The sequence below is a fragment of the Myotis myotis genome, unplaced genomic scaffold, assembly GCF_014108235.1.
Source record: "Myotis myotis isolate mMyoMyo1 unplaced genomic scaffold, mMyoMyo1.p scaffold_m19_p_1, whole genome shotgun sequence".
In the NCBI taxonomy this organism is placed as follows: domain Eukaryota; kingdom Metazoa; phylum Chordata; class Mammalia; order Chiroptera; family Vespertilionidae; genus Myotis; species Myotis myotis.
The window spans coordinates 208,947,364-209,087,559 of record NW_023416313.1 but is presented as its reverse complement, the minus strand read 5'-3'; the positions used below and the strand labels follow the sequence as shown (position 1 = coordinate 209,087,559).

The window sequence follows — 140,196 nt, the reverse complement described above, 5'->3', positions numbered from 1 at the left end:
TTCCTCTCTGTAAAAAATCAATAAAATATATCTTAAAAAAAAAAAAAAAAAAAAAAAAAAAGGTGGTGGGTTCAAGTCCCGGTCAGGGCGCATACCTAGGTTGCATGTTACCAAACGTGACTTCCTCATAGGGTTGTGAAGATAATAAGATAAAATGCATAGGTTAGGAAAGGTGGATGGAGTGTACAAGGTACCAGAGTTTACCCAAGAGGCTTGAGTGTACTGAGCATGGAAGAGGACAGGTATTTTGGGGGAAAAATTAACACATTGCGTACCGCTCAGGAGTTTTCTCGTGTTTCGCGCGCCATCTGTTGGACCGGACCGCTCACGAGTGTTCTCGTTTTTCACCCATGGAAAAAGGAGCGAATCTAGATACTTATGTAAATTTTGTTTGGTCCCTCTTCATAGAGGAAAAGGTTTTACACAGTACCATACGTTAAAAAAGTACTAGGAACTTTAATTGTTTAATTGTTTGTTTTTGTAAATAAAAATGTTATAATTATTGAAAAACAACACCTAAAGTGCATTATGATGATTTAAATAACGTGCAGTTTGCCCAAAAACGTGCGGTCCCTGACGTATGCCTTAGAGATTTCTATGCGGTACGCAATGTGTTCAAAAGATCCATATTTGATATATTAAGTTTGTGGTGCCCATTAGATATCCAAGTTGAGGCATTAAGATGACATGAAGAGTATGAGTGGTTGGAGCTCTGTGGGAAATGTCTGAGCTGAAAAGTATCTTCAAAGTTTATTATCATCGGGAAAGCATTTAAAGCCATAGAAGTGACTCACCTAAGCAAGAACACAGATAAGAGAGAAAGAAGAGCATCCAGGACCCACTCTAACAGGACTGGCTACATAATTTGTAGAACCTAATGCAAAATGAAAAATGTGGGGCCCAGTGTTCAATGCTTAAAAATTTCAAGATGGTGACAGCAGGGCATTAAACAGTAGAGCCCTGTGTGAATGCACTTGTCATACACCCTTGAAGCTGCTCTTGGGACTCAGTAAGGGAGAATGAGGAAGCAAGGCCAGTGAGTATATATCAATTTTTTTGTTTTTTAGAGAAGGGAGGGGAGAGACAAGGAGAAAAAACATGATGTGAGAGAGACACATCAATTGGTTGCCTCCTGCATGCATCCCAACCAGCCAGGGATTGAGCCTGCAACCCAGGTATGTGCCCTTGATGGGAATCAAATCCACAACCCTTCAGTCTGTGGGCTGATGCTCTAACCACTGAGGAACCAGCCAGGGCAAAGAGGACTATAACAAGGATCAGGTCCTGGTTGGCTTAAGCCACTTCCCTGGCTATAGTCACTGGTTCAAGAGAGTGTGACCTAAGAAGTCTTACTCGGTGAATTCAGGACTCTTGCTTGAAATGCTCAGACAAAAGATCTTTCTCAGATTTGAATGAGGAAGTTTGTACCTCCTATGGCCTCAGCAGCTGTCCTCTGACCTTGAGGAGCACTAAACTTGCAGTAAAGATACAGGGAGGCAGAGCAGGTGATGGAAAGATAATGTGTCCTTAATGACATCTTATGTAATAAAGAGGAATATGCAAATTGACCATCATGCCCTTGCAAAAGATGGCTGCCCCCATGTGGTCACAAGATGGCCACGCCCATGTCATCACAAGATGGCTGCCACAAGATGGCTGGTAGGGGAGGGCAGTTGGGGGTGAACATGCCAGCAGGGGAGGGCAGTTGGGGGCTATCAGGCCAGCAGGGGAGCAGTTAGGCATTGATCAGGCTGGCAGGGGAGTGGTTAGGGGGTGATCAGGCTGGCAGGCAGAAGCGGTTAGGGACAGTCAGGCAAGCAGGCGAGCGGTTGGGAGCCAGCAGTCCCGGTAGTGAGAGGCATGTTCAACAGACATCCCCCGAGGGGTTCCAGATTGGAGAGGGTGCAGGCTGGGCTGAGGGACAACCCCCCCCCCCGCTCCCCCCCCCGTGCACAAATTTTGTGCACCGGGCCTCTAGTCTTATAAATAAACTTGTTAGTAGGTAATTTATTCTATTTACCGTAGATACCGTTCCAAATATTGTAGTTATTTTATGTTTACCATTATTTTTCTTTATCCCACTCCCCCTTCGTCCCCCCCCCCACCCCGCCCACCTTCACTTACAGTTGCATATAATTTTCTGTATTTTTTCCAGTTGATTTGGTGGCTTGGTTTAGGCTCAGGTTATGAGACTGTCTTCAAGCTCTTGCTTCCCTAGAGCTGCAGGGGCCAGTAAGCACAGCCCTTAGACACATAGTGGAGAATACTATTGTGTGAAATAGCCCAGGCTTTGAAACCAGACTGATTGATCCAGGGTCGAGTGTCAGGGGTACCCACTCTCTCTGAGCCTCAAATCCCTCATCTATGAAACTGATATAATAATGGTTATCTTGCATCTTTGCTGTAAGGTACAGTGTATATAAAGTGTATGGCACATATTAGACTCTGAAAATATTATGTTAGCAAAATAGACTTTATGGTTCTACTGGTTTGATCTTCGTAGTCTACAGTGGAGGACTTTAGGACCTGAAGAAGTGATGCAAATTGGCCAACCTTGAGCAACTAATAAAAGGTATAGCCAGAAGATCTCCTGATACCTAGATGAATTCCCTTTCCATGTCCTGAGGCTGGCAGCCTACAGGCAGTGATGGGCCCTGGCCATGTTTTGTTGAACTTGTGTTAATGTGTATGATGGTTGTTTCTTATGCTTAGTTACAACACAAGGGTTGCACCTCTCCTTTTCCTACACCAGCCTGCACATTCATGCTAACTGCGTGAGTTTTCTAGCACTGAGTCTGTGCTCCCATGTGGCAGCCTGCCAACCCCTCCTCTTGGTTTTAAGAACAAATGCAAAATGATTTATAAAAAGATTCCATTCAAAGTCCAGAAGTTACCCTGTAGGCCTTTCTGTTTTCTGGGGGCTTATCAGTGAGAAGCTGCTGAAAGCCTTGTTGCCTTTTCAAAATGAAAGTAAATTGTATCAGGGAACCAGGAAGGCTGTTTGCTTAGTTCTGTTCCTCCTTGTGTGGAAATACTCCCAACAGTAACGAGAGAAGCAGCACAGCTGGTTGCTTAGTTGTTTAAAATCTCAGGGAGGTCAGTTTAAAGGAGTAATTTCCATTCCTTAATAATCACCTGTTTCTCAGAGTTCTAAAATGTGAAAAAGCTCAAAATGCCAACACCTTACACATCCCATGGGAGAGGAAAACTTGAGAGGTCCTCAGGGTCTGTGTGTGTGTGTGTGTGTGTCTTTGAATAGCTGTTCACAGACCACCACACTAATCAGAAGTTAGGCAGTTATTAAAAGCCCCAAGAAAAGAATATTTTGTACTGCTCCTTAGGGGGTCGCTGGACTACAAATTCCATTAGGGCTATGCTGTCTTTTACATTCAGAACAATGTTTCCAGGACTGAACTCTGTGCCAGGCATTCAGAAGTACAGATTCGTAAAATGAAGAAGTGAGCAATGAAAAGTGGTATGCTGGTTAATTTGAAGAAAGTCATGGGTCTGTCTCCTTCATTTTGAAAGGAGCCCACTGCCTTTTCTGGGGCTGATAGAACTTCCGTACTCAGGATGCCACAGGTTAGGGTGGCAAAGCAGGGCAGGCAGGGCAGGGAGGGCCAGGAAAACCAAGAATTCCACCCAGGGTGGCTTCAGGAGGTGATGAGACGAAAGGCTTTGTAGAGCTGTTTAATTTTAACAGGATGAATGAGGGACATTTGCTGTTGAGACTTCTCAGTATAGCCTTCCTTTTTTCCTTCATGCCAAGCAAGATGGAGGGAGGGCTATGCCTCTTTTTCTGGCAGTGCAATGGGGTATGTGATTCCTTACCTGCTTCTGCACCCAGAAACAGGGGCCCAAATCTCAAGGTAAAATAGACAAAATTTACCATCTTAGCCAGTCTTAACTGTAGAGTTTATGGTATGAAATTAATTCATAATGTGCTACTCTCACCGCCTTCCATCTTCAGAACTCTTTCCATCTTGTAGAACTAAAACTCTGTAACTTCGAGTTCTTTCACTAAGCCCCTGACAGTCACCATTCTATTTTCTCTCTCTCTGATTTTGACTGAGTGGAGTTATGCAATATTTGTCCTTTTGTGACTAGCTTATTTCACTTAGCCTCATGCCCCCATTCTGTAGCATGTGTCAGAATTTCCTTCATTTTAAAGGCAGAATAATATTCCTTTGGATGTGTATACCACAATTTGCTTACCATTTATCCATTGATGGATACTTGGATTGCTTTCACATTATAGCTACTGTGAATAATGCTGCTTTTTAAGACCCTGCTTCCAATTATTTTGGAAATAGAAGAAATAGAATTGCTGCATCATATGATAATTATGTTTAATTTTTTCAGGAATTGCCATACTGTTTTCCACAGTGGCCCTACCATTTTACATTTCTACCAACAGTGCACAAGGGTTCCAATTTCTCTGCAACCTTGCCAACACTTATTTTCTAGATTTTTGTTTATAGTAGCCATCCTAGTGGTTGTGAAGTGGTATCCTGTTGTATTTTTTATGTGCATTCCCCTAATGATTAGTGATGTTGGACACTTTTTATATGCATAGTAGCTATCTGTGTATCTTCTTTAGAGAAATGTCGATTCAAGTCCTTTGCCCATGTCTGAGTCAGGTTGCTTTTCTTTTCTTTTTCTTTTTCTTTTTTTTTTAAATTAAATCTTTATTGTTCAGATTATTACATTTGTTCCTCTTTTTTTCCCCCCCATAACTCCCCTCCTCCCAGTTCCCGCCCCACCCTCCGCCCTCACTCCCCACCCACTGTCCTCATCCATAGGTGCACGATTTTTGTCCAGTCTCTTCCCGCATCTCCCACACCCCTTTCCCCCCAGGAATAGTCAGTCCATTCCCTTTCTATGTCCCTGATTCTATTATAATCTACAGTTCATTCTGTTCATCAGATTATTTATTCACTTGATTCTTAGATTCACTTGTTGATAGATGCATATTTGTTGTTCATAATTTGTATCTTTACCTTTTTCTTCCTCTTCCCCTTCTTAAAGGATACCTTTCAGCATTTCATATAATACTGGTTTGGTGGTGATGAACTCCTTTAGCTTTTCCTTATCTGTGAAGCTCTTTATCTGACCTTCAATTCTGAATGATAGCTTTGCTGGATAAAGTAATCTTGGTTGTAGGTTCTTGGTATTCATCACTTTGAATATTTCTTGCCACTCCCTTCTGGCCTGCAAAGTTTCTGTTGAGAAATCAGCTGACAATCGTATGGGTATTCCCTTGTAGGTAACTGAGTTTCTTTCTCTTGCTGTTTTTAAGATTCTCTCTTTATCTTTTGCTCTTGGCATTTTAATTATGATGTGTCTTGGTGTGGTTCTCTTTGGATTCCTTTTGTTTGGGGTTCTCCGCGCTTCTTGGACCTGTAAGTCCATTTCTTTCACCAGGTGGGGGAAGTTTTCTGTCATTATTTCTTCAAATAGGTTTTCAATATCTTGCTCTCTCTCATCTTCTGGCACCCCTATAATTCTGATGTTGGTACGCTTGAAGCTGTCCCAGAGGCTCCTTACACTATCCTCGCATTTTTGGATTCTTTTTTCATTTTGCTTTTCCGGTTGGGTGTTTTTTGCTTCCTCGCATTTCAAATCATTGACTTGATTCTTGCGCTCCTCTGGTCTGCTGTCGGGAGTCTGTATAATATTCGTTATTTCAGTCCGTGTATGCTTAATTTCTAGTTGGTTCCCCAATATAAGATCGAGGGTCTTATTAGTTTTCTTGTAGATCTCATTAAGTTTATCGGCGGCTTCTAAACAGTTCTTGAGAGACCTTAAAAGTGTGGTTCTGAACTCTATATCTTCCATTGACAATTTTGTCCTGTTTCTTTGTCCCCGCATTTTGTTATGCTTCCTTGGTGCACCCCCTAGTGGTCTTTGTTCGCAGTCTTATAGTTAAATCTTGATTGTTGTAGCTAATTCCAGGGAGGGTTTGACCTCCAGGCCAAGTGGCTATGAGAATCAGCTGTGTCAGCAGTGAGAGAACTTCTGTCCTCTAGGGAGGTGCTAATCTGGCGTTTGCCTGAGGCTATCCGGCAAATGCCTGTGTGCAGGGCTTGGGCGGGGCGGGTCGCACAGGATCAACAGGGTGGGCCAAAGAGAGCAGTTATGGTGGCTCTTAGTCCTGTCCCCAGGGGCTCTGCCTCTCTGAGTCCCAGCACCCGCTGCAAAGCTCAGAGAGAAAGCTGCACTCGCTCTGACCGAAGCCAGACAGTCCCGCTTCTCCCGTTTGAGTCTGGGACCCTAAAGACTCGCCCGGATCTGGAGCTCAGAGTCTGCGACTCCCTCCCGATTGAAAACGCCAACCGCGCCCTCCGCCGCCAGCCCGCTCCGCGCACTCCGCACCTCAGAATTTGACTTCAGCACTGCGCCTCCTCTGAGTGTCCGTATGCGTTTCTCTTTCCTCCTAGTTGTAGGACTTCCACTCAGCCAGCGTTCCTGTGGTTCTGGGTGATGTCCCTTCCGTTTTTTGGTTTCACTTTTGAAGTAGTTGTTCAAAGCAGCAAACTCCGGCGTTAACCTATGCCGCCATCTTGGTTCTCTGTCTACACATAAAATCCAGGTTGCTTTTCTGTTGTTGAGTTTAAGGAGTTCACTATATATTCTAGAAATTAATCCCTTTCCAGATATATGATTTGTAAATATTTTCTCCCATTCTGTGAGTTGCCTTTTTATTCTGTTGATATTTATCTTTTGATGCATACATTTAAAATTTTTTTACAAAGTCCAATTTGTCTATTTTTTCTTTTGTTGCCTGTGTCTTTGGTGTCATATCCAAGAAATAATTGCCAAATTCAATGTTGTAAAGCTTTTGCCCTGTCTTATCTTCTAAGAGTTTCATAACTTTAGGTATTACATTGAGCTATTTGATTCATTTTTATTCGTTTTTCTATATGGAGTTAGGTAAGTGTCCGATTTCATTCTTTTGCATGTTGATATCAAGTTTTCTTAGCACCATTTGTTGAAAAGACTGTCTTTTCTCCATCGAATAGTCTTGTGACTGCTGTCAAAAATAATTTGACCATGTATGTGAGGGTTTATTTCTGGGCGCTCTATTCCATTGGTCTATATTTTGTCTTTATTCCAGTGCCACACTGTTTTAATTACTGTAGCTTTGTAGTTAGTTTTCAAGTCAGAGGACTTTGAGTTTGAGGGCATGAAATGAAGTTGCAATATCAGTCAGAGGTTTTATATACACATCGAGGCCCAGTGATGTGACAGTGACTGCCTGGGCAAGGGTAACAGTGGCAGCCTTTTGCTGGGACAGGGCCTCCCCTTGCTCAATTCCTGCCTGAGCCTGGTTTTCTAGACTTTCATTTCAGTGGCAAACTACTCTACCCTTCCAATCTGCTTACATTAACCAGAGTCTGTTTTTGTTGTTTGCAACCAAGAATCCTGATAGTACAGCTCAGTTCATATGGAAATGAGCCACTTTGAGCATTGAGCAATAAAAATAAAAGTCTTTATTAATCATGCATGGCTCTTGCGTGGCTCTTGCGTCTGTTGCGTGGCTCAATAGCAAGGTTCATGCTTAGTTGCACATCTATGCAATATTCAAATACCTCTATATTTATCTGTTGGTAAGAGAGGGTAAACAAGGTTTGGTTCAGCAAAACTGGAAACAATGGGGCATATCTTAAGAATCACCTTTTTTTCCGGGAGTCTTCTACCTTCATATTAATCCCTTCTTCCTATTAGGCATTCAATATCCTATAATCTTCACACTAGATACACAAAATAGCAGTGTATTTACATGATTAATATTATTGTTTATCAGTATTGGTTACAGTTGTGCTTGGATGACTAATTGTCCTTGAGCATAAGAGTTTCAGTTACATTTTGATTATTTATTGTGGCATTCATGTATCGAGTACCCAGTATGAGTACTATGACAGCTAGACCCAAAATTCAACTGGATCCAGTCTTGGTGGAGTGACTGGTTGGGAGGGTTGGCAGAGTCAAGTCAAGCTGCCTCCTCCCTAGCATAGCTGCTCTCTGTTGGCCAATTTGGGATTTGCTTGGGTGAGGCCACTCGAGGCCCATCTGTAGGAGCTGAAGGAGCATGGCAGTTCCACAGCCTATTGATATCTCCCTAAGTCTGTTCTAGCACAAGTCTGCCTGTGCTGGGCCCCTCAACTCCAAAACTTCTCTTTTCTTGATGTAAACATGTATCAGGACGCCGTGCCCTATCCTGAGGTGGCACTTAGTTTGTAGGTTATACATTATAAATACTGTGTGTGTGATGTGGACTGAAGTTATTTTTCATGCTCTCCAAACTTGCCTTTTGACACGTTCCATATATTCTGGAGCCTCCCCATAGAATTCTGCTTCCCAAGATCAAGAGACCTCTTGTGGGGAGTTCTTGTTCTCAACCAAGTAGGCCATTTAAGATGGAAGGAGCAGATATCTGGCTGCTTTTATAGACACAGCTCTTAGTGGGGCAGAAGAAAATTTTGGAAATACAGGTTTTGTGGGAGGGAAAGAGAGTAGGAGTGGATGTTTCTTGAGTGCCAAATGCTTTTCCTGATCTTTTTAAATTCTCGCACTAGCCTGGAGAGCATTTATTTTTAGCTTCCTTTTACAGATGGTTGACTGGGCTTTATGGAGGTCAAGTAATTTGCCTGAGATCATCTAAGCAAAACAACAGTGAAGCTTGGGCTGGTTGGTAGAGTGAGGCCAAGACTGTAGTCATCTCCTCGGATTGCAGGAACAAATGGTTTCCACCTTAGCTACACCTGTGGATAGGCGCATGGTCCCTGCAGCAGCCTGGTCTTCTGTTTCTCTTCACAGGAGGCATTCTGGGAACACTTCTGACTCTTCACTGTCCGTACTCACCACTCTGAAAAGACCTTCTGACAGGGAGACAAACAAATACAGCGCTGAGTCACGATGGTAAGGTCACCCTGGAGAATGGTTCTGTGTTGACGTGGGGATCAGCAAAATGGTCAATTATGGCCTTTCCCTCCACCAATAGTGTGAAGTTAAATGAGTTAAAGGAAAAGAGTGTTTTCAGGAAGAAAATATCTATATTTGTTCGCCTGAGGGAGAGCTGTCTACCCTCCGTTCACATCACTTCTCTACATGTTTATTCCTGAGAGAGCTCCCTAATGCAATCCGAGTGGCCTGGCTTTTGAGACTTTCATAGCAGGGTGCAGGGGGGAAGTAGGAACCCAGAGGCTGATGGCCTGGAATCATTGAAAAGCCCTATTTTCATTTTTCAATTTAAGTGCATGGGCATAATGGCCCCGACTCCAGGTAGCGCATGTGGCCCTCCTTGGCATATTATGCAGCAGAGAGATGCCCAGGGCGGGCTCAGTCTGGAGAGTAGGAGGAACAGGAGGACTGTTGGCAGAGAATGTAAACACCATAATAAAGCTGATTGAATGTGGTGTGTTTTTATTCTTACCATGAACCAGTAACCCCAAAGAATGTCAATGATAAAACACTTCCTACAAGAAATATTTGTTGGTGTAAATCCTAATTGGCCTAAGTACCACAATTAGTGTTGAATTTTAATAATAATATATTTGTTAGCTTCACTCATATTGCATATCTTTTTAAAAAACATTTTTACACTTTCTACGTTTTACATGAGTGAAATAAGACAATCACAAAATATAAAGACTGCATGATTCCACTGATAGGAGGTCTCAAAAGTTAGTTCAGTTCAGCCCCGCCAGAATGGCCCCGTGGTTGAGCCAGGAGGTCATGGGTTCAATTTCTGGTCAGGGTACATACCTGGGTTGTGGGCTGGAACCCCTATAGGGGGTATGCAGAAGGAAGCCAATTAATGATTCTCTCTCATCATTGATGTTTCTATCTCTCTCTCTCCCTCTCCCTTCCTCTCTGAAATCAATTTAAACAAAAAAATTAAATTAAAAAAAAGTAGTCCAGTTCATAGAAACAGAAAGTAGAATGGTTGCCAGAGGCTGGGGGAGGGGAAATGCGGAGTTATTATTTAATTGGTAGGGAGTTTCATTTTTCCAAGATGAAAAAGGTCTAGAGCTTAGTTACACATCAACGTGAATCTACTTAAGTAACACTGCTGAACTGTGTGTTTAAAAATGGTTGCAATGGTACATTTTATGTGTGTGTGTATGGTTTTTTTTTTATTTTAGTAAATCTTCATCGTTCAGATTATTACATTTGTTCCTCCTTTTTTCCCCCCATAGCTCCCCTCCACCCAGTTCCCACCCCACCCTCTGCCCTTACCCACCCACTGTCCTCATCCCTAGGTGCACAATTTTTGTCCAATCTCTTCCCGCGTCTCCCACACCCCTTTCCCCACCAAGAATAGTGAGTCCATTCCCTTTCTATGTCCCTGATTCTATTATAATCACCAGTTCATTCTGTTCATCAGATCATTTATTCACTTGATTCTTAGATTCACTTGTTGATAGATGCATATTTGTTGTTCATAATTAGTATCTTTACCTTTTTCTTCTTCTTCCTCTTCTTAAAGGATACCTTTCAGCATTTCATATAATACTGGTTTGGTGGTGATGAACTCCTTTAGCTTTTCCTTATCTGTGAAGCTCTTTATCTGACCTTCAATTCTGAATGATAGCTTTGCTGGATAAAGTAATCTTGGTTGTAGGTTCTTGGCATTCATCACTTTGAATATTTCTTGCCACTCCCTTCTGGCCTGCAAAGTTTCTGTTGAGAAATCAGCTGACAGTCGTATGGGTACTCCCTTGTAGGTAACCGAGTTTCTTTCTCTTGCTGCTTTTAAGATTCTCTCTTTGTCTTTTGCTCTTGGAATTTTAATTATGATGTGTCTTGGTGTGGTCCTCTTTGGATTCCTTTTGTTTGGGGTTCTCTGCGCTTCCTGGACTTGTAAGTCTATTTCTTTCACCAGGTGGGGGAAGTTTTCTGTCATTATTTCTTCAAATAGGTTTTCAATATCTTGCTCTCTCTCATCTTCTGGTACCCCTATAATTCTGATGTTGGTACACTTGAAGCTGTCCCAGAGGCTCCTTACACTATCTTCATATTTTCGGATTCTTTTTTCATTTTGCTTTTCTGGTTGGGTGTTTTTTGCTTCTTTGCATTTCAAATCTTTGCCTTGATTCTTGCGCTCCTCTGGTCTGCTGTTGGGAGTCTGTATAATATTCGTTATTTCAGTCCATGTATGCTTAATTTCTAGTTGGTTCTTTATCATAACATCGAGGGTCTCATTAGATTTCTTGAGGATCTCAGTAACTTTATCGGCGGCTTCTAGACAGTTCTTGAGAGACCTTAAAAGTGTGGTTCTGAGCTCAATATCCTCCATTGACAGTTTTGTCCTGTTTCTTTGTCTCCACATTTTTATGTTTTCTTGGTGCACCCCCTAGTGGTCTTTGTGCGCAGTCTTGTTGTAGTTAAGCCTTGATTGTTGTAGTTAATACTAGGGGGATTTGACTTCCAGGCCAACTGGCTGTGAGAATCAGCTGTGTCTGCAGTGGGAAAACTTCTGTCCTCTAGGGAGGTGCTAATCTAGCCTTTGCCTGAGGCTATCCGGCAAATGGCTCTGTGCAGGGCTTGGGCGGGGCGGGTCGCACGGGATCAACAGGGCGGGCGGAGGGAGCAGTTATGGCTGCTCTCAGTCCTGTCCCCAGAGGCTCTGCCTCTCAGAGTCCCAGCAACCACTGCAAACCTCGGAGAGAAAGCTGCCCTCGCGTTCCGACCGATGCCAGACGGTCCCGCTTCTCCCGTTTGAGTCTGGGTCCCTAGAGACTCGCCCAGAACTGGAGCTCAGAATCTGAGACTCCCACCCGATTGAAAACGACAACCGCGCCCTCAGCTACCAGCCCGCTCCGCGCATACCTCCGCACCTTTGTATTTTCCGCACTGCGCCTCCTCTGAGTCTTGTATGCTGTTCTCTTTCCTTCTAGTTGAAGATTTTCCCCTCAGCCAGCTTTCCTGTCATTCTGGGTGATGTCGTTCTGTCTTTTAGTTGCACTTGTGAAGTGGTTGTTCGAGGCAGCTAACTCCGGTGTTTACCTATGCCGCCATCTTGGTTTTCTCTATGTTGTGTGTTTTTATCACAATAAAACAAAGCATACATATCTTTAATAAACATTATATTCAGTTTGGAAGTTAATTTGGACAACTCTCAATTATACAGTTAGACCCTAACACTCGGGTGATAGCCATACTCATTTGTTCCAAGAGTAAACTCCCACAGGTTCAGAATTGTTCATGCGTAGGACTCAGCTCATGCATCCAGCTCTTGTGATATATTTCTGTGTTTTAAAAATTTTTTTAAATACATTTTTTTATTGATTTCAGAGAAGGAAGGACAGAGAGAGATAGAAACATCAATGATGAGAGAGAGTCATTGAGGGCTGCTTCCTGCATGCCCCTTACTGGGGATAGAGCCAGCAACCCAGGCAAGTATCCTAACCAGGAATCCAACTGTGACCTACTGGTTCATAGATGGATGCTCAACCACTGAGCCATGCTAGTTGGGCTATTTCTGTGTTTAAACAGGAGATTAGAAAAGAACAGTTGGAGCACAACAATTGTAAGGAAAGAAATAGAATTTAGTTATTTAATCATATCCTTCAAGGTGACCACTGGGGTTTTTATTTGTGCTTGAATCTAAAACAGTGAAACTGCAAATTGTGAAGTGCGATCATTTTGTTTGGTTCTTCAGGGGTGACAGCAGGAGGAAGTGGCATAATTCATAAGGTGGGAAGAGTGAGTCTTTATACTGCTACCTTCTCCTTAAAGATGTTGAGGAGTGAGGGAGCCACTTTTAGGAATGTGATCCTAGGAAGACGGATGTCTCAGCTTCTGTTGTGTTGGGGCTGTAACTGGGCAATAGGAAAAAATCAGTGGCCCTTTATGTCTAAAGCACCTGAATGAGTTTCAGATGTCAAAAAGTAGGCTTCAGAAGGTAAAGAACAGAACTAATTTCAGAACCACACCTTGTTTGGCTGTGTCTTTGTTTCCCTGGCCTGTGAAGCAGCGCAGAGCAATTAGTATCATAATATGCGACCTGAGAGAATGACCTCCAAGGGTGAGGGGCAGGGGACCCCTGTCAGTCCCACTTGGGGACCGCTGAAGAGCCTTCAGTGGGGGAGAGTGCTGTCCTCTGGGAATTTGGGGTCTGACACCGGTCACCTGTGAGTGCTTTGAGGTGCCCCGATTCTTGTTTTTCTTTCTTTGAACTGACAATTATAGTAAATTTCAAAATCTGAGCAGCAACGTGAATCGTGTTTCTTGAAAAATGTACAGAGAACAGGGTGGGTGCCCGGCCCGCTGCCCAGCTGCACTCTGGCCGGGGCCCCGCGGCTCCCCAGCATCCAAACCGAGACCACTATCACCCGCGCGGACTGCAAGTGGAGTCCGGGGCTTACAGGATCCGGCCGGCTTGGCCGACTCTTCACAGACCAGGGCGGCCTCCCAGGCGGAGGCGCGGGTCCTGGCCCCGCACGCGCCTGGGAGTGGCAGCCGGGGGCAGAGGTGGCCATTCGGGAGGTGCCCCGGGGCGGGCCGGGCCCGTCAAGTCCTACTTCTAGTGGCCACCTCGGCGGCCAGGGTGCAGGCCTTCCCGATTCTTTGGCAAGAGGAAAGGGGAGCGACATTTTCAAGCAGCTCCAGGTAGGAGACTGTGCCTCGTGTCTCAACCCAAAACTACTTAACGCGCCCTAGCCTGTTTGCTCAGTGGATGGAGCTTCTGCCTGCAGACTGAAGGGCCCCGGGTTAGATTCTGGTCAAGGGCACATGCCCAGGTTTTGGGCTCGATCCCCAGTAGGGGGCATGCAGGAGGCATCCGATCAATGATTCTCTCTCATCATTGATGTTTCTATCTCTCTCCTTCTCTGAAATCAATAAAAATATATTAAAAAAACAAAAAAGACAAACAAACAAAAAAAACCTACTTAATGTCCCCCCTACTCCTCCCTTCTATTTTTGTTCCACTGGCTGACAGTGACCCTTCAGCTTGGCAAGTTGTTGACCTTATCCACTGACCTGATTGACAGCTGGGCTGGGGACAGTGACGCAGGCATGTTTCATTAAGGTTCTCTTTCTTTCCTCACAGAAAGGTCATTCAGATTGGGCAAGGAACAGAGGAGCTTTGGCTTTAGGTCATGGTAACCTTCCCCACATTTGGAAAAAAGCATATCTCTTGCCACGTTTTGACTCCGACGCTGGGCCTGCCAGATCCATTTTGGATTACAATGGAAGAGCCCACCTGTCCAGCAACTGGAGTGACCGAGGACACAGGTGGGAACGTGTGGCTAGTCCAGGGGCCCTTTGATCCCAGGGTGGAAGCATGTGTATTTGACTCATGGCAGACCCTCTTGTGCTTACTTTATACAAAGGAAAAACTATAATTCTCCGTCAATTCTCTCATAAAATCAAGCCGAAATCCAAGTTGGCCAAGGAGTGAGGCCTTCCACAAGAGAGGGTACCTGAACTTTAAAGCTTCAATTTGTATTCTTTCTTCTCTATTGCCAGCCTTGGAAGGCAGGGGATTGATTTTGATAAGGGAGTTGATATACGTTACGCTTTGTAGATTTCATGGTTGGCTAAATGGGATTAGCCTCGTTACTGGGTGGCCCAGATTCAGAAATAGGAGTACAAGCTTCAAGAAAGATCATATAATTGGCTCTACTTCCATGAAATCTTGGGTATCATCAAGATAGAGCCTACAGCTCAGTACAACAATATTTGATATGGAGTATGGCTTTCATAGAAGGTCACATTACCTAGGGAAGAGCCAGTCAGTAGAGCTGAACAGTCAATTTCCTAGCTAAGAGGGACACAAAGAGCAACTGGCAGGAAAGCTAGAAAGGTCCCCAACAAAGTAAGGTTGGCGAGTGCCTCTGGGAGCATAACTAGCGCATTCCTTTCCTTCGCCAGCCCTCTAATCCTATGTGTCAGGATTATGGTTTCTCATCTTAATGGTGTCATAGTAGCTCCCACTTCTGTGGTTTTGCTCATGCATATGCCTCAGTCTGGAATGCCCTTCTCACCATCCTTCTGTATTTTTACATTGGAAATCCTACTCGTCTTTTAAGTCCCTGCTTAATGGTGACCTTCTTAAAGACTTCTCTATCCCCCAAATAGAATCCTTTAGGCCAGGGGTTCATAGGTCTAGCAAAACCTAGAACAGTGGTTCTCAACCTGTGGGTCGCGACCCCTTTGGGGGTTGAACAACCCTTTCACAGGGGTCGCCTAAGACCATCGGAAAACCCATATATAATTACATATTGTTTTTGTGATTAATCACTATGCTTTAATTATGTTCAATTTGTAACAATGAAAATACATCCTGCATATCAGATATTTACATTTTGATTCATAACAGTAGCAAAATTACAGTTATGAAGTAGCAAAGAAAATAATTTTATGGTTGGGGGTCATCACAACATGAGGAACTGTATTAAAGGGTCACGGCATTAGGAAGGTTGAGAACCACTGACCTAGAATGTTTGCTCACTGGCCCTTTACAGGAAAAGTTGGCAATCTCTGCCATAAACCTGTGTTGTCCACTAGGGGGCCAGGAGTCCCATTTGAAATGTGCCCAGTGCAACTCAAAAATAGAATTTTGAATTTTAACTAATTGAATTTCAAGTTAAAAAACCAGTACTCATTTAGTTATGGGAAAACTTTTAAATCTGTTTAGAACAACTTGGGTATGCAAACCTATTTTTTTCAACTGTACATTTCATGAACTTGGAATATGGGTCAAGTTTTTCTGAAGAAAATTTAGTTTCCAAATTGCAAAGTGACATAAGTACACACTGTCTTTTGAAGACTTAATAGTAAGAAAAAAGAATGTAAAATATCTCAATACTTTTTATATTGATTACATGTCAAAATGATCATATTTTATATATGTTGGATTCAATAAAGTATGAACATGTTGGATTCAACTTTACCTCTAATGTAGCTAGAAAATTTACAGTGATGTAGAGACTTGCACTATATTTCTTTTGGGTAGCACTATTCTATACTAACATTCAGAAATTCTTTGTAATAATTTTTATACTGCTGTGAATATCTGTCTTCCTCTCTAGGTGTTAAGTTTTTTAAAGACTGGGATGTGGGGTTTTTTTGGTGTTTTTGTTTTTTTAAATCTCTGACTTACATATCTTGCATGTAATAATTGGATGAGTTGAGCCAAAAAGTTTCTATTCAAATGCTTCTTACTGGAAGTGGATGGCCACTTCTCTGGGTTTTTAAAAGGAAAGCTTAGACTGAATCTCAGTGATTTCCAGGTGTTTTAGATTTGTCACTACAAGAGCATCCTTACTGTAAAATTGATCCCTCAATAAATGAACTACTTGCAGAGTAAAAGGTGTGTTCTGGAAACTTTTCTCATGGCTATTAAAAATATATATAAGGCCATCTCTAATTTTTATCACAGACCATAACTATATTGTAAAGCAGATAATTGCCAAATAGTTAAGCTATGCCAGACATGCTGTTATATTTGGGAGGATGCGTTTTTTAGGGCTCAGCTTAATGTCTATGATATAGACATGAGCCATGGCATATCAGAAATGCAATTCAAATGCAACAATTTTTTAAAATATATTTTATTGATTTTTTACAGAGAAGAAGGGAGACGGATAGAGAGTTAGAAACATCGATGAGAGAGAAACATCAATTCAGCTGCCTCCTGCATACTCCCTACTGGGGATGTGCCCACAACCAAGGGATCAAACCTGGGACCCCTGAGTCTGCAGGCTGACGCTCTATCCATTGAGCCAAACTGGTCGGAGCCAAATTCAACAAATTTTTATTGAGCCCAGGATTGTTCTAGACTCTTGGAATATCTGTCCTTGTGGAGCTTGTGTTCTATTATGTATATTATAATGATGATAAATAAGTTACATAGTATGTTTGGAGGTGATACACACAATAGAAAAAAGAAAAATAGAGCAGGATAGGGAGAATCAAGATTCCAACATGAAATAAGCTAGAATTTTAAGTGGGGTGGTCAGTACAGGACTCACTAAAAAGATGCCATTTGGGCAAAGAGCTGATGTAGGTGAGTGATTTATTTATAGAGCTATTTGGGGGAAAGCAGTCCAAACAGGGATGTACCAATGCCAAGGTCTGGTTAGGGAGTCTGTTGGTATGATCAAGGAACAGCAGGAGGACAGAGCAGTTGGAACAAAGTCAACAAAAAGATGAGTTATAGGAAATGAAAACAGTAAGGCAATCGGGGCCAGATCACATAGGCCTTGTTGGCTACTCTGAGGACTTTGGCTTTTGCTCAGAGAGAACTGGAGAGCCACTTAAGAGACTTTGTGCAGAGGAATGACCTGATCTGACTTAAGTTTCAGAAGGACCATTCTAGCGGATCTGTTGAGAATACACCAGAGGTTGGCAAATTGCTCTGTGAAGGGCTGGAGAGTAAACGTTTCAGGCTCTGTGGGGTGTGCATCTCACGATTCAGCTCTGCTGTGGTAGCACAAAAGTAGCCTCGGACAATATGTGAATGAATGACTGTGGCTGTGCTATATTAAAACTTTATTTATGGACATCAACATGTGAATCTTATGTAATTTTCATGTGCCTTAAAATGTTCTTCTTTTGATGTATTTAATCATTTAGATCTTAGGAGGTACAAAACCTGAGAGTGGGCTCAATTTGGCCAGTGGGCATTAGTTTGTCAACCCCTTAAATAGACTGTCAGGTGCCCTGACCAGTTTGTCTCAGTGGATAGAACGTCAGTCTTTAGACTGAAGGGTCCAGGGTTGGATTCTTGTTAAGAGCATGTACCTTGGTTTTGGCTCAATCCCCAGTAGGGGGCGTGCAGGAGGCAGCTGATCCATGTTTCTCTCTCATCAATGTTTTTAACTCTCTATTCCTCTCCCTTTCTCTCTGTAAAATCAATATATTTAAAAATAATAGGCTGCCAGGGGACAAGAGAACAATGGAGACCATTTAGTAATCCAAGGAAGAGAGCTGACCGTAATACAGACCAAGATGATAGGAGTAATGGTCTAAGAAGTGGTTATTTTCTAAATATCTTTTGAAAGTGAAGCCAAAAAGACTTGATGATTTGGATGTGGGGTGTTAGAGAAAGAAAAGAATCAAGGAAGACCTCATGATTTTGGTCTGAGCACCGTTAAGTATGCATTGCCATCAACCATGATGGAGAAGGTTGGAGGTGAAGTGGATTTTGGGGTAGAAGGTCAAAAGTCTAGTTTTTGATATGTTGACTTGAGATATCAAAGTGGAGATGGTGAGGAGGCAGATGGATAGACAAGTGTGGAGTTTGGAGAAAGGTCTGGTCTGGACATATGCTTTTGGGAATCATGACAAAGAGATAGTATTCGAAGACTGCATGAGATCACTTAGGGATCAAGTGTTGATAGAAAAGACTGAAGAACCAAGGACTAAACCCCAGGGTATCACACCATTATGAGGTTGATACAAGGAGAGAAAGCAGCAAAGATTGCTGAAAAGCAGCAGTGAGTGGGGGAATTGTGGTGTTTCTCTGGAAGCAAAGGGAAGAAAGGACATTAATGAGGATGTAGTGAACAATGTACCAGTACTACTGATAGATCAGGTGAGATGAGGGCAGAAATGTGACCATTGGATTTAGCAACATGGACTCCTGGGTGACCATAATGAGATCGGTTTCCATGGAGCTGTGGGATGGAAAACCTAGTTAGAGCGGATTTAAATGAGAATGGGAGGGACGTAATTTGTAGTAGTGAGTAAAGGCAACTCTTTTTTTCCTAATTTTGTGACAAAAGAGCCAAAGAAATGATGGGGGAGAAGTGGAGTCAAGAGGAGATTTTTTTTTTTTAAACATGGGAAAAACAATGTAATGTTTCTATGCTGATCAGAGTACCAACAGAGGAGAATCCCAAGTATGATAACTTTATTATTTTACAGTAACTTAAGGAGGAAAGTCTAAACTCCACTTATTAGGAAATTGGCATCCTTGTCTATAATTTTCCAAGGTTTATAATATACAGATAACATAAAAACTCTAATTTAGTTAGAATAACTACCTATAAAACTTTTTGATGTTTAATTGAACAATTTTATTTGCCACTTTAGAATTTAGGAGAACTTTTTCTTTTGTGATAAATTGTATGACCCAATTCTTTTTAAAAAGCTGAGCTTATACCCGGGGTGGGGGCGGGGGGTGGTGGGGGGGAGGTTTGGAGGGGGAGGGGAGAGCACATGTAAGAGTTGACCAATGGGTACATAGACGGGTGGAGCAACAGGTTGATGTTTCTCTCCCTACCTCTCTCTCTAAAACAAACTAACATAATTTTTTAAAAAGCTGAGCTGATGCCTAATTTTCCTCTTTATGAAATTTTCTTATAACAGAAGCATTTGATATTATTTCACTGACCATAGAACTATCATCATTAGCCTTATTTACCAGTAATTTTATTATCAACAAAGTGATGATAATTCTTCCCTTAAAAAAATGTTTCTATACGTTAAAGCCAATACCAATTCCTTCACTTTGTCCCCCTCTTCCCCTACTTAGTTACTTCACAGTCAGAAAAATACAATCTACTAGAAAACAAATCAGTTGTCAGATTCCAAGTTTCCACTTAGCACTTAGCTGACAGCTCTCAGAGTGCTTTGTAATTGGAAAGCCAAAGTAACAGAAATAGTTATTGGGTTCTAGCTGAGATATTTCAAAAGAAGTTTCCAAACATCTCTGTGGAATTAAGACCAACATTTGATAATTGAATTTTCCAGCCTGTTAGTGTCTCCCTAAACTCAGTCTTTGAATAAATGGACAAACTGAGCTTTGCCTTTCAATTAATTATCATTTAAATTAGAACATTTCTTAATACATAAGAGTACTTTGTATAAGACAAAGCTGAGGATTGCCTCACGTTTGAGGAGGTTCATTCAATAAAACCTAAATCTTGGCTGGTATGGCTCAGTTGGAACATAATACAGTATATTGAAAGGTCATGGGTTCAATTTCTGGTCAGAGCACATACCCAGGTTGCAGGTTTGGTCCCTGGTTGGGATGAATACAAGAGGCAACCAATTGATGTTTCTCTCTCTCTCTCTCTCTCTCTCTCTCTCTCTCTCTCTCTCTCTCTCTCGTTCTTTCTCCCCCCTTCCTCTCTCTAAAAATCAATAAACATATCCTCATGTGAGGATTTAACAAAAATCTTAAAGCAAGTAGGTGGATTAGATGCTTCTGGACATTTCCTCGAACCATTGATTTTGTTGTGGTTGTTATTAACATAGCAAAAATTAAAGAATCCTTCCCTGGACATGGTGGACAATACTCATTGCTCCACCCATATAAGTATGAAATTATTAGCCTCTGCATTTCCTTTTCAGCTATCTGGAACACATGATAAGAAGCACCAGCCACAGGCTTATTTCTCATCATATATAATTACCATCTGTACTCCGAGACGTTCAACCATTCCTGCTACTATACTCTGCCCTTCTCACTATTTCTATTGCCAGTCTATGAAGGTGATTCTTGAAAAGGTTCTGAATATATCCTAAATGCAGCATCAACCACCACTGACCCCTCTACCCTTTTTAATGGTGGCATGAGGGGCATAGATGTGTCATTTTTAGGATTCAGAGAGGGGTAGAGTAGCATGAATGGTTAGAGAGGATATTGAAATTAAGTTAGGATGGAATGGTTGGTGTAAGTCGAGTGTCTTCCAGATGGTAGATAGAGTGTGGCTGCAGGGTGATTGGGTTTGGAGGCAACTCACGGGTACCATGTAGGCCAGGTGGTCAAAGAGTTAAAGAAGCAGAAGAAAATACTCTAATTCCTCCAAGTAATGCTCCCTCTAGTGCAGTGATGGCGAACCTATGACACGTGTGTCAGAGGTGACACGCAAACTCAGTTTTTTGGTTGATTTTTCTTTGTTAAATGGCATTTAAATATATAAAATAAATATCAAAAACATAAGCCTTTGTTTTCTTATGGTTGCAAACATCAAAAAATTTCTATATGTGACATGGCACCAGAGTTAAGTTAGGGTTTTTCAAAATGCTGATACACTGAGCTCAAAAGGTTCGCCATCATTGCGCTCAGCTGCACTAATTAAAATGACATCAAGTAGCAGCTTGGATGTCTGGGAGGACCTCTGCGTGCCAGACGTGTGTGCTCACTTTTTCCCTCTCTCCACACTGGCCTGCAGATGGTGAAAACAGGTGTGATGTCAGCCATCTCCTCTTTCATCTGGACAGTGGCATCAGTTGGTCAGGGTATCTCATTTCTCCAACATTTGTTGAAGCTATTACTACTTCTCCTCATTCTTCTGTCAGAGTGCTTAAAGAGCATTTTGAGAAATATCTGGGCCTAGATAGTGAAATGGTTCTATTTGTTATTAATAACAAATCCTAGGAGTCCCATATTCCCACAGACCCACAAACCACTTGCCAATAGCATCCAGATTGACATCTAAATTTGTCCTCTATCATTCCAGAAGCCTTTCCCCATACTGTCTGGGGAACTTAGGTGGAATGTAATGAAATTTAAGCCTGGGATTTGCTTAAAAAAACAAAACAAAACAAAACAAAAAACACTGATGACACCATACTAGTCTTGTTTTTCTCAAACCTTTACCTCATCTATTTAATATGGCCCTTGCTGAGAAACTTTTGAGTGTAGTCTGGTAATTGTGGTTCATTTATATTTTGAATGAGATTGAGGATGGTTAAAGTGAGCAGATGTTTTCTGTCTTCTTCCCCAACATGCCTTTCCCTGACAGGGGGCAGTGACAATGCCTCTGTGTCAATGTCCAGGCTTCATTTTGTGATGTGAAAGCAGGAAATGGAAAAATGGGTTGGTTTTCTTGCCCCTTGTCCTCTGCCACAGACCAGGAACTTAGCTCTATCTATACCAATCATTCCCGGTTTTAAAAGACCAGTTTCTTTATTTAAAATATATATTTTTTATTGATTTCAGAGAGGAAGGGAGAGGGAGAGAGAGATAGAAACATCAATGATGAGAGAGAATCATTGATTGGCTGCCTCCTGCATGCCCCATACTGGGGATCGAGCCCACAACCCAGGCATGTGCCCTGACCGGAAATTGAACCGTGACCTCCTGGTTCATAGGTTGACATTCAACCACTGAGCCATGCCTACTTTGAGAGTATTTTGAGAAGACACTCTTGAGCAACATAAAAACTTTAGGACAAGAACTTGTCTTTTGTCCTCACTGATTTGAGTCTATTTTCAAATAGTTGAAAGTCACCAGATAAAGTGAACTCTGTCCAAGTCTTATAGATTTATTATCTTCACTAGAGGCCTGGTGCACAAAAATTTGTGCACTGGGGGGCGGAGTCCCTCAGCCCAGCCTGTGCCCATTTGCGGTCCAGGACCCCTTGGGGGATGTCCACCTGTTGACTGAGGCCCACTCCCCGGGGGATCAGGCCTAAGCTTGCAGTCAGACATCCTTCTGGCAGCCAGGGAGCCCTCAGGGGATGTCCAACTAAAGGCTTAGGCCCCCAAGGGATCGGGCCTAAACTGTTAGTTGGACATTCTTAGTGCTGCCACGGAGGTGGGAGAAGCTCCTGCCACCATCACTGCCCTGGCCAGCCATGAGCCAGCTTCTGGCTGAGTGGCACTACTCCTCGGTCTGACCTAAACCCTAGAGATTAGTCCTTCATTTTACAACTTCTTCTCGGTTTATAGGCAGCAGCAAACTCAGACCACACAGTCGGGCATGCAAGAAATGTTGCTTTCTTTATTGTTTAGTAACCAAACCTAACTTCAACTTTAGCCCCCATTCTGCCAAGTGAAAAAACAAAAACAAAATATTATTTAACTTAGGTTCCCCACCTCCTTCTCCGGAGTTGTACTTCCATGTCAGACAGTTTATATCTCAGGCAGAGGTGCCAAAGAACCGAGCAGGGTCAAGGATATCTGGACCTCAGTCTTCTGTCTGGGCTGACCCCCACCCAGCTGCCCTTGACCCTCACCTCAGAGCTCAAGTCCATGCTGATCCCTGGTATATTCTCCTCATCTGGGCCTTGAGGCCTCTTTAGTCCAATTCACTCTCTCCCTCCCTCCCTGCCACCGTCTCTATCTCACACAAAGAGCTATTGGGTTTTCTGGGGTGAGGTCCTCTGACACCTCCTCAGCCCCTTTGCATGGACACCATCTTGGTGCCTGGGTCACGGCCACAAGGCTGTGTGGCTGCTCTCAGACCCTCCATCTCCTGCTGCCTTAGGGAGTGACTCAGTGGGAGGGTCGGGTCACAGTCCTTTTTACATGGCCGCCAACAAACACTCAGTGTTCCTTCCCTCTAGTTCTCCTTCTCCTCACCCCAGTCCAGGCACGTCTATGTGCGGGGCAGGGGAGGGTGGGAGGCAGGCGTGTCTGACCCAGCACACAGGCTTCCAGATCCACTGCTCCCCCAGGAGGTCTTCCACGCTCTGGACCTCGACACCCAGAACCTGTCCCCTCTCAGCTGCAGGTCTTTGCCTGCAGTGGTCAAGTCTGTTTAGAACAGTGGTTCTCAACCTTGGCTGCACATTAGAATCACCTGGGAATCTTTTTAAAATCCTGATTTCTGGGCCTCATCCTCCGGAAATTCTGTTTCTTTGTTACTAATGTTGTGGCCTCACCCCAAAGAAACAGAATTTCCGGAGGATGAGGCCCAGAAATCAGGATTTTAAAAAGATTCCCAGGTGATTCTAATGTGCAGCCAAGGTTGAGAACCACTGGTTTAGAGGCTTGAAGTCAAGAAGTGCCTCTTTGTTCTCTGCTTTCTGGAGGCGGTCAGTGTGGAACATTCCTGCCTGGACTGGGGAGGGGTCTCTGGGTGTTAAGAATACCAGGAGAGGGAGCACAGACTCCTCCGAGAGCTCTGAGAGGGGAAAGGCAGCACCCCCTCACCTCTAACCCCAGTATGTTTCTTTAGAAGCAGAAGCCTCATCCTGTGCAGGGGCCTGTGCTGGCTGCCTCAGTTTCTCAGAGACAAAGAATTTGATGAACATCTTTACCCCACTGCAGTAGCTGCTTCATTTGTTTGTTCTCGCATTTTTTTAAATTAAATCTTTATTGTTCAGATTATTACATTTGCTCCTCTTTTTTCCCCCCATAACTCCCCTCCTCCCAGTTCCTGCCCCACTCTCCGCCCTCACTCCCCACCCACTGTCCTCATCCATAGGTGCACGATTTTTGTCCAGTCGCATTTTTCATTAGCTGCTAAATTGCCCCTGTGGCTGCAAACCTGTTGTGCCCGACTCAGCCAGCAGGGTGCTATGGGAGCTGTGTAGGGACGGGGAAGAAGGAGAGGGGCCCGGCCTGCAGGGCGGGTCAGTGGTGCCTGCCTGCCAGGCTGTCTCAGAGGATGTGGCTTAGGTTAGGTCCTGTCCTTTGGCGACTTTAGGAGGGGAGGCCGTGTCCTCTGCTCCCCACTTTGATTCAGGGGCGGAAGTTCTCCTTGCTCTCTGGCCTCATAACTCAGTGGATCATGGTGGGATGCGGCAGGCAGGCAGCTTCTGGGGTTGCACACAGGAGCCTGGATGGCGGCTCACACCAGTTCGTGCTGTCCCGCCCTGTCTGCAGTATGCAAATTAGCCCCCATCTTTGTTGGTGGTTAATTTGCATATCGTGCTGATTAGCCAATGGGAAGCATAGCGAAGGTATGGTCAATTACCATGTTTGTCTATTATTAGATAGGATTGTGTGCTATTTATATTCCTAGGGTTAATACTTACCATATTTTTTCCCTTAGCCATCACTGCTGTCAAAGCATCATAATATATTATGAGTTGTTTCACATAAAGAGCATTTAAAATAAGGATACGATGTTATACTGAAGTTGTTGATAGTCGATTATTTATATGGATTTATTAGTAAATGTACCAATTGTTTTCTTCCTGTTTTTAATCCTTATTTGAGAATATGGTTTTATTGATTTTCAGAGAGAGAGGAGGTGGGGGGAGAGAAACTTCAATGTGAGAGAGAAACATTGATTGGTTGCCTCTCATATGTGCACACAACCTAGGTATGTGCCCTGACTGGAAATCAAACCCACAACTTTTATTGTTGGGACGATGCTCCAACCAACTGAGACACCTGGCCAGGGCTTCCTGTTTTTAGTTTTAACACATATAATGGTAACCTTAAAAGAAGTTCACAAATTATAAAAATCAATACTCTAGGACCCAACATAGTCATTTCCCAGGAGGAAATTTTATTTCATGTTGTGAATGCAAATTTTAGTAACCATTCTGTTGAAGTTACTTTTCTAGGACTGTTATCAAAGTATTATTTCAACTACTCAAGACAAAACACATTATTTATCAGAATATGATATTTCAAAACGTCACAAGTGAGAAACCACTTGCTAAAAGGTAACACATTTGTTTAATTTCACTAGTAACAAGTGAACTGGTGGATAAGTCATGATTTTAGGTGTGTATGATATTTCTATTAAGACATCCAAGTTACAGGGATGATCAGAAATGGGTATGGCTATGGAGAGATTCCAGGTGAATCAGTGGATCACCTCTGGGGGCCCATTGGGCCCACCGACCCTATTCCACAAACTTAAAAGAACAAAATCTTTTAATTCATGGTGTGTTTTTAACTCATGGGTGGTTCATGAGTACTGAGAACCAAATGCATCTCTGCTTGGGAAGAAATTAAGGGGCTGTGTTGACAGATAACTTGGAGAGTACCTTTACAGATGAAGATCTTGACCATTTTAAGTAAGGAAGCACTGCTGGGGAATAGCATTTCATGCCCAGTGATCAACAGGGTTGGAAAGTGCTGGTACTTTCTAGGAGAAGAAACTTCTCTTGATAGCTTTAGGACTGTATTGTGAGTTGGAAACAGCTAAGTAAAGAAACCAGCCCTGAAGACAAGTTAAATGTTTTCAAGTGAATTTGCACAGTGAAACAGTAACTCTAAATAATCAAAATTTGCACAACTATTTTTTTCTATTATATGAATGCAATCTGTTTTGGCCTAATAATTATAGCTGTAGGTCTAGTAATTGGATGAATGACTCAGATCCACCCCAATATGGCCACTCAGTAGAATTATTGGTACAAACCAAAAATGAAACAAATATTTGTTTCATAACCAAATATGAAATAAACAAAATATTTCCTGGGTTATCTGTCTAGGCTCCAAAGAGAAGCGATGGCATCTCTAAAGATAGGAAAAACAGAATCTTCTTTCTTCTATTTCTCTTTCTCTTTGTCATGGAAATAGGTTTTAAAGGAAAGGGATGCACATAGAGTTTTAAAACTGGAAGAGGCCACCAAGCTCCTTCATTTCTACAGACTTCTGAGACCACATGATTTGCCTGAGGTTCAACAGTAACCTGGTGTCCAGTCTGCTTTATTAATCAACGGGCGATTTAGTGTTCTCTGCTCATAATTCCTACTTGTTGCTACTTAGAAATATTTATTAAGTTCACGTCTTTTAGGCTATGAGACTAGCCAAGATGAGCAATTTTTAGTTTGCCTGGCCACCTAAGCTGAAATCCTGCCAGTTTTTCTGGGCAACACATAACAGTTGGGTTACATCAGGTAGGACCTGGTGAAGAGATGATTAATAGTTTCAGAGTCTGAAGAAACAAAGCTAAGCCTTCCCCCTCCTTCATGTCTCATAATAGCCATTTCTTGTGTGATGTCCTGTTTAACTTCTCACTTTCAAGGAACTCAAACTCCCTCTGGCTATATCAGGAAACATGAAGTTGGGCTGAGCCAACATGTGGCTGATTTTGTGATTGCCAACCAAGTACATCCTTTTGCCATCTGTTGAATCTTTAGTATGAAATGCTGTATCAAAGTGAAAAGCTCAGTGTTGAAATGGATGAGTTGATGCTTGTGAAGCATCTTACACAATGTCATCCCTGCATTTAGCATCAAACAAGCCTTCCAGAAAGTATAGATTGTTTTGATATCACCGGGGGTTTGGATATACTGGTAGCCTTTCTTCCTTCTTGTGTGTGTATGGGGCATGGGGGTGGGGGAGGGATGATTTGTTTAATGCTAGCTCCTCTCAGGAGATGAACTCTTGCCCCATGAAATGTCACCTGTACAATAGCTAGGTAAGCTGGCTTGTGTGTGTGTCAAGAATTCATGTTCAAGAAACCAGCCGTTTTATAAGTCCCCTTAACACTGTGAGTAGTATAGGGTCAGCTTACAAAACTGTTTGCTTATATTCTTTTGAGATTTGGCCCTGCTTATTTGGGGTGAGATGAGACTTTTCAAGCAATTCATAGTCCTCCTGTATGTTAGGGAGACTTTGCCTCGTGTCTTGGGTGCCCTTTTGGACCTGAATATCAGTCCTGTTCTTTGGAGAAACCCTCTGGCCCCGGTATGCCTGAGCCTGGCGTTTACAGATGCCAAACTTACTGAGTAGGATAAATACGTCCCGCTGGAAGGTCTTGGTGAAAATAGCGTAGAGGAATGGATTGGCACAGGAGTTAAGTGGATAAAAGAGAACCAGTAAGATTTTGGAGTTGGTAACCGTGATAAGAGGCTTGTTCATAAGAGCTGACAGAGCATAAAATGAGATGGGGGCCATGCACATAAAGTCAGTGAAGATCAAGACAGCCATCCTTTTGGCAATTTTGGTGTCTTTGTCCCCTGGGTTGTACTGGGGATTTCGGACTGTGATGTAGATCTTCACGTAACAGAAGCAAACGATGATAAAGGCAACTATGTTGAGCAGCAGGACAAGGATAATATATGCCAGGGCAAGAGGGGTCTCGGTGTCCATGGGCAGGCAGATGCTGACTTTGGCATAGCTGCTTATTCCCACCAAAGGGAGCAGGGCCAGCAGGAAGCAGCAAACCCAGCCCCCAACCATGATGGCATATGCATGCCTGAGGCGGATTTTCCGGTCCAGGCGCATGGCGAAGGTGATGGCATACCAGCGCTCCAGGGTGATGACTGTCAGTGTATACACTGACAACTCACTAGCAAAGACGGTGAAGAAACCAGCCGTGTTGCAGCCGGGGCCTGTCTGCCAGTCGATGGCGTGGTTGTAGTACTCAGATTGAGTGTAGAGGTCTACGGAGGCAATGAGGAGTAGATACATCCCCATGCAGAAATCTGCAAAGGCCAAGTTGCACATGAGAAAGCGCGGGACAGTCAGTTTGTAGTGGCTGGTGAGGAGGATGACCAGGACGAAGACATTGCCCAAGAGAGCCAGCAGACTAACAAACCACACCACGATTCTCAGGAATTTGTAGCCCATTATGTCTTCACAGGGGTTGAACTCATCTGACTTGGGGGTACACACCATGTATTCATTGCCCCCACACACTATGTAGTCATAATGGTTATCAAAGGCCTGTAGGGTCTCTTCCTGTGGGTTTTTGAGCTTCTGGCCAAACCCAATGATCTCATCTTCTTGCTCTTCAAAGAAGACATAATAATGAGAGTGGGAATTCTGGAACTTGTTTTCCCTGTACCCAGCACTGTGGTCACCTGGATCTTCTTCATATTCCTGGTAGAAGGGACCATTCAAAGCATTCACAGACCTTCTCTGACGCAGGCTCTGAATACTGCTCTCATTACACATTAAGGAGTCAAGGATTCTGCAAGGCAACAGAAATAAGTCACCGCTTGCTGAAAACCCACTAATGGGCCCCACAACATGTAGCAAAAAGATTCTACATGACCTGGTTAGGTCCACCTCTCCTACGTCATTTCCTATTTCCCTTCAAAACTATGCTCCAGTGAACTGGCCCTTATTTCTCCTCTGCAACCAGTTCAAGACCATTAGTGAGAGAAAAAGCATGGATGCTGGAGCCAGTCTCCCTAGGTTAGGACCTGGCTTCACTATTTACTAGCTGTATCACCTTGGGCAGGTCTATGAAATTTGGTTTATCCTATTTTAAAAACAGAATCATGAAATTATCTATTTAATATATTTTTAAAGCTCTTATACAGCACCTGGAACATGGTTGGTGCTGTATATGTGTCAGTTATTGTTATTATTCCTATTCAGAGCTTTAGAACACCATGTTCCCTTTGCCTGAAAACTCATGACTGCTTCTACTCATTCAGTTTTAAACTCAACTGTCCTTTTGTCCCTGATCTCTTTATTTTTACTTATTTATGTTTAAAATATATTTTTATTGATTTCAGAGAAGAAGGGAGAGGGAGAGAGAGATAGAAACATCAATGATGAGAGAATGGAACCCTGACCTCCTGGTTCCTAAGTCAATGCTCAACCATTGAGCAATGATGGCCCGGCTGTCCTGATCTTAGATAAATTTTCCTACCCTTGTGTTTATTTCCTTCATAGCATTATCTGATATCTTACTTGTTTGCTTGTTTATTTTCTGACTTCCCCTACTGGAATGTAAATAAAATATTCTTGCCTGTCCTATTCACTGAACAAATGAGTAAATGGACAGTATCATGCAGGCATGCTTGTCAAGTAAGACTTAGTTTATTGTTAACCTATCAGACTGACTTCAAAAGAGATTCTTTAATTTTCTGAGCAGATGCTGATTCATCTCTTGGGTTAAAATGCCAATGGGCTGCCTATTCCAGCCTGTTTGGAGGTTAACAGGAAATCTGGACCCTGCTCTTACGCAGTTCATTAGCCTCCCACCCATCCCTGGTCCTTTCCTACTCTGGGCCACATGGCATCAGTATAGAGCCTGCTATCAGCACCCCCATACCCCACTCCTAGTTTTCTGTAGATGTTATGCCCGCCATTGACCTTTGCACAGCTGCTCAACTTTCCCATTTGCTTCTGCCCACTATTAGATCCCGAATTATTACCCAATGCAAGTATGAATGCAGAATGTTAATCAGTAGATATTATTTAGAGACAGAGAACACACTATACCAGTGATGGCGAACCTTTTGAGCTTGGCATGTCAGCATTTTGAAAAACCGTAACTTAACTCTGGTGCCGTGTCACATATAGAAATTTTTTGAAATTTGCAACCATAGTAAAACAAAGACTTGTATTTTTGATATTTATTTTATATATTTAAATGCCATTTAACAAAGAAAAATCAACCAAAAAAATGAGTTCACGTGTCACCTCTGACACGTGTGTCATAGGTTCGCCATCACTGCACTATACTAATAAATGACGGCAGTATTAGGAAAATGGGATTGCATGAGACACGAAGGGGGAAATAATACAGAGTAAAAGTGTAGGTGAGGACAAGATTCAGAGAAAGCATGGAGAGAAAAAGACCACCCCTCTCCCAGCCGGCTGCTCAGTGGTTAGTGTCAACCTATGAACCAGCAGGTCACGGGTTCAATTACCAATCAGGGCACATGCCTGGGTTGTGGCCTTGATCCCCAGTGGGAGACATGCAGCAGGCAGCCGATCAATGATTGTCTCTCATCAGTGATGTTTCTATCTCTTTCTCCCTCTCCCTTCTTCTCTGAAATCAATTAAAAAAAAAAAAGACCATCCCTCCTTTGCAGTCTGATCATAAAATAATACACATTGAGAGCTTATAATATTCCAGGTTATTGTGATAGGCCTTTTCTATTCAGTTTCTCATGTAATCTTCTCAAAACCTTTTTGAGTGATAGCATTATGATCTCCATTCACAGAGGCTCAGGGAGGCTAAGTAAGTAGGCTGAGATAACACAGTTAGGAAGTGGCAGAGATGGGGTACAAACCCAGCTGATTCCAAAGCCCCCACATATGTAACCAGTAAGCTGTGACCTTTGCAAAGCCCTAATTGACCAGGTAACTCAATTACTTGTGTTTCTAAGTTTGTCCTCGGAATGGTGGCATCTAATGCATGTTGTGTTTGGAGGCCATGCAATCTAATCTTGATAAGATTTCTACATGGTCTGGTCATTCTTCTCTCCCCTATGTCATCTCTTAGTCTCCCCTCCCCTGCTGTGCTCCATTGACCTTGGCCTTATTTCTCATCTGTAGCCACGTTGAGTCTGCGTCATTGTGTCCCATGGATTTCATGTTTCCTGTGGATACTTCCAATTCTTTCCACATGGTTTCAAACAACAAAGCTTCTTCCCCGGACCCAGAAATTAATACAGCTTTTCCCAAGGCCTTTTGTTGCTTATCCCAGACCCTGCCACTTACCCTCTGATTTTCTTCTGATTCTTAAAAGCACAGCAGTGGCTCGGATAAGAAAGATCAGCCCGTGTGAGGTGGAGGAAACTCAAGGAAATTGGAAGTTTCTTTAGAGTCCAGGTGTTTCTTGCTATCAGTTCCTTGAGGTGCTCCAGGCCTTTGGAAGGCAGGGCAGTAACACTGGTATAAGAGATGTCCCTAGGGGCGGTGGGGGTGGTGGTGAGAAAACAGAGTCATACAGAGAAGTGGTGAGCATCCGAGCCTCTAACTGTTGCCCAGAAAGTCAAAGAAGCCCGGGATTAATGTAAAAATCACAGGTCCTTTCTGTTACTGAATATACACTCTGAGTTCTTTATATACAGCCACTGGTCTAAGAAAGGATAGTAGGCTTCTAAGTGATAGGTGACAAGGGTCTCCCATTTTTATTGCTTGGAACTCCGGTATCCATCAATACAATAACTGTTTAGCAGACATTATATTTTATCCGTTGCAATACATACAAACTTTTGGAGTCAGGGACAGACATCAATTCTACTCTGGAAATCTATACCTATAGCTACTAAAGGGTTTCAAGAGGCAAGAGAAATATATTTGAACAGGCTCAACGGGGCTGAAATTGCTCTCAGTCTCTGCAGGGAATGGGGTTTTGGGTTTAATGAACTGCTCAATGATATGGATCAACACCAATATCATGAAAATCTCCTGAAGATGCAGAACTTGGGAGTCATACCAGTTGCATGGTGAATTCATGAGATGAGAGAGAGAGAGAAACATTATGCTTGCCTCCTGTACACATCTCAACTGGGGATCAAAATTTCCTTTTCCATCTTTTTAGGGAGATTTCAGGAGGCAGAGGAAATAAACGGTTATGCTGAATGCACTATCTTTGACTTTTTTTTTCTGTAATAATTATCAGTTTTATTCCTCTGGCTAAGATATGCAGAGGTGATTTGAGGTTTATATTTTAACTAGAGGCCCAGTGCACAAAATTTATGCATGGGTAGGGTCCTTAAGCCCGGCTGGTGATCAGGGCCAGTCTGTGGGGTGATTGGCGGGGCAATCAGGGGACCCCTACTGGTACCTGCCTTGGCTGGCCTGGGGCCTGCGGGCTGGGGGCAGCTCCTGCATTGAGAGTCTGCCTCCTGGTGGTCAGTGCACATCAAAGCAACCGGTTGTTCCACCAGTTGTTCCACTGTTTGGTCGATTTACATATTAGGCTTTTATTATATAGGACTAGAGGCCCGTTGCACGAAGAGATTCATGCAATAGACCTTCCTTCCCCTGGCTGCTGGCACCGGTTTTCCTCCGGCACCTGGGACCCAGGCCTTCACTCTGGCTGCAGCGGAGAAACCAAGACTCTTCAGCCTTCACTTGTCTTCAGTCTTCAGTCTACACTCGGGCTGGAGCCTTCGGTCTTCACTTCATGCCTGCATATGAAATTAACCACCATCTTTGTTGGGTTAATTTTCATACGCATCCTGATTGGCTGGTGGGCATAGCAGATTGACACCAATTTGCATGTTTCTCTTTTATTAGTGTAGATAGTTATCTCATCAAGAGTTTAGGAGAAGAAATAAAAGGCATCCAAATTGAAAGAGAAGAAGTAAAATTGTCATTATTCGCAGATGACAGAATATTGTACACAGAAAACCCTAAAGACTCCATCAAAAAATTATTAGACTTAATAAACGAATTTGGCAATGTAGCAGTATACAAAATTAATGCCAAGAAATCTATGGCATTTCTATACACCAATAGTGAACTTACTGAAAGAGAGACTAAAAAAACAATCCCATTTACCATCGCACCAAAACAATTAAGCTACCTAGGAATAAACTTAACTAAGGCGGTAAAAGACCTATATTCAGAAAACTACAGGACGTTGAAAAAAGAGATAGAGGAAGACATAAACAGATGGAAGAACATACCATGTTAATGGACTGGTAGAATCAACATCATTAAAATGTCCATACTACCCAAAGCAATCTATAAATTCAATGCACTCCCCATTAAAATACCAATGGCATATTTCACAGATCTAGAAAGAACTCTCCAAAAATTCATCTGGAATAAAAAAAACAAAAACACCCCGAATAGCTGCAGCGATCCTGAGAAAGAACAAAGTAGGAGGGATCTCAATACCAGATATCAAGAAGTATTACAAAGCCACTGTTCTCAAAACTTCCTGGTACTGGCACAAGAACAGACATATAGACCAATGGAATAGAATAGAGAGCCCAGAAATTGACCCGAACCAATATGCTCAATTAATATTTGACAAAGGAGGCAAGAACATACAATGGAGTCAAGACAGTCTCTTTAATAAATGGTGCTGGGAAACTTGGTCAGACACATGCAAAAAAATGAAACTAGACCACCAACTTACACCATACACAAAAATAAACTCAAAAAGGATAAAGGACTTAAATGTAAGATGGGAAACCATAAAAATATTAGAGGAATCGACAGGCAGCAAGATCTCAGATATATGTCGAAGCAATATCTTCACCAACACAGCTCCTAGGGCAGGGGTGGACAACCTTTTTGTGAGTGCGTGCCAAAACCAGCAAAATCTCTGACTCAAAATTCTTCTGTGTGACAACCCTAGTTTTTTGAGAACATGTTACGCCTACTTGATATCGCTTAGGTGTACGTATGTGAAGAACCTTGAAGAAATAATAAAATTCATTTGAGTGACAAAAACACAGTATATGATGATGAAAAATACATTTATTTTTTAATGTATACATGTTTACTGATAGTCCGACAGAAAAATTTATGACTCCATTTGATATTATCAGTGGGACTTTTGCTGCTGCATCACTGATGACAGAGATTTTACATCAGGTTTATATTTCGTGACCTTCAGAGATATGCACGAGCTACTACTTTCATATGTCAGGCTACTCCTATTACAAGACTTAACAAAATTCATCACTGAGAACAAAGATTCACAAGCGTATGTGGATGAAACCAAAACACTGGTTGGATCTAGGAAGGCAGGGAGAGTTAAGGCAGAGGCATAGAAATTGCTCTTCCCCTCTCTCGTCAATCCATGTCTATGGTCTTTAAGATAACTTGTTATGTAAAATTATTTATTTATCTAAGATGCACCTACACTGAATTTATCTGAAAAATAAAAAAGTTGATATTAAGAAAAAAATTGTAAATGGAAGATAAGAGAGGGTTTCGCGTGCCAGCAAAAGTTACTGGCGTGCCATGTTTGGCATGCGTGCCAGGGGTTGCCCACCCCTGTCCTAGGGCAATGGAAACTAAAGGGAAAATTAACAAATGGGACTCCATCAAAATAAAAAGCTTCTGCACAGCAAAAGAAACTATCAACAAAACAACAAGAAAACCCACTGCATGGGAGAACATATTTGCCAATGATATCTCCGATAAGGGTTTAATCTCCAACATTTACAGGGAACTCATGCAACTTAACAAAAGGAAGACAAACAACCCAATCAAAAAATGGGCAATGGATCTAAATAGATACTTTTTGAAAGAGAACATACAGAAGGCCAAGAGACATAGGAAAATATGCTCAAAGTCACTAATCATCCGGAGATGCAAATCAAAACAACAATGAGGTACCATTTCACACCTGTCAGAATGGCTATCATCAACAAATCAACACATGACAAGTGCTGGCGAGGATGCAGAGAAAAATGAACCCTCGTGCACTGCTGGTGGGAATGCAGACTAGTGCAGCCACTGTGGAGAACAGTATGGAGTTTCCTCAAGAAACTAAAAATGAAACTCCCATTTGACCTAGTGATCCCACTTCTAGGAATATATCCCAAGAAACCAGAAACACCAATCAGAAAGGATATATGCGCCCCAATGTTCATAGCAGCACAATTTACAATAGCTAAGATTTGGAATCAGCCTAAGTGCCCATCAGCAGATGAGTGGATTAAAAAACTTTGGCACATCTATGCAATGGAATACTACGCTGCTGTAAAAAGGAAGGCACTCCTACCATTTGCAACAGCATGGATGGACCTGCAGAGCATTATGCTAAGCGAAATAAGCCAGTCGAAGAAAGATAAATATCACATGATCTCACTCATTTGTGGACTATAATGAACAACATAAACCAATGAACAAAAACAGATCCAGAGACAGAGAAGCATCGATCAGATGCTCAAACCTCAGAGGGAAGATAGGGGAGGGTCAGGGTAAGGGGGAGGGATCAACCAAATGACTTGTATGCATGCATATAAGCATAAGGGATGGGCACAGACAACAGGGAGTGAGGGTGAGGGCAAGACTGGGGGGATGAGGGGATATTGGGGGTGGGTGGATAAAGACACATTTGTAATACCTTAATCAATAAAAAATAAAAAAAAGAGTTTAGGTGCCCCCATTGCCCTTATAAGCTGGTTGCAAATTATTTATTCTTTTACTTATTAAAAAATTTCACTCTATCTGTGACATGTGTTCATTAAAAATACATATAAGCAAAAATAAAATGCACATCACACAGAAATAAGCACAGTTAAGTTTTTGATGTGTGTATGTATCCACACACGTACACACACACACACACACACACACACACTTTTACCCTACATATGTGAGCTGTTACTAAACATGCTGCTTTGTAACTTGCTATGTTTTACTTCACAATATGGAATAAACATTTTATTATTATTATTATTATTAAATTATTTGCTGCAAAAAGCCTTATTGTTTCCATTTGGCCCAATACAAGGGAGAAGGCTCCAGGGTGGTTAAAAGAATGACTAGTGATTTCAGGGAGAGGCTCAGGCAAAAACTAGACACCAGAGAGATGCAGAGGGACCCCTCAAAGGCTCTGGGCTCTAAAGGCTCCTAGTTGTGCTTGAGGGTGAGCCTTTGAAGAGACATTTACCCAGCCCAGCCTGTGGAGGTGAGTCAGGTGTCACTCATCTTCTTGATGAGTTTCACCTGCTCATCCAGGAAGTGTTTCTCCAGGAAGCTGCTGAGATGGGCGTCTGCGTGGGCAGAACACAGGGCATGCAGACCCACAGGGGCCTAGTTCAGGTTCTTCTCCATGACTATGGAGCTTCCATGGTGTCCTGAGTTTTACCCTACTCATCCTGGGAAGGCTTGGAAGAGAATGCGGCCACCGAGCTGGTTTTGCGTCTTTAAGAGAAGCTGGGCTCCTCGTGCTTCTGCTCCACCAACTTGTGGAAGATGCGGCCCAGGCCCTCCAGAGCAGCATCGTCATGGTGGAAATGGAAGCCCAGGGAGAGGTAGGTGTGGGAGGCCCGCAGATGCTGGGTGACCAGGCTGTTGACGGCAGCCTCCACCTTGGGAAATGATTCTGACGAATTTGGGAGCTCATGGTTGTTCAGCAATAAGGAGTTAAAGTAGAAAAAAACAAAACAAAACGGTGTTGCCTGGTCTCAGAGGCTGAGGATGGCTGAGGTGGTTCCCAAGGGTGGTCGAAGGCTGGGTTGGCGTCCCTCAGTCTGTTCCATTCAAATACTGTTGAAGAGGCAGAGCTGCCTCAAACAGATTGTCAAACTGCAGCGGGAAGGCCGGGGAGGGTTGGGGGACAGGAGGGATGGGGGTAAGAGATCAACCGAAGGACTTGTAAGCATGCATATAAGCATAACCAATGGACATAAGACACTGGAGGGTAGGGGCAGCCAGGGGATTGTTAAGGGCGGGGGGAAAAAAGGACACATATGTAATACCCTTTGTAATACTTTTAGCAATAAAAATAAAATAAAATAAAATAAAAAAAAATACTGTTGAAGCAAGAGTCAGAGCTGAGGGACCACCAAGGGCACTCTGGAATAGACATATTTTTATGCATTTGGGTAAGATTTCCCAATTGAAAAACAGACCTGAAGAACGAGTCAAAATACAAAATTTTGGTAACAAGAAAACTACCTAAAACAAAATTCCACCAGATGATTAAAAGTAAAATGAAGGTAAAAGCTACCTCAGAAAATGTGAACAGAAAGAAAGCAGGGGTTAGGTTTTACTATCCTACAAAAAAAATAAAATAAAAATTCAGGCTTAAAGTACTCAGGATAAGGATCACTGTGTGAATGTCGTTGCTTCAAATGCATCACCACAAACTTGTTTCTTACTCTTATTTCTTCCCTAAGCCTTTCCAATTCATTGACTCCTCTTAGCATTTCTTCAGAGTTCAGATGCCTAACGGGAGTGTCCTCTTCAAATCCCCAGACAGGCTGAGGCAGCCAATCTATGGTTTCCTTCTGCTTCTGGCTGACCCCTTCTTCAGAAGGTTGAGGATTTCCTTCTGCCTCCTGTGGCACCTCTTCTGAAGGGCGGTCATTGGTATGTTCTGTGCTTTTCCTTCATTTTCTTCACAAGACTTTTGCATGTTGAGTATTTTCCTATTATTTCCTTTTTGAACAAATTAATCCTGAAAGGATCCAGGGAAGTTTTCTCCTTTTCCAGCAATAGGGAACTGTTTCAGGAAACAGGCCCTGGACTATATGTCATCACCTTCAACTTCTAATTACTTCATTTAACACATAAGACTGCAGATCTTAGAACAAATACTGGCTGAGAACTGAGCCACTCTACACAGTCTGCCAACTCTGGCATTGATGGAGGAAGGGCCTCAGCTGTAGAAATCCTAAAATTCAACAGGGCAGGATCATTTTAAGTTATCTGAAGCTGTATTTTTTCTCACTCATCTAAATTTTTGGACCACTTTGAATCCAGAATTTCTTATTAGTGTACCTTCTTTTATAAAATAATATCTTCAGAATAAAACAAAAGAGAGTAGCTATCAGCAGTTAAGGGATTTTGAATTTGTGAATGTAGCCATGTGGATGGAAACCTACAAGCTGGAGGGCCTCCCTCTCTCTATTGACTCTGGCACTTTGCACAGAGTTCATTACGTGATGGGCACTAAGCTTCATGAGAATCTGTCTCTAGCAAGTATTTACTCACAGAACAGCATGCAGTGGAGCCTAGCCTGGCAGACACTTTGAAGTCTAATTGTCTAGGTCATGGGAACCATCTCAAGTTAAGTGTCCGATGAAACTAACAGGACCTGAATTTAGAGAGAGGGAGTCCTATAGGGATACATACAAGGCAAGAAGGTCACCCAATTTTATGATGCTAGAAAATAAGAGTCAACTGATATTTGATGTCACAGGAGGAACAAATTGCTCCTCAGAAGCAATTATGTACAGTAGCATTTCCAAACATTAGAACAATTTCAATTTATTCCATTTTTTTGTCCTTATTATTTAACATTAACCTTTGATGAGTTTAATTGCAAATGAAATAAGCACCAGCTGGCTTACCAGTGTTTCAGCAGCAAAGTAAGCGTCTGTTATGCTTGCTTGTAATGAATGTGGGTTTTCTAAAGGTCACTGTGAAGAAGCTGATCATTATAAACGTGTGGCCACATCTGTAAATTGGTAGATGAAATGCAACTACTAGTAAGAGCAGGAAGAAGATTACGGCTTAAAAGGCAGTTTAACAAATGATTAATACTAAATTAAAAATTGGACTCTCATAGCCAGTTAGCCTGGAGGTCAAATCACCCCTGGTACTGCCGACAATCAAGGCTTAACTACAACAAGACTGCGCACAAAGACCACTAGGGGGTGCACCAAGAAAAGATAAAAAAATGCAGAGACAAAGAAACAGGACGCAAATGCCAGAAATGGAAGATATAGAGCTCAAAACCACACTTTTAAGGTCTCTCAAGAACTGTCTAGAAGCTGCCGATAAACTTAGTAAGGCCCTTGAAAAGACTGGTGAGACCGCCGATAAATGTAGTGAGATCCTTAAGAAACCTAATGAGACCCTCGATGTTGTGATAAAGAACCAACTAGAAATTAAGCATACACTGACTGAAATAAAGAATATTATACAGACACCCAACAGCAGACCAGAGGAGCGCAAGAATCAAGTCAAAGATTCGAAACGCGAAGAAGCAAAAAACACCCAACTGGAAAAGCAAAATGAAAAAAGAATCCGAAAATACGAAGATAGTGTAAGGAGCCTCTGGGACAGCTTCAAACGTACCAACATCAGAATTATAGGGGTGCCAGAAGATGAGAGAGAGCAAGATATTGAAAACCTATTTGAAGAAATAATGACAGAAAACTTCCCCCACCTGGTGAAAGAAATAGACCTACAAGTCCAGGAAGCGCAGAGAACCCCAAACAAAAGGAATTCAAAGAGGACCACACCAAGACACATCATCATTAAAATGCCAAGAGCAAAAGACAAAGAGAGAATCCTAAAAGCAGCAAGAGAAAGAAACTCGGTTACCTACAAGGGAATACCCATACGACTGTCAGCTGATTTCTCAACAGAAACTTTGCAGGCCAGGAGGGAGTGGCAAGAAATATTCAAAGTGATGAATACCAAGAACCTACAACCAAGATTACTTTATCCAGCAAAGCTATCATTCAGAACTGAAGGTCAGATAAAGAGCTTCACAGATAAGGAAAAGCTAAAGGAGTTCATCACCACCAAACCAGTATTATATGAAATGCTGAAAGGTATCCTTTAAGAAGGGGAAGAAGAAGAAAAAGGTAAAGATACAAATTATGAACAACAAACATGCATCTATCAACAAGTGAATCTAAGAATCAAGTGAATAAATAATCTGGTGATCATAATAGAATCAGGGACATAGAAAGGGAATGGACTGACTATTCTTGGGGGGGAGAGGGGTGTGGGAGATGCGGGAAGAGACTGGACAAAAATCGTGCACCTATGGATGAGGACAGTGGGTGGGGAGTGAGGGTGGAGAGTGGGGCGGGAACTGGGAGGAGGGGAGTTATGGGGGGAAAAAAGAGGAACAAATGTAATAATCTGAACAATAAAGATTTAATTAAAAAAAATAAAATAAAATATTCCTCTCCAATTGAAAAAAAAAAAAAAAATAAGGGTGTAAGACCTGGAAGTTCAAGGCAGTGAGCTTATCTAATTATTTGTTTAAAAGAATTTAAAAACACAATATGCATTCATTCAATAGAGATGCATTGCTTTCTATGTCTTGGTTGCAATTCTAGATTCTTGGGCTATAGCAGTAAACTAAAATGCAGATATTCCTGTTCTCATGCTTACATACTATAGAGCAGAGAGAGAATTAAAAAAAAGTAAAAACTTGCAGAATGTTAGCTGATAACTGTTAGTATCATGTGGAAAAGAATTATAGAGAAGAAGGAAGGAAGAGGCCAGAAATGTGGTCATAATTAGAGATGATGGAGGCTGTCAAGGAAGGCCTCATTGAAGAGATAGTTAAGCAAAGGTCTGAAGGAGGTGAGCAAGAGAGCCATGCTGATATATGGGAAAGAGCATTGCAAGCAGAGACACCAGCCAGTGCAAAGGCCCTGAGGTGAGAGTGCACCTTGGTGTGTTTGAGCATGCAAGGAGGCCAGGGTGTCTGGAGCTGAGACAGTGGTAGTGGGGGAGGGGATTTGAGGAGTTTAGGAAATGTGTGAGAAGAAGTCAGATAATGGGGGGCCATATCATGTGTGTCTTGTGGGTCATCAAAAGTACTTTGTCCTTTCATCAGAGTGAGATCATAAGCCTTCAAAGGAATGGCATAAACTAATTTTAAAAGGATCTATCTGGCTATTGCTTTGAAAGTAAACCAAAGAGGAGAAAGAGTGGAAACAAGGATACCAACAATAGAGAGGATGATGCCTTGGACAAGAGTGATAGCAGGGGAGATGCTGAAAATGATTGGAGTTTGTATAACTTTAAAAGATAGAGCTAATGGGATTTTCTTATGGCTTAGATATAGGGTATGAGAGAAAGAGAGAAGTTAAGAATGACTCCAGGATTTCAGGTCTGCAACTAAAAGAGTGGAGTTGTCATTTCCTGAGATGGGGAAGGCCGCAGGCAAGGCGGGTTTGGAAGGAATGATCAGGGATTCAGTTTCAGACAGATCAAATTTGAGATGCCTACTAGACATCCAAATGGCATTGTCAAGTAGGCAGTGTATCATAAAGACTGGTATTTGGGAGAGTTGTCTGAATTGGAGATTTCTATTTGGATAGCATAGGCATTATGCAGTCAAAGGGATGAGATCACCAAGTAAGTGAATGGAGATAGAGATAAAAAGAAGGCCAGTGCTCTGCAGAACTTCTATTTTTGAAAATAGAAAATTTTTGAGGATGATACTAGTTGTACTTTTAGTCAATGAAGAATTGCAAAGGTTTGTATGACTTTGAGGATCTTTGCAATGGCTCCATTATCTCTCCCACCAAGAGCCAGCCCCCTCGTTGGGAAATGCTATGCAAATTTCTCAGTAGTTATAAAAAACAACCTTACTGTTTTTCTCATATTGGTGGCTATGGAAGTAAAAGATGTTAACAATCAATTAACTTGAGTTGTCGACCCAACTTCTCTGCTCTGAAGATTCCTAGGACTAGACTGACCATCTTCTGGCTCCCAGCAAGAAGCCAGCATGCAGACAATTCTGGAAAGGTAATTGTCTGTTCTTTCTCTTCAAATTCTTCTGTGACCTCCCTCAACGCTCTCGTAGACTCCACAAAATGGTCTCAGGCCCTCTCCTTTGCTGGGTCTCTGAAGACGTGTGACTGAGGAAGGGCAACCTGCTTCGGTTGCCTCCTCGGCAACTCAGCCCCTTGGCATGAGTCTGGCTGGTTCCCAAAGGGGCACTGCCAAAGTCTGTTTATCTTTGTACTTCATTTCACAGTCTATGAGCAGAGCAGTCTTGCAGACAAACCTCCTCTGGTTTCCACCCCTCGGAGGTTCCCTTCCCTCCAAGAGAGCTGCTCTGAAGGCTCCGCTCAGCAAACACAGAAAGGAAGACAGGGAACTCCAGGTATTAGATCTTCCGGCTCAATTTCGATTTCCCGTCCCCTGAGGGAGGTCCAGTGCCTGCTAAATAGCCGGGAGGCCCAGAGCAGTCCTGAGACAGTGGCTGGGACAGAGGTATCCAGGACTAATAGAGTCAGGGCTGAGGGAGGGCAGAGGCGAAGGAAAGAAGGCATGGGGGTGAGTTGAAGAGAGCCACACACTGTCACATGTTATGCAACCGTAACTAATATTTCCATGGTAACCCTTCAGCGGGTCAGTCCACCTGCTGAGCCAGGTCATATTCCTCACAATATGATTTCAGCACAACATACTTTTAGACACTATTCTTCAGCCCAAATTATGTTCTCCTTTTCTTTTTTCTCAATTACAGCTTATATTATATTCATTTCAGGTGCACAGCCTAGTGGTTAGATATTAATATAACTTATGAAGTGATTCTCCCAATATGTCTAATACCCACCTGACATCATACGTAGTTATTACAATATTATTGACTATATTCCCAATGCTGTACAGCCCTGTGACTATTTTGGAACTGCCAGTTTTTCTTTTGTAGTCTCTCTTTTTTGTTTTTTGTTTTTTTGAACACATCCTATGTTTTCCTTAGACTTATCTTTTGTTCTTTCTCTTATAATTCTATCTGTTGTCACTCTACCCCTCATCTGAAGACCATCTTAAATGTCACTTCACTAAATGAGGCCTTTGTTGGTTATCCTAACCAGAAATAATAATCTTGATTCTCTAATATCTCTTATGGCTCTTTTTACATTAAATTCACAGCACAGTTACTTATTCCCTTTTCTCCTGAATTTGATTGTAACCTCTTTAAAAGCAGAGGTTGTGTCTTACCTTTCTAACTTTCCTGGCATTCAGTAGGTGCTCAGTAAAATGCCTGTAGAATAAGTGAGTAAATGCACATCTTGCACAGGTTTTTTTCAGATTAGTCATTTCTTCTTAGAAAGGGAAGAGAAAAGGGAGAGAGGATGGGGGAGAGCTAGTAGTTACGCCAAAAACTGATTTTATTTAGGCCAAAAATTTTACCCAGGATCACAATAATAAAAAGACAACACAATTTTAAAAATGGTTAAAATATTTGACAGACATTTCACAAAAGAAAATATACTAATGGCTAATAATACAGGAAATGCTCAACATCATTAATAATCAGGGAAACACAAAGTACAACCACAACGAGATACCACTTTATACCCATTAAATGGCTAGAATAAAAAAGATTGATAATGCAATGGGTTTGCCAACCTGCAACTCTCAGACCTCACTGGTGAGCACGGAAAATGGGACAACCATTCTGGGCAAGTTTTGCAGTATTTACTTATTTCCTATAAAGTTAAATATACATTTATCCTGTGACTTAACAATTTTACTCTTAGATTTTTACACTAGAAAAATAATAAGCTGTGTAGGGAGGTGTCTATGGGATGGTGGGGCATGAGGGAACTTTCTGGGTGAAGAAAATATTTTAAGCCTTGACTGGGATAGAGTGGCATAGTTTTGCTAAAACTCATCAAATTTCACATTTGAGAAATGTGCATGTTATTGTATATAAGTTGTACCTCAATAAAAAATGAGCAACCTAGAAAGTCATGTACTCAACACTCCTGTGCACTTTAGGAATGCCCAAAAGAACCCTGCCACACTTCTTCAGCCATCTAACAGTATGATCTTGTGACGATCATTGAGTCAGAAAGAAAAACATAAAAAAGCTTATTTTTTCTGTACACCAAGGTGGCAGAGCCATGACCCTTAGATTTTCAAATGATTAGTTTGACCAGCGCAAAGAACAATGGTTAATTTTGAAGTTTATTTTTTATTGATACATGTAATGCAAACTCAAGGATATTATAAGGGATTTCCCCCTCTTAGGAGATACTTAAAATAGTAAGGGGGACCGTAATAGTATAGTCATTTTTAACAGTAAGTTAATCTTATTAGTGTGGGTTATATAATTTAGACCTTAGAGAACCCTGGTTATTATAGAAGGCATTGCATTTCAGGGTGTTCTTTCCTTTGGGATTATAAACACCAAGAACGCTTTCAAAATAAGATTAAAAGAAAAGAAGATAGTAAAAAATAGAAAGTATAAAAATAGAAAATGAGATTGCATATCTTGATTAAAAATCAATAAGTGAGAATGTTATTAAATAAAATTAAGAAGGCTTTTTTTTAAAAAAAATAGCAAAGGTTGGAGAATAGATCTTACTTTAGCTGTGGCATCTATTTAAAATTAGATTCTTTTCTGAGAAATAACTTTGGCAAAAGGTGGTAAACTAAGCGGGCAATTTTGTTTTTGCCAACTTTAGAGATGACTGTATTCGGTCATAATTACCTTTAGGAGGCAGACATACCTATGCCATTCAGTCCTCTTTCTAGATGAAGCTTAAGCTTTTCCAAGTTTGGCTTTTACATCAAATCCCAACTTAGTCATGGCTATTTGATTTTCAGTTACAATTTATCAAATATTTATTGAGTACTTCCTTTCTTCTCTTTTGAAGCAGGGGGATTACAAAAAGTATATAAGAGTCCATTTCCTCTAGGATCTTAAAGTCTAGTCTTGAGGAGGAAGTATGCGGAAAATAAAGTAATGAAGATTTTGACAAAAGTTCAACACAAGAATTAAAGTGATGTTACTTTAGTGCATACTTAGTTAAATGAATTTTAAGAAAACTGTGCTTGGAATTTGAAGAATGAGACTGGGCTCATCTTTGTTCTTTTCTACTTTTCCTTCTACTGGCCTCTCAGATGCTGCCACCCCCATTGTCCCTGTCTTCCTATACTGGTGGCTTTTTTTTTCTTAATTTAATTTTTATTAAAATTATGCATGGGCCCACTTCTTATTTTTATCCTCACCTGAAGATATGTTTATTGATCTGTAGGGAGAGAGGAAGGGAGAGATAGATAGATAGGTAGGTAGATAGGTAGATAGATAAACATCAATTGGTTGTCTCCCATATGTACTAGGATCAAACCCGCAACCTACGTATTGCCCTGATTGGGAATCGAACCTTCAACCTTTTGGTGTCCAGGGTGATGCTCAAAAAACTGAGCCAACTGGCCAGGACTAGACCTATTTTTTAAAGAAGCAAATTACACTGGAAACTTTATAACCCCCACAGCAAGCCCCTGTGCTGCCCCTCCCTGCATTCTAATTTTTTTTTTAAAATATATTTTATTGATTTTTTACAGAGAGGAAGGGAGAAGAATAGAGAGTTAGAAACATTGATGAGACAGCGATCAGCTGCCTCCTGCACACCTCCTACTGGGGATGTGCCCACAACCAAGGTACATGCCCTTGACCGGAATCAAACCTGGGACCCTTCAGTCCGCAGGCCGATGCTCTATCCACTGAGCCAAACCGGTTAGGGCCCTGCATTCTGCTTTTTGAAGAAGCAACCACTCTTAACTTATGATATTTCTTCCATAATTGGAAATATTTCTCCATGTATTGGCTTTTGATTCACCCACTGACTCTCTACCATGAAGATGAGGGTTTTGCTCTCTTCACCCTACACATACACCTACCTGACATCCCCTCTACTCCCCTGAAATAGACTGAGGACATATTTGGATAAACCCATATTCAGTATTTTAGTTATTACAACTGCATATTGTAATTTAATTTCCTTTTTATGTAACTTTTTTGTTTCTTCATGAGATGTCTGCCTCTCTTTTTTTATTAACGTATCTTGCTTTGAGTGGACCTCTTGCTTAGTCTTGCCACGTGCTCTAAAGTTGTGTAAAACACCTCTCAAACCAGGTTTTCATACAGTCAGTCTTGTCAGATAATCTACCAATCCCCTTTTATTTCTAGAACATTCTTTTGGCGTCCTCCATTCTCCAGCTCTGATATGGACGCCTGAGTCTCAAGATTCCCAGGCCCTGTCTTTTTGGTCATCCTAGGAATTACAGTTGTTTCTCTCTTGTGTTGATCACTGCTTCTGAATTCCTCCCTTTTCCCCTTCTTGGTGGAACCAAGAGGGAAGGGTAGGGGATATTTGGAGGCTCTTGTCAGCTAGACCAGCACTGCTGAAGGTGTGGTGCCCTTTGGAGTCTTTGATAAGGTCAGAAGCTTGTACTGGAATGTAAGTCAACTACTTCACTGTCCAGTTTGAACAACTTTGTTTTCATGGGAAGGTTTAAATGCAGGTTAAACTTCAATGTCTGATTTTAACAAAACAGAGTTTTTATAAGTGACATTCATCATTTTCACCAGGAAAATCACATAATGTGGAAATGTTTTCAAACACCTATTCTACAGGCTCTTTCCAAATCACAAATTTCTTTAGAAAAGCAGCGACCTTTCTCATTCATTGGTGAAATACCACCTTTATCTTGAAGGAGTGGTTAAAGATATCTTTCAAAAATACCTTTTAGGCTCTGGCCGGGTAGCTCAGTTGGTTGGAGTGTCATCCTGTACACCAAAAGAGTCTGCAGGTTAGATTCCTGGTCAGGGCATATACGTAGGTTGTGGGTTTTAGTCACTTTCTCTCTCTCCCGCTCTCTCTAAAAATCAATAAAAACATATTCTCTGGTGAAGATTAAAAAATATGTAACTCTCAGGTTAAAAAAAAATCACAGAAAAGGTCAACACATTTTTTCACTTGTCTTTTTATAAAAAGAAGAATGCATAAAACTTTTTAAAGTATTTGCCATGAATTTACAATGAATATCCACATAATGCAGATTTTCAGGGTCACTCTGCCCTCTTTCATGGAACCTATGCATTAAGAGAATAAGGCCATAAATCCAAGGAAGTGGGTGCATTTAATCTAAAAGCGAAGTAGAATTGTTAAAAGTGAGAGTGAGGATAAGTCTTTGACACTGTGGATCACTCACTGTTTTCTTGGATGCATCCATTCCCTACCTGACACTTGAGGGATAGTGGTCATCCTATATAATAAAACCCTAATATGCAAATCAACCGAACAGCGGAACAACCAGTGGAATGATCGGTTGCTATGACACACACTGCCCCCCGAGAGGGAGGTAACTGGCGGCAGGGGTGGGGGTGGGGTGGGGAGGGTGGGGCCAGCCAGCAGGCGGCGCCAGGCTGCCAGCCAAGGCTGTGCCAGTGGGGGCCCCCCCAATTGCCCCTCCTGCTGGTTGTCCAACAGATGGTCCTGATCACCAGCCAGGCCTAGGGACCCTACCCTATATATTGGGAACAGTTAGATTTAAAAATTAAAACCTGGCAAGGCTACTCTAACACTGAAAAAACAGGATGATGCAGTGATGACATGCATGGACTCTGGCTTGCACATTTTGTGGTCATCTCTGATTCTGACACTTATACCTGTGTGACAAAGCCAATTACCTTTTTCTCTGCTTCAATTTTTCCACCCATAAGATGGGGAAAATGGTACTACTGCCTCAGAAAGTTCATGTTATATACTACTTTTTATAATTAGGGCAAAAAAAAGTAGATGCCCATACAACAGCAAGATGCCTTTCACCTGTATGAAAAGTATGGTAACTGGTGCATGCAGCATCCTGGATTGCGAGAGGGATTTCTGACTGCTGGTGTAGGCCCGACATCCCCTGAGGGGTCCTGGATTGTGAGAGGGCGCAGGCCAGGCTGAGGGCCCCCCCGCCCTTATGCATGAATTTTGTGCACTGGGCCGCTAGTCTGTATATAAAATATTAGTAACAATTTGTTCTTATTTTTAAAAGCATAAATATACATAGAGCCTCTACTATTTCCTTTTATCTCTACTGGATTGACTGGTGCTTCCCCTGAGGTGCTGTGCTCCATTGGCAAGTACTTGACTAGATGCTCAATGAGTTTCTAAAGTAAGGCCAAACCAAGGAGGTGAAAAGACGGCACTGATGGATAGGCCGCAGGGAGATGGAATTGACAGAGCTTGATCAATGTTGGACATGGAGGTGTACATCAGAGGAAATGCACAAATAGGTACTTTTTCCATGATGTTTCTCCATGACGTTCACATCCCATCTCCCCCAATAATAAGTTCTTCCAGATATGAATACAACTATCACCTATATCAGTGATGGCAAACCTTTTGAGCTTGGCGTGTCAGCATTTTGAAAAACCCTAACTTAACTCTGGTGCCGTGTCACATATAGAAATTTTTTGATATTTGCAACCATTGTAAAACAAAGACTTATATTTTTGATATTTATTTTATATATTTGAATGCCATTTAACAAAGAAAAGTCAACCAAAAAAATGAGTTCGCGTGTCACCTCTGACACGTGTGTCATAGGTTCGCTATCACTGACCTATACTCTTCCATCTTTGTGCCAGGCATTGTGCACCTAAGATTTTGTGCAAACTAGAGTGCTTTCCACCTATTTGCAGACACATGTCTCAGAATTTTGCAAACAGCAGCTGTTCAAAATGTTTGTTTTTCCCCTATGAGAGGGCCTCCAGGCATGTCCACACCAAAGTGGCTGCCTGATCAGGCATCAGGACGGCATGGTGGAGTGTGGGGCCTTTGAGTCTCAAAGAACAAGGGCTTTCTTCCCAACAATAGCCTATATAGCTGGGCAGAAAAGTACTAGCAGAAGTCTTTGTCCAAGCCAACAACATTCCCTACCCACAAACAGCTGCTCCTCCTAATGCCTACCTCTTGTCCAGAAAAAGAAAAGAAAAAATAGACTGATATATTCTTTTGTTCATCTTACTCACAGCAGGGTTGGTCCACTGTATGCTCCTCCAAATGCATCTTTGTCAATAACTGACAGATATTTGTTTTTGTTCAGGTAACTAGAGGGAGAGAGAGAAAATAGATTAGGTGAGATTAAGCGAGTTAATTGAAATATCAAAATAAAATGTGAACATAGTCCCCGTAGCTATTAAGAACTTGGAAATTGCCCTAGCTGGTTTGGCTCAGTGGATAAAGCGTCAGCCTGCAGACTGAAGGGTTCTGGGTTTGATTCTGGCCAAGGGCACATACCCGGGTTGCGGGCTCCATCCCCAGTGGGGGGCGTGCAGGAGGCAGCCGATCAGATCAGTGATTCTCTCTCATTATTGATCTATCTCTCTCTCCCTCTCCCTTCCTCTCTGATATCAATAAAAGTATATTTAGAAAAAAAGAAGAACTTGGAAATTTAAGAATTACCTTCTATGGCGTAAGCAGTCCAAAAAAAAATTATAGGTTTCAATTGTGCAAGGTTTATACACATTAATTATGGCACAAGTCTTTGAAAGTGAGCATGTTTATTGTTTAGTATGCACATGTAGATTTTACACAAGTTGCCTAATTCTCTGTTTTCCCAGCCAGTGGCAAATGTATTTTTCCATCCTCTTCAATACTAAGTGATTTACAATTTTTTCCTCAATATTTATCGGTATTCCCATTTACTTAAAAATTATATTTTTATTGATTTTAGAGAGGAAGGGAGAGATAGAAACATCAATGATGAGAGGCAACCATTGATTGGCTGCCTCTTGCATGTCCCCTACTGGGGGCCGCAACCCAGGCATGTGCCCTGATCAGGAATTGAACCATGACTTCCAGGTTCATAGGTTGACACTCAACCACTGAACCACACGACCTGGCTTCCCATTTACTGTTGAAGACTGGGCTTCAATCAGGAATGGAATGAAGGTGGTGAATGTGGTGAGTGATGAAGGGGACTGTGAGGGATTCAGACCTTTTCTTTGGGATAGGGTTGACAGATTTAGCAAATAAAAACACAGCCCAGATAAACAATGAATACTTTTTTTGTATAAGCATCCCCCGTGCAATTTTTGAAACAGTCTTATACTAAAAGTTAAGATTTGTTGTTTAACTGAAATTCAAATTTAATTGAGTAACCTATATTTTCTTTAATAATCCTGTTTTGGGGGGTTAGCTTATGCACATAAGATTACAGAATATATCTTTTGTGGAAGGGTTTTAGGGGCACACTGAGCTTTCCAGTTTGAAACACACGGGGCATTTGAGGTTAAAATATTTTTGAAGCAACTCAAGTCACAAAGTGAGTCTGAAACATAAAGTTACTTCCAAATGGATAAAAGCTTCCAAGGTTTTTAACACTGGCTTTCCCCGCTGGCCTTTTTAGAGAACAAAATTGTCTAAAAGGAAACAAAGCAATAGACTAGTATATCCTTGTTATGAAGTGACCTAACTTTGTGCCTGTTTAGAATAACTCACCCCATAGCATAATCAATTGGAAAGTTAGTGAGTGAGCCCCTTAGGAGGTATGCTTAGATACAGATAATGCTTCTTTCATTCTGTTTATGGTGTTTGCTCTTCATGATGGAAAATTCTCAAGGATGATGGCTAATAATAGTAGTGTGATATGAGGACTCATGGTCAGAAGAATTCCTTTTTCAGAGCCCTCACAGAGAAACTTCTTGGTTAATTGGCTGTTTCTCTCTTTCTCTGAAATCAGTTGAGAAGAAGGAGGGCGGCTGCATTGGTGGCTGACTTGAGGGGAGGCAGCCTTGATTGCTGTTCAGAAGGCAAAGGCAGAAGCAGTGTGTCTATGGGGTTCCTGCCCTCAGCCTCTCCTGGTCCAGCAACTCCAGGCTTCTGTCGGGGATAGAACTTATTTTGAATGAGAGATGGCAGCCAGAGATGGGTCCCAACTAGAGTCGTGGGAGGAAGGAGAGTTTTACCAACCCCAACGAAGTCTCCCTCTCTTGGGCAGGATGAGGGATTAACCCAATAACCACGAGGTCTCAAACTGACGTCGTAAACTTTCTAAAGTCGCTGCTAGCAGGTTATCTTACCACACTCTCTCTCTCTTTTTTTTTTAACTCTCAAAAATCAGTGTTTATTTTGCAAGTAAAATGCTCAAGAAACTTTAAAAGGTCCAAAGGTCTAGAGATATCCAGGTTTCAGTTAAGATTATAGGCAGGTGCTGACTGTTGGTTTCTCCATTGCTAGTGCCTAAATTTCAATGTGCTCAATTCTGTACGTCAATGTGTATGGTTCTTCTAGTTAGGGAGCGGTGAATTCCTCCGATTCTCAGCATACATCAACATTTACCACAATAAGAATGATAAGAAAAGCAGTGGCAGTTGCTATCATAGTCATTGCAAAGGGAAATATTTGATGACCCAGGGAGAAACCTGGCACAGCAAATCCACGAATCAAAATCATTAATCCAGTAAAAAAAAAAAAAAAGTATCATTTTCAGAATCTATATGAACACTTTCCTTGGATCATTCTCTGTAACCAGGTCTGTTGACTATAAACTTGAGATGTCAAGTTCATGATGAGTCTTTTCTTGTATTAACTCAGCTCTTTCAAAATGAGATCTCATCACACTCTTTATTTGCTCATCTTCTGTCTCCCCAACCAGAATACAAGCTCTTTGTCTTATTTATAGCTGCATCATTGGTACCGTGTTCAGTGCCTCTGTTATTATTTGTTGAATGAATATGTAAATGAAAAAAATATCGTTGCATCTGTCCTCCAAAATATTGAGGTAGGTGCTGCTAAACTCTTAGTGTGATACATATGATTGCTTTAAGGGAAAAATAATGGAAAATGAAAGATTAGAAGACTCAGCATATGGCGTGGTGGCCAACTGACCTTCTTTGATGGCTGTGACAAGGCAGATGGTTTACAAATGCCATAGGGATGTGGCTCAGACATGGCCTCTTCAGGCAGTGGCTGGACTCCATGCTTCCCGGGCATTGTTAAGTCTAAAATGGAAGGCTCAGCTAATTTCCTACATATACAGGGCCCAACTAAGATGCTACAGCAGCCAAAATGGGCCTTCTGGATGAATGGCTATCACCTAAGGTTCTCAGTCACAGGCTTCATCTAATTATTGTCTGACTCTTCTTCAACTCCACGGAGCTCCTTTGCTCAGTGACAGAGCAGGCAAAGAGCCACCTTGGAGAAAACAACTGGTGAGAAGATCTTGAACAGCATGATTCTGTAAAAGGCCAATTAAGCTCAGGATAAGGGTCACGCTGGCTTGTGTCTCTTTTTGTATTCTTTGGACCATGCAGCGCGCAGAGCACATTCTGTTCCCAGACTGCTGGAAGTCAAGTAACGACTGGTGAGCTCGTCTCAGCTTATCCTCATCATCCCCGAGTGCCGCGAGGGAAAATCGGCTTGCTCTCATCATTACGAATCACTGTAGAACTAAATAATTGCTCGTCCAATTCTGCAGTGTTTTTGTCTGATATTCAATATGCCCCCAAGGAGGCTGGTTGATAAGCATTGTAGATTACCAGAAATGCTGCAGGAGATTTCAAACTGGGAAAGCCAGCCAGAGTCCAGGAGGGGAGAAGGAGGATGGAGAGAAGGTGCAGCCAACTTGAACGGAGATGAGCTGAGTCTTGGGGGAGGCTACGTTCTGTAAAACCAACATGGTTGTTTGGGCACTTTACCTCTTAGAGATAATTGGGTGCTTAGAAATGAAACTGTCCCCTTGCCTTTAGCATATGGAGGGCTGCCTTATTTAGCTTTTAACCTTAGGTTCAGGTGGTTGGTATACCTTCCATCTGAATCTAAAGGAGTGGATGGGGGAACATCTAGATAAGCTTTAATAGCCAGGAAGAAGTGCTTTCATTGGCCCCATTTACCACATAATATTTCCTGGAAATGTCGGTCTAGTTAAACCAATTCCTTGACCATGACTTACCCTGATTCCCTGGAATCCACATTCTGTCAACCAGCTAGGGTATCAATCACAAATTTTGGTAGGCTATATGGGTAACTACCCCAGACAATGATTATTTCCTAAGGGTCTGTGTGATCATTGTAACTGTCTGTTGCGATGAACATAAATGAACTTAAAAAGTCTTAGAAAGTCTTAAGAGTCAGAGTTGAAAGGAAAGACTTCTTGAAATTTATGATTTCTGCATACAAATACTGGAAAGGGCTTGGGGGGAAACAACTGGTATCTCCTTTAAAAGCAAGATAGACACTGCTACATGTGTTTTCAACACCTTTTCATTCTCTGGAGGACATAAGCCTCTTTGAGAATTTCTTGGGAGAAATGAAGTTCTTCCTAGAAAAGGTATGTCAGATTTTTTGGATGGGGGCTATTAAGAAACTTTAAGTACTGTGTCTCCCACAGTTAAGGAAGAACACTGTGATCAGGAAAGTGAAGATGTTCAGGGATGAGTTGGGGAAGAACATGCAATCGAAGAACTCAGTATGTACTCTGGATACAATGTTATGGCCTCACTCTTGGGACACAACAGCCATCCAGCGAAAACATGTTGGATGAATCAAGAAAGTCCAGTTGCTGGGTAATTCCTAGCTAGAGCCACCCTCTGTGTCATGTTTAGACTAGAGGCCTGGTGCACAAATTCGTGCACCAGTGGGGTCCCTTTGCCTGGCCTGCGGAATCAGGCCAAACCAGCTCTTCAATATCCCCTGAGGGGTCCTGGACTGCAGATTGCGAGAGGGTGCAGGCCAGGCTGAGGGACCCCATCAGTGCACAATCTGGGCCGGGGAGGGACGCGAGAGGTTGGCCAGCCGGGAAGAGACCATAGGAGGGCTCCAGGGTATGTCTGGCCGGTCTCACTCAGTCCCAATCAACCGGACCCCAGCAGCTAGCTAACCTACCAGTCAAAGCGTCTGCCCCCTGGTAGATAGTGCATGTCATAGTAAGCAGTTGAGCAGCCTCAGCATATCATTAGCATATTATACTTTGATTGGTTGAACAGCCGCCTGGACAACCGGACACTTAGCACATTAGCCTTTTATTGTATAGGATGAGGAAGTGTGTCAGAGGGAGGAGTATGACACTGTGGCAAGGGAAGATGTGGTTGCTGGTGAGCATTGCTCTTTGGGACACATTTCAGCTCCAAGATGGAATTTTAGCCTGTGTCTCCATAATTTTGGTAGGGGATACTTGGGCTGGCATTGGTTTGTGTTGTGAGACCCTCATGGGAACACTTCTGTGGGGAACCGTAGTTCCCTGCCATAGTATTTGTCATTTGGAATTAAAGGGAACCTTTGCCCAGCCCTCATTGCTCTGTGGAAATCCTTTGGTAGCAGAAATCAGGATACTTGTCTGTAAATAGTCACAGGTGAGAAAATACACAGGGTTTAAATAGAAAGAGAAAGCCAGCCTCGGAGCATCTCCCACAAGCTTTTTAAACACTTACTGAGAAATAATGGCTTGCTTAATCCTATAATCTTCTCTATCATCATCTTTTCCCCAGTGCTCCAAGCTGCAGTGTTTTGCTTTTAATCAGCTAATATGCGATGCTAATTAGTACGTGAATTGTGTTGACTTCCCTGTTCATAATGATTAGTGTTTCATTCTTAGTACATCAAAACGGTACTCCCCTCCCTCCCATCCAAATATCTACTGTCAGATAGTAGCTACTTACTGGAGTTTGACAATAGAAAATACAATACAGAGAATTAGACATTTTGAGATAAGCAGCACATTCCCACACCAGATTGGGTGGAAAGAGAGGATGGAAAGGAGGTTCCAAAGAATGAACATGTGACTTTACTTGCAGTTCAACTTCTGTGGAACAGAGGATGCTTGTGTTTTTATTAATTTTACATCTGAGTAATGACAGAGTGCTTGGTTCTATGTGAAATCACAGGACCACGTGCTCTTCCACGTCTGCCATGATTTTCGTGAACTTTTAACTAATTACTCAACTGCTGCAGAGGCACCAGCACTCATTCTCAATGTGGAATTTGTCCAACTTGGCTGCAGTCGTGTTCTTCAGTTTTACTAACAAAAATGGGTCTCAATGAAGCCAAAGCTTCTAATTTCAGTAAATTGGCATGAAGTGGATGATGGGGAATAAATGTTCTTTGGATGACATATTGTTTAAATTCAAACCTAGAGATATTTGAAAACACTTTTGGAGAATTTACCAAATTGTTAACATGCTATGTGCGAGCTTTGAACACTAAGGATAATCATGAGATATTGATGTGTGTAGATGAGCTTGAAATCACAATTAGTATTGATAACAGAGGCATCAATACTGTGTTAAAATCACAAGTGAATACTGTTTCATTATTGCTATGGAAACTTGACCACCTCCTACAGGTTAACCCTTATCTTTCTTTAGTCCCAGGCCCTCCTTGTCACGATCTTCTTGATTTTGTCTTGGATTTACATGATGCCTTTAATGAAGGGCTAAAGCTAATAAAAAATAAATTTCTATCAACTAAGAATCAGAAACTTAGGGTAGAACGATGACGAGATGGAACATTTGTTTTTTAACAGGAGGAGAGTTTCAAGTTTGGATTCAAAATACTGATTGAGAAAAAAAAAGATCTTTGTTTTTTATTATGATTTGATTTGAACTTTCAAACCCCAAAATATTTTTATCCAGATACTTATCTTTATCCCATGCTTGTCCACTAACTTTTATTAGGAATTGGGAGAAATAGACTGTATATTTCATCACACAATGGCCATTCTCACCGAATATCTTTTTTTTAAATATATTTTTTATTGATTAAGATATTACATATGTGTCCTTGTCCCCACGTTACCCTCTACCCCCCCCCCCCCCCCGCTTATGCCCTCACCCCCCCCCCCCCCGTTGTCCGTGTCCATTGGTTAGGCCTATATGCCTGCATGTAAGTCCTTTGGTTGATCTTTCTCCCTTACCCCCACCCTCCCCTACCCTCCCTCCAAAGCCCGACAGTCCAATCAATGCCTCTCCGTCTCTGGATCAGTCCTTGTTCATCAGTTTATGTTGTTCATTATATTCCACAAATGAGTGAGATCATGTGGTATTTATCCGCTCTCCAGTTCCATCCATGCTGTGGCAAATGGTAAGAGTTCCTTTTTCTTCTTCCTCTTCTTAAAGAATACCTTTCAGCATTTCATATAATGCTGGTTTGGTGGTGATGAACTCCTTTAACTTTTTCTTATCCGTGAAGCTCTTTCTCTGACCTTCTATTCTGAATGATAGCTTTGCTGGATAAAGTAATCTTGGTTGCAGGTTCTTGCTATTCATCACTTTGAATATTTCTTGCCACTCTCTTCTGGCCTGCAAAGTTTCTGTTGAGAAATCAGCTGACAGTCGTATGGGTACTCCCTTGTAGGTAACTGTGTTTCTTTCTCTTGCTGCCTTTAAGATTCTCTCTTTGTCTTTTGCTCTTGGCATTTTAATTATGATGTGTCTTGGTGTGGTCCTCTTTGGATTCCTTTTGTTTGAGGTTCTCTGCGCTTCCTGGACTTGTAAGTCCATTTCTTTCACCAGGTAGGGGAAATTTTCTGTCATTATTTCTTCAAATAGGTTTTCAATATCTTGCCCTCTCTCTTCTTCTGGTACCCCTATAATTCTGATGTTGGTACGCTTAAAGTTGTCCCAGAGGCTCCTTACACTATCTTCATATTTTTGGAATCTCTTTTCTTTTTTCTTTTTCGGTTGGGTATTTTTTGTTTCTTTGTATTTCAAATCTTTGACTTGATTCTTGGGATCCTCTTGTCTGCTGTTGGATCTCTGTAAATTATTCTTTATTTCAGTCAGTGTATGCTTAATTTCCAGTTGGTCCTTTTTCATGTCCTCCAGGGTCTCACAATACTTATTGAGGGACTCACTAAATTTATCGGTGGTTTCCATAAAATTCTTGAAAAACCTTATAAACTTGGCCTTGAACTCTATATCCAGTCATTTGCTTTCCTCCATTTCTGCCATTTGTGACCTGTTTCTTTGTCTCCGCATTTTGCTGCTTCCCTGCGTTGATAGAGTGGCTTTGTGTGCTAGGTGTCCTGTAGGGCCCAGTGGCTCAGCCTCCCCAGTTACCTGAGGTAGCTATGCCTTGGTTGTTGTAGGATCACTGGGAGGAATTGACCTCCAGGCCAATTGGCAGTGAGAGAACTTCTGTGCTGGAGACACCCTTCTGGGGCAAGACTTGCTTCAGTGGGACTTTGGTGCTCACTGAGACTGCACCCTGAGTGTGTCCCTTATGGATCTGAGGAATTGTGATCTGGATGGTCCCCCTCTGACCACTGGCTACAGCGGCTCTTGGATCTAAGGAGGTGCTAATTTAGCCTCTGCCTGAGGTTACACAGCAGGAACTACGAAGAGAACTGCAGATTCCCCTTCCTTTTTTGGCCCTGATGAGGCTCAGCTGTGAAGCAATGCAAGCCGCTGTGGGGTCTTGGGCCTTCTCTTGGAAGTTCTGGGTCTGTCTGGCCAGGCTGCAGTTAGGTAATTACAGGTTACAAAGGGCCGGGGCATTCATATGCAAAAGGCTCTGCCACAGCCTGGGTGGGGCGGGGTTTCAAGGAATCAAAGGGCGGAGCAAGCAGCTATGGCGGAGCCTCAGCCCGGCCCTAAGGAGTCACGAGTCTCAGTGTCCCGGTAATGACTGCAAGCATCTCTGAGGGAAAGCCGCCCTCAAGTTCGCCCGCTGCCAAACAGTTCAGTTTCTCCCCGTATGAGTCCTGGGTCCCCAGAGACTTCCCGGAACCAGAGTTCAGAGCCGTCGGGAGCTTGTGACTCCCTCCGGATTCAAAAAGACAGCCGCGTCCTCAGGTGCCAGCCCTTTTCTGCGCGCGCGAGCCCCCTACCTCTGCACTTTACTTCCACAGCTCCTCTGGCTCTCAGTGTGCTTTTCTTTCCTTCTAGTTGTAGAATTTACACTCAGCCATCCTTCCTGTAGTTCTGGATGATGTCCGTTTTGTGTTTTTGACGTATTTTTCAATTGTTGTGGGAGGCAGCAATTTCCCGGTGTTTATCTATGCCGCCATCTTAGTTTCTCCTCACCGAATATCTTTACCTAGTCCAGAGGTTCACAAACTATGCCCATCCAGTCACATCCTGCTTGCTGACTGCTTTTGTACATAAAGTTTTATTAGAACACTGCCACATCCAGTTTTATGTATTGTCTATGGCTGCTCTCATACTACAATGGCAGAGGTGAGCAGCTGCAACTGAGATCCTATAACTCAGAAAGCCTGAAATATTTGCTCTCTGACCCTTTTCAGAACGAATTTGCTAGTCTTTGATCTAAACTTTTAAAAATCAGGAAACAAAAGATTTTTTATTAAGAAATATTTCCCACATTGGTTGAACTCCTCCAAATAACTTTAACATTTCCCATGAAAGTGCAAAAAAGTATGGTGAGATGGCGCACTGCTTTCTTTCTGTGTTTCAAGGGATGGTTACAATGACTAGAACAGACTGTAATTCAGGGCACCAGTGAATTAAAATCCATCATCTCCCATAGAACAACACTCTGCCATAAGCGAGGCCTCTCAAAGAGCTCATGAGATGGTCTGAGGAGAAAGCTGGTGGAAATGTTGAGTCTCCCTACATAATTTCTTCATAGGTTTAATTTCAGAAGACCACCAGATGATCTGAAACTCTCATGAGCTCTCAGATTCTACACAGGCCACCTCTAGAATCAACCTTGTTAAATTTACATGCCCGCCAAAACCGGTTTGGCTTAGTGGATAGAGCGTCGGCCTGCGGACTGAAAGGTCCCAGGTTCGATTCCGGTCAAGGGCATGTACCTGGGTTGCGGGCACATCCCCGGTGGGGGATGTGCAGGAGGAGGCTGGTCGATGTTTCTCTCTCATCGATGTTCCTGACTCTCTATCTCTCTCTCTTCCTCTCTGTAAAAAAAAAAATCAATAAAATATATATATAAAAAAATTTACATGCCTTACAACAAGGTGGTATGTTAAAAGAATCTTCTTAGTAACATTACCCCAAAAGACCAGAGCTTCAAGAGTTTCCTAGAAAATTCTACATGCAGTATCCCCATCTTGAATATGAGTAATTCAGTATGCTCTATTAAAAGATTGGGCTAGTCCAGGTGTCCTCAAACTTTTTAAACAGGGGGCCATTTCACTGTCCCTCAGACCATTGGAGGGCTGGACTATAGTTTTAAAAAAGCTATGAACAAATTCCTATGCACACTGCACATATCTTATTTTGAAGTAAAAAAAACAAAACAGGAACAAATACAATATTTGTATTTGCATGTGGCCCACGGGCCGTAGTTTGAGGATCCCTGGGCTAGTCCATCTAGATACTTTAACTTTGTACAGTCATTAATAGCTTTTTATTTTTTACTCATTTATTTTTAATCCTCACCCAACAGTATATCTACTGAGAGAGAGAGAGAGAGAGAGGGAGAGAGAGAGAGAGAGAGAGAGAGAGAGAGAGAGAAACATTGATGTGAGAGAGAAACGATCAGTTGCCTCCTATACTCATCCTGTCTGGGGAAGTAACCCACAACCTAGGTATGTGCCCTGACCAGGAATTGAACCCACAATGTTTTGGTGTATGAGACGATGCTTTAACTTAGCCACCCAGTCAGGGTGGTCATGAATAGCTTTTAAAAAGCAACACTCAAAAAAAAAAAGCAACACTCATAAATTCACAGTGGAAAGAAAGTTCAGTGAACACAGTTTGGGGATACTCCCTCTTACCCCATTTCTTCTCTTACCAACAAAAGAAGAGAATTGGGGACAGAAATTATTGTTTCTTTGTAAGTTTTTCTTTTTTCAATAGAAAATGTCTCTAAACTCCTTTGATATTCTGCAGCTGATTTTATGGCCAAAGCCATACACTGAGATCCACTTAGACCAGCAGAGTGTCCTAATTATAGAAGCTACAATTTTGGAAATCTCTTGAAGTCTTCGTGCAGTTCTCTAAACATGACCTAAGGCCAATTATGAGTAGGTATAAGATATTTTTAAGAAAATGGTCAATATTTGTGGCCCAACTTCAACCCCAATTCTTTGAATTTAATAACTGTTTGCCATGCCAACCTTTCATTCAAGGTTGAAGGAGCTTACTAGTATTTGGAAGCTCGCTGAGTTGGTGTATGGGTAAAGTCAGGTCTTTACTAATGACCCCGTTCCTTGGTATGACTGTTCTCTGAAACTTCTGGTTGTATCTTGTCTCGAGTGGCCTCCTTTCTCTCACATAAGTCCACTATTCTTCCCAATTGCAAGATGTTTTAGCTTCCATATTTCAGGCTGAGTTAAGAAGTCTAAACATTCTCCTGGGCTAAGAAACAAGTGGTCAAGGTGGAGTTGGGTGAACAGGCCTTGGTGGTGGCTGGCAAGTCATCAATGATGAATTATAGCAGGACACAGGGGATCCAGGTTTTGGCTTTGACTTGGCATCTAGACAGCTCTTTCAAATTTAAAAAGCCAGGTTAAACACACACACACACACACACACACACACACACACACACACACACACACATTTTTAAAAAAGCCACATGTTCACTTTGGGCTTCATATGTAAAATGTGGCGATTGGACAAGAAGGTTGATACAGGTTCTCCACATCAGCAGTTCTTGGTGTTTGCTTTCCACTGGACACACTGGGGGAGATTTTAAAATCCCCATGCCCTGCCTACACCTGGACTAATGAAACCAGAATGTATGGTGGTAAAACCTAGGCACTAGTATTTCCAAATCTCTTCAGGTGATTCAAATTAGCAGCCAGTATTGAGAATCATTGCTTTGTAGACCTAAAAGTCTGAATTTTATGCACCTAATGTCTATCCTTAAAAAATGATAACTGAAGATGATGGAGGGTGATACCTTCAATGACTAAATATGGAAAAATAAAGAAGCACATAATTTAAAGCATAGATCCTAATCTTGGGCTTAAAATTTTTTTGCTGTAGAAACAAAAGTTTTAGAAATGAATTATGTTATATCCATGGTTGGTTTCTGGTCCTTTTTCTCATCCATCATTCTGGAAAGTCAGTTTTGGTCCAGACAAGACTCAACTGGACACACTGAATTCAAAAGCCATATTATCAGCTCTGGTTGAAGGTTTCTTCTCTCTTCCTACCCCTTCGCTTGCTAATGAGGTTCTGTTGCCTTAATGATAATCTCTTGATGTCCTCAATGTCCAGAACAATGTGACAGTCTTCTGAAATCTTTATACCCTAAGTATTTACAAACTGTCTTAATTATTTTAAGAAGTCCCAATACCCTACTTCTGTCATAGAAAATTGGAATTGGATGATCATTTCTCTCAGAGTCAGGGCTTTCTAGGAATAGTTGAATCAAAGAGGAAAATATTTGGTTAGATCATGTAACATCAAAATCAAAGGCTAATAATTTAAAAAATGTGTTAAATCTAGGGGAAATAATACTTATATCTCCAAGCAAGGAGGCAATGTTATTGTATATTCAGTGTTAAGGTATTTTCCATCTGAAATGCATAGCTGGATCTGGGTACATTTCTTCTTAATGTGCTTTGACCCTTGATATTGCTGCCCTCAAGTTGACCCCGCCAGAATGTAAGTTCAGTGTGATCAGAGAGCTTGTTCATCTTTGACTCACCAATGAATAACACAGCACCTGGCTCATTGTAGGTTCTCAATAAATATGTTGAAAATGAAGGATTGTCTGAGATATGTATCATAAAGTTAAGTTGGAAGCAGAGTCTCTCCAATACCACAAATTTTGATATATAAGCAATCATAGTACTCTACTGAGTCTTTTTAGACTTCACTATATTTATGTATTTTTAAAATTGACTAAAATCAACTAAATGAGCCCATAACCAGGCAATCTAGAAAAATGTACTCTAACTCTTCATTTGATAAAGACTCTAGGAAACCCCAAAGCCTGGCAAAGATGACACCCCACTTCCAACATAACTGAGAAAGCCATGCAAAGGCATAGGACTTCAAACCGTAGGAGCATTTGTCCTTGAAAATGGAATCATACCAGAACCCCCCCCCCACTGAACCCCCAAACCAGAGCAACACCACCACAGGTGTGTTTTGTTTGTTTGTTTGCAATGAGGGTCCCTGCATATGGCTGTGCAGGCTATGGACCTCACCCTGCTACTTTAAGTGTGCTCAATGGGTGAGAAGCACCAGCATCACCTGGGAGCTTGTTAGAAATGCTCACCCCAGACCTCCTGTGTCAGAATCCATGCGGTTTATATGTTCATTAAAGCGTGAGAGGCCACACAGTAGATCTAGAATCTCAAGCCTTTGGATTTTGCACTGATTATTCTGGCAGAACCGATGTTCGCAGCTACACCTAAGGAACGGCTCCCTCTGTGAACACTCACCACTTTGGTGGCAGCTCCTGGTTTGTTAGGTTGTTCTACTTGCCTATCTTGAAGGTATGAAATAAAATATCTGTAAGTTTTTTCAAATATATGATGTAGTTGTTTTGTAGTAGTAAGCTCTACAAATGAACTCGTCTACTGTACTATGGGAAGCAGACTCTACTAAAGCTATTTTTCATTTGTTAAATATCAGGTTAAAGCACATAGAAGTATGGCCAAACCAGTCCGCAAGCTCTTAGACACAAAATATGCCCTAGCATAGATCCTGGGGGCCACAAAGACCCTACAGAAAAGTACAACAAACATAGAAACTCCTGTCAATCTCTATCTTTTTGTCAACAGACTGTTCTAGGCATTATTAATTTAGGGAGAAGGCAAAAGTTGGATATGTCTTTTCAACTCTTTTTGAGTGAATCAAATATAAACTGATACTTTTCCTGAAAACATGTCAGAAAAAAGAATCTAAAAGAAAAATCTTACTCTCTGAACAGATTTGGACTTAAAGATACTCCTTTACTTCTTGCACATAGTAGATGAATATTGACACACACACGCACACACACACACACACACACACACACACACACACACTCCTACAAGATAACTGAAGATGACCCCCATGGTGCTCCATTTTATTGTGGGCAAGAGCTTTGGGATTTAGAATTGGAGTTCATGTAAGTGTCCACTGAAGCTGGCTCTTGCCAAGTTCCTTAACATCATCACCAAGTCTTGGTCACACTAGCTCTGTGGTTAAGGAACGCGCTGGCAGAAACTATCTATCTCTAGAAAAATTCTAACCCATTGAATGATCCTTCTTGGGGGTGGGAGGATGGGGATGATAGAGGTTTCCATACAGAGGTTGACTTAAGAGGTTGACTTACACAGCATCCAGCTTTGACCCATTGAAAGCATGTCCTTGGATTGAAGTAAAGCCATTGTTGTATAGTTTCCTGCAATCAACAGAGCAAGGAGAAATCAGTGACCCATAGGAGGTAATGCTGGCCCTTTTCTGAGGTTGGACTTCAATACTTCATTCAGTATCAGAAATGTGCATGAAGGTTCTTGGGTCCTATATCTGAGCCCAGAAGGAAACTCTACAGTATGTCTTGTTGGGGACATAGAATAATATTTCTCATTTTGAATTCCCATTCTCTGGACATTGCTTTTAGTAACTTGACACTGTTTCTCAGAAGCAGGTTCACTTTGAGGAACAAACATGTGCTATCATTTAAGACATTTAAAAAAATGTTGTACATATATTTAAAAAAAACAAGGGTTTCAGTTAATAGCTAACCCAAAGTCAATAATGGAGGAATGGGCTGGCCCGTATGGCTCAGTGGTTGAGCATTGACCTATGAACCAAGAGGTCACTGGTTTAATTTCTGGTCAGGGCACATGCCCGGGTTGTGGGCTCAATACCCAGTAGGGGGCATGCAGGAGCCAGCCGGTCGATGTTTCTCATCAATGTTTCTATCTCTCTATCCTTCACCCTTCCTCTCTCTCTAAAAATCAATTTAAAAAATTTAAAAAATGGATGAATGACTGCAGTTTTTTAAAAATCAATACTTTTAAAGACATTGTTCATTTAAATGCATAAGGTTTATTTTTCTGTTTAAAATGCTATTTCACATTTGTATTTTATCTATATTTTTATTCTCTGGGCTTATCATAGGTTAAATGCTTACTTGCTGTGAGCCGAACTAAATTGAACTTCAAAGACAAATTTAAGGAAGTAGATAGGCCATGCCCTTTTGTGGAAATTTTCATCTTTTAATTTGTTGCTATGTTTCTTCAACCAATTGATGTATATAATGATTCCAGGGGCTGGACTGAACCGCTGTTTCCTAGTTAAGTTAATGAGACATGGAGGTGACTTGCTGAAACCACATTGCTGCAGAGCTGTTGGGACTCAGGATTCTTAACCTCAAAAGCGATTCTTCCCACCGACCCAAAACACAACCCTTTGTGCAGGAGGAGCCCCAGCTGCAGGAACTCTGGTCTACAATGGGATGCATGGGCATTATTGGGGCTATTGACTTGAGAAAGAGAAGGCAGCCATGACCACAGTAAGGCACAGCTAGTGGCAGTTGTGGGGGAACTTTGAACACTACTGTCGTCCACTATCTCTCCACTGTGGTAACACATTAAAAAGCATAAATAGAGACTCCAAATTTGGAATTGTACCTGGCTCTGACCCTTCATAGGACGTGATCCTGAGAATTTCAAAACCTCTATTATCCTCACATTCCTTATCTATAAAAATATAATAATACCCAATCAAAAGGTTACTGGACTGACGAAATAACTATATATTTAATCCAGTGAGAAACACTTAGGAGATGGCCATGTTAAAAGGAATACCCTGAAGAGCTGGATTTATCCCATGTGTAGAACTAAGAGGTAATCTTTGCTTGTTTTAGATAATTACACAATGAGTTTAATTACACAACTAAGGTGTCCTAGGTGAAGACTGCCATTCACAGGGACACTGGGCAGAGGTTGAGAAAGCACTGATAGTTAATTTTTTGTGTGAACTAGAGTTCTTTAATGAAGATGTGAGAATTATACACTTGAAGGTACTTGAATACAAAATATTATAAGGCCTCCAGGCCAAATCTGGCCCACTGCCTATTCTTTAAATAAAACTTTATTGGAACATAGCCATGCTCGTTAGTGTGTATAGTGGGCCCTAAAATGGCAGAAGTTAGTAGTTGCTACTAAGGCCATGTGATCTGTAAAACCTAAATGGCCCTTTATAGATAAAGTATGAAGGCTATTTCTATAAGGGAATGCTGTTGTCTTGTCACCTAGACCATTTTGTCATCTATAGAGTCCTATACCACAGGGCCATACTCGTATTTAATTATGTGAAACCCTTGGTAGACCATAGAGCACTTACTATAAGGTAGTATGGTTCTTAGATGGGCTGTGAAACTTTGATGATTTTCATATTAAAATTCAGTTGTTGGCATTTGTAGAATGGAGAAGGTATAACACTACTCACAGCGTCAAGGTTTCATTGCACAGTCCCTGGAAAGCATTGGCAGGGATGGAAGTCATGTATGGGTTGTCTGTAATTTCCCTGCAAGAGAGGGACAAAAACACTTGGTGAAAACAATGCTTTTATTTTTTATTTTTTTGGAGTTGGGCTCTTGCTGCACATCTGCATTTAAATAAATATCCTGACACAGTTTAGTTTAATCTTGTTTCTTTTTAAGTTTCATTGACTTAGCTGCTTGCTGGTGGCTCTTAGGTCAAGCGAGGTGATGAGAGCTATCCTAGATGGACATGCGCTTAGGGCCCCAAATGTATAGTCAGTGAGTGAGCTTTGGATTTGGCTGAGGCCCCTGATTTAATCCTTATCTGCCAGGGGAGCTAGTGGGTCTCAGAGACTTCTTGTGAGTCTATGACAAATACTTTGTCCATAGCAACTAGAGTGTTCTAAGTATATGGAGCACCTAAAAAGAGTTAGAGGAATGGAATCAATGGATTTCATTTCATGAATATTTCTAAAGTGTTCTCCACTTGGAAAACACTGCCAGGCAGTTGCCCCAGGAGAGCATTTCTATGCCAACCTTATGGCTGGAAGACTGCCTGTATTTTGAACTGAGCTCTTCTGCTGCAAAGGAGCACTGTCAATTTTTTTTCTAGCAAAATCCCAACAGTTTGGATCCATTCACTCCATGTTTTGCTGTGGTGCAAACTCAACCTGTAACTCTCTCTTGCATATGTCCTTTCACTTCTGTACAACTTGACTGTGCGTAACAGGTTTTAGTCAAGAGCACGTGGCCAGCAAGAAGTCGTAGAAAGCAGTTTGAGCATCTATAGTGACTACCCCTTGGGGCTCTGCTCAGACAAAATCACTTAGGTTTTCTCTTCCTCAGTTTCCTCATTTGTAGAGTGGAAGCATTATAACGTCCTCTTATGACTTAATGAAATGGTTGAGAGGAACAACCTTGATAATTAATTAGGAAGTGTTTAAAAGTATTAAAAAACTAGATGAAAAATGAAGTGTCATCATCATCACCAAAATTTTCTCCTATTTAATCATTGCTACCAGCAAACAAATATGCCATAATTTCTCCCATCAAAAGAGAACCACAACATACCTTTTCTCCCAATATCCACCAACTACTGAAACATTTTATGCTCTATTTTAACAGTAAAACTTCTCAAAAGAGTTTGTTATAATCACTCTAATTCTCCCTCTCACCCACTCTAACCACTTCTCCAGTATTGGAGCTGTCCAGGTCAAGATCACCAATGCCCCACATTATTAAACCCAATGGCCAGTCCTCAGTCCTTGCCACCTGTCATCTATCAGTACACCTGTCACAGCTGATCACTGCCCCTTTCTTGAAACAACTGCTCTACTTGGCTTCGACCAACACTAATGGTTGCCTCTATTCCTTTTTAGTGACAAATAAAATATTGCCCAACATTGCACGTGTGCATACTTACAGTATAAAGAATACATCCATGGAATAAACTTTGGTCAGGTCAGGGAATATTTTAAGTCCAGTGTTGAAAATGCCACTAAAGTAATGAAAAAGAAGAAAAAACACAGAAATTAACAAAGGAAATTAACAGGTAGGAAGTAGAGTAATGTAAAAGCTTAAAACATGGGTTCTGAAGTCAGGTGGGAGTCACATCCTAACTCCTCCACTAAATAGCTGAGTGGCCATGGGCAAGTTCTCATCCTTGGAGATGATGTTCCCTCCAGTGCAATAACCTAGTCTTGTTCACCAGTGTCAAAACATGTTTTCATTTTTAGAAAAAACTTGGGATTGTTTGAAACCAAGTAAGATTCCTAGGAAAAGGAATTCAGGTCTCTCTCTCTCTCTCTCTCTCTCTCTCTGTCCCCCTTATTTTAATTGGAGCACATTGTGGGTGTGCTTGTGTGTGTCTGGGGGATAAAATAAAGGGAAGATGGGAAAGGAAGACAATACAATTGCTCAACTCGAAGCCAAGCTTTCTCTTTCCAACTCTACATTATATTGTGTTCATTATTTTGCCAAGAATGCTTTTCCCAAGGCAGTCACTGGGGGCACCATGGCAGCAGTACCATTTAACAGGTGCGTCCAGCCAAGGAAGGAAAGCAATCAAACATATCGTCACTTCCCATAGTTTGTATCATCAGGGCAAAATGCCAAAATGAAAAGATGTGCATGAACAGCATGAATACAGAAACTCTCAGACTCTGATGCCTCCCAGATTGGTTTAACATCTGTTGCAGCTACTAGAATGTAGGTAGTAGAAACAGATGGGTGAGATCTAGCCACTATCAGTGAAGCTTTAAAGAAAGTCTTCCAGTAGAGAACACTCCAGTTCCACTGGTGGGTCTTCTCAGGCAAATTCTAACCTGACTTCCACTAGAGCAGTGGTTCTCAACCTGTGGGTCGTGACCCCTTTGGGGGTTGAACGACCCTTTCACAGCGGTTGCCTAAGACCATCGAGAAAACACATATATAATTACATATTGTTTTTGTGATTAATCACTATGCTTTAATTATGTTCAATTTATAACAATGAAAATACATCCTGCATATCATATATTTACATTACGATTCATAACAGTAGCAAAATTACAGTTATGAAGTAGCAATGAAAATAATTTTATGGTTGGGGGTCACCACAACATGAGGAACTGTATTAAAGGGTCGTGGCATCAGGAAGGTTGAGAACCACTGCTCTAGAGGGAAGACATAGGATTTGAAGACGAAGCAGGAGGCAGAGGTCTCAAATGGGATTTTGAGCAAATGGGACTTTGCAAATAACAAAGGAGAGACATGAGGGTCCATGAGGTATAATCGAAGCACAGGAAACAAGCTAGCTCAGTTGCAATAGCAGTTCACATGGAAGAGCAGGGGGAAAAGGCCCCAGGGAAGGGCTGAAATGCCAGATTAGGGACTTGTATCAGGACTCCTCTATTCTTCAAAACCCTAGACAAGTCCATCTCCTTTTTGATGTCTTCTCTGATGGCCTGTACCCCCAAATAATGTATGTTCCTCTCATTTTTCACTTACCGTTATTCTCCTTATGGGAGGAACTTTTCAATGTCATATGTAGTATCTTCCCCAACTAGAATGTAAGCTTTTTGAAGGCAAGGACAGTGCTTTACTATCCTCTGTGTTCCCCACAGAGCCTTGCACATAGCAGGAGATCATCATATCGAAGAGTGATTGATTGAAACACTAAGTCCATATAGGAGTGACTGCCTTGTCCCATAAGTTTTTGTCACTCCCCAGATACCCCTTCAGCCACATAACCCATCAATGTCCTTTTCTATTCCTCCGGCATCTCCCACTCCCACCTCTTCAACACTGAACTATTCATAGTTCCCCCAAATAAGCCATGTGGTTCCATGGCTTTGAGTCTTTACCATGCTTTTCCATCCATCTGTATTTCTCTTCTACCTCAACCCCCTTCTTTTCCTGGATAACTTCAATTCATCCTTCAAGACTATATTCATAATATATATATGGCTATATACTTCTATTTAAAAATTCCTAGATGGAAATAAGCTATATTAATAGTGATTATTTCTGGGCATTGGAATTAAGGTTGATTCATTTTTTCCCCTCATATATATATTTTTTTACCTTCTTAGCTTTTACAACACATGTGAGTAGGAAAGAGGGAAGGTAGGAGGGGTTCTTCCAGCTGGTGCCTGAGGACCTGAGGCCATACGTAGACATCCAGTGAACACACTGTTGTTGAGTATGTACTAAGCTCAGCAGTCAAAAAGAACAGAGAACACAAACATGGTTCCTGCTCTCGTAGAGGTATGATGAAGGTGTCACCAAAGCAAGGCAGCAGGTGCTGTTCTACCCATTTTTATCCCTACAACCTCTAAGAGAATAGATTTTATCCTTTGTGGCTTTTATATTTTTGCTGTGTAGCAGCCACTCCACTATTGTTGCGATACCCATTTTCTAATAAAATTGACCAGGGGGCTCTCAGGGTTTCTTGTTTTGTTTTGTTCTGTTCTCCACTTAAAAGACTATATATACAGTGTGTTCCCCTATTTGTATACACACTTTAACAGCTGATAGCTCAACTTTGAAAATAAAATTTCTTTTATTTATTATTTTAAATCCCCACCCAAGGATATTTTCCCACTGATTTTTAGAGAGAGTGGAAGAGAGAGAGAAACATTGATGTCAGAGAAACACATTGATTGGTTGCTTCCTGCGTGCACCTCAACCAAGGCCTGGGCTGGGAAGGAGCCTGCAACCTGGGTATGTGCCCTTGACCAGAATCAAATCTGGGACCCTTCGGTCTGCAGAACAACACTCTATCCACTGCACCAAACCGGCTAGGGCAAAAATGAAATGTATTTTAATAAACACCGCCTTTCTAACTACTTAATTACATTTTGGGGGGACACCCTATACATGATGGCATTTTCTCCTTCATGTTTCTGGGAATAGGTATCTGGTCCCAGCAGTATGTGCTGACCTTTGAACTGGTTTTCTAAAATGTGGATTATTTCACCGATACCTTGCCGGATGGGAAAGGGTGGGAAGTAAATCATAGGATATGATTTGTCTCAGAAATTAAACCACTCAAACGGTCCCAGCCCACATCATCCTAGGGAGAATTCTGGTAGATAATAACATAATTATCTAGAAAATTTTTTTTTAAAAATGGGATTGGAATGGAGTTAATACTTACAGGAACTTCAGAAGAGGCAGCTCTTTTAGGGCACCAGGGTCTATGTACGTTAAGCTTCTTGTATTCCGAATCTCTCTATAAAAGTTATAAGGAGCACATTCATCATAATACATCCATTTCTGTTCTTACTAAAGATAAAACAACATAAGTCAGCTTTAACATGAGAGGAATACACATTGACATGGCAACCCACAGACGGTTCCTGCCGGGAGTCATGGCCAACAAAGGACTGCTGGCTCCTCACAGGGGCACAGCAGCTGTTCAGCCTTCTCACATCCTTGGCTTAGTTTCAGTTTCTTTGAATTTATGGGCAACTTTTCTCTTACTTGCAGTCTCAAAGCCTTTTCAAACTCTTAGATGTAAATAGGAAAGAAAAGCCTCTTCAGTGACTTGTGGAAGACAGAAATCTTTATTGTTTACTGTAGCAAGTGTCCTGGCCCTGGGTGGGAGGTTGAATGGATTAGATGAATGGCAGCAAGGTAATGAGGGTGGTGAGAGCTCTCTGTCAATCGCTGTTTCAATGGATGTCATGCCAACAATTCCCTTGGGTTTATTTTTCTATGTCAGTCATTGAAGACTCTTCAGCATATGTGGTATATATAGTATCACGTATTTCTGTAACTTACATGGTGTGATATCACGTATGTCTGTAACTTACGTGGTTGGCTTTATATGCATGCTCATCACAGTTAGCATTAGTGAAATTGGTGGTTGTTAGAAATGGCTATCATTGGTAAAATTAAATGTAGTCAACATACGATATTGATTAAGAGTTTCAAGGCACTCCCCATGCTTGTATGAAGAGGATGGAGGGTCCCGCACACAGCCTTTCCTCAGGCTTGATGACTAAGGGAACCTACATTTAGTTGTTGATGGTGACAATTCGAAGACTTAGAATCTGGCCTCTGGAATTTTGTTTTTAATGGTTTTAGTGAAGGGGAGTTTCTGTAAGATTCATGCATTGCAGGTATGTCATTAGATGATTTTTGGTAAATTTGTGGAATTGTGCAACCATCATCACAATCCAGTTTTAGGGCCTTTCTATCAATGACGAAAGTAACAATAGGCCCATTTGCAGTTAATTCCCACCCTCTCTGCCATGCTGAGGACCACTAATCGGCTTTCTATCTCTATACATGTCCCTTATCTGGGCATTTCATATCAAAGAGATGACAAATATGTAGTCTTCCATGTCTGGCTTCTTTCCTTTAGCGTAATGTCTGTGAGGTTCATCCATGTGTAGCATGTGTCAGGAGTTGACTACTTTCTATTGCTGAATAGTCAGGTGGACCTGGGATCGAACCTTGGCTCTGCCACTGCTGGCTGCATAATCTGGGCAGGTTCCTTGACCTTTTTGAGCCACAGTTTCCTCATATGTAAATAGGGACAATAACAGCACCTGTTCCATAGGACTCTTGTTAGGACTAAATAATGCCCATAAGGAATTTGACATGTGACCTAGCACACAGTGAGGGCTCTATAAATGATTATTTTATTACTAGATGCCCAGTGCACTAATTTGTGCAACAGTGGGGTCCCTCGGCCTGGCTTGCAGGATCAGGCCAAAACCGGCTCTCTGACACTCCCCCCCCACACACACAGGGGTCCTGGATTGTGAGAGGGCACAGGCCAGGCTGAGGGACCCCACTGGTGCATGATTGGGGCTGGGAGGGACACGAGAGGTTGGCCAGCCAAGGAGGTACCATGGGAGGGCTTCAGGGTATGTCCGGCCCCTCTTGCTCAGTCCTGATCAGCTGGATGCCTGCAGCAAGCTAACCTACCAGTTGGAGCGTCTACTCCCTGGTGGTCAGTGCACATCATAGCGAGTGGTTGAATGGCCGTAGCATATCATTAGCATATTATGCTTTGATTGGTTGAATGGATGACCCGACACTTAGCATATTAGCCTTTTATTATATAGGATTGCTGTTCTCCTAAGTGGAATGAAAGCTAGAGCAGAGTCAAGAACTTGGATTGGAAGTGCTATAATGTTCGTACCAAATGTAAAAACAAAACAACAACAAAACACAAGGTTTGGTTTTTGACTAAAGTTCTTGACCTTGAAAAAGAGAGGATGGAATTAACTTGGAGGAGAGAAACCATCTACCCTCTCTCCACCTCAGTTTACTGTCTATATTAATATAACCTTCCTGGCCTATTGTCTTCATTACCATAACTTTTTCCCAGGCAAATAACTTTATTGTTCATTATGGGAACTTCTTGAAAGACCCATCAATGCTTCAACAGAAAGCATCAACAGTTTATATCGCCAAATCCTTAGAATCCCCACCTCAAAATCTTTGCCTTGTTTCCACGAATCCTAACCTATCACATCATGATCTTTATCCAGCCAAGACCCTGAATTGAAAGACCCACTTTAAATTTTTGTTCTGGGTTGAAACTACGAACCCTCTACCCCGGGAACTCCCTCTGTCCCGGGTAAACTGGGTTGCTGGCCACCTGACTGCACAACCTCATAGTCCTTGGAGAGACGGGCAGATTCTCTGAAGGCAGAGCTCTGTCTCTGCGTGGTGAACAATACACTGCCTGTCTGAGCTCCCCATTTGAGGAGGAGGGTTTGAACTCTTGTCCGAGACAATCAAATGTAAACTATTTGGTAGAGTGTGGAAACTGTGGTTTGTAGCCTGGAAAATTGTTCCATTAGAGACTATCCTTACATAAGCAGACTTCAGGGACTGACCCAAAGAGAATGTTACAAGGAAATGAAGTGCAGCCCAACTGAATTGGTGTTAGAGGTAAGGAATGCAAGGCAAAGGAGGTCCTGCTGCCGGTCACAGCTGGTTAAATGGGCTGCAACCGACATGGTGTTATGAGAGGAGAGAGAAGTGGGAGAGGCTGAAGGAGATGGGGAGATGCAAAGAGAAGCTGGATTTCTGGGGGGAAACATAAGATGAACAAGCGATAGCTCAAGAAAACACCAAGGAAAAGAAGCCGCTTTCTGAGGTGAGAAGATAGCTCAACCCTTGTGCACAAGTGAATTAAAAAAAAACAAACCTGTGCTGAGAGAAAGATAAACTCTATATGATATCACTTATATGTGGGATCTAAAAAAGTTGAACCCAGAGAAATAGAGCTGGGGGTTGGTTACAAGAAGCTGGGGGTGGGGTGAGGATGAGGAGATATTGATCAAAGGGAACAAACTTCCAATTGCAAGATTAACAAATTCCAGGGCTCTAATGTACAGCACGATGACTGTAGCCAAAAATACTGTATTATGCACTTGGAAGTTGCTAAGAGAGATCTTAAATGTTCTCACACTCCCAAAAAAGGTAATTACTATGTGTAACAGGATGGAGGTGTTGGCTAATACTATGGTGGAAGTCATTTTGTAATATGTAAATGTATCAAATCAAAACCTCGTACATTAAACTTACACAGTGTTATATTGTTCATTATAACTTAATAAAGCTAGAAAGAATAAAATCTCTGCTGAAGCAAGCAAGTTTAGCCAAATGGAGACAATGTCAGAAGTGAAAGCAGCTGGTGAAACCTTTTCAAAGAAAGAAAGTGAGGAGTAGAGGAAAGTACCACAGAACCTCTGATAATAGGAGAAGGATGAAAGAGGGGTCCAAATTTGAATGAGTTCCAGGCATGTCAGGGAGGTTGAATTTGAATCACACAATTCAGAGTTAGTGATGGTGGCCCAAGCGTACAGGAGGTAGCTACACTGCCAGGAAGCTGGAGACATCTAGAGAAAGAAAACCTCTATGTAATTGGAGCACAGGGATTGGAATGGAGATGTCCTCTATCGTAGGTGTGAACACAGCTGAAGGTGGAGGGGCCTCTAGATCGGCAGCCTGGATCCCTGGGTGACTGCGTGAGGGAATGCTACCCTTCCCACCTTCTCATTCACCCAGGACTGTCCCATGAGCAAGAAATAAACTTCTGTTACCTTAGGGCTGGCCCACATTTGTATGTTTGTCTATTTCTTAATTAGCCTACCCAAGCCAATACAATAAGCATCAATACAGTTCTTAAAATATAGAGTATATTGTTGATAGTGGTCATCTCTGTAGGTAGGTTTGGAGGCTAAGAGTGTGTGATTTCTACTTTTTATTGTATCCTGTTTAAAAGAAGAAAAACATGTTATAAAAGGCATGCAAAAAGTCCTCAAGTTAAAAGAAAAAGCGAAGCAATAGGTCGTCAATGTCAAAATTTTTTTTAAAAATGCAGGGCTAGCCCTAACTGGTTTGGCTCAGTGGGTAGAGCGTCGGCCTGCGACTGAAGGGTCCCAGGTTCGATTCCGGTCAAGGGCATGTACCTTGGTTGCGGGCACATCCTCAGTAGGAGGTGTGCAGGAGGCAGCTGATCGATGTTTCTCTCTCATCGATGTTTCTAATTCTCTATTCCTCTCCCTTCCTCTCTGTAAAAAATCAATAAAATATATTTTTTATAAAAATGCAGGGCTAGGTAGTCTGTGCAAATCTTCAAGTATGCTTGTCTATGGAGAGGGGCGACTTAGCTGTGTCGGGAAATATTTGAGGATCATGATGCTTATTGATTAGAGAAGCCCAGCCTTGGAAGAGTCGAGGACAAAAAGGGACTGGTGGTACATCTATTGGGATGGCCTGGCAGTGAGGGATGGCAGAACCGACTTAAGTGAAGCAGGTAGTATCATCCTCGTTTTGCAGACAAAACAGTGGAGGCAAGTTTAAGAAGGTGATGTGCCTGGTCTCCTGTTGAACCGTTAGAGGCAACGCTGGACCTTGATCTAGGACTTCTAACTCCAAATTCAGCTTTTAAAAAATGTCTAAAGGAAATCATCTACCATTACTAAGAAGAAATTTAAATACACATCCTTGCTGAATTTCCCTTCATTAGATTTCAAATAAAATGGACATTTAGATAAAAAATATAATATTGATGCCCAGTGTTGCCGGGGTCCAACCCCAGCAGGTCCAGGGGTTCCCAAAGGCATAGACGGAGTCGGCAAAGAAGGAAGGACACAGAGACAGTGTTCAGTTGATCAGCAGCCTAGCCAGGATCTCCAGCCAGGATCTTCAGCCAAGTTCTGGTCTGGATCTCCAGAGAGGTTCTGCTTAGGATCTCCAGCCAGGTTCTGTGTCCATGTTCTTTTGCTAGGTTCTCCAGCCAGGTTCTGTAGCCATGTTCCCTCACTAGGTTCTCCAGCCAGGTTCTGTCCAGGTTCTCCAGCCAGGTTCAGTCACCAGGTTCTAGTCAGGTTCTCTTGCCATGTTCTATCCAGGTTCTGTAGCCAGGTTCTGTCTCTAGGTTCTTCCGCCAGGTTCTCTCCAACGAAGTTCTTCTGTCTCTAGGTTCTGTGTAGGTTCTGTCTTCTAAGTTCTGTCTTGTTACATCTGTATTTATACCAGTTGATTCCAATCCTATCAATCTCTATTCCAAAGGTTAGGGCGTTTCTTATCTCCATTCCAGGGAGTAAAGATTATGTAGCTTAAGCATGATTGTTCATAGTTAAAGTGATTAATTACCCGCCTGGCACTTAGTTAAGAGGTTTTATTCCCTCCCTAACTTCAGGGGAAAATCCCTACCTGGGGAAACAACCTTTCTCAGAGAGGTGACCTTGGTTAAAACACATAGTGCCACGAAGGTGAGCAAACATATCAAGAACAGTATGCCATATATGCCAGGTCCCTTGAAACAGCAAGGATGGACCAGCTCCCGGCACAGTGTGTGGTGTTTTCACAAGCCAGCAGATTAGTAATTTAGCACACATTAGGTTCATTTAATCATATGTCTAGATTCTGTTTTCTTTTTCTGAGAAACATTTGTCAAGTCTCAGCAAGAGCCAAGAACAGAAATTGGCTTAATCAAAACAACTGGCATTGTGGTGGGCACTCAGTAACCCAGCCTAAACCCAAAGAATATGGGAAATCAGCAATGTGAGAGGAGGGAGTTCTCAGTTTGGGGGGACAAGGGGCAAAAAGAGGGGAGATGGTGGCTTAAAACCCTTCTAATTAAGGAATTTTCCAATTACTGATTTCCTTCCACTGCCCTGTGTCCCCTTCCTACCTCTGTTATTTAACAGGCGTTTGATTGTGACACCGGACTGGGATCCTCAGGCTTAGAGATATGTGCCCACACCCTAGACACCCCCAGTCCATGAGTGAAGATGCCAAGCTGGGAAGCGAATCATGAAGCTGAGTTGGCATTTCACCTGCGGAGAAGATGGGCCAAGGGAGATGAGAAAGCGTCAGACTTGCTCGGGGCCAGCACTCTGAGTTAGAATCAAACACCTGAAGCAAAGAGAAGCTGCCTCTGTCAGCGTAGCTGGACTTTAAAGAAATACAGATGTAATAATGTGTAAGACGATATTGTTTAAAATGAGAAACTGAAGAACATTAGCCAGAAACCTCACTCTCAGCTTCTTTTTAACTCTTACTTTATTTTGATTCTCAATTTTTTGCTAGTCAGCTTTTAAGTGCCAATAGTTAAAAAAAAAAAGAAAAAAAAAGGAGGCAGGCCACTCTGACTTTTTCTAGGTCTGCTTGCTCTGTTGAACAGAGCAGGGAGAGAGTCATTAACATTAAAGGAATAATTATTGGACATCTATTGTGTGCAACTTTACCGCATTCTCTGGGAGATAAAGGGAAATAGACACTTTAATTTCTTTAAAAAGAAGATGTGTATATATTGGCAAAGCCATCATTGTGTTGCTTTAAATAATTTAAATGCCATACAGCACCAAAATGAAAACTGGGCTCAGCCAGTGTGGCTCAGCAGTTAAGCATTGACCCCAGAACCAAGAGGTCAACTGTTCCATTACCAGTCAGGGCACATGTCTGGGTTTGCAGGCTTGATTCCCCAGTAGGGGGTGTGCAGGAGGCAGCCAAATGATGATGTTCCTCTTTCTTCTATGTTTCTATCTCTTTATCTCTCTCCCGTCCTCTCTCTAAAAATCAATAAAAAGATATGTATATATATTAGAGGCCTGGTGCATGAATTCATGCACGGGTGGGGTCCCTCTGGGTGGCCTGTGGGGATCAGGCCAAAACCCGCAGTCCAATGCTGCCTGCAGCTCCCACATGCCGCTCCCACTCATCTCCACCGCACTGCACCTGCTGCAGGCTCTCACCCAATCAGTCCCGATCTGGGAGGCCACGCCCCCCACCCTGCATCTGGGTGCCCTCCTGAGGAGAGTGGCCTGAGGATCGGGCCAAAACCAGCTCTCTGACATCCCCGAAGGGGTCCCAGATTGCAAGAGGGTGTAGGCCAGGCTGAGGGACCCCACCAGTGCACAATCGGGGCTGGGGAGGAACCATGGGAGGACTCCAGGGCATGTCCAGCCCTGTCTCACCCAGTCCCGATTGGCTGGACCCCAGCAGCAAGCTAACCTACCAGTCAGAGTGTCTTCCCCCTGGTGGTCAGTGCACGTCATAGTGAGCGGTTGAGTGGCCTTAGCATATCATTAGCATATTACACTGTGATTGGTTGAACAGTTGACCAGTCACCAGATGACCGGACATTTAGCATATTAGGCTTTTATTATACAGGATATTTTTTAATAAAAATATATTTTAAAGCAGTGGTTCTCAACCTTCCTAATGCCGTGACCCTTTAATACAGTTCCTTATGTTGTGGTGATTCCCAACCATAAAATTATTTTTGTTACTACTTCATAACTGTAATTTTTCTACTGTTATGAATCATACTGTAAATATCTGATATGCAGGATGTATTTAGGCGACCCCTGTGAAAGGGCCGTTTGACCCCCAAAGGGGTCACAACTCACAGGTTGAGAACCACTGTTTTAAAGGAAAAAAATTGGAACTAAAATTAGGTGAATTAATTTTAAAGTAATATTTTATGATAAGTTTTTATCACATAATAAATCGCCCATGTATTTTAACATCAAGTATTAATCTCAGGATTAATGCATATTGAAGGAAACTTTAATTTTTAAAATGTTTATTTCAATGGACTATACAGATAATGTATATACATGGTAAAAAGTTTTAAACATCAAAAGAAGTGAAATCTCCCATCATTCCATGATTCAAACAAAACCAGCTGTGGTTTCTGTCCCCCCACCCCCTCTCTCTCATAATCCTACATAGGATATAATATATCCTATATAATAAAAGCCCAGTGACTGAACGGCAGAACGACCAGAACGACTCATCGACCAGTCACTATGATGGGCACTAACCACCAGGGAGGAGATGCTAAACACAGGAGCTTTCCCCTGGTGGTCAGCACACTCCCACAGTGGTAGCACCACTTGGCTAACTGGGATGAGCAGCTGCTCCTGCTGCAACCACTTGTGTGATGCTCCCACAGCAGGCCGATCCCTGCAGGCCACGCCCCCCACCAGTGCACGAATCCTGTGCACTGGGCCTCTAATATATATATATATATATATATATATATATATATATATGTATATATATATATATATATATATATATATATATATATACATGTGGTTGCTTAGTGTTTCATATATATATATCCTATATAATAAAAGCTTAATATGTTAACACATTGTATGTGGGAAACGTATTTATACGTTTTACGTATTTATACATTCTACCAGTGTAGTAGAGCGCGGGACACGTATTAATACGTTTTTTATAGACTAGCGGTAGAATGCGGGTAACGTATAAATACGTAAACTAAAGTTATCATAATTTTACTGAACGTTGCCATTTGCGCAAAAAATTAGCAAAAATGGCCCGCGCCACCTGTTAGCGCATGATAAAAACTACCCGCAAACAATGTGTTAAGTGTCCAGTCATCTGGTCATCCGTTCAACCAATCAAAGTGTAATATGCTAATGATATGCTAAGACCATTCAATCGCTTGCTATGGGGGGCAGACAGTCGACCAGTCGCTATGACATGCACTGATCACCAGGGGGTAGAAGCTCTGACCAGTAGGTTAGCTTGCTGCTGGGATCTGGTCGATCAGACTGAGTGAAATGGGCTAGACACATCCTGGAGCCCTCCCACGGTCTCCCACCAGCTGGCTAACCTCCTGCATCTCACCCCAGCCCCGATCATGCACTGGGGGGGTCCCTTGGCCTGGCCTGTGCCCTCTCGCAATCTGGGACCCCTTGGGGGATGTTGGAAACCTGGTTTCAGTCTAATCCTTCAGGCCAGGCTGAGGGACTTACTGGTGCATAAATTTGTGCACTGGGCCTCTAATCTACACTAATAAAAGAGAAAGATGCAAATTGAGCATACCTTTGTGATGTTCATCAGCCAATCAGGAGTGAGTATGCAAATTAACAAAGATGGCAGGTTAATTTGCATACACAGGTGCTAAGTGGCTGGGGGCATTCTGCACCATCCCAGCCGCTCTGGGCCTCTGGGCAGCGTAGGAAGGCAGAAAGGCGGCTCCAGGCTGGAGCAAAGGCGGAAAGGCAGCTCCGGCCAAAGCGAAGGTGGTGCCAGCAGCCAAGGGAAGGAAGGCCCATTCTTGCATGAATCTTTGTGCATCGGGCCTCTCTCTCTCTCTCTCTCTCTCTCTCTCTCTCTCTCTCTCTCTCTCTCTCTCTATATATATATATATATATATATATATATATATATATATAATTATAATTACAAAAGTATAATTGCTACTTAGACCGGACGTCCTTCTGGATGTTCTTCTGGATATCCTTCCGGACGAAGCCAGAGCTGTGAGGGAAGCCTGGGTCCCAGGTGCCAGAGGGAAGCCTGGGTCCTGGGTGCCAGAGGGAAGCTGGTGCTGGCAGCTGGGGGAAGGAAGGCCTACTCTTGCACAAATTTTGTGCATCGGACCTCTAGTATATATATGGTAAAGTAGCATTATGTTAAAAACATTTTCTGTGGGATCAAATAGTCTATGAAAATAGAAATCCAGTGGTTGCTTAGTGTTTCATATTAAACCATTCCCCTAGCTCAGCATTTGAGTAGTTTCCAAATTTTTGCTATTATAGATTAACTTGTTAACAAATGGCTTTTTATGCAAACTTTTTCTCACTCATCTGTTTATTTTATTAGGGGAAATTTATAGATATGAAATTACTGGGTCAAAAAGTATAGCATCTGACAAAGTGCTTGGAATATATCCTTAGCTGCTTAAGTCCTGATTTTTAAACTAGCTCTCACTTTTCAGTAATAGCCTATAAATTCACAGAATAAGTGATCTCCTACATTATCAAGGCTTTTCAATGAAAGAAATCTTAGTATTCTACATTGATAATTATCAATGAAGTCTTTTACCACTAACATTCTATTATGTAACTGAGGGAAAATAATCTGTAACCAAAAGGTGATATTTATGATTTTGGTACATCTTCTAATTTATTGAGGAATTACAAATAATAGATGTTAATTCAAATAGTTTGTAAATGTTCAGATTTTATAAGCAGGTTGAGGAAAATGTAAGTTTATCAGCAGATTTTCTACTAGAAGTAGGACTTTATAAAAGTGATTTTTTTTTTTCAACTGGCCTGGAAGATACATATTGCTACTCTTATGATTATATAATGCTTGGGACTAACACTTGTGTTCTAAGACCTCCAATAAACCACTTGATTCAATTTAGTGAATCAGCAAAATTAAGTCTTTTCACTAGCTGCCAAAAATCACACATTTGACCTACCCAGCTGTAGAATTTTTATTTACTTGTGATTTAAAAAAAATACATAAAAATAAAAACATCCTTCTGAAGGCAGTGGTTTCTTTAATTATGTCTGGTTTTCATTAAAGAGATATTATTATGCTTGCATTAGTTTTGGAGGCAGACACTATTGGTTTCAAATTCTGACTGTGATTTCTTAGCTGAGTAACGTGGGCAAGAGCTCTGTCAGCTATGTGTTACCATCTTCATTTTACATGGGGGAAACTGAGGCTTAGTGAGATTAAATGGGACAGTATATGTGAAGCACTTTTAGCAGAGTGCTTTCCCACAAAAGGCATTCAGTAGTTGGTAGCTATTAGGAGCAAAACAGCAACCGTCTATATCAGCGGTTCTCAACCTGTGGGTTGCCAACCTGTGGGTCATGACCCCTTTGGGGGTCGAACAACCCTTTCACAGGGGTCGCCTAAGACCATCGGAAAACACATATATAATTACATATTGTTTTTGTGATTAATCACTATGCTTTAATTATGTTCAATTTGTAACAGTGAAAATACATCCTGCATATCAGATACTTACATTACGATTCATAACAGTAGCAAAATTATAGTTATGAAGTAGCAACGAAAATAATTTTATGGTTGGGTCACCACAACATGAGGAACTGTATTAAAGGGTCGTGGCATTAGGAAGGTTGAGAACCGCTGGTCTATATGCTATTGACTTCGTTAAAGAAGAAATGAAATAGAAGATGGAATTGACCAGTGTTTCATTTTACAGGTATAAATGTATCTGATACACACTTTTGGATCCAAATATTATCCCAGCTGAAGTTTAAATCTCAGGAAAAAAATTGGTTTATTTCCACTTAGAACCCTCAATAACTCACAAAGAAACCTGCCAGTCTTGTAATTTTCTCTTGCCAATCCTCAATGTCTTTTACCAATTGTTAACTGATATATAATGGCCTGGCTATCAAATGACCCCAAACAAAGTGGCTAAAATAACAATCATTTTATTACAGCTCAAGTTTGTGGATTAGGATTTCAGGCAGTGCTTAACTGGGCTATTCTTCTGTTCCATGTGCGATCCACTGGGATTGCTGTTGACCTTCAGCTCCTATCTGGATTATTCGGGTGGGTTCAATGCCTGGGGGTTGCTAGAAGGTTAGGCTCAGGTGGGCCCTTCTGCATCATCATGTAACCTAAGGACCTCCCCATATGGTCTTCCCGTCAGCCATACTTGGGCTGTCACTGCCGTCTGGAACCCCCAAATTAGCAATCAAGAGTGGCAGTAACTTGGGCCTATGCTCCATTTTTCATTGTACTTACATGTGCGTCATTTTACTCAAATTGTAGAAGGAATGTGATTCCAGCCGCTGCAGAGTTGTATCTATGGATAAGTAGCTGAAAATCACAAAAATATAAGACAAAGTCAGAAGTTAGTAGGGTTGTGAACTCCAAGAATACTGTTTTGATGTAACATCTTTGTCATGGGCTTCCCAGATCATAAAACATATGCAAACCTCATGGTTTCTCCCTAATTATGTTATAATTAGTTACTGCTGTTTTTAGATCCTGTGGCACCTGAAAGTTTCCCAATACATGCAGTCCTATTGACCTTTCAGGTTTCATTTAACTGATACTTCTTTTAGAAGCTTTTCCCAAATTTCCTGATTGGTTCAAATTTCCTGTAATATATCCTCATATTACCATGAATTCCTTTCCCTAATTATCACAGAGCAACTTGGCAACTGTTAGGATGATATTTGATTTGTGTTGTCTCATTACACTGAAAATTCTCTGAAATGGAGAACCATGTTGGTTTCTGGTGGCCATTGAATCCTGAGTCCCTATCACAGTGCTTGACATGTAGTAGACTCCCAATAAATATGTATTAAGTGAATGAATCAATAGGCGAGTTGCTCAAAATAGCACAACATGAAAGACATGGGAAAAAAGAATAAGAGACATTTTTCATGGAGTACCTAATAGCATGGAATTAGAGAGGTAGTTTCAAAGAAGATGCAGCGAAATCCACATTGCTAGTGGAACATTCCAGAGGGTGGTGACTACATATTATCTCTATACTTCTTGATTTTGATGAAGTTGAAAATTTAAGGTTTGTTTTGAACTTTAGGAGCAAAAGATAAATCAACTAAAAGTTTTTAAGTACTAAAGTGGTGGAAAGAGAAACATCTATCTATAAGAATACATAAGGAATGACATTTCAAATAATCTCCTCAAATTCCATCTTGTAATGAGAATGACTAACACAGACAAATTCAGTGATTGATTTTTATTGAGAGTCATTTCTATGACATTTGGGAAAATTAACAATTGACAGATGATGTCCACATGTAGCCCTAGTGAAGATTCTCAACTCTAGCCATACAATTGAACTATCTGGAAGGTTTTTAGAACGCAGAAATGTCTAAAACTTGGTCCAGGACAATTAAGTAACTGTTTCTGAGGGATGGGACAAACACTTTTATTATGTAAAGCTTTTCAGATGACTCTAATGTGTAGGCATGGCTGAGAAGCACTGGTGTATACTGAATCTGTCAGTAAAATATTTTCATCAACACAGTGTTATTAAGAAGACCTCTGACTGTTACATTTGAGTTTTTGCCATGGTTATTGTGAATATTCTAAAGGTCCTGTGATTTTTGTTTTGTATGGCCTATTCTGTAAACAGTTATCCTTTTGATTTATCAGGTCTCCTAAGATATTGCCACTTGTGGATAACGTTACATAAATTATTTTGATCCAAATATCATCTCTAAAACATAGAGAAAGCAATAGGTGTTGAAAAGGATTAATTTATTGTGTAGAGATTGTGGGGATTTATAATGGATAAAGCTGAGCAATCTGAAAGACAAGATTAATTTTGAAGGCTGCGAACTTGTTCATCTAACTTTGCATCATATCCATTTGCTCCAAATTTTCTCTTGACTTTGTTAGTTCAGAAGTGCAGAGCTTTCTCAAGGTTTTATTGGGGGAGCCAACTTGCAGGAACCATTTATCAGAGGGATGAGAGGAGTGATTCTCTACTTGCTAATCCCATTGTTATAACCAAGAAAAATCAGATCCTACTTCTTCCTCAAATTTTTTCTTACCATTTAATTCTTATGTAATCACTAGGGCGAACATAACATTTATCATCCAAAACAGGATATTTTTGTGGGTTAAAACGGGGTGCTAATAGTATGCCAGAATACGAGGTGAGAATTTGTACTGCCCCAGGAAAACCTACCTAGGGTCTCCTTGGTGATCTCTCTGTTGCCTCCCATATATATCTTTGATGATTATTCAGGTATGATGTATGTGTGTGTGCTTTCATTAAACAAATGGCCAAACAGACATGTTCCCTAGCTTCCAGAAACTCACAGCAATGGGAGGTCCAGGCAGGTAAATGGGATTAACATATAGGGTGATAAATGCTTTGGTGGGGTTCAGGACACACTTAACCCAGACTGGAGAATCTAGCACAGTCTCCCTGGAGGAGTCTTCAGCAAGACCTTTAAATATCTCAGTCAACCTGCTTTCTTTAATTGCTCATCACGTTCATTTCAAACCTTTTCAAATTTCTAACTCTGCCAGCTCTACCCTCAATATTAGTACATACTCTTCTTATTTTTTTAAATTTATTTTATGGTTGAGAGTATGCTCTTTTAATAATTCATAGAAAAGAAAGAAACCTTGAGATAAGGATTTCTTGAATTCCCTTTCAATAAGCTTATTAATTCACCTGCACCTGCCCCATCTCTTACTATTACTTTTCTTATTGCAATGTAAAAAGTCACCATCTTTGGTAGAAGGTCAATCCCTCTCCTCGGTGCTCTTAAAAATTGTTCTTTCTTCACTTTATTTTAGCCTCTCCCTCTCTACTGACTCCTTTCCCTGTTCCCAGTTACAAATACCTGCTCATGATTCTCAAGTCTAGTGTCCACCCAGATCTTATCCTTAAGAACCCCAACATAACCACTTCTAGTCCTCCTTACTCTGCTTTTTTTTTCTTTTTACCATATCTGCAAATCCCTTCTAAATTAGTATATATATATTTGTTATGTTTTTGATTCATTGTCTATCTCCTTCCATTCAAATGCAAGCTCCACAGGGGCACAGATCTTTGTCCATTTGTTCCCTGGTATATGTCTATCTCTTAGAACAACAATTGGCACATAATATGGACTGCATAAATATTTCCTGAATGAATGAATGAAAAAATTATGTCCTAATGTCTACTTTGATGTGCCAAAGGTACCTCAAATGTCATATGCCCCAAAATGAATTCCTAACTTACCTCCTGCATCTCCACAGCAAATGTACGGAAAACTTCTCTGTCTTGGCAAATATGCTCATCAACCACACAGGTGTCCGAGTTAGAAATTGAATGAAATTCTTCTCCATCTCCCTCCCCTTCCAAATCAATCAACTTTCTAATTTATTATGTATTCCTATTTATTTCTCAAATCTGGTCACTTTTTCTTTATTCCCAAATAACCACCCTCATTCAGTTCTCCAGCTCCTCTTCCCCAGGGCCCTGATTCAACCTCCTCACTGGCTTCCTGTCTTCAGTCTTGCTCCACTTCTACTCCTGTCCACAGCACAGTCAAGGGAAGGTTTTTAGAACATCTGATCTGTCACTTCCCTATTGTAACCATTCAGTGGCTTGGCCTTAGGGAAGATTTCAAACTCTTTCCAATGATTCACAGGCCCTGCTTACCTCCTCCCAATCTTATTTTTCTCTACTGCTCCTTCCCAGCCTCAAGAAGTTTAGTTTAATTTCACAGACAGCCAAGGCTTTTCTTTTCTGCTTGGAACTCTCTTTCTACTTATTTTTTATTCAATTATTTAGTCAGATAATGCAGATTGCAAATTAGGTGCCATTTCCTCTAGGAAGAATTTCCCTGACTACCCCCCACCATCCAGGTAATACACCTCTCATATGAGTCTCCACAGACAAGGGAAGACACAGAATAGGCAATTGTATAAGGGAGATGAGGGAAAAGGAAGAGCTGTAGGGGAATTTGAAGTTTTTAGCTTACAAGCCATTAAATGACAGTGCTGTTAAAAGGAGGAGTAGGGAAGGAGCAGTTTAGGGGAAGATGAAGAGTTTATTTTGGGATATACTGAGTGTGTCCTGCTTGTGGGACATCAAGGTGATGATATTGGGAAGGAAGGTTGTAATGCAGGCCTGAGCTTTTAAGAACAGGTCAGGACTAGAGATACTCACTTAGGAATTAGTTATATTAGGTAATAGTGAAATCAGACATCATTGGCTACATTTATGGCAAAATGTAAGCATTCGTACCAGTGGTAAAAAGTGAGTCAAGAATCGGCAATTAGGATAGATCAATTATAGACAGAGAAATCTGTTTATGGGAGAAATTCCCAGCTAAGATTTTGCCACATCCCAAGATATATTAAAATACATTAAGAATTATTAAATGTTCAAGACCAAATGAATTAAAATTTATTTTAGCTTAAAAAAATCATTTAGGAATTAGGGAATGGAGATGTAGCAAAACAAAATAAACATTTCAAACATAAAAATTTCATATACATTGCATATGTAGATTATTTTTCTGGATAGAGCACATTTGGAACATAGCATGAACATTGCAAACTTTTTTATATTAAAAAAATGACTTACATCCTGGAAATATTGGGCAGATTTGAAAATGCATGACTGGGGATGGTTTTCAGATGAGTCTCTGTAAACTTCCTATAAAAATAAGTTACACAATTAAAATTTTATTCATTGGACTTTTCTAATAACTCACCTTAATTATACAAAACACATTACTAGAGGCATGATGGTTCTTACAATATATATTTCATCTTACATAATAAAAAAATTAATACACAATGAAAAAACAAAATACAGTTTTTTCTCAACAAAACAAGAATTAAGAGTGAGAATCAAATGCAGAAAGTAAATCTTTAAACTTCATCTCTGAATTAGCAGTAAACTGGTATGCTGTGTCTAACAGCATATTCAGTGTGTTAACTAAAGGGCAACATCATATATTCATAAGTTTATCAGGACTACAGAATTCATATCATGCACTTGTCAATGGAAAGGTCTTGGAATGCCATTAGAATATTAAGAGTAACTAGAGGCCTGGTGCAAGGATTCATGCACTGGTGGGTTCCCTTAGCCTGGCCTATACCCTCTCGCAATTCAGGACCCCTCAGGGAATGTCGGAGGCCCAGTGAACGTATTCAGCCCAATCCCCACAGGCCAGGCTGAGGGATTCATGCACCGGGCCTCTAGTATGCATATAAAATCTTAGGTTAACCTCTTCCCACCCTCTCCCCTCCCCCTCTCTCTGAGATTCATCAGTCGGTTCCATGTTTCCATGCCTGTACATTGAGCGTCTGCCCCCTGGTGGTCAGTGCACATCATAGCTACCAGTCAAACGGTTGTATGGTCAAACAGTTGCTTAGGCTTTTATGTATATACTAGGGGCCCGGTGCACGAAATTCGTGCACTGGGTGTGTGTGTGGGGGGGCAGAGAGTGTCCCTCAGCCCAGCCTGCCCCCTCTCACATACTGGGAGCCCTCAGGCGTTGACCCCCATCACCCTCCGATCGCCTGATCGGCCCCTTGCCCAGGCCTGACGCCTCCGCCAGAGGTGTCAGGCTTGGACAGGGGACCCCCATCTCCCCCCGATCACTGGCTCTGGCCCCCGCCCAGGCCTGAGACCTCTGGCCCAGGAATCATGCCTGGGCTGGGGACCCCCATCTCCCTCTGATCGCTTGCTCCACCCCCCGCCCAAGCCTGACGCCTCTGACCCAGGCTTCAGGCCTGGGCAAGGGGACCATCATATACCCCAATCCCCGGCTCCACCCCCCACCCAGGCCTGATGCCTCAGCCAGAGGAGTTGACCCTCATCACCCTCCGATCACCAATCACCGGATTGGCCCCTTGACCAGGCCTGAGGCCTCTGGCAGAGGTGTTAGGCCTGGGCAGGGGACCCCCAGCTCCCCGCGGTTGCAGGCTCCGCCCCTGCCCAGGCCTAACGCCTCTGGCCTAGGCGTCCGGCCCAGGCAGCGGGGACCTGCAGTGGCAGCGGGGGGCACCGCGATCGTGGGCTTCGCTTTAGGCCCAGGCAAGGGACCCCTAGCTCCTGGGACTGCCAGCTTCCACCGTGCCCAGCTCCCATCGCTGGCTCCACCCCTACTTCCTGCTATCACTGGCCAGGGCGGCAAAGGTGCCTGATTCTTTGATCATGGCTGGGGGGCAGGGCAAAGGCGGCCCCAGGGCCGCCTTTGCCCTGCCCCCCAGCTCTTAGCTCCCCCCTGGGTTTCTGATCACTGTCAGTGGCAGGGGGCTTCTTCCTGCTTTCCCTTTCGCCTCCCTGCATTGTGCCTACGTATGCAAATTAGCCGCCATCTTGTTGGCAGTTAACTGCCAATCTTAGTTGGCAGTTAATTTGCATATAGCCCTGATTAGCCAATGAAAATGGTATCGCTGTACGCCAATTACCATTTTTCTCTTTTATTAGTGTAGAGATATATATATATATTTTAGAGACCCAGTGCACAAAATTTGTGCACTTGGGGGGAGGGGGTCCCTCAGCCCGGCCTGTGCCCTCTCGCAGTCTGGGACCCCTCAGGGGATGACCACTTGCTGGCGTAGGCCTGCTCCCTGGGGGATTGGGCCTAAGCTGGAAATCAGACATCACTCTGGCAGCCCGGCAGCCCTTGGGGGATGTCCACTGCTAGCGGGGAGCAGGCCTAAGCTGCAGTCAGACATCCTTAGCGCTGCTGAGGAGGCAGGAGAGGCTCCCACCACCACCGCTGTACTGGCAGCCATCAGCCTGGCTTGTGGCTGAGCAGAGCTCTCCTATGTGAAAGCACACTGACCACCAGAGGGCAGCTCCTGCATTAAGCGTCTGCCCCCTGGTGGTCAGTGTGTTTCATAGTGACCAGTCATTCCCAGTCTTTCTGCTGTTAGGGTCAGTTTGCATATTACCCTTCTACTATATAGGATAGAGGCCTGGTGCACGGGTGGGGGCTGGCTGGTTTGCCCTGAAGGGTGTCCCGGATCAGGGTGGGGGTCCCGCTGGGATGCCTGGCCAGCCTGGGTGAGGGGCTGATGGGTGTTTGCAGGCTGGTCAAGCCCCCCCCCCCCCAGTGGGGACCCTCACCCCATGGAGGTTTGGCCAGTCTGGGTGAGGGGTTGATGGCTGTTTTCAGGCTGGCCATACCCCCTTCAGGGTGGGGGTCCCCACTGGGGTTCCTGGCCAGTCTGGGTGAGGGGTTGATGGCTGTTTTCAGGCTGGCCACATCCCCTTCAGGGTGGGGGTCCCCACTGGGGTTCCTGGCCAGTCTGGGTGAGGGGCTGAGGGCCGTTTTCAGGCTGGTGGGCGACTGAAGCCCCCAGCCTCTCTTTTTTTTCTTTTTTCTTTTTATTCTGGGATTTATTTACCTTCTATAGCTATCACTGGAGCTGAGAGCCGGCTCCAGCTCTGAGGCCTGGCTCCAGCTCTGAGGCCGTGGTGGATGATAGCAGGTATCTGGGGTTTGTTTGGCTTCTATAGTTGAAACTCTGTTGCCATCACTGGCGCTCTAAGCTCTGAGGCCGTGGTGGCTGAAAGCAGGTATCTGGGGTTTGTTTAGCTTCTATAATTGAAACATTCTTGCTTAGAGTGTAGCTTACAGCCGGGCCGCAGCAGGCGGGGAACCTTGGCTTCCTCCATCACTGGAGCAAGCAAGCCTCATGTTTGCTTCAGCTGTGTGGCTGCTGGCTGCCATCTTTGTTGGCAGTTAATTTGCATATCCTACTGATTAGTCAATGGGAAGCATAGCGGAGGTACGGTCAATTACCATGTTTGTCTATTATTAGATAGGACATAGGTTAAATGTATTTGAGCCCTAACTTGGTGGCTCAGTTGGTTGGAGTGTCATCACATACACGAAATCTAAATTTGGGTTCTATTCCCAGTCAGGGCACAGGTTTGATCCCCTGTTGGGACACGTAAGGAAAGCAACCAATTGATGTTTCTCTCTGTTTCTCACTCTCTCTCTGTTTCTCACTCTCTCTCTCCCCCTCCCTTCTTCTCTCTAAAATCAATAAAAAACATATCTTTGGGTGAATATTAAAAAAAAAAGGATTTGCTATATCTTAAAGATTAAAAATTTTTGCTGGAACAAAGGTCTCGTCCACTAGTACCTTATTAAATCATCTACTTGCTGCAGCTTGGAAACAGGTAACAGACAAGGGCTAATCGGATCATGGTATGTTGTGGCTTTTCTTCCAGTTTGCTTTTTGGATACTTTTCAGAAGTCTGAGACTGTTTTCCTTATAGATACTAAGATATCTTCATGCCTTCCAGTGTGTCTCTCTACCTAGGAGCCCATTTTTTTACTTCCTGTCTTTGCTATAGCAACTGCTTGAATAGAATCCTGAATGAAAAAAAGGTGTACCTACTATCCTAGTTCACATTGCAAAAAGATAACGTCTCATTGTGTGCACCACCTCCATGGATCCGTTCTGCTATTTAAAAATTGGCAATCATACATCATTCATTTATTACTTTATTTGAAGATTTAGATGGAAATTATGTATTTTCCTCTCCGGGTTTCAGGGTTGTTTCTCTACAATCAATTACCTTGTTCTATGCATTCTTTGAACTACTAATTTCTGCAGTGATTGAAATATACAGGGGTGGGCAAAAGTAGGCTTATAGTTATTCATTTAGAAAATAATACAATAATTAATAAATAATACAAGAGTAAACTGTCTTAGATACTCACAACTGTAAGCTTCTTTTGCCCATCTCTGTGTTTAGCACTTCCAGTTTCCATTCCTATTTGTCAGGGTGCTGAAAGTCACCCCTTCATCCTAACTATAAGGAAAAAGCTGATCAGACTGAAAAAATAACAACTCTTCTTGTACACATGAGGGAAGACACAGGGCAAACTGGGGAGACAGCCAGATACAGGGGGTCTGCCGGGAGCCGTTCCATGCTTGCTATTTCAAGGGACCTGGCATATATGGCATACTGTTCTTAATATGTTTGCTCACCTTCTTGGCACTATGTGTTTTAACCAAGGTCTCTGAGAAAGGTTGTTTCCCCAGGTAGGGATTTTCCCCTGAAGTTAGGGAGGGAATAAAACCTCTTAACTAAGTGCCAGGCAGGTAATTAATCACTCTAACTACCAACAATCATGCTTAAGCTACATAATCTTTACTCCCTGGAATGGAGATAAGAAACGCCCTAACCTTTGGAATAGAGATTGATAGGATTGGAATCAACTGGTATAAATACAGATGTAAGAAGACAGAATGAAGAGAGACAGAACCTAGGCACAGAACCTACACAGAACGTTCTCTAGAGACAGAAGAACTTCGCTGGAGAGAACATGGCAAAAGTTCCTGGACAGAAACTGGCGAGAGAACATGGCAAAAGATCCTGGACTGAACCTGACTACAGAAATTGGCAAGAGAACCTGACTAGAACCTGGTAAGAGAACCTGGCTGGAGAACCTAGCGAGGGAACATGACTACAGAACCTGGCAGGAGATCCTAAGCAGAACCTCACTGGAGATCCTGACCAGAACGTGGCTAGAGAACCTTGCTATGATGATCATCTGAACGCCCTCTCCGTGTCATTCCTTCTTCACTAACTCCGTCCACACCTTTGGGGACCCCTGGACCTGCTGGGGTTGGACCCCGGCATCTGGCGACCGAACAGGGACCCCTAGGTAAGCCCCACTCTCGGGATGGATAGGACTCCACCGTAGGAAGAGGGTGGATAGTCTTCGCCGACTCCGTCCACACCTTTGGGAACCCCTGGAACAGGATTCCCCTAGGTAAGCCCCCCCCCCACTGAGAACCCCCACATTCAGGACGGATAGGACTCCACCAGGGTACTGCAGACCCCCCTATAGAGGATAAGTAGGGTAAGAAGGTGGATAGTACAGAACTTAGATTGAGAAGATGTGCCATACTGAGTCCAAAGAAAGAAGACTCTGTATTGATCTTTTAACACATATGCTTGCTAGCAGAGGAATTAAGGTTACTCCCAGTCAGACAGAACGTTTCATACAAGAAGTATGTCCATGCTTTTCTGAGGAAGGAAAGGTAAATGTAAAGGCATGGGAGGAGGTAGGCCCAAGGAGCCTTATCCTTAACCCCACTGCAGCCTTTCCACCCCGGGAAAGTGCAGGATTGGCAAGCTCTCCCTGGGGTGATAGATCAGGACTCAGGTAATAGCAGAAAGCGCCAATCCTACTCTTAAAATGGATACAAGAGAGCATTTCGGGTTTTTCTTTTTAATGCCTGCTTTTAAAAAATAAAAAAGGGGGAATTTGCCGGGAGCCGTTCCATGCTTGCTATTTCAAGGGACCTGGCATATATGGCATACTGTTCTTAATATGTTTGCTCACCTTCTTGGCACTATGTGTTTTAACCAAGGTCTCTGAGAAAGGTTGTTTCCCCAGGTAGGGATTTTCCCCTGAAGTTAGGGAGGGAATAAAACCTCTTAACTAAGTGCCAGGCAGGTAATTAATCACTCTAACTACCAACAATCATGCTTAAGCTACATAATCTTTACTCCCTGGAATGGAGATAAGAAACGCCCTAACCTTTGGAATAGAGATTGATAGGATTGGAATCAACTGGTATAAATACAGATGTAAGAAGACAGAACGAAGAGAGACAGAACCTAGGCACAGAACCTACACAGAACGTTCTCTAGAGACAGAAGAACTTCGCTGGAGAGAACATGGCAAAAGTTCCTGGACAGAAACTGGCGAGAGAACATGGCAAAAGATCCTGGACTGAACCTGACTACAGAAATTGGCAAGAGAACCTGACTAGAACCTGGTAAGAGAACCTGGCTGGAGAACCTGGACAGAACCTGGCTGGAGAACCTAGCGAGGGAACATGACTACAGAACCTGGCTGGAGATCCTAACCAGAACTTCTCTGGAGATCCAGACCAGAACTTGGCTGGAGATCCTGGCTGGAGATCCTGGCTAGGCTGCTGATCAACTGAAGACTGTCTCCGTGTCCTTCCTTCTTCGCCGACTCCATCCACACCTTTGGGGACCCCTGGACCTGCTGGGGTTGGACCCCGGCAGGGGTCCGGCTTCCCAGAGCAGAGGCTCATGAGGGAAACCATGAGTGTCCAGTGTACGAAAATCTGAACTGTGATTGATGAATCACTGGAGGCCCAGTGTGGACAATTCTGAGAGTTGAAAACTCCAGAGGGACCCAGTCATAGAGGGACCTCCACAATTTTGTGAGATTTACCTCCATTATCTTGACCAGGTTCTAATAGTAAATATCAGAGAAAAATCCCCCTGTGCTTCTAGCAAAGGGAGGGGAAGAGGAACTGTTTGGAAACACACCAGAGCACTCTGTTCTTAGCAAGGCCTGCCTCAGGGGAACTAGGTAACCACAGCCTAACGGACCTGGGGAAGGGACATGCCCAACTCCAGCCCAGTGTAACCATCCTGTCCTACAAAGGGGAGGGGAAAAAAAACCTGAGAAACACTGTGAAGTTCACAGTCTAGGCACAGGCTCGATAAATGTCTAAGACCTAATCACGGGGCAATAGAACCCTTCCCATCCCCGACACTTCACTACCACATTGCTAGCAGCCTATTTGTAGCAGCTCCTTTCACTTGGTATATCATGTCTGCTTATTGAGAATTATATCTGTGACTTTCCAAATCAAAGCCTCAGCAGAGCCAAATTAGTTACTAAAAGGACCTATTCAATAATATAGCCAATAATATTGTGGTAAGCCTGCATGGTGACAGATGATTAATACAATTAGTAGAGTGATCACACTGTGAGGTATAAAAATGACAAATCACTACATTGTTTACCTGAAGCTATTATAACTAATATTAGAGGCCTGATGCACGAAAATTTGTGCAAGAGTAGGCCTTCCTCCTCCTGGCTGCCGGCAGGCACCCGGGATCTGGGCTTCCCTCCGGCCCCCACTTCGTCCAGAATGACATCTGGAAGGACGTCTGGTCTAATTAGCATATTACCCTTTTATTGTTATAGATAAATTGTATACTAACTATACTTAAATAAAAATAAATAAAAGAACCTATTAACTTGGAGGGCAGAAAGTGTTGTGAATGACAAAAGTGCAGATTGTTAGCCCTTTGCAAATCTTGGTGATTTAGCAAGAAGCCCAATGCTGCCTTAATACGATTTCAGAAATTCAGGTCCCATAAATTCCCTTCCCTTCCTCACAAGTCTCACTCATGTGAGTCTTACATTCTCTTAATTGGATTGATTAAAAGCCAGTTGGTCCAGATCCAAGATTCTGAAGTTACAAAGATATGAGAATAACAAGTCATTTGACTGCAATCTCCAAGGAAAATTGGGCCATGACAAAGGAAAACAAAGGATAAGATAAACACCTGTTGGGTATCATCCAACAAGATTGAGTTTCTTAAACTCAAAGATAGTCTTATTTATAGAGCTTGTCCTAGGGCATTGGTCTTAGGGCATACTCATTGTTAGATCACACACTGCTTGTAGGTGATGTGGACCTAATTTACAACTTACATTAACTAAACCTTTTGGGGTTTATTCTGTGTTCAAAAGTAAATAACATTTAATTTAAAACAAATTCAAGTAATGATTTCTAAGCTGGACAGGTACATGCAAAAAATGAAACTGGACCACCAACTTACACCACACACAGGAATAAACTTAAAATGGATAAATGACTTAAATATAAGTCATTAAGCCATAAAAATCCTAGAAAACATAGGCTAAAATCTCAGACATCTCTTGTAGCAATATTTTTGCTGATATATCTCCTATGGCAAAGGAAACAAACAAAAAAATAAATGAGACTACATCAAAATAAAAGGCTTCTGCACAGCAAAAGAAACCATCAAGAAAATGAAAAGGGAACCAACTACTACATGAGAGAACATATTCATTAATGATACATCTGATAAGTGGTTAATTTCCAGAATATATAAGGAACTTATACAACTCAACACCAAGAAGACAAACAATCCAATTAAAAAATGGGCAAAGGGCCTGAATAGATACTTCTCCAAAGAGGACATACAGATAGCTAAGAGACATATGAAGAAAAATGCTCAATGTCACTAATCATGAGAGAGATGCAAATTACAGCTACAATGAGATATCACCTCACACCTGCCAGAATGGCTACCATCAATAAATCAATAAACAACAACTGCTGGTGAGGATGTGAAGAAAAGGGAACCCTTCTGCACTGTTGGTGGGAATGCAGACTGGTGCAGCTGCTGTGGCAAACAGTATGGAGTTGCCTCAAAAAATTAAAAATGGAACTGCCTTTTGATCCACCAATCCCACTTTTCAGAATATATCCTGAGAATCCCCCAAAGCCAATCATAAAGAATGTATGTACCCCTATGGTCATAGCAGTGTTATTATTATTATTATTATTATTTTTGCATAGCAGCATTATTTACAACTAGAGGCCTGATGCACGAAATTTGTGCACCAATACAGTCCCTAAGCCTGGCCTACAATTAGGGCCATCTTCCCCAGCTGCCTGTAGCTGGCCCTGCCCCCTGCCACCACACACCCCCAGTTTCCTGTTCGCCATCGGGTGATTGGAGCCTGATGGCTGGGGAAAGGGACCTAGAGGTCAGCCGTTCCTGCCCACTTGCCAGCCCCGACCCTGCTGTGGATCACCCTTTATGTGTGGGGTGACCGGCGGGGTGGAGGCCTTGGCCTGGCGCCACCCACATCCCTTGCCACCCAACCCTGGTTCCCTGTTTGCCATCGGGTGATCAGAGCCTGCAGCCAGGGAAAGGGACCAAGAGGTGGGCAGTGCGTCTCATAGTGACTGGTCGAGTGGTCGTTCTGGTAATTCCACCATTAGGGTCAATTTGCATATTACCCTTTTATTATATAGGATAGCCAAGATCTGGAAACAGCCCAAGTGTCCATTAGTAGATGAATGGATGAAAAATCTGTGGTACATTTATACTATGGAATACTATGCAGCTGTAAAAAAGAATATCTTAACCTTTGAGACAGCATGGAGGGACCTGGAGATTATTATACTAAGCAAAATAAGCCAGCCAGAGAAAGAAAAATGCCATATGATCTCACTTATATGTGGAATCTAATGAACAAAATAAACTGATGAACAAAATAGAACCAGAGGCGTGGGTACATGGAACAGACTGACAGCTCTAAGAGGGGAAGGAGGTGCGTGGGAGGCTGGATGAAAGAAGGTGTAGAGATTAGCCAAAGAACATATATGCAAAGCCCACGAACCCAGAAAACAGTGTGGTGAAGGCCAGAGAGGGGTGGGTAGGGACTGGGTGGAAGTGGGCAAAGGAGGGAGGAATGGGGGACATGTGTAATAGTGTTAACAATAAAAAACCCAAAACCAAAACCAAGAAGGAATATTACCACTATTTACTATTAATGATTAAGACATCACATGTGACTCATCAGGAAAAAACAGTTTACAGTTTCATATCCTAAGTGGAGTACGTACATTTAATAGTTAAACAAGTTGGCTTTGGGATATGGAAATTATAAGGGAGAATAAATATTTAAGCCCATAATGCAATTTAATTTATTTTTTCTATGACTTACTGAACTAAGCATGATCAGTGAGACTATGACTTAGAGAATCAAATGTCTCCTTTGAGCCTTGCTGAGGCAAGATTTATATTTCTCAGATGTCTACACTGACATGATCAGAAATAAAAATGTCTGTGAAACGCCGCCGATTGACTTGCACGGTTTGCAGAACAGGATCCAGTTTTAAGTGCTGTCTTTTGTGTTCCTGCAGTAGCTGTGAGGGAGGGAACTCTGGTCCATGCAAGGAAAAGGAGCAGATAGCTCCCTGTTCCAACAAGAACAGTTTGTGCAATTAAGTTTTTCACAGCCACCTTGCATGATAGATAGTAGGCTCATTTCACGGAACTTTTATCAACGTGTAAATCCAATCAGCACTCCAACATCCTGTTTCTTAGAAGGTTTCTGAAATCACAGCTCCATTGTGTGTGTGTGCACACATGTGGATGTGGGTTGTCATTAATGTGCCTGCTTCCCACTGCAGCCCCTGCTTGATAAAGAATGTGAAGTATGAGGGTGGAGCATGACTGAATTTTTCTGAGTTGAGAAGCCCGGTCAGCCCTCCCTGGCATGGCTGAGCTAAGCGTGTGTGGTCCCATTTGTGTGTTACAGTTTTGGTCCTTTGGCAATCAGGCTGAGAGTATTTTGTGATTCTGCATCAAGTTTATCTGTTTAATATTGTCACCTGCATTTTAAGGGCCTCCTTTTGCATTAAATAGCTGTGTCAAGCAATCAACTGGGTTTCTTTGAGATGTGCCAAGTGTATAACACTGAACTACCAATGTGACCATAGAAATCCAGATACTTGTACATCATAAAGTTGTGTATTATAATAAAATGGACAATATTGATAAATTTAAATGTGACATGTACCATTTGCCCCATGGTTTTACTTTATTGAGGATAAATTATTACTGATAAATTTGTTTTATTATTGTGCAATTTGTTGTTGTTAATCCTCACTGGATTTTTTTTCATTGATATTTTTAGAAAGAGTGGAAGGGAGGGGTGGAGGGAGAGAGAAAAATATCGATGTGAGAGAGACACATCGATTGGTTGCCTGCCCAGGTATGTTCCCTTGACTGGGAATCAAACCTGAGACCCTTCAGTGCACAGGCTGATGCTCTAACCGCTGAGACACACTGGCCAGAGCATCTTATGCAATTTTCAAAATACTTTGTGGTGAGTTGTGAGAGAGCAGACAAGAACAGGAATTAAAATCAGGGATGTAGACCCAGAAGGATCATGCAGTCAAATGTTTGGACTGTTAACAAATAAACTATACTTGTAAGTATGAAATAATTTTAAATCTTATCATGTTATGTTTTCAAATTTTGGTGGTAGAGTGGAGTTTTAGTCAATGTTGCTACTGAATTATTTACAAATAATATGAAAATACCAGGTGATAACTACAATGGAATGTGTGACACTGTAGCTGAATAGTATAACACACCACTCAGATTTCAAGGTCACCTGTGAGTCATCTTTTGGGGACAATTTCCATTAGGATTTTAATTTTTGTCATCTGAGTCTTAGGAACCCAGGCAATGGCTTCATGGGTTTGCTTATGGAAACTGTCTGGCTTGGGCCATCTGAGAGAAATTTTTATTTGTAATGCTTGGTTTAGGTCTCTTGATTAAAAAAAAAATTTCATTTTATTTCATTCGTTGGGATAATTTTTGTATTGAACCTTCCCCTCTCACAAGTTTAAAGTATAATTTACATCCAGTGAAATGCACACATCCTAAATGTATACAAATATATAAGTACTAGTGGCCCGGTGCACAAAATTCGTGCATGGAGCGGGGGGTTCCCTTAGCCCAGTCTGCACCCTCTCCAATTGGGGACCCCTTGGGGGATGTCCCACAGGGATTTGGACTAAACCGGCAGTCAGACATCCCTCTTGCAATCGGAGACTGCTGGCTCCTAACCACTCACCTGCCTTCCTGCGTAATCCTCCCTAACTGCCTCTGCCTGCCTGATTGCCCCTAACCCCTCTGACTGCCTGCCTGATCACCCCTAACTGCCCTCCCCTGCCGGCCTGATCTCGCCCCCTACAGCCATCCCCTGCAGCCTGATCTCGCCCCCAACTGCCCTCTCCTGCCAGCCTGATTGCCCCTAACTGCCTCTACCTGCCTGATAATCCCTAACTGCCCTCCTCTGCTGTCCTGATCTGCCCCCAACTGCTCTCCCCTGCAGGCCTGATCTTGCCCCCAACTGCCCTTCCCTGCTGGCCAATTTGGTTCTGATTGGTCAGTTTCTATGCCAGTCAGCATCAAAAGCTCTGCCTCCTAGGCAGCCATTGGCTCCTCACTGTTCACCCAGATTTGGTTCTGATTGGTTAGTTTCTATGCCAGTCAACATCTCTGGGCCTATCTCCAGGCCTGATCAGAGAGGCGGGACTGATAAGCAGCCCCCTCACGGAGGCCTTGAGAGAAAGAGGCGTGGCTGCTGGTGAAGCCTGGAGAGAAAGAGAGAGGCAACAGTTGATCAACAGCTGCCATGGAGGCTGCAGATCAGACCGTGCCTCTCTCTCTGGGCCTGATCCGCAGCTCCCTCGGCAGTCAGTGCTGGGTTGCTGTGCCCGCACCAGCGGTAGTCAGTGCTGGGTCGCCACGGCAGCCCAGCACTGACTGCAGGACTGCTGGTGTTCAGTTGAGCCTTCGGTAGGTCGTTATGGATCCTGGGTTTTTATATATTAGGATACTTACACCATATGTATATGTACTCAAATATCCATGTGACTAAGACCTGGACAAAATGTAAAATGTCACCGTCAGCTGAGAAAGTTCCCCTGTGCCCCTTTCAATCAATAAGCCCACCTTTCTCAGAAGATAACCACTATTCTGACTTCTATCATCACAACTTGCTTGTTTATTAACCTCACGTAAATGTGATTATACATTAGCTACCCTTTTCTGTCTGGCTTCATTTGTTCAACATAATGTTATTGAGACTCATCCATGTTGGAGAATGTATCAGTAGGTACACCTGGTATTATCAATCTTTTACATTTTAGCCATATAGTATATGTATATATATGTAAACATTCTTAATTGGTATTTTTTTATGGTTTAAAGTATTACATATGTCTCCCTTTTCCCTGATTGACCGCCCCCCAACCACTCCCACCCCTGAGGAAAAGTCCCCACCGCCCCAGTGTCTGTGTCCATTGGCTATGCTAATATGCATGCATAATGCATACAAGTCCTTTAGTTGATCTCTAACCACCGCCCATGCCACTTGTCCCTGGATCTATTTTTGTTCACAGTTTTTGTTGATCATTATATCCCACATCTTAGTGAGATCATGTGATATTTATCTTTCTCCAACTGGCTTATTTCCCTTAGCATAATGCTCTCCAGTTCCATCCATGCTGTTCCATCCATCCCCCAGCCCAGCTTGCACCCTCTCCAATCCAGGGCCCCTTGGGGGATGTCCGACTGCCGGTTTAGGCCCGATCCCCAGAATAAGGCCTAAACCGGCAGTTGGACATCCCTCTCACAATCTGAGACTGCTGACTTCTAACTGCTCACCTGCCTGCCTGCCTGATCACCCCCAACTGCCCTCCTGCTGGCCTGGTTGCCCCCAACTGCCCCCCGCTGGCCTGGTTGCCCCATGCAGCCTGCTGTTCAGTGGTTTGGTCGTCCCTCTCTAACCCCCCTGCAGGCCTGGTCACCCCACGCAGCCTGCTGTTCAGTCATTTGGTCATCCTTCACTAAATCCCTGCCTGCCTGGTCGCCTTATGCAGCCTGCTGTTCAGTCGTTTGATTGTCCCTCACTAATCCCCCTGCCGGCCTTGTCGCCCCATGCAGCCTGCTGTTCGGTCATCCAGCCCGTTGTTTTGGTTGTGACAGCCCCTGGCTTTTTATATATTAGGAATAGTATTCCATTGTGTAGGTGTACCACAGTTTTTTAATCCACTCATCTGCTGATGGGCACTTAGGCTGTTTCCAAATCTTAGCTATTGTAAATTGTGCTGCTATGAACATAGGGGTGCATATATCCTTTCTGATTGGTGTTTCTAGTTTCTTGGGATGTAGTCCTAGAAGTGGGATTACTGGGTCAAATGGGAGTTCCATTTTTAATTTTTTGAGGAAATTCCATACTGTCTTCCACAGTGGCTGCACCAGTCTGCATTCCCACCAGCAGTGCATGAAGGTTCCTTTTTCTCCACATCCTTGCCAGTACTTGTCCTTTGTTGATTTGTTGATGATAGCCATTCTTACAAGTGTGAGATGGTATCTCATTGTTGTTTTGATTTGCATCTCTCAGAGGATTAGTGACTTTGAGCATGTTTTCATATGTCTCTTGGCCTTCTCTATGTCCTCTTTTGAAAAGTGTCTATTTAGGTCCATTGCCCATTTTTTGATTGGAGTGTTTATCTTCCTTTTGTTAAGTTGTATGAGTTCTCTGTAAATTTTGGAGATTAAACCCTTATCTGAAATAGCATTGGCAAATGTTCTCCCATGCAGTGGGCTTTCTTGTTGTTTTGTTGATGATTTCTTTTGCTGTGCAGAAGCTTTTTATTTTGATGTAGTCCTATTTGTCTATGTTCTCCTTATTTTCCATTGCCCTAGAACAGCCGTGGGCAAACTACGGCCCGCCGGCCGGATCCGGCCCATTTGAAATGAATAAAACTAAAAAAAACCCAAAAAACAGACCGTACCCTTTTATGTAATGATGTTTACTTTGAATTTATATTAGTTCACACAAACACTCCATCCATGCTTTTGTTCCGGCCTTCCAGTCCAGTTTAAGAACCCATTGTGGCCCTCGAGTCAAAAAGTTTGCCCACCCCTGCCCTAGAAGCTGTATCAGTAAAGATATTGCTGTGACATATGCCTGATATTTTGCTGCCTATGGAGTCTTTTAAGATTTTTATGGTTTCCCATCTTAAATTTAAGTCCTTTAACCATTTTGAGTTTGTTTTTGTGTATGGTATAGGTTGTGATCTAGTTTCATTTTTTTTTTTGGTATGTATTTGACCAAATTTCCCAGTACCATTTATTGAAGAGACTGTCTTAACTCCATTGTATGCTCTTGCTTCCTTTGTCAAATATTAATTGAGCATAATGGCTTGGGTCAATTTCTGGGTTCTCTGTTCTGTTCCGGTGCAAAAGTATATTTGTATACAAAAGTATGAAGGTTAATTTCATTTGTCAACTTGACTGGGCCATGAGTGCTCAGAAATTTGGTTAAGCATAATTCTGGATGTGTCTGTAATGGTGTTTATTCTCTGCATGAGTTCAGCATTTGAATCGATAGACTGAGTAAAGCAAATAACCTTCTTTAATGTAGGCAAGCCCCATCAAATCCACTGGAGGACTGGATAGAATAAAAGGCAGGCCAAGAAAGCATTCTTTCTCTCTGACTGCCTATCTTTAAGCTGGGACATCCATCTTTTCCTGCCTTTGGACTTAGACTTGAACTAGAATTTACACTAGTGGCTCTCTTCGTTCTCAGGCCTTTAGGCTCAGGCTGGAACTATACCCTCAGCTCTCCTTGTGTCCCTACCTTTTGACTGTAGATCTTAAACTTCTCAGCCTCCATTATTGTGTGAGCTAGTTCCTTATAATAAAACCAAACAACTAATCTCTCTCTCTCTCTCTCTCTCTCTCTCTCTCTCTCTCTCTCTTTCTCTCAATATATATATGTACACACACACACACACACACACACACACACAAATTCATTCTTTCTTTATTATAAAGTGATCTAGGCTTACTGGTTATTTCTGCCTCCTTTTCAGATGTTATCTTATCTACCCATTTCCCTGATGTTGTACCATGAAAGATACAAGACAATGGCTAACAAAGAGTCTTTCTTGCAGGGAAGGAAGGAGGCACAAGCTAATACATATTGTCTCTGCTGCAAATAATTTTAAAAATAACATCAAGATGCTTTCTGATAACAGTTAACAATCACTTTTTATGAAGCTACAAACACTCAGCTCTCCACATTATGAGACTCTCCAAGAGTAGTGTTTTCTAACAGATATTTTCTGAAGTCATTTCCTCTAGAGGACACAATGAGTCACCTTAAAATGGCTCAAAACTCATTCCCTCCTCTCCCTCGCCATGAAATGACTTACAACATTTCATTGTTACTTCAACTTTAGGGACAACCTTTCTTAGTATTATTACTGTGTCTGGTATCCAATTAAACAATAAGGAGTAATGTAGAAAGAATTGCCCATAAAATGTATTTATTTTTCTGAATTGAAAATTAAAAATAAGAGTTTTTGAATGTGCTCAGTGAGAGTCTATACCTACTTTGCTTCCAATATTTGAGTTCCTCTATAGGACTGTAGGGACACAACTAGATGCTGATCTGATGCCCAGAGCAGAGTGGCAGGGTGGAGGGACGCATGTGCTGTCTATGTCACTGGCAGGTCAGCTTTCCTCTCCCTGTCTCCAGTTGCAAGAGTGTGGACAGGCTTGTATGATCCAGCGCACACCTGGATACTCACATCTAAAGAAAGAGACCAGAGCTTTCCTGTTTGTTTCACTCATCAAGTCAGAGTCAGAGCTTCCTGTTCCCTATATACTTTGACTGTCACTGACAGGTCTAAAGTTTCATGGTGATATAATCCTATCTAATAAAAGAGAAACATGCAAATTGACCATAACCCCAACACCCTTCCCATTGGCTAATCAGCAGGATATGCAAATTAACTGCCAACCAAGATGGCGGCCAGCAGCCACGCAGCTGAAGCGAACAGGAGGCTTGCTTGCTCCAGTGATGGAGGAAGCCAACATTCCCGGCCTGCCATGACCAGCCTCTGAGCTACACTCTAAGCAACTATGTTGCAATTATAGAAGCTAAACAAGCTCCAGAGACCTGCTTTCAGCCAGCTTAGGTCTCAGAGCTTAGAGCTGCAGTGATGGCAACAGAGTTTCAATTATAGAAGCCAAACAGACCCAGAACCTGCTTTCAGCCCCCAGAGCTGGAGCCTGCTCTCAGCTCCAGTGACAGCTATACAAGGTAAATAAATCCCAGAATAAAAAAAAAAAGAAAAAAAAGGAGAGGCTGGGAGCTTAAGTTGCCCTCCAGCCTGAAAATGGCTCTCAGGCCCTCACCCAGACTGGCCAGGCACCCCAGTGGGGACCCCTACCTGAAGGGGGTGTGACCAGATGCAAACAGCCATCATCCCCTCATGCAGGCTGGCCAGGCACCCAAGCGGGACCCCCACCCTGATCTGGGACACTTTCAGGGCAAACCAGCCAGCCCCCACCCGTGCACCAGGCCTCTATCCTATACTACTGGCAGGGCGGGACAGCTCGAGCTGCCATCCGGGCCCCATGTGCAGCCCTGGGTAGTGGGGCATAAGTCCTGCCCCCAGCCGGGATCCCTGTGTGCCACCTGATCCCCCAGCTGGGATCCCCGTGCTGCCTAAGCCCTGCACTGCTAAGCCCCGCCCCCAGCCGGGACCCTATGACTATTGGAGAGCAGGAAAGTGCCGCTGGGCCCTGGGTCACTGTGTTGATCTGGCCATCGGTAAGTAGAAAAGTGCAGCCTGTAGGCAGCCCCCAGCTGCACCTGATCTGGGAGCAGGAAAGCAAGCCTGGCCTGCGGGCAGCCCCAAGCTGGGCCTGAAACGGGAGCAGGAAAGCCTGGCCTGCGGGCAGCCCCCAGATAGGCCTGCTTCCCAGTCACCATGGGGATCCGGGAACAGGAGAACAAGCCCGGCCTGCGGGCAGCTCCAAGCTGGGCCTGCTCCCTGGTTGCCATGGAGACCTGGGAGCAGGAAAGCCCAGCCTGTGGGCAGCTCCCAGCTGGGCCTGCTCCCCGGACGCCATGGCGATCCAGGAGCAGGAAAGTCTGGCTTGCAAGCACCCCCATCCTGGCCATAGCTCAAGGGAGAGTACAACATGCAGTGGAGGCCCGGAGCCTAAGAGATCAACACAGAGGGGCTCCTGCTCCAAGCCTCTATGGTGTGGCTGGGGGCAGGCCCCCAGCAGACACACACACACACACACACACACACACACACACACACAGTGCCTGCTCTGAGCCTCCAATGTGGCTGGGGACAGACCCCCAGTGGGGACACACACACACACACACACACACACACACACACACACACGGCAATTGCTTTGAGCCTACGTGGCGTGCCGGGAGCCGGTCCATGCTTGCTGTTTCAAGGGACCTGGCATATATGGCATACTGTTCTTAATATGTTTGCTCACCTTCTTGGCACTATGTGTTTTAACCAAGGTCTCTGAGAAAGGTTGTTTCCCCAGGTAGGGATTTTTCACTGAAGTTAGGGAGGGAATAAAACCTCTTAACTAAGTGCCAGGCGGGTAATTAATCACTTTAACTATGAACAATCATGCTTAAGCTACATAATCTTTACTCCCTGGAATGGAGATAAGAAACGCCCTAACCTTTGGAATAGAGATTGATAGGATTGGAATCAACTGGTATAAATACAGATGTAACAACACAGAACTTAGGAGACAGAACTTAGAACACAGAACTAAGAAGACAGAACTAAGAACACAGAACCTACACAGAACCTAGAGACAGAAGAACTTTGCTGGAGAGAACATGGCAAAAGATCCTGGACTGAACCTGACTACAGAAATTGGCAAGAGAACCTGACTAGAACCTGGTGACTGAGCCTGGCTGGAGAACCTGGACACAACCTGGCTGGAGAACCTAGTGAGGGAACATGGCTACAGAACCTGGCTGGAGAACCTGGAGAACCTAGCAAGAGAACATGGACACAGAACCTGGCTGGAGATCCTAACCAGAACCTCACTGGAGATCCTGACCAGAACGTGGCTAGAGAACCTTGCTATGATGATCATCTGAATGCCCTCTCCGTGTCATTCCTTCTTCGCTGACTCCGTCCACACCTTTGGGGACCCCTGGACCCGCTGGGGTTGGACCCCGGCAGTGGCGCGGATGGGGGCAGGCCCTAGCAGACACACACACACACACACACACACACACACACACACACACGGGACGCCTGCTCCGAGCCTCTGCTGCCAGACTGTGGCCATCAGTAGGACATCCACTGAGGGCTCCCGGACTGTGAGAGGGACAGGCTAGGCTGAGGGAACCCCACCCCCCCAGTGCACAAATTTTGTGCACCAGGCCTCTAGTCCTATATAATAAAAGGCTAATATGCAAATCAACCCAATGGTAGAAGGACTGGTTGCTATGATGCGCACTGGCCACCAGGGGGCAGACACTCAATGCAGGAGCTGCCCCCCTGGTGGTCAGTGTGCTCCCACAGGGGAAGCGCCGCTCAGCCAGAAGCCGGGCTCATGGCAGTCTGACATCCCCTGAGGGCTCCCAGACTGCAAGAGGGTGCAGGCCAAGCTTTGGGAACCCCTCCCTGAATGCACGAATTTTGTGCACTGGGCCTCTCGTTTTATATGAAAAGGAAACATGGTGTGTACCCCCTGAAAAGCCTTCATGTCACAAAGGAAAAATGCCGTGACCAAAAAGGCAAATTTGTTCCATGCAAGTTGTCTACTGAAATCATTTCCTATTTCCAAATGTCTTCATTAAAACAAAACAGATAATAAATCACTTACACATCTCCCAACAATCCTCTCAATTAAAAAAAAAAAAATAGAGCCCTGGCTGATGTTGCTCAATGGTTGGAGCGTCGGCCTGCATGTTGAAGAGTCTCAGGTTATATTTCCAATCTAGGGCACGTAAGTTCCCTTGGGTTGCAAATTTGATCCTTGGCCTCGGTTAGGGTGCACACGGAGGGAACCAATCGATTGTCTCTCTTACATCCATATTTCTCTCTGTCCCTCTCTCACCCCCTCCCTCCCACTATCTCTAAAAATCAATGGGAAAAATATCCTTGGGTGAGGATTAAGAACAACAACAAAAAACAGTAAAAATTCAGTCACATGATTTTCCATTTTGAATGAATTAATCTAAGTGGATGGGAAACCCAAATGCAGCAGAGTCCAGGAGGCCATTTTCAGTTAGCTCCATTCAAAATGATTAGGAACACTTTTTAGAAAAGTCTTCTTTTTGAGTAATGCCATTGGATATAGAAAAGCTGCTTTCCCAAAATGAAAAATCATTGGTAAAAATAACTGACATTTATCTTCCAGCATGATTTGATTTTTAAAAAAATATATTTTATTGATTTTTTACAGAGTGGAAGGAAGAGGAATAGAGAGTTAGAAACATCCTGCACACCCCCTATTGGGGATGTGCTCACAACTAAGGTACATGCCCTTGACTGGAATTGAACCTGGGACCCTTCAGTCCACAGACCAACACTCTATCCACTGAGCCAAACCGGTTACCACCCCAGCATGATTTTAAATAGCGTTCCTATATGTCTTAATTTATTAAGAAAAGCATCAATACCAAAATATTTCATTCTATATCATAAAGTAGAATGTACTTTTAATAAAAATCGGAGGAAAAATTTCAGATGTTTAAAGAAAATGTAGTTTGACATAATAATTTGGAGCTCTATCCTTGAGGTGAAAAATGAATTTTACTAAAAGCAATATAATTTTTTTCTGGAAATTAAGCAAAGGATTATTTTTTTTGTGTGGTCTCTTAGCCAACGGACAAGGGGGAAAAGAAAAGAACTGGTCTATTCTTTTTAGAATCAGAGAGAAGGCAATTGAAAGTTCCCTGTGAAAGTAATTTTTTTTCCCCTCAAGGGCTCTTGAGGGTTCACACTGAAATGTCAATGACCTTGTTTGTTCAGAGTTTGTAACAGCCATTTTCAACTGCCCTCTGTGCTTCGATAAATATGTTCCAGTCATTGTAGGTTCTGTGTCTAAAACCTATCAACATCATTCCCTAAGCATCAAGGGGATGCTTTTTATGACAAAACATGCTTTATGCAGGACTCTCACTAAACCCATGTGATTCCGAGAACATCCATCCCAAAGTGCAGCGTTAAGAAATTACACAATATAAAATTATTTGGAGGCAGTTCTGGTGAATTATTTTAATAGTCCTAAGGCTTGGAAATTCCAGACAATCTCAACAAACCATACAACGGACAACTGGCAAAGATGGTCTATATTTTTTAAGAAAAGCCAAGTTATTATTTCACCATCTTTTCTTAGGATAGGTTTCAAAATTCTGATCAACTCTAGACCACCAGGTAGCCCAACTTAGAACAGTTTACCAGAAGGGCCTTACTTATTTCTGCTACTTAGTATAGAAAATTTTTATTTGAGTGAAGTAAGCATAAAGAGACTTTGACTGATTTGGGATTTTCCTCGTCAACACATATTAAAAACTAAAATTAAATTATATATATTTTAATTTATTTTCTCTCCATCATAATCATAAATGATAGCTACTATTTATGGAATTCTTCTATTCCTAGGCTTTGCAATAATACTGTTCCATGTATTTTATCACTTAATATTTACACTGATGTGTGAGGTGTTCCACAATGATCTTTTCTTATCACTGAAGAAATTGAAAATTAGAGAGGTTAAGTAATTTATCCAATGATCTTGCTCAAGAACTCCAAGACACACACACACACACACACACACACACACACACACACACACACTCATATATATTAACCACTCTGTCATATTGCTTAGTATGTTTAACTAGGGGCCCAGTGCACGAATTCATGCACCTTGAAAGGAACTGTGGGCTGCGAGGCTGCAGTGGGCACAGGGGCGGGTCTCGGCTCATCCTCCATGCCCTTGCCTGGACTCTCCCACTGCACCCCCAGTCCCTTGTCTGCCAGCAGCCCTGCTCCCGCCACCACCACTCCAGCGCACTGACAGTGCTGGCCCTGCTCGTACCCACTGAAGGTGCGGAGCAATTGGGTCCTGGCACCAGCAATGGGTATGAGTAGGGCTGGCGCCATCATCGGGTGCAAGCAGCAGTTGCTGCCCTGTTCGCCCCTCAGGAACAAGGGGAGGTGGAGAAGCCCTCAGGGGCGATTGGGATTGGCAGCCACAGCTTGCACCCACTGATGGCACCGAGAGATTGGGGCTGGCGCCGGGTGCCAGCAGTGGGTGCGAATGGGGCCAGCACTGGCAGCAGGTGCAAGCACCAGGCAGGACCATGGTACACAAGAGCAAAGAATTTTCAGTAACCACCAGATGCTTGCCTCAATGACAGCAACCGGCGCCCTGCCTTGGTCTGGTGCCCCCACTCACCTGCTCCACCATCCCGTCGCAGCGGATGCCTGCCATGTTTTGCGCACGCCCCCTGGTGGTCAGTGCATGTCATAGCAACTGGTTGTTCGGTTGTTCGGCTGTTCTACCATTTGGTCTATTTGCATATTAGCCTTTTATTATATAGGATACTGTCGTGGACCTTTTATGATTATTCTACATCAGCAGGCTATAAATAGGCTGCAGAGGATATGGATGTAGAACTGTAAAAACCAGAAACACAATTCTCTTTTTCCTTCTTTTTCCCAGACCTCCCTTCTTCCTCTCTTTTTTCTTCTATGCCACAAGGTCTGCCCTCCTATGGTTTGAAATATAATTGAGAAGACAACATATGTAATTCTCAAAAGTAAAACATAGAAAAGTTTGATAACATTGAGTAAAGATGGAGAGGAAGTAGGTAATCATATTTTTTTAATTTCTGAAATATTCCAATAGCCAAATAAATGAATCATTCTCAAAAATAGGAAAATAAAGTTTTAATAGGAAAAGAGAATGGAGTAACTGGGGGAAATCACAATGTGCCTTTCTTATAGTTTTTAATTCCTTTAAGTTTATTGAATGATTCAGATTTTCTATTCCTTTTTATGTCAGTTTGAGTAAGTTGTATTTTTTCCTAGAAACTTGTCCAATTTACCTAAATTTTCAAATTTAGGAACATAAAGTTGTTAATAATAAATATCATTAAATGATTTTATAATAATAAAAAAAATATCTGTAGGCTCTGTAGTGAGATATCCCTTTCCATTTCTGGTTCATTTTCTTGAGGTACAGGACATTGTATGTGAAAAAAAAGTTACAATTATTTGAGGCCTAGAATTATCTTCCTCCAAGGAAGACTTACATTTGCCTTTGGTAGGTGGTTAGGGCCCCAGCTATCTTAGATCACCTTCATCTAATTATAGGGACTGAACCCAGCTGGCATGGCTCAGTGGTTGAGCATCAACCTATGAGCCAGGAGGTCACAGTTAAATTCCCCATTAGGGCACACACCGGGTTTCAGGCTTCACCTGCAGTAGGGGTCTTGCAGGAGGCAGCTGATCAATGAGTCTCGTCACTAATGTTTCTACCTCTCTCATTTCCTCTCTGAAATCAATAAAAAATATTTTTTAATTATAGGGACTGTGATGATTTAAACTTTAGTGCAGCTCCAAGTTTTTTCCAGTTACTCCTTACTCATAGGTGGAGCCCTTTGGGATCCCATCTAGATGTGTGAACATTTACCAGAGTTCACTCCTGAACAGAACTTTGATTTTTTGCTAAATTATATATATATATTTTATTTACTTTAACCATCTAGCCCTATGGGTCTGCCAAAACCTCTGCCGAAATTCTACCTTAATCATCTCTTCCAGAACCATCAACCAATCCTAGGATTCACCTCTCTGGTTTCCTTTTCTTCTTTATTTCATAATTCTTTACTATCTTGGTGGCTATAAGATTTAAATTTTTTTATCTTGCTTTGTTAATTTGTCTTAGCAGAGGTAGTTTATGTTATGTGCATGTTTTGTGTATTTTTAAAAAAATATTCCTGCAAAGCAAAGGTTCTTCACACTTTGTTTTAAATATTTTACCATTGATCTGTGATTTCTTGGGGTCATTTTGCATATGTTAATATTTTTCCCCATAATATGGAAGTTCATTAGGGCTATGACAAGTGCTGAGATGGCTGGGATCACCCAATTGGTCCACCAGCTGGTATTAGAATCAACAGTAATACTAGGAGCTTCTGAAGACTTGGTTATCATTTGTCTGTCCTCTGGACGAAGCTCCCGAGTGCTATATGTTTTGGACAGTTCTCTGGCATCTGTAGAGTTCCAGGTGTCCTCAAAGTTTTTGGTAGCATCACCTCCAGCTTGTTCCCTCAGGACTTCTGCCCCACCAGGATGCTCCTCCAAAAATCTGGTCAAATCATGCACCTTTTGGTGCAGGATCGGTCAGGTGCTCCTGCTGTGGCTGTGCTTCTGGAGCCCTTCCAGGGTGTATGTCTGATGGCCTTGGGAACAAGGCAAGCCTCTGGCCCTGCAGACACCAGTGAGCTGGGCAGAGGTAATAGCTGCAATTTTAAAGCCCACTTTCAGAGGAATGAACACAATGTACCAGCTACTGAGTAGCATCATTTTTTTTTTTTTTTTTTTGAGAAGTGAGGTTGTAAACTTAGAACAGGATAAAACATCAGTGAGAGAGAAACATCATCAATTGGCAGTTTCCTGCATGCCCCCGACTGGGGACTGAGCCAGCAACCTGGCATGTGCCCTGACTGGGAATTGAACCTGAATCTGAGACCTCTTGGTTCATGGGTTGACACTCAACCACTGATCCATAGCGGCAAGACTGTTTCTTAACATTTTTGAGCATCATTCTGAGATCAAGGATGTTGGGCCGATGCAAATTATGATCATCATGGTAAAGCAGTGAAAATTCTTGATTACCCCGCTCATAACATAAATTCACTCAGTGGTTACTCATACTTGTTTAGAAGGTTCCGCTATAGCCCATGTATTTTGGTAATATTAGCTTCAGATTGTTTTGGAAACTTATTCGGGAAGATCTACCTTTCTTGTTCTTTTATATCTCTGGATCTAAATTTCATGAGTGTACTTCTCTGATTTGGTCTTTGCAAATAAAAGCAGGTTGATCACTTGCATTTACCTGTATAGAAATCTGGTTTGGCCTTGTGATCTCCAGGTAGGCCCAGGAGTATCTTTAACTGTCACCTTTATCTTCATTAAATGGTAATAGGTTTTTGAAAATTGCTCCCAAAGGAGTCCTACTTTGATTGCTGGAATACCTGAAGTTGTAGTTGACTTCTCTGTGTTAAATAAGAAGGGATTGTGAAAAATAGTGTAAAATGAAGAAATTTGAATGCAAATATAATAATTTACTTTGGGGAGTGCTCACGATTTATTTTTTTTTCTTTAGGAACTGATCATTTTTTAGTTTCTAGTCCACTGCTTCTGACTTTACATCATAATCCCAATTCACAAACACATAGGGGTGCACCCACCACCACCACACATTTATATCCTTTCCCTCCCCCGCTTTGTCTCACTAAAGTGAAGTATGGTAGCTATGGTTCTTGTCTGCCTATCATGTCTTTCCTTAATCCCTGCTTTCTAGAAATAGAAATCCTCTTTCTCATAAATTTATTCCATGTGGTCCAAGTGGACAGTCTTCTCAGAATCGTTAGCAATGGGGACAGGAAGCATAAAGCTACTAGTGCCCATCTTGGCAAGGCTGTCTGACAATAAAGCCAATGCTCAGGTAAGAGGGCATGGGCTAAAAGGAGAGTGAGAATGCCTGGGTGATATAGTCTTTTTCAGCTTAAATTTTTTTTTTTTTTTTTTTTTTTACTATTTTTGTAAGTACTCAAATAGTCATAAAATCATTCTATGCACATAAACTTTCTCCTTTTTAAAAATATATTTTTTATTGATTTCAGAGAGGAAGGGAGAGAGAGAGAAGTAGAAACATCAATGATGAGAGAGAATCATTGACTGGCTGCCTCCTGCACACCCCCTACTGGGAATTGAACCGTGACCTTCTAGATCAGCGTTCAACCACGGAGCCATGCCAGGTGAGCTCTTTTGTAGCTTTAAAATGAGGGGTTGGTCCACAGTCATGTCAGTGGCTACCATACACTGAAATTTCATTTTATGCTAAACTAGGGGCTCAGTGCACAAATTCATGCACCTTGAAAGAAACTGTGGGCCGTGAGGCTACCATAGGCATAGGGGCAGGTCTCAGCCCATCCTCCATGCCCCCGCCCAGCCCCTCCCACCACAGCCCCCTGGTCCCCTGTCTGCCAGCAGTCCCACTCCTGCCGCTCCCATGCACTGACGATGCCAGCCCCTTTCATACCTGCTGAAGGTACGGAGTGATTGAGGCTGATGCTAGCAGCGGGTGTGAGCAGCAGCTGCTGTCCCGATCACCCCCAGGAGCAGGGGGAGGTGGAGAAGCCCTCAGGGGCGATCAGGGCCAGCAGCCACACTTGCACCCATTGATGGCATTGAGTGATTGGGACTGGTGCAGAGCATCGGCAGTAGGTGTGAGCGGTGGTTCCAGCACTGGCTGAAGGTGCGAGCAGTGGCTCCAGTGCTGGTAGCAGGTGGAAGCTCTGGGCAAGACCACAGTGCACAGGAGCAAAGAATTTTCAGTAACCACAGGAGGCTCGACCCGATGACAATGAATGGCACCTCACCTTGGTCTGGTGTCCCCTGCTCACCTGCTCCACCATCCTGCCATGGCCAACACCCACCATGTTCCGCACATGCCCCCTGGTGGTCAACGCATGTCACAGTGACCGGTTGTTTGGTTGTTTCACCGTTCAGTCTATTTGCATATTAGCCTTTTATTATATAGGATATTTTCCATGCATTAATTTCATTTAATATTAATGACAACTCTATGAGGCATATGTTTTTATCTTTCTCCCACTCCTATAACTAAGAAAACTGAATACCACTGAGAAAAGCAATGTAGTGTAAGCTAGTAAGAGAAGTTATATTCATCATTTTAAGTTTGTTTCTATCAGTGTCTGGCTTAATGGTGAGATATCAAAAATAATTGATCAAGTAAATAGATAAAGCACGATCTCTTTGACTTCAAAGTCCATGTCCATAACCACCATCAATAACTTAAAACATTATTAACTTGAGCAACTGTCTAAACTCACTGAGTGGTATCTAGGTCAATAAGTCTATGTTTCTAACAAATTTGAAATGATTAAAGATAGAAGCAAACATGTACTTCCCTCACCATTCCTAAACACAAAACTGAATCTACCCCTGGTTCTAATACAAGAATAGGTGAAATAGGCTTTGGGGTTTGGCCTGAGACGCTGACCACCCTCTGGAACAAAAAAAAAAGCATTCAAAAGCCCTAGCCGGTTTGGCTCCTTGGATAGAGTGCTGGCCTGCAGACTGAAGGGTCCTTGGTTTGATACTGGTCAGGGGCACATGCCCGGGTTGCGGGCTCGATTCCCAGTAGGGGGCGTGCAGGAGGCAGCCAATCCATGATTCTCTCTCATCATTGATGTTTCTATTATCTCTCCCTCTCCCTTCCTCTCTGAAATCAATAACAATAAAAAAAAATGCATTCAAAGGTCTAAAAAAAACCCCACAAAAAACAAAACCCACAGATTTACAAGCAAACTTTTGCAATCTTGCCAACTCGAAACTGAACACAGAGAGAGAAACATCAATGTGAGAGAGACACACCAACTGGTTGCTTCCAGCATGCATCAGAGTGGGGGCAGGGAGCAAACCTCAAACCCAGGTACACGCCCTTGACCAGGACTCCCAGAGATACTATTTAAGAAAGCATTCTAGATGCAGTGCAGAACTTTATGGCAAGAAAACTCAGTGCTTATTTAGTTTCTCAAATAGAGGGATTTAGGTTGTTTGTGAGGTCCAGTTTCTGTGCTTCAAAAAATAACACGTGACTTAGAGAGGTTTTGAGTTCATATCAAAACATGGATCATGATCCTAATACTCAGAACCAGATCATTTCTGTATTTATACCACATAAACAGATTCTAAGAACTCTATCCCCAACACTTAAATCACCGGTCTATGGAATTGAAATGAAAATTAGAATCAGGTGAAGGTTTATGTTTAAGGAACATCTGATCCAAAACAAAATGAAACTTAAGGCTTAAATTCTGTTCTTCCTGAGATTCTAGTTTCTCCCTGTCATTGCAATTGGCCAAAACTCTTTGTGTGAAGAACCAGCTCTTTGGAAAGCTTTTAGGAAATAACTTTCAGAGACTGTGTTCTGCTAACATGCCATGAACCATAGCTGCAGGAACTATGACCAGGTCTCCAAGTCATTTTATGCCTCCTACTTGGTGTGGGAATTCTATGATCAAATCCCTTAGCGTTAGTTTGGTTGCCAACCCTGGTCCCTTCCAATGAAATTGTGGTAATTAGAGTATGTTAAACAGTCCAGTGGCACCAACTGTGTAGTTTGTTTGGTGAAACATTCAGGGCTTGTACTGACAAGTCCAGAGAGGTGTTAAGCATAAGATCAAGAGGACAAGTAGGAACTGGAGAAGAAATCTATTGAAAGCTAATTTTTTTTCAGGCACTTTGCCTGGCTTTTCATATATGTGTATATATATCCTATATAATAAAAGCCTAGGTGGCATTGTGCAACGTCCTCACATGATATCATCACAAGATGGTTTCCACGACATTGTCACAAGATGGCCACCACAAGATGGCCGCCATAGGATGGCTAGCAAGGGAGGGAAGTTGTGGGCAATCAGGTCGGCAGGGGAGGGCAGCTGGGAGCAATCAGGCCTGCAGGGGAGGGAAGTTGCGGGGGACCAGGCCTGCAGGGGAGGGCAGTTGGGAGTGATTGGGCCAGCAGGGGAGGGTAGTTGGAGGTGATTGGCCAGCAGGGGAGCAGTTAGGCATCAATCAAGCTGGCAGGAGAAGTTAGGAGGTGATCAGGCTGGCAGGCAGAAGCTGTTAGGGGCAATCAGACAGGCAGGCAGGTGAATGATTAGGAGCTAGCAGTTCTGGATTGTGAGAGGGATGTCCGACTGCCAGTTGAGGGATTCACATGGATTGGGCCTAAACCAGCAGTCAGACATTTTCCACGGGGTCCCAGATTGGAGAGGGTGCAGGCTGAGCTGAGGGACACCCCCCCTCCTGTGCACGAATTTTGTGCACTGGGCTATACATATATATATATATATATATATATATATATATATATATATATATATGTCTCATCTATTTATTCTTCCTTAAATGTCCTAGAAACAACTACTCCTGCACAATTCTGGATGCTAACACCATCAGAAAGATATTTGTGATATTTGTGCCTGGCTGGTATGGCTCAGTGATTGAGCATTGACCCATGAACCAGGAGGTTACAGTTCAATTCCCAGTCAGGGCGGGCTCAAACCCCAGTAAGGGGCACGCAGAAGGCAGTGATCGAGGGTTCTCTCTCATCATTGATGTTTCTCTTTCTCCCTCTCCCTTCCTCTCTGAAATCAATAAAAACATATTTTTTAAAAAATAAATAAAACAGAGTGTTTTCTGGTTTTTGTTGTTGTTTTGTTTTGTTTTTTGTTTTTTTTAAGATACTTGTCCTCATGTGCCTCAGTCAGGAGACTTCTAAGATCATGAATTGGCTGCTAATACCTAGCCCCTCTCTCTGGTCTAACCCATAGACTCAGATCATCTCATTTCCTCCTGGGGACACAAACACACCATAAAGGCAGCTCTTCTAGGGCTCTGAGCAGGACCATCCTGACATTGTTTTCACTCCTCTTCCAGCCTGCAAGCAAATGAAAAACAGCTCCATCTCACAGGAGGGCTGGGGAACCTTGATAAAGAACAGATCTCCAATTGCCTTTTAGACTGAAATAATTGGACCTGTTAGATATTTTTGAAAGATTTATTTACTGCATTTCAACAATTAAGGTGAATTTTATAGGCCCATCTCTCGTGGGTATATTTGTTTTAATCATGAATTAAAGACTATACCCTGGCTGATGGCTCAGTTGGATGGAGTGTCATCCCGAACACCAAAAGGTTGTGGGTTTGATTCCTGGTCAGGGCACATACCCAGGATGCATGTTTAATCCCCCGTCAGGGTGTGTCTGGGAGGTAACCAATCCATGTTTCTCTCTCACATCGATGTTTCTTTCTCTCTCTGTGTCCCTTCCTCTGTCTCTAAAAATCAATTAAAAACATATCCTAAGGTGGAGATTAAAAAAAAAAAAAAAGATTAGCGCACATTTCCCCCCTGCACAAACATCATGACCCATAAGGTTAACGCATGAAATCCTTTCATCACGAACTAGGATTACACTCTATTCCAAATCAAGCCACGTCAACATAGATGATGCCAGACCACCAAACAGTGTTTTCTCAGGCTCTAAAAGGGCAGAGTAACTGTCACCCGTGGGCCATACGTGTGGTCCGGTGGGAAGAGTAAGCTTTGGAGGATGGAATCCGAGCTCACGGGCTGGGAGGTCCAGGTCCATCACTTAATCTCCCGGGAACCCGGTGCTCAGTGTCAGGAGGCTCTTGACTCACAACAGAGTATAGTAGACAACAAAGAGAGACTATACATTTTCACTGGCTTGAAAATTCCTAGAAGACAGGGCCTGCGTGTTTAGCTTGTAGCAACAATGTTTATCACTTATCTAATAAATCCTATATTAACATGTTCATCAGAAAAAAACACCTAAATGTATCGACAATCAAGTATACCTGTTAAGATTCTCCTTGCAAAAGCCACATAGGGAAGACAAAACAAAACTCAATTCACATTTTCCAGGGGACATTGTTCAGTGTCATTGAAACAAAGCAACATCTGTTTTCCTAGAAGTTACTATATATGACTAAATATTCTAATTAGTATTTCTCTTAGGCCATAAATATTTTACCATAATTTTAAAAACTTGATAAACTAATGTAAAAGATGGCTCTTTGAAAAAAAATTAATAAAACAGACAAACATCACAGCAAGATTGATTAGGAAAAAGACAGGAAAAAACACAATGCTAGTATATAATTGCATTAGAAATAAAAAAAGAGGCTACAAATACTGTGCATATTTATAAAAATAACTTGAGACAACAAATATAAAACTAAAATTTTTCTAACATATATACCTTTTGTTTTTAAGAAGTGAAGCAAGGCAGTGCTCTGGTGAAGCTGGTATAGTTCATACTGTGAGGGCAGGTTGTTTACCCTCTTTAAGCCTTTGCTCATTTGTAAAATGGAGGTGGTAGTGTCCTCACTTCTTATTTACAGGATTATTATGACATCAGTGGAATTAATACTGTACATGCAAAAGAAATTTAATCTAAGGAAGAGATGAGAGAGAGAGAGAGAGAGAGAGAGAGAGAGAGAGAGAGAGAGAAGGAAAGAGAGAGAGAAGACACTAGTAGATATTGAGAATAAATATGAATGAAGAGTCTATGAATCAGGCTGACTTGGAAGGAAAGAATGGAAATCTGAGTAGAACCAATGATGACTGAGAAGTATAGCTTTTCCCCCAGAAGGTCTACCACTAACTTCACCCTCCCAGACACCAGCAGGCTCATGTCGTAAGGAGTCCCGGTCTCTTAGTTTCCTTGACTGGGGCAGGGAGTCCTTAACTCACTTGGACAGGAGAAGGGAAGCATGAAAATATTCCTTGTGTTCCCAGTAGTTTCTTGGGCATATTAAGTTAGAAAGACATTATTAAACATAGTGTTGGGTGCTAGAATATTTCTGGTGATGCTTAAGGGACATGGTAAATAAAACCTGAGAGTGAATTCTGGCTTGCAGCTGATTATGGGATGGTATTAGATGCCTGGCATCTTAGGGGTTAAAAAGTCTTTGGTAGGCCAGCCAGAAAGTTTAATAAGCATGTAAAACACATTCCAAACAAATGACTGCTGGAACATAACCCTGTAAGTTGGGGACTGCCTGTTTTTATAACCTTTGCCAAAGTTACTAAAATTAGCAGCATAATCGAAATAAAAAAATTATATATTCTTATGACTGAACAGCATGGCAGCATCTTCAAACCCAGAGCTGAATTTTAAAGTCAAAATTATTTTTTGGGCATTTTCTAGAACCAAAGAGAATGATTTGGCAAGCCATCCCCTCTGGCAATATGAATGGAGAAATTTTGCTTTTATCTTTATAATTAAAGTAGCTCTGTGCAGTTTCATTCCCAGTGTGAACGGGGGCACAGGTGGTATCTGCTGATGTTACAAAACAGAGAAATAGCAAATATGTTAGGTAAAAGACACAAACATTCTGTTTCTCACCCATCTCCTTGATTTCTCAAACCAAAATGCTAACAGTTCAGAGGATCATTTTGTATATGTAATGGAGGAAAGCACTGGAATGTTTAGCTTAGAAAAGACTTCTTATACCAGGGAGGAGGAAAGTCATTAAATAGAAGTGACGTTCTTTCTGATTTGGTCTATGGCAGTGGTTCTCAACCTTCTGGCCCTTTAAATACAGTTCCTCATGTTGTGACCCAACCATAAAATTATTTTCGTTGCTACTTCATAACTGTAATGTTGCTACTGTTATGAATCATAATGTAAATGCCTGATATGCAGGATGGTCTTAGGCGACCCCTGTGAAAGGGTCGTTCGACTGCCAAAGGGGTTGCGACCCACAGGTTGAGAACCGCTGGTCTATGGGGATTTAGTGGACACATCTAAGACCAATGGTGGTAGATTTTCTCCAGTGTAGGAAAGGTTAACAGAATTCTTCAACAATGAGATAGTAAGTTTCCTTCCTTTATTCAAAGGACGACTATCATGAATCAAGTACAGGAGATTCTTACACTGGGTAGAAAGTTAAAGCAGATGGTCTACTTTTCCAATACTAAAGTTCTGTAAGTTCATGAAAATCATAATAACTAGTCCCTCTTTCTTTCCCAAGCAATATGATATCCTCAAAATTGCCAATGAGGAAATTCAAGTGGATGCTAAGACCCCAGTTGGTCATACAATTGTGCAATCAAGTTTTAAGTGTTTCTGATGGAGCCAGCCAACCTGAGACTGCCCATCTCCTTACTCATGGAGATGTAGTTTTGGAAACCAAAATCTGTAGTAGGCAAAAACTGGTCCAAGCCATGTGGCTTTCCAACAGGGTATGATTATAAAAGAGGCCAGAATTATTGTAGCTCAGAAGGGGAAATGTCAGCGGAATTTATTATCCTTATAAAACATATTCTTTGATCCTTCCTTCTATCGTATTGCACGCCTGTTTCTTGGACTGACTAGTGGTCAGTGAGGTCAAGATAATGTTGTATAGATCACATTGCCTTTATTTTGGCTTTAGAGAGACTAAGAGCCAAGATTAGTCTCTTTTTAGAATAGTTATTATTTAGGAGATGTAAGTTTTTCATTGTTGGAAGCCATTTGGAGTGCTCTAATAGGTGGCAGTTGCCTCTGCCTGATCTTTGTAAGTGATAGCACCAGGGCGTTGCAGTGTGCTCAGGAAGAAAGTCACAATGGAAGTCTATTTGTCTTCTTTACAAACCCATCACACTTGTAATTATTGTTTAAATATATTTTTATTAATTTCAGAGAGGAAGGGGGGGGGAGAGAGAGAGAGAGAGAGAGAGAGAGAGAGAGAGAGATCAATGATGAGAGAGAATCATTGATCTGCTGCCTCCTGCACACCCCCTACTGGGGATTGAGCCCACAACCCAGGCATGTGCCCCCAAATCTGGGACCCTTCAGTCCACAGGCTGACACTCTATCTATGGAGCCAAACCAGCTAGGGCCACACTTGTAATTTTTTTTTTTTTTTACATATTTTATTGATTTTTTTACAGAGAGGAAGGGAGAGAGATAGAGAGTTAGAAACATCGATGAGAGAGAAACATCGATCAGCTGCCTCCTGCACATCTCCTACTGGGGATGTAGCCCGCAACCCAGGTACATGCCCTTGACCGGAATCGAACCTGGGACCTTTCAGTCCGCAGGCCGACGCTCTATCCACTGAGCCAAACCGGTTTCGGCTAATTTTTTTTATCAACATTGGCCGTCCATCTGGAATGCAATTTCATGAGAGTAAGGCCAAATTATCTTGTGCAGCATTCCATTTCCATTAGCTAGCACAGTGCCAGCACTCAAAAAATATCCAATTGAAACAATAAATCTAGCAAGGAAATGATGACCCGCTCCCTCCAATGCTCTTTATATCTTCCACATCAATTCCTCTCCCCCTTACACACATGGGGCAGGATAGTCCTAAGAATAAAATTATATTGGTTTGTATATTGTCTACTTATTCCATAAACACCTATGCATAATATTTCATTTGATCTTTGTAATAATACTTCAAGGTAGTTGACAGATATTATTATTATTGCTATTCCCATCTTTTTTTCCATATACAAAACTGCAGGATTTAAATGACCATTTGAGGGTTAAAGTGCTAGCTAGAGGCAATGCTGGGTCTTGATCTCCAGGAGACAAAGCAGTGTGTGTAGCAATAGCAGGACTAAAGCCTGTGGAATTCCAACTCCATCTGTTATCTATGTAACCTCGGAAAAATCCTTTGCATTTGCTTAGCTTTAGTTTTTTAAAAATATGTCTTTATTGATTTCAGAGAGGAAGGGAGAGGGGAGAGAGAGAGAGAAACATCAATGATAAGAGAGAATCATTGCTCAGCAGACTCCTGCATGCCCCCAACTGGGGATTGAGCCCATAGTGCTCAACCACTGAGTAACCATGGCCAAGCAGCTTTAGTTTTTTTAAAAATATATATTTTTAAATGGGGCTAAAGAGGTAAAAAGGGAAGGGCAGAGGCAATATTTATCTTGTTCACCTCATGGAATTATTATGAGATGGGGATAACAAAGGTCGTAGGGTGTAACTGTGAGATGGTGTCACTCTAAGAAGAATAATACTTCCCAACAGAGATGAATAGATGGGGCTTTGGGGCCCGAGGGTCCGAGCACCATGCCTTTCTAGCGGTATGACCTCAACTGAGTTCCTGAACCTTTAGTTTCCTCATCTTTAAAATGGGAACAATAAAACCTGCCTCATAAGGCTGACATGTGGATTAAATGAGATTAAGTACAGAAAATAGAAGTAACTAACTGTATGATAATAGTGGTAGCAGAATAATTTAAATAGTAATTTTCTCTCCAGTTGAAGAAACTGAGGTTTAGAAGCTTACTAGATTTGGTTTCAGGGTACCCAGAGAGCAGAGCAGAGACTTGGTAGATCAGTGTGAAGTCTTGAATTTGCTTCGGAAGAACAGATCTGGTGAGTGGAAGCTGGACGAGAAGAAACTTTTTTCTTTTCCTCTCCATCCCACCAGCTCCACCCACCTCAGTCCACAAGGTCTATTTCTTTAGGATTTGGGAAAACAGGAGCCACTGGAGGGCCAAGGAGAAACCAGTACAAGAGCGATTTCCCTCCTTTATTGCTGTCAGAATCCCAAGAAATCGTAGACAAGAGATTGGATGTTTAGTGGTGCCATTGCTTAAAGCCCAGGTTTTCCCCAATTACTGGGACAACATTTCCTTCCCTGGAGGACCTGGTCTGAATTTCTGGCCCCCTTAGGCAACTAGAAGTAAACCTTTGAGATAAAATCCTCTTGTATGTTGGTGCTCCTTCTGTGCCGGGAGCCGGTCCATGCTTGCTGTTTCAAGGGACCTGGCATATATGGCATACTGTTCTTAATATGTTTGCTCACCTTCTTGGCACTATGTGTTTTAACCAAGGTCTCTGAGAAAGGGTGTTTCCCCAGGTAGGGATTTTCCCCTGAAGTTAGGGAGGGAATAAAACCTCTTAACTAAGTGCCAGGCGGGTAATTAATCACTTTAACTATGAACAGTCATGCTTAAGCTACATAATCTTTACTCCCTGGAATGGAGATAAGAAACACCCTAACCTTTGAAATAGAGATTGACAGGATTGAATCAACTGGTATAAATACAGATGTAACTAGACAGCAAGACACAGAACTTAGAACACAGAACTTAGAATAAGACAGAACTTAGAACACAGAACTAAGAAGACAGAACCAAGAGAGACAGAACCAGGAGGCACAGAACCTACACAGAACGTTCTCTAGAGACAGAAGAACCTCACTGGAGAGAACATGGCAAAAGATCCTGGACTGAACCTGACTACAGAAATTGGCAAGAGAACCTGACTAGAACCTGGTGACTGAACCTGGCTGGAGAACCTAGCGAGGGAACATGGCTACAGAACCTGGCTGGAGAACCTGGAGAACCTAGCAAGAGAACATGGACACAGAACCTGGCTGGAGATCCTAGCCAGAACTTCGCTGGAGATCCAGACCAGAACTTGGCTGGAGATCCTGGATGGGCTGCTGATCAGCTGAACGCTGTCTCTGTGTCTTTCCTTCTTCGCCAACTCCGTCCACACCTTTGGGGACCCCTGGACCTGCTGGGGTTGGACCCCGGCACTTCTGCTGGTTGGCTGAAAGCTTACTATGACAGAGCAACGTGACTCAGAAAATTCTGAAATAAACAAATAGTAGTCATTTCCTGGGTCATAGGAGAAAGTTTCCAAGAATAAAGAAGAACTGTAGTCATGTGTGGCATTTGTATTGCACAATAATTCATTTAAAAATAGTTCAAATCTCCCAGGAAAGGGAGTAGACACTGGGGAAGCAAAGAGCATCCAAACAGTCAAATAGCTGGGCCACTTAACTGCTCTGAGCTTCTGATTATTCTGTAAGTTGAGGATTCTCCGTCAGAATTGTTTTGAGAATTAAATAAAATAAGATAATGTAAGCTATTCATACATTCTAAACCACTATACAAATAGTAGCAATTATTTAAATCTTTTTTCTTCTTTCCATGTTCATTGCCCTTTACCTCTGTTACAGACTTTAACATATTGCATGAGAGAAAAGTTTACGTCCAGTTTCCTGACTGGAATGTGATTGACTCAAGAAGAAAGGCTATTACACTTTTTATACAACCCACAACCCAAAACACTGACCAGCACATACAGGTCAGTGCTTTAATAAGTACCTTTTCCCTTTAATTTTTTTGAAAACCAGAACTAAGTGATCCTTTCTAGTCTAACATTTATTTCCCCAAATTCCCTGGAAATTCCACATAGTGACTTCTGAGATTTATGAGTTGATTGCTTTATCACTCTCTGGGCTTGTTGGTGTAAATGAATTTAAAGTAGCTTCTCGCCCTGACCAGGTGGCTCAGTTGGTTGGAGCATCATCCCATGCACCAGAAGGTTGTAGGTTCAACTCCTAGTGAGGGCACATACTTGGGTTGCGGGTTTGATCCCTAGTCAGGGTGTGTATTAGAGGTTGCCAATCAGTGTTTCTCTCTCTCCCCCTTCCTCTCTTTCTAAAAATCATTAAAACTATGTCCTCGGGGAATAATTAAAAAAACAAAACACATAAAAAAAAAATAAAGCAGCTTCTCCACCAATATGTCAGCTGATTTTGATCTGCAATGATCTGTTCAAAGTGTAAAGTTTATGATTAGACCTTCCTTAGGCTCCTGTTTGTCAACCGTTTTCATCTGCTAACTTCACAGTATCCCCTGGCAGTCAACTGACCCTTCAATTCTCCTTCTCCACTCTGAACACTACTTCAAAAGGTCCCCTTCTGTGGGTGCCTCCCACTAATAATTTATCTTCAATTTCCAGACTTTTTTTTTTTTTTTACTTCTCCTTCACCAGTATCTGACATTGGAATCTGGAAAGAGTGGCAGCGTTAATAATAAAATGAAGCAGAATCCTTGGACCTGTCATCATTAATTGCTTTCAAAGTCTGGCCTGTCTTTATGAGATTTGTTTCTTTATTTCCTCTTTGAAAACAAACCTGGGTTATTGAACATCTGGGCTGGAATTTCTGCTGAAGAAAAACATTCAGAGGCTCTTGAAGTCTGTCCAAGCTCTCAAGTCTTTTTCGTAAGTGGATAGAACCACTTGCTTGAGAAAAGAATCCCCCCCCCACCCCCTTCCCACTTCAGTGTTTTTTTGTCATGTGTGCTGGTGAGCAACTTTCATTGTAGGTATGAGTTACATATGGGGATAGAGAGTGATAGGCTAAAGGATGGACTTTTGTACTGTATTGAGTGATTTCATGGGAAGAGGAGTTTATAGGTCTTTTAATTTTGAATCATAAGATCAGATGAGAATATATAGTTTTTTAAAAAGCCATGTATGGATTTGCAAATTACTCGTGATTAAGAGAGAAAAATCAGGACATGTTCAATCTGTGTTTTAATCTTCTTATTCATCACAGTCACTATTTACTTGTATAAAACGTTTAACAATTATTCCTGTTGCAGGCCACTCTCTTAAAGAAAACTGCCACCAGTTTTGTGTTTCTAGCATCAGTGTATTTAAAATCTAACCCAGTAAAAGTCACAACAGGCTGAGCTTCAGGGATAGTTTGTTGGCCACATCTTACATGCACCTGTGTTCCACTCTGGACTCAAATGAAAGGCCTCCCAATAGGGCATGGAAGCCATCTTTCCAGGGAGCCATAGAAGGGGCCAGATGACACAAAGGAAGTGCAGGGAGTAACTTGGATCAATGAGAAACAGGAGGTGGGTGAGTTCCTTCTCATGAACTGCCGCAAAGCACGGCCTTCACAGAGCCTGTCCACAGGTACCCCGTGTGGCCGTGCAGAGGCACTTGCCACATTACCTGCTGGGTTTCTCCTGTCTCTTTGGGAAGGAAGCACGGCCCCCCCCCCCCCACCCCCCGCCTTACTTCTCTTGTTCTTCACTCTCACATTAGCAAGTTAACTCTGTTTTCCAGGGAACCCAGGATAAGATGGCTATTGGTTAAAAAGATCTACTAGCCAGCACACTGAAGGTTCACTTCAATCCTGGATAATTTTGTGAATCTGCTATGTGCAAGGCACTAGGTTAGGTATCCTAAGGGAAGCAAAGGTGAATGAATACCATTCAATCCCTGACCTTAGGTGCCAATAGTCTAGAACAACCGTGGGCAAACTACGGCCCACGGGCCAGATCCGGCCCGTTTGAAATGAATAAAATTAAAAAAAAAAAAAAAAGACCGTACCCTTTTATGTAATGATGTTTACTTTGAATTTATATTAGTTCACACAAACACTCCATCCATGCTTTTGTTCCGGCCCTCCGGTCCAGTTTAAGAACCTATTGTGGCCCTCGAGTCAAAAAGTTTGCCCACCCCTGGTCTAGAAGATAAAACAATTGCAAAGTCAGCATCACTCTGAAAGAGGAATTCAGGACTGTTAGGCTCCCCTGAGAGCAATAGAAGCCAATGATCTGTTACACAGGGAATTGAGGACCTCATCCACAGTACATTTTATAATTATTACTCTGGCTGCTGTGTTTAATAAGCACAGAAGAAACTCCATTTATAGTGGCTCAGGTGGGAAACAATGATGGTGGTGTGAACTTTGATAGCAATAACAAGAATGGAATCGAGATAGATTGAAGACATGTTTAGATTGGTAATGATTATGGATTTGATATTAGGAATGAGAGAGAAGACAGTATCAAGGATAACTCTATGCTGTTTGTTTTGAGGATCTGGGAAAATGTGAACTATTCACTGAGATCCCTACACAGAAAGAGTTTTGGCTAAGAAGATAATGAGGTCACTTTTAGAAATGCTAAATGTTAGGAATCTGTAAGCTATCTTTATAGGCAGATGGATAATATAGACCTAGTGCTCAGAAGAGACCTAGCCTAAAGATCTGAAATGGAAATTCATGAGAGTCTCATTTGATGTGTGAATGGGAGTTGACAAGGTGGCTGGTGGAAGTGTGGCCTGAAAAGAGAACCTAAGAAACATCAAGTAAGTATTAGGTAGAGGAAAAGAAGCTTGTAAAGAAAAATCCAAGGAAGTGCAAACTGAAAAGATAAAAAAAAAAAGAAAGGATGTGACAGCTCTGGAAATGTGCCACTCTGATCTCCCTCCAAGAAACAGCTTTCTGTTTAACTGTCAAGAAGACATTTGCTACCAGCCTCTATCTGTAGCACATTTGGGATCTGTCACATGTTTGAACCAAGGCCCTAATCTTCCTGGTAAGCCCACAGCTAATGGATGAGCATGGCAGGGGCACTAGGGCCTGGCTGTTATGCCCAATGTGGGGCCCCTCTCACAAGCCGTCTTCACTAAGAGTTCCCCACTGGGTTGGCCAAGACTTTGTCCAATTTGCAGAGAATGTGAGGCTGTATCTACCAAGTCCTGCTTCCTCTCTCTTTATCTTTCACAGATGTTACCTCCTGCAAACCACATGCATTCCCAACTCTGTCTCAGCATTTGCTCCAGTATAACTGAACTTGGTTAATGGGTCATTTGATTTGGTATGTAGATGTTTTTTCAATATGTCCACCTAAAATGAACATACTGAATTTGGCTGCATGTGGCCTTGAAAGACAGCAGCAAGAGAAAATCTTCCTAATGGGAGGATTTCATGGAAAAGTTGCCTGAGATAAGACTACATATGGAATCGTGAGCAAAAGGATTGCCCAGCTAGTCAGGGGCCTGGGAAGAAAAAGTTAATAATTTTGCAGAGAAAAAAATCTGGGCTAGATGCTTGTGGATGAATATATGAGAGTGGGTATGAAATGTGAAGATCTTCGTATCATATATTAATGACCACCAAAGCTTGGCCACCACAGAAGAAGCATTGAATAGCCAAGACAAAATTGATTAGTTGACAGTAGCCATCTTTTGTCATTGGCCGCTCCAGAATTAGCATGATTGGCACATTAACAGAATGAACATTACATGTCAATAGCATGGACTCCCCTACTTATCAAGGCTGATCTACTACTACTATCATTGAGAGTCCAACCAGTTTGCAAGAGAGATCAATGTAACACTATTACTTGAGGGGACCACATGGCCACTTGGTGGCAAGATGACCACTTTGAGCCTTTTCTTACTGGAAGGGCCAGTGATTTATTGTTATAGTAGTAGGCACTTATTCTTGGCAGCCTAGAGCCTCAGCTAGCACCACTATCTGGGAGATTTCAAAGTATCTGATCTAGGCATACAGTCTCATATAACATACCATCTGATCATGAGACTCACTTCACAGAGAAGGAGATAGGGAGGTAAGCCCATGGCCATATCAAGTGCCACACAATCCAGAAGCAATTGGTTTTACAGAGCAATAAAGTCACCTGCCAAAGGCACATGGAAGTGCTAACTTGTAGGTAATACTTCTGCCATGATAGGATACCATCATGCAGATTACAGAATGATTTACAAACTATTTGGATGTTGTGTCCTGTTAGCAAGAATATATAGGTCTAGGAACCAAGGGACAGAAGCAGAAGTGGTCCCAGTTGCCATTATGGTCAATGACCCACCACGGAATTCTGTGCTTCCCATCCCCACAATTCTAGGCTCTGCAGGGAACTACAAGCTATGATTCCTACCTGGACATTTTGGATTCCTTATGTTCAGGGACATAGGATGGCAGTAATTGATGGGAGTAACTGATTCTGATCACCAGGAAGAGGTAGTAGACATTTGTTATATAATGATGGCAGGGGGAAATATGTATAGAATTCAGGAATCCACCTGGCCATGTCATAGTACTTGCTCAATTATGACTAAAATAGTCAATTCTAGCAACCCTAGTGTGAGAAGAGTATGGTTACCACAGGCCTAGATCTCTGAGGAATGAGATCTTGGATCATATCAGATAAGTCATCAAGGCCAGAAGGGATGAGAGCTGGGGAATTTAGAATAGTCAGTGGAGGATAGAGATGGTAAGTACCAATTGTGGTCCTGAGACCAACTGCTGCTATTGAAAATGAAGATACTAGACACACTATAAAAAGAAAGCATTGCATCCCCAAGTCACCCTACTTTTCTTGGTCATGAGAGACATACTTTCTGGAAAGTGCCAAGTTTCTTATGAATAAAGGGAATTCATAGGTACGTTAGAATGTCTATTATCTCACAGAACTGAATCAGACAGAACCTGAACGGATCCTTTCATGCTTCATAGAGCACGTTTCAGAGCTTCTGGATTTGCTGTTTTAGATCCTGGGGATGGAGGCTGGTTGTGAAATGGCAACTTGGTTATGCTACCTAAGAAGACCAGCCAAGCATTAAGTAGGGACATCTGGAGAGTTTGGAAATACTAACAGGCTTTTCAGCCAAAATCTGACATTGAACAGATAAAATCCTTCTTACAGAGTTATGGACCCTATTGGGACAGAAATACCCAATAGGGTCCAGTCAGAATTTCGGCCACTTTACACTACAAACAGTAACTCCCCAGGGATAAGTATCTCTGGCAGAAGACAAGAAATCCTGTAAATCTTTAAAATGTCCCTTTTGCATGGAGGACATGTGTTTGCTCTTCTTACTAAGGCTGCACAGCCCTCAAGCCTAACAGCTGCTGAATGGTCCCTGCGTGAGAGCTTGACCTCTACAAACTGATGTAATGCCCACACTGCCGGGTCTGGGTCTCAGACCCACTACTGCATTAGTGATAATAGTTAACTTGTGATCAAAGCTTTATTCTGGTTTACCAGGTATTTCATGTAGAGCTGCTAGCATTATCTCGCGTGATCCTCAAAACCACTCTGTGACGTAGCTGCAGCAGATCTCATTAGTTTGTTCATCTTGTGAGTTGAGCAAATGGTCTCCCACATAGTGAGTTGGTGGAGAGCTAGAATTTGAATGCACATCTTCCTAGAAACCCAAGCCCAGAGTGGGCTGGAAAGAAATAGCTGAGAAGTAAGCTCTGGTAAACAGAAGGGGAAGACTACTCTATTTCTCTCATTGAACCTTTTTTAAAAAAATTCATAGCAAATTTTCTTTATTAGCATGTTGATTAAATTTTTTAATGGAGAAACACAATAAGACATAGAAGCCAATGTTATTATGAGAAAACCCATTACAAAAAGGATACTGTTTGAGTTCTGCAGCTTCCCTAGAACAGAGAAAAGTCCTTTGCATAAGTATTGGCTCTTTAAAGGGTAAAGAGTTAACGGACAATGACTCATGCATTGCTATGAAGTCACCTCTTTCTAGAAGTGTTGACGAAGATTGCCATGGGATGCAAAAGGGATAAGCGGTTGGTGTTCCTCAGCCAACTGGCTAGAAACACTTCACTGGCCGGGGACTCTTAAAACCTGTGACATGGGGAAGCAATTTCATGGTTCTAAGCCTCTGAGAATAAGCATGGGCATTCTTGCTGTTCAGATGGTTAGATATAAGGTGTAAGGCATTTAGACATGGAGTGGGACTGCTCTCTACTCCAGTGTGTCAGAAATGAATCTGCCTGAAACATCCTGAAAGTACCTAAAGCTTGGCCTCTTGACCTGTGTTTTCCCCTCAGGCCACTTGTCTGGCTGCCCACACCCTTTCCATCCCTACAGTGTGCATGAAACATGAAAACACTGCTAAGTATGTAAAAAAAGCCAGGCACAGAGGTCACATGTGATATGATTCCATTTATATAAACTGTCCAGAATAGACAAATTCATAGAGACAGAAGCAGATTAGTGGTTGCTTGGGCAATGGGCAGAGAGGGGATGGGGAGTGACTGGAGAGTCAAGTGCAGGGTCTTACCTTCCACCCTGGAGCTTTTCTGTCACTATCTGGGAACTCTTTCTTCATTTATACACAAGAAACATGGAAGGTTGGTGCAATTAACACCCTGACCCAGGGGACTAGAAGCTGATGGATGTAATTTCCCTTTCCTCCCTCCTAGAGCAAGGGTCCTGAGATGCATAGCATCGGAATTCACAGGGAGTCCCATGGGATCAGCAACTATTTGCTTCGAAGCAGCAGCCGACTCTCCCTCCCTGCCAATGTCATTCCCCCATCCTACCGTTCTGCTCCCCCAAATCACACACCCCAGTAAGAATTGTCACACAGGCTCTGATTTCTGGAGAACCCAGGCTAAGACATTAACTCTTGATTTCACTCAGACTCCACACAGTCTGTTAGGAAATCCTGTTGGCTTTGCCTTCATCATAAAATCCAAGATTCAACCATATTTCACCTCCTTCCCCGCTGTTAAGCTGGTCCAAGCCATTGTCATCACTTACTGATTAACAAACACAGTTGCCAGGGTGATCCTAATAAAATGTAAATCAGTTCATGTGATTTTTTTTGAACTAAATATCCTATTAAGCTTCTTATCCCATTTAGAACATATACATATTTAATGTCTTATAGTGTCTACAAAGTACATCATCTGTCTTATAACTTCTCTGATCTCATTTTCCATAACCCTCTCTGGTTCAGCCACATTTCTCTCTTTATTACTTCTTAAATATACACATTTCTCTTCTTGTTACTTCTAAAATATACATGCATGCTCCTCCCATGTACTCCTACCTCGAGGTCTTTGCATTTATTCAGAATTTCTCTCCCAAGATTGATATTCAAATGTCACCTGCTCAGTGAGGCCTTCTCGGACCATTTAAAATGCAACTTCCAGCATTCCTTCTCCCTCTCCCTTAATTTTTCTCCATTATACTTATCACCATCTGACATTCTATGTGTATTATTATTATTAGTATTATTATTATCTGGCTATTTCCCCCTGCTAGAATGTCAGATCAATGAGGTCATGTATTAGATATCACCAATGCCTAAAATAGTACCTGTGTATATAGGTGATCAATAAATATTTATTGAAAAAAAAGAAGAATGGTAGGAAGGAAGAAAAGCTGCAATAAAATGCCACCTGTCCAGAGGTAAGGTTTCTGGTCATCTCAAATCCTTGGATGGCCACGTAGCCAGAAATAACTGAGAAGAGTGTTGAGAAGGAAACAGAGCAGTCACAAAGCCCACTCAACACTGTTATGTTCATTGTTTTGTACAGATCATTTCCCTGAGGTCAGGTTTCTCCTTTCCCGTTCACAAAAGATGGAAATAACAAAATACGGAGTGACAGTAGCTGGCAGTAAGAAGAGACGCTTTCAATCCCTGCTCTGGAGTAATTACAATAACACTCAGGAGTGGGTAAAATTAAGCTAATGCCTCCAAGATGTAAGCCCAAGGCTTCACATATCATATAAATACAGGGATCAGGTTTTTCAAAGAAAAACTGGGACACAGGGAACTCTTCCCAGGTGCAAGAGGGGTGTGGAAAATTGAGTTAAGATGATGATGAAATATTTGAGTTTCTGGACTATCCTGAGGGTAAAATATTTTAAATAGGGCTGGAGCAGAAAAATCCAGGGCATATTTACATGTCACTACATGTAAGAGAACAACATTTATAAGATGGTTTAAAAATCACGACTGCTGCTTTGTCATTTTAAGAAAAAAATTTTTGAAACACCCTGAATGTTCTTAAGGATTCAACCAAAGTCAAGCAAAGTAAGTAGAGTCTTATACCTAAATGGAACCCTTTAAAAATCCAATTTGCAGCTTTGAACACATGGGACCATTTCCCCCATACATTTCCTTCAACTGTGTTTTAATTGCACCAATGAAAGGCAAAATGGTAATTAAGCATCCCACCCAGCGTCAGTGAAAATGGAAACAGGTCCAGTATGGAGCATTTAATGTCAGATACGAGGCATCAGAAACTTGTAAAATCTGTTTGTAAACTACTTTAAAATACATTTAGTGAACTTCTGCATGAAGAGCCTATTTAAGGGCTAAGTGCAAGACATCACGAGGTAATACAGTGTTTCAGAGAAAAAATATCACATCCGAAGGTCAGGCAAATTTTTATTTATTTAAAAATATGTTTTAGTGTTCTTTATCCTATATAATAAAAGCCTAATATGCTAAGTGTCTGGTCATCCAGTTTGCCATTCAACCAATCAAAACGTAATATGCTAGTGATATGCTAAGGCTGCTCAACCGCTTGCTATGACATGCACTGACCACCAGGGGAGCAGACTCTTTGACTGGTAGGTTAGCTGGCTGCTGGGGTCTGGCGGATCAGGACTGAGAGAGATGGGACCGACACGCCCTGGAGCCCTCCCAGGGTCCCTCCCTGGCTGGCCAACCTCCCGCATCCCTCCCTGACCCCGATTGTGCACTGGTTGGGTCCCTCAGCCTGGCCTGCACTGTCTTGCAATCCCAGCTGAGAGGACCTCCCACCCCGAGTGCACAAATTTCATGCACTGGGCCTCTAGTAATAAAAGGACTGAGTCACATTTAATACCAAATATACAGTTATTAAACAAAAATGCCAAATTCTCCCAAAACACAATTTCTTGACTTTTTTGGGGGTGGGGTTAAGGGCACCTCTGGAAATCTGAGCAAGGTTATAGATTCAGCAGTTTACTTGTATTCAAAATTTCATTTCATCACAGATTCCCAGGAGGACTGAATGGACCCCCACGAAGCCCATGAACCTCCAGGTAATTAATCTTCATCTGAAGGGTAATAAACATACTTTGTACAACAAGGAAATTTTAAAATAATCAAATAGATCAATTCAAGTTAACAATTTCTCAGCTCTGGAGGGAAAAAACTTTTTCAATTGATTGATAAAGCAGATAAAATTCACTCACTTAATAATATGTTTTATGTGTATTACTATGCTATCAGAGCTGAAGTAAGAAAATAGATGCCATTTTGCTGCCTGTAAAGTCTTGTATGATTTTTATGGTTTCCCATCTTACATGAAAATCCTTTAGCCATTTTGAGTTTGTTTTTGTGTATAGTGTAAGTTGGTCATCTAGTTTCTTTCTTTTCTTTTTTTTTTTTGCATGTATCTGACCAAATTTCCCAACACCATTTATTGAAGAGACTGTCTTGACTCCATTGTATGCTCTTGCCTCTCTTGTCAAATATTAATTGAGCATAATAATGGCTTGGGTAAATTTCTGGGTTCTCTGTTCTGTTCCACTGGTCTGTATGTCTGTTCTTGTGCCAGTACCAGGCAGTTTTGAGAACCGTGGCTTGGTAATATAGCTTGATATCTGGTTTTGTGATCCCTCCAACTTTGTTTTTCTTTCTCAGGATTACTGTGGCTATTTGGTGTCTTTTTTTATTCCAGATGAATTTTTGGAGAGTTTGTTCTAGACCTTTGAAATATTTTAGTGGGGATTGCATTGAATCTGTAGCAATTCCTTTACCGACACAGCTCCTAGGGCAATGGAGACTAAGGAGAATATAAACAAATAGGACTACATCAAAATAAAAAGCTTTTGCACAGCAAAACAAACTATCAACAAAACAACAAGAAAGCCCACTGCATGGGAGAACATATTTGCCAATGCTATTTCAGATAAGGGTTTAATCTCCAAAATTTACAAAGAATTCATACAACTTAACAAAAGGAATTCATATAACTTAACAAAAGGAAGATAAACAATCCAATCAAAAAATGGGCAAAGGACCTAAATAGACACTTTTTGAAAGAGGACATACAGAAGGGAATCCACTGTGACTTTTCAAAACTTTGTGGGGCAGTAGAGTTCTATTGCCCCACAAAATTTTCAAAAATCAGTTTGCTACTGTTGTAGATGGTTGTAGTCATTATTTAAATTAGCATACCACTTTACCCATACTTTTAAATGTTCTCTTCTCTATCTCAGAATAACTTAATTCTTCAGAATAGTCCCACCGCCTTCCTCCCCCTAATTGTTTTTAAGGTCAGATTCTCCTTGCTCCTGTCTCTATCCAGTTCTTAGCCTTTGTGGCTCAGTGGATTCCCTCTTGAGCATCACAGACATCAGAAAGCACCTAACTAAACCCTCTGTTTTACCCAGAAGGAAACTTGGGTTCTTCTAAATCCATGATCTCACCTAATTTCACCATCAGTGAGAGGGGGGTAAAGAGAATGCAGGTTTCCTGACTCCTCCTCCATCGCTCTTTCTCTGATGTTACCCTTTCTCCTCATCATTTGGTGGAATTGACAGGATGAATCCAAATTCACTTCCACTGTCAGAGCCTCATTTCTCTTCAATGACTTGGAATTCTGCCACCTTTAAAGAAGTCCCCGAAGAAGTGATCTCTCTGGCCTTCTTTATCCTCACAGCGAATAATGAGACTAGCATATTTATGTTCGGTCATTCACTCACTTAAACTTTTTTTTGAACATCAAAGTAGTTCTAAGGTTGAATGACAGGGTTTCCGTGTTAGAGGAGCTCGTGTCCTACTTGGTAGGCATGCAAAGAAATAAGTTACAGAAAAGCATGCCATGTTTAAGGACTAGGATAGAGGTTGTGCACAGAATGTTGGGGGGGGGGGGGGAGCTCACCCAGTCTAGGGGTCATAGATCAAGAGAGGCTTCTGGAAAGAACGGACCCCTAATCTGTATCTTTAAAAAATATATGCTTATATTGATTTCAGAGAAAGGAAGGGGGAGGGAGAGAGAGATAGAAAGATCAATGATGAGAGAATCATCCATCAGCAGCTTCCTGCACTCCCCTCAGAGCACAGAACCTGTACTGCAACATTAATCACCAAACAACATTCACCACTATTTAATGTCCCTATCAGCTACAGTCCTGAGAAAATCCTGAAGTGCAACTTCATCATTGCTTTTCATGTATCTACATTAATAACTTGTATTATCTTACCTGAACTAGGTTTAACCAGCCTAGGTTGTTTTACTATTTTTTTTTTTCTTTGTGCTCCATTTTTAACCACCCAAGAAAGCCTTTTTCCTGGCTTTTGTCTGTAATTATCCTTTCAATGGTCATTGATTTAAATGCCTCTTAAGGAATAAGCATACAATAGAACTTGTTGACCCTTGTTTTTAATTTGGCAACTTTTAAAAATAAATTTTATCTATTACAGTTGACATACATATTACATGAGGTTCAGGTGTACAGCATAGTGATTAGACATTTATATAACTTACTAGAAGCCCGGTGCACAAAATGCATGCATGGGTAGGGTCCCTAGGCCAGGCCAGTGATCAGGACCAATCTGTGGGGCGACTGGTGGGGTGATCGGGGGGGCCCCCGCTGGCACCCATCTTGGCCGGCCTGGTGCCGCTCACCAGCTAGCCCCATCCCCTGATCGCCCCATCCCCTGATCACCCCGTCGCTGCAGCCAGTTGCCTCCCTCTGCAGGGTGACCCACAGGATGATCGGGGGGATCCCCCACTGGCACCTGCCTAGGCTGGCTTGGGACCTGCAGGCTGGGGGCAGCTCCTGCGTTGAGCGTCTGCCCCCCTGTGGTCAGTGCACATCATAGCAACCGGTCGTCCCGCTGGTCATTCTGCTGTTTGGTCAATTTGCATATTAGGCTTTTATTATATAGGATGAAGTGATAACACCCCAATAAGGCTAATAACCATCTGACAATTTTTGGCATCATTTAATATGCAGATAAAATGCATTTTATGAAATTTTACCTCTTTATTCCTCTCCCATGCCTATGGCAAAGGAAACTTCTGGATCCACTATGTTAGTGGGCAGTTAACCTTTGAGAAAGTAACTCAGGTACTTCATACAAAGTTACCTTCATGGAAAATATAAAGGGTATATTTTAAAAAAGAATACCTGACTAAATTTTTTCAACTATTTGATGAACCAGCAAGACCAGCTAAGATAATTTCCCATTTTGGAAGACTAAAAGGAGAAATACATTTTTTTTGCAAATTTTTATTACCCAATATCAAATAGAAAAGTCAGTTCTTGAATTGCTACTAATCTTGTTCATACCTGAGGTAAAAGGAAGATTTAGCCTGGGCGAGGAGCAGGGAATATGCAGAATAGCTCATCTTGTACCAAAGTTTTGTTACCGTTTCCTGCGTTATTAAATAACTATGAGGTCAGCAATCCCAAATTTATGGGATTGAGTTTTTATTCATTGCGCGCGCGTGCGCGCGCACACACACACACACACACACACACACACACACACACACACCCTTTGGCCTGTTCTCAAGTTCTTTTTGTGCACTTCCGTCCACCTTTCCGGCTGCCCTTGGCCTCTGGGACCTACCCTCTCCTCTCCCAGGTACTCACAGAGTCTGTGTCCCGGGCGGTAGGACTGGGATGCGATGGATATCCTTGCAGGTGACTCTGAAGTTGTCCTCCTGGTGGCACTCACAGGGCGGAGAAGCACACCCTTTCCCCCCTAAGCTCCTGGGCAGGCCGAGAAGCAGCGCCAGCTGCAGTAGGGGCATCGGCCTCATTTTCCAGGGGTCCGAGGCCATTTCTTCTTCCTCCACTATCGCCTCATTCTCAGCCCTCTGTGCTCCGAGCTCCCCGCGCGGAAGGAGCGAGGGAGGAGTGGGAGAAAGAGGACTCCTGGTGGTTGTGACTTCAGCACCAAAGAGGAGGCTGGAGAGGGCAAAGAGGCTCTCAAGTGTTCTGTTTCCCTAGGCAACTCTCCACGCAAACAAGCCCATTGGCTTTACTTTCCTAGCCCTGAGCCACGCAGCCCGCTCTGTCTGTTCCCTGACACTTAACACCAGTCCCTGCTGTCCCCACCCTGCTTTCCAGCCAGCCTCGCGCGTTCCTTCCATTAGCTCTTTCCAAAGCCTAGTTCAGAAGCGCCCCCCCCCCCCGCCGCCCTTTCCTTGTCGTTAAGTCCAGTGGGCCACCTTTTCCCGTGGGTAGATTCCGAAAAGCGCTGCCTGTCAGGACCCCTCTCCCCCGCTCCCCCTTCTCCCCCAAGGCTCGCACGCACTGCAGAGAAAACTTCCCGCAAAATGCACCGTCCAGGGCAGACGCGGGTCAAGATCCTTCTGGCCTAAGGTGCCTCTGAGGATGCCAGCCTGAGGTGCGGAGAAGCCGGGGCGCAATACCTCTGGCGGACCCTCACTGCTCCCCAACTTCAGCGCAAACCCGACCGCTTTGCACAGAAATTGTATTGAGGAGTCACCTGGAGGCGTCAGCTCACATTGCAGCAGGCGGACTTGGCTCTAGGCGGGCCGGGAACTAGGCTCTGGGGCCATCTGCTGGGCAGAACCAGGAATGGCAGGAACAGGTCTGGTGCTCTGGAGCCGGCCTTCCGACCTGGCTTGAAGCCTAAAGGTAAATTCTGGACTGCCAGGAATGTTATTGCATCATATAGCTCCGCTTTCCCCAAAATCCCCCCAAAGATGGGAAGAAAAATAACACTTAAGTGGCACACCATCATCTACTTACCATTCTTCACACAGTAGCCAAAAATAATAATTTAAAATATAAATCAGATTGTGCCATTTCCTTCTTAAAAGCCTTCAGTTACTAATTCTTCTTGGGATGAAAAGAACATCAATTCTTCACGTACTGTGTAATTCCATTTATATGACTTTCTGGGACAGAATGGGGGGAACTATAGTGATGGAAATCAGAACACGATTTAGGGGAGACTGATTCAAAAAAGATAGGAGAGCACTCACCAGGGTTATAGAAATGTTCTATATCTTAATTAGACTGGAGGTAAGAGAATGCATAATTTTTTTCAAAGTTCATTGGACTGTATGTTTAAAATTTGTATATTTCAATGGTTTTAGGGCTTTATTCATAATTAACCCAAACTGGAAACAACCCAAGTGTTCCTCAACTAGGCAATGGGTAAACAAACAGTGATACATCCATACAGTGGAATATTATCCAATATAATCATCCTATATAATAAAAGGGTAATGTGCAAATTGACCCTAATGGCAAAATGACCAGAATGACCGCTGGACCAGTCACTATGAGGTGCACTGACCACCTCTTGGTCCCTTTCCCTGGCCAGCAGGCTCTGATGGCCTGATGGCCGTGGCAGGGGTGGGGCTGGCGAGTGGGCAGGAACAGCCAACCTCTCGGTCCCTTCCCCTGGCCGTCAGGCACCGATCATTCAATGGCAAACAGGGAACCGGGGGTTGGTGGCGGCGGGGGCAGGGCCGGCTGTGGGCAGCTGGGGAAGATGGCCTTGATCGCAGGCCAGGACAAGGAACCGTATGTATGCACGAATTTCATGCACCGGGCCTCTAGTTTTTCAATAAAAAAACAAAACAAAAAACAGCCCTGGTCAGTGTGGCTGAGTTGGTTGGAGCATCATTCAGTACACTGAAAGGTGGATTTGATTCCAAGTCAGGGCACATATCTATGTTGTGGGTTCAATCCCTGGTTGGGGCACATGTAGGAGGCAACTGATTGATGTTTCTCTCTCACATCAACGTTTCTCTCTCTCTCTCTCTCTCTCTCTCTCTCTCTCTCTATATATATATATATATATATATATATAAAATCTCACTCCCCCCTTCCTCTCTCTAAAATCAATTAAAAAAATACATAATCTTGCTTTTACTTTGAACACTTTTGTTAACATTTCTTGTGGTACAGATCTGTTGGGTATGCATTATTCCATCTTTTTTGTGTCTGAACAAGTATTAATTTTGCCTTCATTTTTCAAGGATAGCATTACTAGGCACAGAGTTATAGATTGAAAGTATTTTTTTCCTTTCAGTACTTTAAAAATATTGCTCCACTATCTTATTATTTCCAAGGACAAATGTTCTGTCATTATTTTCTTTTGCAACATGCTTTTTTCTCCCTCAGAATGCTTTTAAGACTAGTTATCGCTGGTTGGAAGTATTTTGATTATCATATGCTTTGATGTACTTTCTTCATATTTCTTCTGCAGTATTTTGAGGTTCTTGAATTTTTGCATTTATGTTTGTTTTTAAAAATGTTTTATTGATTTTAGAGAGAGAGGAAGGGAGGTGGAGAGAGAGAGAGAAACATCAATGAGAGGGAAATATCCATCAGCTTCCTCCTGCACAACCTCTATTGGGGACTGAATCCACAACCTGGGTATGTGCCCTGACTGGGAATCGAGCCCACTATCTTTTGGTGTACTGGACGATGTTCCAACCAACTCAACTATACTGCTAGGGTGAATTTCTGTTTTTCGTCACTTTTGGAAAAATTTCTGCCATTATTTCTCCATTTATTTTTATGTCCCCTTATGTCTCTCTACTCTTTCCAATTATTACACGTATATTAGGCTAATTAAAGTTGTTCTACAAAAAAGCTCATTTATGCTTTTTTTGTTTTTGTTTTTTGTTTCATTGATGCTTTTTTAAATTACAAATTAATTTTCTCTCTTTTTCATTTTGCATAGTTTCTTTTTTATATCTTCAAATTCAATATTCTTTTTTTTTTTTTTTCTGAAATAGTTCATCTGCCACTGATTCCATCAGTATATTTTTTATGTCAGGTGAAATGTTCATGTCTAGAAGTTCAATTTGGGCCTTTTTCATATTTCCCCTGTCTCTATGTAACTTTTGACATCTAAAACACTTTTGATGTCTGTGTTAGACTCCTAGAGCTACTGTAACAAAGTACCACATACTTGATGGCTGAAAGCAACAGAAATGAATTCACTCACAGTTCTGGTGGCTGGAAGTCCAAAATTAAGCTGTTGGCAGGGTCATGGCTCCCTCTGAAGGTTCTAAGGGCGATTCCTTCCCTGCCTCTTCCCAGATCCTGATGGTTGCCAGCAGTCCTTGGTGCCCTTGGTTCGCATCACCCCAGTCTCTCCTCTGTCATCACACAGTATTCTCTCTTGTGTCTCTGCTCTAAATTCCCTCTTTCCATGAAAGCATCAGTCACTGGATTAGGGCCCATATTAATTCAGCATGACCTCAATTTAACTTGCATATCTGCAAACACCCTGTTTCCAAATAAAGTCACAATCCAGGTATTAGAACTTCAACTTATCTTTTCAGGGGACACAATTCTACCCCTAACAATGTCCCTGTTTGATAACTCTAATATCTTTATCAGTTCTGGGTAAGTTTCAATTGGTTGATTTTTCTCCTTAAAATGAGTTGCATTTTTCTTCTTCTTTGCATGACTGGTAATCTTTATTTGGATTGTAGACATTGTAAATTTCACCTCTTTGGGTACTGGATTATTTGTTTTCATAGAAATATTTTTGAGATTTGTTATCAGACGTGGGAAAATTACTTGGAAATAGTTTGATATTTTTGGGTCTTGCTTTCAAGGCTTGTGAGGTGGGATGGGAATAGCATTTAATTTAGCACCAATTACTCCTCCCTCCTGAGGCAAGACTCTTCTGAGCACTCTACATAATACTACGTGAATTAAGAGGTGTCTCCATCCGGCTGGTGGAAATAATCATCATTCCTGGCCCTGTGTGAGTGACAGGTACTTTCTCCTCCCCAGTCTTGGTAGATGCTTCCTTCTCCAGCCTCCGTTTCTTCACGTATTCATCTGAATATTCCAAGAAGACGTTCCCTAGTTCTTTAGAGTTTTCTCTGTATGTAGCTCTCTTCTCTTTGCTACTTTGTCCATCTACACTGGTTTTCACAAACTCCCATCTCTGTCTTGTCAACTCAAAGCATCCACGGAGCTCTGCCTGGGTTCCTTCTCCTTGAGCCATGGCCTGGAAATTCTCTCAAGGTAGGAAGTTGTGGGGATCACAAGGCTCATGTTGTTTCTTTCCTGTCTGTTAGGAAATCACTGGCCTTTATATAATGTCTATTGTCTGAAAAAGCATTGTTTCATATGTTTTGTATGTTTCCTTTTTCTTTTTTAAAAATATTTTTTTGTTGATTTCAGAGAGGAAGGGAGAGGGAGAGAGATAGAAACATCAATGATGAGAGAATCCTTGATTGGCTGTCTCCTGCATGCTCCCCATTAGGGATCAAGCCCAAAACCCAGGCATGTGCCCTGATTGGAATTGAACCTTGACTTCCTGGTTCATAGGTCAACTGGCTCAACCATGCTGGCTAGTGGTGTCTTTTTACTTTTTAAAAATTCTGGGTGCAGGGAAAGTCTGCTCTCTGCTTCTATGCTATTCCATCTTTGCTGGGAACATAAGTGGTATGCCAAAAATCTGTAACATTTTAATCAAGACTTAGGCAACATGAAATTGGCTCAGTGGTGGTCATAATGTAGGTAAAATCTTCCATGCTTACCTGTTTCATTTCAGGAAAGTGGACCAAATCTTCAGGGTAACCATCTCTATATATAAAAAGCCAGTAACTGAAACACTGTAACTACCAGAACGACCAGCCGCTATGACGCCCACTGTGGCCAGAGAACCGGCCTGATCTGGGGGTGGGGCCAGCTGACCAATCTCCTGCAGCCCCTCCCCCTGGCCAACCCCACCCCTGATTTCCCCCTCTA

At 42.3% G+C, this 140,196-nt stretch overlaps 1 protein-coding gene and 1 pseudogene across 2 annotated transcripts; both read right to left on the bottom strand.

Moving 5' to 3' along the window:
* Nucleotides 1-27,111: 27,111 nt before the first annotated feature.
* Nucleotides 27,112-135,257, bottom strand: TSHR (thyroid stimulating hormone receptor). 2 transcript variants are annotated; one of them, XM_036325462.1, is made up of 10 exons: nucleotides 135,085-135,257; nucleotides 85,636-85,707; nucleotides 81,309-81,383; nucleotides 69,427-69,501; nucleotides 66,211-66,285; nucleotides 64,754-64,831; nucleotides 62,631-62,699; nucleotides 48,461-48,538; nucleotides 31,009-31,197; nucleotides 27,112-28,516 (listed from the first exon to the last, which is right to left on the bottom strand). In XM_036325462.1, the coding sequence occupies exons 1-10, from the start codon at nucleotides 135,252-135,254 to the stop codon at nucleotides 27,112-27,114; spliced, it is 2,286 nt and encodes a 761-aa protein (XP_036181355.1). In that variant the 5' UTR covers nucleotides 135,255-135,257. The 2 variants fall into 2 exon arrangements, with proteins under 2 accessions (XP_036181355.1, XP_036181364.1); XM_036325471.1 differs by lacking the exons at nucleotides 27,112-28,516; nucleotides 31,009-31,197 and adding an exon at nucleotides 48,330-48,378 and having other exon boundaries at nucleotides 135,085-135,254.
* On the bottom strand, nucleotides 36,135-37,348 carry LOC118678571 (annotated as a pseudogene).
* Nucleotides 135,258-140,196: the final 4,939 nt, after the last annotated feature.

What these genes read in the sequence shown, in the direction of transcription:
- TSHR (XM_036325462.1), bottom strand. Translation starts at nt 135,254, where the DNA reads ATGAGGCCGATGCCCCTACTGCAGCTGGCGCTGCTTCTCGGCCTGCCC. An exon ending in CCGCCCGGGACACAGACTCT is followed by an intron (nt 85,708 to 135,084) that starts GTGAGTACCTGG and finishes TTATTTTTATAG; the next exon opens with GAAGTTTACAGAGACTCATC. An exon ending in TTGAGTAAAATGACGCACAT is followed by an intron (nt 69,502 to 81,308) that starts GTAAGTACAATG and finishes TAACTTTTATAG; the next exon opens with AGAGATTCGGAATACAAGAA.